The sequence below is a fragment of the Cryptomeria japonica genome, chromosome 11 (assembly GCF_030272615.1).
Source record: "Cryptomeria japonica chromosome 11, Sugi_1.0, whole genome shotgun sequence".
NCBI classification, from domain to species: Eukaryota; Viridiplantae; Streptophyta; class Pinopsida; order Cupressales; family Cupressaceae; genus Cryptomeria; species Cryptomeria japonica.
Window position 1 is genome coordinate 201,045,810 of NC_081415.1, and position 144,179 is coordinate 201,189,988.

The 144,179-nt window shown below is 37.2% G+C and overlaps 2 protein-coding genes across 2 annotated transcripts; one reads left to right on the forward strand and one right to left on the reverse strand.

Moving 5' to 3' along the window:
• Positions 1–14,123: 14,123 nt before the first annotated feature.
• LOC131041315 (uncharacterized) lies at positions 14,124–99,535 on the reverse strand. The gene is made up of 10 exons (XM_057974358.2): positions 99,175–99,535; positions 98,981–99,091; positions 94,598–94,659; positions 94,310–94,393; positions 94,125–94,156; positions 93,929–94,010; positions 63,692–63,920; positions 42,674–42,901; positions 30,816–31,108; positions 14,124–15,011 (listed from the first exon to the last, which is right to left on the reverse strand). The coding sequence occupies exons 1-10, from the start codon at positions 99,208–99,210 to the stop codon at positions 14,420–14,422; spliced, it is 1,749 nt and encodes a 582-aa protein (XP_057830341.2). The 5' UTR covers positions 99,211–99,535; the 3' UTR covers positions 14,124–14,419.
• A 20,002-nt stretch (positions 99,536–119,537) lies between these two features.
• On the forward strand, positions 119,538–120,659 carry LOC131860131 (uncharacterized). The gene has a single exon (XM_059214503.1). It carries the CDS (start codon positions 119,538–119,540, stop codon positions 120,657–120,659), a length of 1,122 nt encoding a protein of 373 aa, XP_059070486.1.
• The last annotated feature ends 23,520 nt before the right edge of the window (positions 120,660–144,179 follow it).

The window sequence follows — 144,179 nt, forward strand, 5'->3', positions numbered from 1 at the left end:
AACAAATAAACAGTGTGTGACCTTGATTTGAGTTTTGGGAATAACAATACCTTTCCACAAAGAGGTACTATGGAGATACCATATCCATCAGCTTAATCCCTTAGCCATTATAATGAAGAGTGAAGGAGATAATGGGTCTCCTTGTCTAACCCCTTGATATAGAGAGAAGAATCCCATTGGAGCACCATTGACTAAGACTGGTATCTTAGCACCCGATATGCAAGACAATACCCATTTACACCATAATTTTGAAAAGCCAAATTTAAGGAAGACTTGATATAAAGCATGCCAATTGACTCTGTCATTTGCTTTCATCATATCTAGCTTAATCAGTATTGCCTCCTCTTTGTGCGACATAATTGAGTGCACTACTTCATGAACCACCAATGCTCCCTCAGTTATTTCTCTCCCTGGAACAAATCCACCCTACTCAATAGAAACAATTTTTGGAATGAAGGTTGCTATTCTTATAGAGATGAGTTTGGTAATGATCTTGTAAATTGTGTTACATAATGATATGGGCCTAAAGTCTGCAAAAGTGGATGGATTAGCCATCTTTGGGATTAGGACAATTAAAGTAGTATTGAATTATTTCAACACATTTCCACTTTTCCTTGACTCTTTGACCACTCTCCACACATTTGACCCTAGAAAAGACCAACTTTTTGAAAAAATACTGTTGGAAATCCATCTGGGCCCACAACCTTATCTGGATGCATGGAGAAAACTACATTTTTCACTTCTTCCAGATAAAAACGCTTCATCAAGTAGAGATTATCATGATTTGTAATGAGGAGAGGAATGTGACTAAGAATTTCATGAGATTTCAACTCTAGATCATTATCTTCCACCAGTGTATTCGAAAAAAGATAGGAGAAGAATCTGATAGCCTCATTTTAAATTTTGTCATTATTTGAGAGAACCTCACCATCTCCATTTTTTATTTGGGAAATCATACTACTAGCTCTCTTCATTTTTACTGAAGCATGAAAATATTTTGTATTCCTATCTACTTCTCTCGGACATTGCTCCCTAGATTTTTATTTCCAGTACACCTCCTCTCTCAATAACATTTCTTGTAGTTGCATATTCAAGGCTACTTGTTGCTTATATGAATCTTCATTAATGCCATTTTGGATAATGTTTTTATTTAGATTCTTAATAATTTCTTGTAACTGAACCTTCTCCACAAATATATTTTTAAACACCCTCAAATTCCAATCATTTATTTTTCCTTTAATCCACTGAAGCCTTTTAACAAATTGGAACATCCTTGAACCTGATACAAATGGAGCTGAGAGCCACCACTCCTGAATATTTGGGACAAATGAAATGTCCCTAAATGATATTTGTTGGAATCTAAATGAGGGATTGTGATTTTTGACAACAGGATTAAGAGGAGTCTCCACTTGGAGAGCAAAGTGATCAATGCCAGTTAAGGGTAAAATTTGGTTATTAATAATCCCATAAGAGGAACACCACACTGGGTTGACAAAGAATCTGTCTAATCTAACTGCAATGTGATGAAATCATTGCCTCCTATTTGACCATGTGACTTAACCATTGTGTGGCAAACAATCTTGAAGACCATTATTGGCAACAAAATCATTAAAGTCCTACATAGTCTTGAGGGGAGGAATGATAACTCATTTTTTTATCTTTTAAGGACAAGACTGCATTGAAATCCCCCACTAAGATGAAGGGCTCATCCATATATTGAGAAAGAGAGTGGGATAAAGAATCCCATACCACTTTCTTACCTATTGTGGAGTTAGGTCCATAGACTGCAACCAAGTTAAAAACACCCATTGGCTCAAAGACCTTGACATGAATGAAATTAGCCTTTACCTCCAATTGTTTTACCTGCACTTTGTGTTCTCCCCACAAAACCACCAGACCCCCTGAGGCACCAATAGCCTGAGATGCAACATATTGCCACCATTTTCATCTCTTAAAAGGTGTCAATTCCTAAGCTTTTGAGAACTTAGTTTCCTAGAGTAAATAAACCTCAATCCCACAAGACTCAATCTGAGACTTGATGAGGCATCTATTAGGGGCATTTGCCCCTAACATTCCATGTTATAATGCTCATAGCAGTGCAGGAGAGCCAACTGCTCTCCCAAGAGAGAATTTATCATCTAATATGGATTGCACTCCCAATTGTATTTCCTCTTTTGTCTTCTTGAACAATCTCTTCTTCTTTGGCGACCTACCTCTACCTCTTGGTGTAGGGATAGAAAATGATTTCTTAGATCCTGTTTGATATATTGAAGAGACAAAAGCAATTTCATCTCCTGAATTCACGTTTTCCTGTTGAAAAGGAACGACAGATTGTTCTGCAATATCCCTGCCAACTTCGAAACCATTGTTTTGCATTAATACATTTATTCTATAATCCTTATTGACTTTTGCACATATAGCCTCCCCAGGGGTTTCACTTTGTAACAAAAAGGGATCTTTATACAGTAGTTTTTTCCCTTCACACCCCTTCGAGACAATAGAAATTTCATCTCCTAAATTCACCTTTTCCTATTCAAAAGGAATAACAGACTATTTTGCAATATCCCTGCCAACTTCGAAACCATTGTTTTGCATTAATGCATCTATTCTATAATCCTTGTTAACTTCTGCACATACAACCTCCCCGAGGGTTTCAATTTGTAACAAAAAAGGATCTTGATACATGAGTCTTTTCCCTTCACACCCCTTGAAGACAATAACAATTTCATCTCCTAAATTCACCTTTTCCTGTTCAAAAGGAATAACAGATTGTTCTACAATGTCCCTGCCAATTTCGAAACCACTGTTTTGTTTTGCATCAATGCATCTCTTCTAAAATGTTAGTGATAAAGTCTATTCTTCTTTTTTTATGATTATGTAATATTGAATTTGTATGTCATGATGTTGATAAAAATTTCTTAGATCTATAAATTACATGATCTTTCCATTAAGGTTTAATGTACGGAAATCAACTATGTTTGTTTATGTTTTTATGTCATAGTAGTATGTGCTTGTATTAGCATGTTGTAATATGTATTAAAGAAACATGTGATATTGTAGGTGCATACTGATCTCATAGGTCTTTTTGGGATGCTCTAATTTCCCTTCAATCATCCCACTTGGTGGACCATACCATGCAACTATGTTAGTGCCATGGGTCAGTCTATGACATATTTTATGATAAAATCTTATGACACTAATGTATGACAGCTTATGGAACTATAAAAAAAATTATGATGAAATCTATGACAACTAGCCATCATTAGATGTTGGGCCCTATGCATGTAAGGGTATTTGCATGCAAGCACGTGCCCTACATGTTGAGAGTGTCTTTTGCATGAAAAGGAGGGCATTGAAATTGACATATCCTCTTACATGTGTATGACATTGTTTTACATGCAACATGGTTGCATACATGCAAGTACCATACATGTCAAATAATTTCTTATAGTGAGATTTACGCCACATGGATTTGGGAGCCCATTTTGGGCTCACTTTCTTATGCAATGTAATATCTATAAATTTGTGTTGTTCATAATTTATATGAGAATTTTTTGTAAGTATAGTGATATTGTTAGAATTGATCCAAAATTTAGAGATTGATTGTTGAAGATTCATGTTAAAAATGTTGGTGTTGTTATTGCATTTTAATCATAGATAATACAAAGTATTATGCTTTTAGACTCTATGGTTTTTCTCCCAAAAGGGTTTTCCACATGTATATCTGTGTTATATTGTTTTTCTCTCATGAATATTATTTGAATGTATTTGTCTTTATGTAGTTATTAAAAGATTGTTAAAAAAATGCATGGTCTCTCCCACTTAGATTAGTGTTGGAAGTGTTTTCTACCCTTTTGCTTCCTTTCAATAGATCTAATCTCAAATGTATGATTTGGATGAAACAAAAAGAAAGTTTAACTTTCTCAAATCCCCTAAACTCAATGATGAACTCAGATTTACATTAGCAAGCTATAATTTTGACTTAAAATATAAAACCTCAAAGAGGAAATCATCATTCAATGCAAGAGAAGAGCATACTAAACTTTTCAATGTCTATCAAGATTTGTAACCTAGATCTCTCAATTAAGGATAACAAGAAGCAATCCCCACAAACTCTAATACCATATAAGATTTGGAATAGAACGCTTTATACCATGCAAGATTTGGTTGAAGATTGTAGCCACCCAAGATCTAAGAATTTTTATGAAAGCACAAGAGAAATCAACTATGAGAGAATAATGTTATTCTATCAAAAGATGCCTAAGATAGATTGATAAAAAAAAATTAAAAAACTTAATTGAATTGAGATTACAAAAGAAACCCCTTGGTTATATAGGCCAAGGTGATCATAGAATTACATAAGATTGTGACATGTGTCCTTATATTATGACTTTTTACATAAATTAATAACTATCCTATGTATACTCTAAGTAAGCTTAAGTAACAAGTGTAAATAAGACCTAGATGAGAAATTAAATATGTAAAACACTCTTTTGACACTAACAAAAATTACAATAGTTAATATGTTTGATCTACCAAATCTATTGTAAAATTTTAATCATATCTTTAAAATGCTTTTTTTTTTTTTTTTTTAAATTATTATAATTAAATTTAAAAATATAAACACTTTAATTACAATATAACTATTAATAATTTATTTATTTATTTATTGATAACCATTAACCTTGATATAAGACCCAAATTTTCTAATTTTATATCTTTAATTCCTTCAAAATTAACATCCCTATTAAAAACACCCTTCTGACCATACACTTTGTATTCTAATTTTCTTAATATTTATAAAATAGATGATAGAGAAATATTAGAATTGAATTAACCAAACAAATTTAAAACATATAATTCATTTGTCTAAATAATAGCATTTTGGAGCTTCAGCACCATTTTTGTACGTTTAGGATCCCAAACACTCTTCATTTTGTCCTTTAATTTCTCAAATTATAACAAAAGTTTAAAAAGAAAGCGAATTTTAATAGTATGTATTTGATAGATTAAATTTGTGTTTTAGTTTTAATTTTATATTCACAAAGATTAGTTTTATATTCATATATTTAATTTTTTTTAAAAATTTAATTTATTGATTTTGAGATATTTTTTGAGTCGTTTAATCAATTTTTGAAATCTGTCAAAAGATTTTTTATCATTAGATTTGAATTAAATACCATATTTAATTTTTACATTTATTTCATTTATCAGCTCCAACTTAAAATTGATATCATTGTGATTTTAATTTTTTTTTAAAGAATAATTATTATAAATAATACTTACTTTTCTCTATAAAAAAAATTATGATTGATCAAAAGCAACTATATTACAAAATAATGTTATATTAAAAAAATATATATAAGATCGATCAAAAACAGCTATCATAAAACTAATACTATAAAATTGTAGAACTTCTTGTAATTCTTTTCAAAATACATATACATTGATGTTCTCATCATTTAAAAATACACACATTCAAATGATTATTATAAAACATATTAAATAATTTATTTATATTTGAATATGATCTAAAATATCCATAAAAAATTATTGTACAATTATCTTATATATAATAAAAAATAATATAAAACTTATTATACAAGCTCCTACTCAATCTAATGAGCTATGGTAATATTATATATTTCAAACAAATTTTTAATAGGCCAAAGCCAAGGGAATATGGTAATCATCATTTGGACCATGTAAAATAATGTAATTTCTAATATCTTTATTGTTAAATTTTAAATTGTCTATATGTTCTTTCTAGATTTGATTATGTAAGTGTTTTTGCATTAGTATTTTGGGTCGCGCTCCCTGATCCATCATCAGGATGATATAGAGCATAAACAGATAAAATCACGTTGTCATCACACTCCATGATCCATCATCAAGATGATAGAGAGCATAAGGAGATAAAATCACGTTTCGGATCACACTCTATGATTCATCATCAAGATGATAGAGAGCATAAATCGCGTTGCCGATCACACGCCATGATCCATATCAAGATGAAAGAGAGCATAAGGAGATAAAATCACGTTTCGGATCACACTCCATGATCCATCATCAGGATGATAGATCCGAAACATGATTTTATCTCCTTATGCTCTCTATCATCCTGATAATGATTCGCGGGGTGTGATTGGAAATGTCAATGCAAAAACACTCACGCAATCAAATCCAGAAGCAACATATAGACAATAGAATAAATTATTAAATTGTGAAAATCTACTGATAAAAAATTTAAATTTTTAAAAGATATACACTCATCTCAATAATCTTATAGAGGACAAACGATGGATATATCCCCACAATCTGCCATAATTTGTGGGTCTATAGTACTGAAAATGAGAGAAAATATTTAATAGTAAATCTTAAGAATAGTTAAGCATACTCTGGTATACCTGTATCCAGTCAAATTTCCTTTGCAATTTATTGCAATGTTAGTACAGGCTACATCCTGTAACTGCTGATCTTGACATGTACTATGCAGAGCTGGTGAGAATAAGAGCTGAGAGGGACAGGGGTCTGTTACAATTCACAATGTACAGTTTGCAATAAATGTTATTTGACTTATGATAAATATTTTAATGATATTTCTGAGATCAAATAGTTTTTTGTTTTTTTGTTTTTTTTTTTTGCAGACTGCACTTTTTTTTCTTAGCAATAACAAGAAAGGTGTGCAGTCATTTGACTTTTGAATGAATGAAAGATTTTAGTGAGGTTTTGGTAGTCAAGTAGTTGATGAGAATAACAATTGTAGGAAAAGGGAAAAAATATTTTGTCCACATAATTATAAGATGTATCAACTACTTAAATAGTATTGTAAAAGTTTCAAACTTTTTTTTGACATGGAATCATTTTCTGCTTTAAATCTTGATCACAAAGCAAACTGACACCAAATTTGTTATAGATATTTCAACTTTCGAAAAAAGAGAAGCAAACAAAAATTAATTGATTACATTGTTGGTGTTTACCAAAAACTATTTAGAATTCAATGGACAATAATATGTCAATTTATTGTATACAAACAATTACCTATTTGTCAATTTAAAATTATATGGATAATATTTCTTAGACTATTGTTAAGAGTAGGAAGAAAGGTCTTCCCAAATCTCTATGCAGAACTCATACTAGAGTGTTGGGTGAGAGGCCAATTAGAGGAAGGTTTGGAATTGTCTAAATGGGACTACCTTTATCTATTGTTTGTAATTGTTTCTAGAAGCTTGGCTGCAATTGCACCTCATTCCTGCTTATCTTGAGAAGTGGTTCAGCAAGTTTGAGTTTCAACTGGGAGGTCCTAACAAACAGGTTAGGTACAATGGCATTCCTTTTGTTGGTAACTCCTATTTGAAGATATGTGGGATTGGACTATGGGTAAGATAGGAAAAAAAATATCTATGGAATAAATACTACCTTTCTTTGGTTGACAGATTTCAAGTGTCAAAAAGTACTATCATTGTATAGCTTTTATTGTTCTTTAGTTTGGTTATTCAATAGCAACCAAATAAATGAAATCCAAAAAAAATTAGACAATTCCTTTGGTCTGATGGTGAAAGATCCCAAATGGATCCTTTTGCTGCTGTAAATTCTTAATTAAGCATACTATATTTTTGTAATTTTCCGGTGATCTTATAGAATAGACAGAAGTTGCAGAAAGGGATTGTTTCTATACCAGGCAAATAACCTAGTTTTGTATTCAGCAAGAATCTATACATTTATTTGGAGGGATTGAAGGTAGATGGAGGAATATTACTGGTCCCAAATTCGCAAGTTTCAAAATGATCAAAGATGCTATCAATTAGGTTTTCATCTCCTTATAACTCCTTTCCCTTTGCAAGTCAAATCCTAAAGAATAATAAAGCTTGCGCTTTATAATTAAAGTGACACTTTCCCAATTATGGCGTCAAACTATAGAAAAATATCACTTTATTGCGAATAAATAGCTTCAAGCATCCGAAAAGACTCAGGGAGGTGAGAATCATGTAGCAAAGTTCAAGACCTTTCCAACGAGCTATAACACATAGACATATCAAACCAGATGAAGCCAAAAACCCCTTATTACTCTGAAATGGTTATATACATAGCCTTATTTTAATTTATTTAATCGCTAACTTAGGAAATATTTAAATATATTAAAATATTTCCATAGATCCAATAATAGCCCAAAATAACCAACCAAACATGAATCTGACTTCGTCACCTGTCTGTGACTGATGCCGAACAAGATGGGCCAACTGGCAGTCCCATCCCTAAAATCTAGGGATACTCCTAGAAACTAGGAAACACACCCAATCTTCCTGAAACTAAAACCATGGTATGGTCCCGTGGAACCTCAAATATGCAAACTACCACAACCTCCTAAAAAGTAGGGAATCGCCCTAAAAAGTAGGAACCTCTCTCCAAACACCTGTAACTACTCAAAAGGATCCTGCTCTACTCCTTGGTCCCCCAAGTGGTCATTCAGTCAACTGCCAGTTCTCCCTAAAAAATAGGAACTATCGTCTAAAGGTCCAAAATGGCTCACAGAGCCCCTGCAAAGCTCCATGACCCTCAGAATGAGTCCCCTAACCATGTCATTGACCTACAGGAACTCAAATGGTAGGTCAACCCCTGCTCATCTTATGTCACCTAGAAAAGGGGACATTGCAGATGGGAAACGTAATAAAAAAAAATGTTGTAAAGTCGGATTAGTGCTTCTTAGAGAAGAATGAAGGATGTCTAAGATTGAAACATATAAAAAACATGGCATCTCTTTGGCTAGCAAATCAATCTTTAAAGCTTTAAATGGTAATGAACCTTGGAAGGCTCTTGTAATGAACAACATTCAATCAACTATTCCAAAACAAGCAAAGAGTTGGAAGTAACTTCGTATAAATGATATTTTTTTTGGTAATTTTTCAATACTCTTTGTTGGATCCAACGTATTCAAGAGTATATGGAAAGCATGGGAGAATATTAGAGTTCATATTAGAAACCGAGTCTGGATCTAAAAAAGGGTACTTTGAACCCTAATAGATCAATTTGGTGGAACATTTCTAAGAAAGGCAAACCCCTTACTTTACTAAAAGGATGCTCCGCTAAAGCATGACACCTAAAAGGTATTATATGTTGTATGATATCTTGTGCAATAACCAACTAAAAACTTAGATTGATCTGAGTATTGAGTATAAGATTCCTCCATCTCATTGGAGGACATATTCAGTTCTTAGGGAGGCTTGCAAGATCATGTAATTACCTCTTTGTAGAGAAAGTGGCAATGTTTTTATTGAGAAGCTCATATCAAATGATGGTTCTAAGATACTGAATATAAAACCTAAAGTAGTTTACAAAACTTTGATTCATTCTCAAGACCTTCCCAAACATCTAAACAAATCTTGAACTATTTGGAAGATAGTAGTCTAAAGATTTTCAAACTTCTATGGTCTATTATTCTAGAACCAAAAGTTGTTTTCTTAAATAGTTTCTCATACTATAGAAGCTCCCCTGTGCTATTCAATCTTCCATTTTGAACGTGTGTACCATTTGTAAGGAGCATGAAAGTATTAAGCACATTTCCGTTGATTGTATGTATGAAAAAGATATTTGGAACATGTTTTGTACTGATCTTGTGGGCTGGGGGATAATGGTAGGGTCAAATGGCAAGAAGTTTTCTTTGATTTTATGAAAAAATTAAGTTATTCTTGTAATTTGTTTTGGCCTATATTGTCCCCTAATATTTTATGGGCTATTTGGAAGGCTAGAAACGAGAATATTTTCCATGGTACAAGGAGAATACTACTGAGTCTATGAGAAGACTCATTTTTTACAATATATTTGGGCAAGTCACAATTACAATAGAGATTTCAAAACATAAATTTTTGAAGTTGCTGAAGGAAGGAGTTGTGGAGATCAACAAGGCATAGGTAAAATATGGAAGGCATTGGCCTTTCAATAGGGTTGAGAAAATACCATACATGAAAAGTTACTTAGAATTTCAAAAGAAGTATGTACCCACCTAATACGTTGCAAAAAGACCTTAACTTTCAAAAAGGACCAAGGTTTCATGCGAATCATGGGAAGGACTTCGCAATTGAAGGGGTTAGATCCTATAAAAACATTTTAGATATTGACCCTTCATAGAATGATAATGATCAATATAGTGAGAGCAAGAACTACTGACTAGTTATTAGCAAGATTGTTTTTTGTAAATTGTTTATATCAAGCTTATAAAATATATGTTGACATGTAAGTTTGTATCTATCTTTGCATAGTACATAGTGCACAGGATTGTATATATCATAACAATGTTGTCTTTTGTTGTATATTGTATGTTGAAAGTGATATGATACCAGGTTAATGGTCTTTTCGTTTCTTTTTTTATAAGACCTTGTGTGGTCTATAAGAATTAGTATCGTTTAAGACCCTATGTGGTTTGCAAATATATAATACAACCTGCTTAGATGAAAACATAATCTTTTTTTGTACGATTTCTAACACAAAAAATGTAGTAGGGAAGACGAAGAGATATGATGTTACTACTGATATCAATTACATAGAAAAGAGGAAATATTGACACATTTAAATCATGAGTTAAGAGACAAAGGCTAAAGAGATCTAAATCAATGATGTGTGTCAACTATTGAAGGTTGTGTCAACTCATGAAGAGTTGTATGTGTAATAATTGTCAAGGATGAGTTTGATATGCATGACATGGAATAATTAGGTAAGGTGGGTAATTGAAAAAAACACATGAAATAAATATGTATTAGAGAATAATCTACATGCATTCTAATCTATATGAAAAATAAATATTTAAATTCTCTCTTTTACCCATCCTATCCTAATCTTTAATTAAATAAATATTTATTATTTATTTAATTATTTTATCGTTCACTTGATCTCATTAATTAAATAAATATTTATTTTATTTAATTAATTCATCATTTACTTTATCCATTTAATCCTAGCCTTTAAACTTGTTCACATGGATCATAATCTAAAATTGTCATCATGTGACAAGTGTCCTATTCACATGTCTAACTAAGTCTTGTCCACATTTATTGAACCTAAACACTTCCCAAAAATCAAACTAACTTTATATCATATCCATCTATTTCAAACTAAACCTCTTAATCCTAGCCATTCACATAAAGATTTTGTCCTAAAGTTCATCCTTAACCTAGATCATTTCCCTCATGTGGCACTTGTCACATGACTATAACTTTGATCCTAACCCTAATTCTCGTTCAATCTTAAGATAGCTACCTCCTAAATGCCCCCTCACGATATATATTATTCATCTAGTTTCCCTTTCTTCCTATCATACCTTTATATATTTCTTTCTGTAAAGCTGTTAAATTAATAATTTCATATACAATTTAACATAAATTATAATCAAAGTGAAAACTATTCTTATCATCTCTCTGATTACCTTATCCTAAAGTTTGATCCTAAGCATTGATGACAAAAAACACAGTTGAATCCAAAAATTTATTTTTATGTTTCACATGAACTATGGAAATTACAAAATCCAATGGCAGAGCTCCCTTAATCTTGTTTACTTGTATTTTGATACTTCTATTGCTTTTTTGTTTATATCATTTTATTAATTTTAATTCTCTTTTTGTTAGTTTTATGTAGGTTTTCTTTTGCATCTCATAATTTGTGTGAATCTCTCTTAATTGATGTAGATGTATTTGGTTTACCATTGATTATTATCATCCTTGTTACATTTCTAGTTACTAATATCGAGTCACTTTCCATTGCCAAATTTCTAGATACATGTTGACAACTACCAAAAACTATTAGACAAATAGAAATATGCAGCCATGCATCATTGCCACCAATATTTTCAACCACTGCTCACCAAATAACTAATGTCTTATTAGCATCATCAGAGCTAACATATGGAGACCCTAATTTTTCATCATAATACTAAACCCTCAACAACAATAAAAAAAAAGCAAAATACTTAAATTACTTTGATGGTGCAGCTAGGGGAACCCAAGGGTTTCAGGTGTTGGTTGTGTCATTCGTAATCATGAAGGAAAGGTGTTTAGGGCAGGTTATGCAAAGATTTCAGATGGATCGAATAACCTAGCAGAAGCTAGGGCTCTTCATTTTGGTATTAATCTAGCTATATCCCTGAAGATAGAAAGATTGGTTATTGAGGGAGACTCAATTAATATCATTTCAGGAATGCAAAGATCTCAAGCTAGTTCATGGAATATTAACTATATTATTCAAGAGAGCAGGGCATTGCTTCAGAATTTCCAGGAATATTATGCCTATCATAGCTACAGGGAAGCAAATAAGTTAGCAGATATTTTGGCTAACAAAGGCTGCGATTTAGAAATGGGTGAGCAGTTTCTAATGGAGGAACAAATAAGGGAAGATTTGTATCTTTATGCTCAAATGACAGAAGATGCAGCTAGATCATAAAAAAGAGGTCTGGGTAACTTAAAGGGACCATGTAAAATGGAGGATTGCTTATCAGAACCACAGAGATTTCAATCCCGTGGCAGATAGTTTAATTTATTTTATATCTAATATTGTGTGTTTTATTGCAGGGATTATTATAGTTAACAGGTTTATGCAGGGCATACAGTCATGCTATGGCATATGACATGGCAAGCCACCTCTGATGTTGGGAATTGTTTTAAGACAGATTGCTTTTTCAAAGAGATTATCCGCACAGGAGTTCGAGGTGGGATTAGCCAGCTTCTCAAAATAGTTTGCTCGCACTCTCAGGGGACATTTGGTGCGGGTTTTTTTTTTAACAAAGACCATCTGACGTTTGATTCAGTGCCTCGCTCAGCTCTCCTATCGTTCATTCATGGCTTGGGTGCAGCTTCTTCACAAGGTTCAGGGATTTCTGCCTGACCAAAATTTATTCTTTGTTTCAAGCCGGGTGTAAAAACAATTCGAGTTGCTTATATCTACCAAAATCTATTCTCATTTTCAAGCCAGGTGCAAGAACAATTCGGGTGGCTTATATCTATTTGTATAGAGGCTGTAATTTTGTCTTATCCCACATTTAGTATTAGGGGGTCAAGGGTAATCTGCCATGCTAAAATCTCTATCTTTAGCATGTCTTTTTTACCCAATCAGGCTGATTGGGCATTAGCTGATAGGAGGCTTCTCTCAGACTTGAGGATGATTTTGACTTATTTCTCTCTATGTATTTGTTTCTCTATATTATCTTATATATTATAGGCTCTGGACTTTCACCTAAAAAAAATAAAAAATTATATCAAAAAAGAAAATTATAGGGTATATGAAAGCTCTTTAGAATTTGATTGAGAACTTTGCTTACTCTATAATGGATTCGTCCAACTCAAAGTGAGTCTCTCTAATTACACAACTATATTTTTTATTGAGGTAAGCAGGGTATTGAAAGGACACAACTATGTTATGTAACATATTGCCATAATTATAGATTATTGAGTTCAAAAATCAGTGATTATGCATAATCACAATGAAGGGTTATATGAGTACTATATGAAGAATCCATTATCACTGCAACATTTATTGTATATCAAAATATATTTGTATATTGAATATTGAGGTCTTACCATCTGCAGCAGCTTCTATATACAATTATTTCTAATAAACCCAACCTAATTCATTATCTGTGCAGTACAAATTTAAATATATTTTGTATTGCACGCTTTTGTTGACTACAAAAAATCATGAGCATAAATAACATACTCGTCATTTTTATGAAATTCATGCTAGCTTGTACTGGTCATACGATTTCAAAATTAAATTTCACAATTTCTTGCAGTTGTCCGAAGTTCATTTCTTTTTAAGTTAATACCCACTGGAAGAATGCAAATTTTGTGTCAGTGTCTCTCAAACCTAACATACAAATTTTACCATGACAAAATGGCCAGTTCAAAATTTACAAGTCTGCACTTTCAAAACTGTTATTGGTTAATTGCAATCAATGAGAGCAAGCCTAAACAGTACCAAAAAACTACATCAAGGAAATCTCAGGATTTGTGAGGCAATTTACAGCTTGCATTTCATCCAACACAAAGAATTGCTTAAAAAATTAAAACCCTTTTAAACTCACTTTGTTCATAGTTAATACCAGTAAGGCCTCTTGTAAAACAATTCTTTCACATACAATGCAATAGGAATAAATTAGTTGGCTGTATTATATTGTTATATTTTATGAAGGCATCCTAAATCAAAATATAGGAATGTCATAATTTCCAATGTTAACTGTGATTTAAAGAATGTGATTGATTTCATTAAATTTTTTAACAATAATTTGAGCATGTTTGGCAGTGTTCCTCTGAAATTCTAGCGTTTATTAGTGGTCAAACTGAATCCAAACCAAAATTTTACTTTCGAAACAAGGAAAAACAGTAAATGCCCTGCCTGTCAAAAGAGTATGAACTAGATTTTAATGATACAGGAAGTTTGATCAAGCGTCATCTGGCGCTCCATTGTTATTAGTTAAACTTAAATTTTGCATCTTGTCTGCAGAAGTTTCATCTGTTGAGATCAGCTGACCACTAAGTCCATCAGGACTTCCAAGAGTCTTAATTGGATCAATTTCTGAAGGTGGGCATGTAGCCTCATGGTGGTCATCTTCTAGCTTGGTCATGAAATGTATTTCACTGGAATTTGCAGCATATTCTGGGGGAGTAAAAACCTGTGTGTTTGGATCAAACGGTTGAACTTTCATTTCATTCATCACCACATAACTAGCTTCACCAGCATTAGGAATTAATGCAGAATTTGCAGCATTTTCTGGAGTAAAAATCTTTGTGTTTGGATCAGATGGTTGAACTTTCAATTCATTCATCAACACATAACTAGCTTTGCCAGCAGTAGGAATTAATGCAGTTTCACTAGGATGTGAACCATCTATGATATCCTGTGGGCCATTTGTTGACTTTTTCATCGGACTGTTACAATCTGCAAGCACGAGTGATTCTACCGGTATATCCGTGATCTTCTGTATGTCCACATTTGGATGTGTTACTTCAACAGATCCCATTTGATTTGAGTGTCTGCAACGATAAAATAAGAATCATTATCAAAAATTAAAAACCATACAAACAAGAAGCAATGATCAGCTTACACATAATCCATTAACTGTCCAATTTAGATTATTTTCTTGTGTGCCATTAACATTGTGGCTAATTTATCAATTCAGATGTCTGCCAGTGAGGCCAACGTGAAACTGGATTCAGTAGCAGTGCATCTTTCTATTTTGTTGGTATACTTTATTTTGTTAATATTACAGAAATGCACTTTATCAAGACCATCCTGTGAAAATCCAAAATAAAATATTCTCTTAATGCATTATCTAAAAGCAAGCGCAAATATATATACTAATGCAAGTCTTTAAACATGTTAAATCAAGGTTACAATAAGTGTATGTACAGATCCAAGCGTGGGAATGGTAGCATCCCCAAAATTAAGAAAGTAGGAATTTGGCAAAGATCGATAGTTTCAAAAACGTATAAACATTGTACCGTTTTTATGTATCAGATCAGTTCAATTTGGCAACGATAGATATTTTCAAAAATGTATAAAATTTGCACTTTTTTATGTATCGGATCAGTTCTTCAGCATTATATAGATGTTTCCCAGTCTATCAGTAGTAGCCAGATATGTTGCTTTTTCTAGAAAATACATGTACTTGTCATAAACTTCACTGAGATGACAAATTTGTCACAATTGTTGAGTGCATATTTTTATATTCAGTAATTACAGAACATTTCCAGTGTGGAAATTGGGGTCGAGATGAATCCTATGACATAAACTTAAACCATGAATATTGCTGTCATGTGGCTCCCATCAGAATCCAGACCATACATTGATTAAAGCAGGATATATTATAACACGCTAAGAAGTCAACCGTACAAGGCTACAACTAATGTGATCAAACAAACTAGTGTAAGTTTTCTCAAGTCAAATACGTTCATAAAATCAAAGGGATATGCACCAAGAAAAAAAGAGTAGAACATGCATTTCATTGCTACAATGACCATACTGTGCGAGTTGTGACTCATCAAAATTAACATTTTTATTATTTTACAAAACCCTTCAGAAACCTAAAACTGAAAAAAGGCCTTAATTTTTTATTAAAAAATAGTTTAATTAAATAAAAAGAAGTATAGGTCATATAAACTTGATCAGAGAGTTTGACAGTAAAACTCCCAGTTCACAAAGAAGCCAGCAAAATTGCATAGAAATAAATGTATGAATAGAGAAACTAGAGGACAACCGAAATCCTACAAACTATGAAGCTTTGTACATGGAGAAGAGCTTTTCAACAGCGATCATTACTGATAATGACATGTGTAACAATTTATGGTTTGTAATTCTTTTGCTAGAGTTCATTCCTCAGGTTGATGTTGTGTAAGAGTCCTGGATCATTATCCATACAAGAGCTCCGATTCAATTCCAGTGTTTTCTGCCTTTTCGGTGTGTACTGCAACAATTCTAGAGCTGTGGCAGAAGTATCAAGTGTAAAAATGGAGAGCTACCTTGAATGGAAATTGCCTGCATAATATCTCTTAATGGTACATAGCTAAAACAAACAGTCGTGATTTCTATGATTTGCAGATGGGATACTTGCAAGCTTTATTTCCAGTTCACAATTAAAAACTGTATAATTACATGTAAATTGATAGGTGACAGAACATTGTTTCACACACACCACAAGCTTATATCCTTGCATGTTAACAGTTTAAAAAAATTAGTATCAGAATACAATGGCTGCTGCAGAAAGCAAGAGAGAAAACATGGTACACCTGGCACTTCTGTTGTGCCATTTGACACCATAGAAGTTAAAATTTAAATCAAGCAAATAACCTGAAGTTATCTTGTTTGTATGACCATTTCTTTTGCACCTGAACTATTGGAGACTGAAAATTAGGGGCTTCTGAAGAAAACAATAGAGAAAATAATGGTACAATTGACACGTCTGTTGTGCCATATAAAGCCGTATAATTTAAAAGTTAAAAGTTAAAATTTAAACAATACAAATAACTGGAAGAATTTCTTTTGTTTGTATGACATTTCTTGTGCACCTGAACTATTTGAGACTGAAAAATTAGAGATACATGAGAACAAGAAAATTGCACCATATTCAAAAAGAACCTGGAGGTTTTTTGCAGTCAATTTATCAGCACATTAGCAAATGTCTCACAGCCATCTAAAACAATATGGCTTGAAGAGCAAATATATAATCTGCTATAATTTGTAATCTTGTTCACACAAATATTGTTGAGACAAGACGTTGTACACATTGCAAGTTCTAGTGCTAACGTAATTGTTTACTATTGGTAAAATATTGTAAACCATGCACTCGCATGGAAAAGGGTGCCCCACTTTTAAGGAATATTGGCATTTCATAGTCAGCACTCTCTACCATGTGTCATTGGTCATAGCAGTTGTAAGATGTCACTGAATAGGGGGTTACAATGTGGACTCTGATTAGTACCATTGACTGGCTAATGACAGTCATCTGAGAGAGGTGTGTAAGTGTAGTTATTGTCTCTACATGGAGTGCTCGTAAGTTATACTTGAGCCCCTTGGTCATAGGGGTCAAATGTGCCAATCAGAAGTTGCATTTTATGTTCAGAGTTATTCATAGATAATAGAATATTAAAATATGTTAATTTTAGTATTAATGCTCATTCAGTGTACATTCTATTTTAGAAAGATCGTCTTCGATCTTCTCAGCAGTTTCTTTTTAGAAACTTGCTATTCTTGTAAATAGCTTGTATTATTTATGAGCGTTTTGCTCATTCTGATTATTCAATCAATTCTTTGAAATCCATTGCGTGTTTTCGCATTGTTTTATGGTATCAGAGCTACAGGAGGAATTTTTTCGGGCCGTAGTTTTTTGGCGTTCCGTCTGCAACCTTCGTCCCTGGTGGTGTCCGCGGCTCTGTGCAAACCCAGGGCTCGTTTCTGCTCTCGGTGTCGCGACCTCCGCCTGCAACGCCACCCGCGCCTGTTTCCGTGACCTGTTCGGCGACCAGCAAACCCGCGTGCTCCGTGATCTGTTCGCGTCGCGATCTGAACACGTCTGCAGGCTTCGGCTTCGTCATCTCCAGCGGCGCCACCTGCAACTCGCCATTTTTCTGCATCATTTTCTGTCTGCAAACAATGGCGCCGACCTCTGCAAACTTCGATTGAAGTTCTTACCTCCAGTTTTTATCGAAGTCCAGTTTTTCTTGCAGATTCGTGGTGGGTTTTTCAAACTCTCATCTGGGTTGTTGTCCATTTTTTCTGGGTGCCTCGATTTCTGTGCCTCGATTTTCGAGCCCACGAATCCAGATTCTGACAGGAGAATCCTTCTGGGTTTTTTTGCACACTTTTCTGGGTTGTTTTTTTCTGGGTCAGCCAGGAATTTTTCTTGGGAAACGTGCAAATGGCTTCTCTCACCAATCTGATGTTAGAAGGCAGTCAACGCTTTAATGGTCACAACTACAACATCTGGAAACAGCGTATGTTGACCATTTTTGAATATAGGCGTCTTGACCAGCTTGTTTTGGGCAAAGAACTCAGTCCTGGTACACCTGGTGCAGATCAAGATAAGTTTGATGAACGCAATCGGGAGGCAGTCATGCTTCTCAAACTCTCAGTAACTGATGATCAGTTACCGCAGATTCCTTCTGGCAAGACAGCTTCTGACATTTGGAAGCATCTGAAGGAATTGCATGAGACATCCGACAAGAGCCGAGCATTCTTTCTGAAGAATCAGTTGTTCTCCATTATGATGGACGAACGTATGTCCTTACAGGAGCACCTCACGAGGATTAAGGACATTCGCGATCAACTCGAAGCTATTGGTCGGACTATGGAGGAAGAAGACATGGTTGTAATCACTTTAAAAAGTCTTCCGAAATCGTATGAACACTTCATTGAAACCCTCAATATTACTTCCACTAATGTTGATCTGAAGTTTTCAGAACTATGCACCAAACTTCTCCAGCAGGATCGCTAGAAACAGCAATTTGGTAGTAGTACTACATCAGCCTCCTCGGAAAATGCCTTCACAGCTCAATCCTTTCAGAAGGATAAAGGCAAATTTCAGTCCTCTCAGTCTTCTCAGCAGAAAGGCTCTTCTCAGACACAGGATGGAGCTAAGAAGAAAAATGTGCAGTGCAATTACTGTCACAAGTACGGCCATATGAAGAAAGATTGCCATCAGAGGCTCGCTTCTGAACAAAAGAAGCAGGGAGGGTCACACCAGAAGGCGCATGTTGCGGAACATTCCGAGCAGAAGGAGTCCGCCTTTTATGCTTTTATGGCAAAGAGGTCTTCAGATCATGCCAGGTCTTCTGCTTGGTACATCGACTCTGGTGCATCACGTCACTTTTCTCATCGGCGTGACTGGTTTACAGACTTCTCACCTTTCAGTGATTCCGTTGTATTTGGCGGAGGTGAGGAGTATACAGTTGTTGGCAGAGGCACTGTTCAGATACAGTCTGGTGGCAGGACTCTTCTTTTTCTGAATGTGTATTATGTTCCTGGAATGGAACTTAATCTGCTCTCTGTCAGCCAGATTATGAGGAATTCTCCTCAACTAGATGTGGTGTTCAGTGCTCACAAGTGCTCCATCATTGATCGGGAGACTCGTCTTACTGTTGCTGTTGGTCTAGAGGATCATGGCCTATATAGGCTCCTTGACACTGGTGATTCTCCTGAAGTGGCTCTGGCAGCTCGTGTTTCTCCTCTTAGCACTTTGTGGCATCAGAGATATGGACATCTCAACATTCAGTATCTCTCTCAGCTGTCTCGGGAGGGACTTGTTTCAGGGTTACCTGATATTCAGACTCAGCATCTTGGAGTATGTGGCGCCTGTCAAGCTGGCAAACAGCATCGGACTTCATTCCCACATGGAAAGTCTTGGCGCGCATCTAAGGTACTTCAATTACTTCATGCTGATATTTGTGGTCCTATGAATACATCTTCTGTTACTGGTTGCAAATATTTTTTGCTCATTGTAGATGATTTTAGTAGAAAGATGTGGGTGTACTTTCTTAAACATAAATCAGATGTATTTAGTATCTTTCAGAAGTTTAAGTCCTTTGTTGAAAAAGAGTCTGGACACAGTATCATTACTCTTAGGACAGATAACGGGGGGGAATTTTGTTCTTCTGCATTCTTCAACTTCTGTGATACCCATGGCATCAAACGCCAGTTGACTACACCCTACACTCCTCAGCAAAACAGTGTTGTCGAGCGTCGCAATCGTACGGTTGTTGAGATGGCTCGTTCTATGTTACAACACAGGAGTGTTCCGAATAAGTATTGGGCTGAAGCAGTATTTACTGTTGTCTACCTTCTTAACCGCTCTCCTACTCAGGCTGTTAAGGGGAAGACTCCAGAAGAGGTTTGGTCTGGTCGGAAGCCTCAGATCAGCCACCTGAAGGTTTTTGGCTCTGTTGCCTATGTTTGGATTCCAGATGCTAAGCGCTCCAAGTTGGATTCCAAAAGTCAGAAACTCATGATGACAGGATACAGTGATCACCATAAGGCCTACAGACTGATAGATATAGACACTGAACGTCTTATCTTCAGTCGTGATGTTGTATTTGATGAAGACAGAGGATTCTTTCAGTCCCCTTCTTTTGAGCAGAATTATGAGGGTCAGCCTCACAGTGTTCTTATTCCATTAGGTTCGCCTGATGGGAGGGATGATGCAGAATCTATTTTCGATGATGCACTACCTGAGTTCCCTCCGGAGAATAATCCTCCTCTTGCTGCTCCTGTTCCTGATCCTGAGCCTCTTCCAGCCCCTCCAGATGTTAGCACTTCTACTCTCCGGCCTAAATGGTGGGCCAAGACCATTGGTGATCTCAGGGATACTGAGCTCATTGAGGGTAGAACCTCCCGTAATAAGAGCAAACAGCAGCATACAGTCAATTTTGCCCTCATGGCTAACATACATAGTGTTTTTGAACCTCAGACATATTCAGAGGCTAAAGGTATACCTGAGTGGGAACAGGCTATGGAAGCTGAGTTCCAGAATCTTCAGAAGAATCACACTTGGGCCCTTTCTGATCTTCCTTCAGGGAAGAAGCCCATTAGCTGCAAATGGGTGTACAAAGTAAAATACAAAGTTGATGGAACCCTAGACAAGTATAAGGCTCGTCTTGTTGCTCGTGGGTTCTCACAGAAAGAAGGCATTGACTACGAGGAGACTTTTGCTCCTACAGCCAAAATGAGTACCATACGGCTCGTTCTTGCCTTGGCAGCCCAGTTCAGTTGGAAAGTCCATCAGATGGACGTAAAGAGTGCCTTTTTGAATGGTGACTTACAGGAAGAAGTCTACATGACGCAACCCCCAGGATTCAAGGTTGCTGGTCAAGAACAGAAGGTCTGTAGACTAGTCAAAGCACTCTATGGTCTGAAACAAGCTCCTCGGGCTTGGTACATGAAAATTGATAAGTATCTGATAGATCATGGCTTTCAGCGGAGTCCATCTGATGCAAATCTGTATATCAAGCATACTAGTAATGATATTCTGTTTGTGGTTGTCTATGTGGATGACTTAATCATTACTGGCAGTTCAGCACATTTGATCACTGGGATCAAACAGGATTTGTGCCACACTTTTGATATGACAGATTTGGGACTTCTATATTACTGCTTAGGAGTTGAAGTCTGGCAGACTAAGACCAGTATCTTTCTCTCTCAGTCCAAGTATGCCAGAAGTCTTGTGGACAGGTTCAGAATGCAGGATTGCAAACCTGCCTCTACTCCTATGGAACCCGGGCTCAAACTTTCAGCTCAGTCATCCTCACCAGTTGTGGATGAATCTCTGTTCAGGCAACTAGTGGGCAGCCTCATCTATCTTACTGCTACTAGACCTGACATCAGTTTTGCAGTGAGCTACATTTCACGCTTCATGACAGCTCCTAAGGCTGATCATTGGTTAGCAGCGAAGCGTGTGCTGCGTTATGTGAGTGGCACTTCTGATTATGGACTTCTGTACACTCGGAGTTCTGATCCTATACTCAGTGGTTACACAGATTCTGACTGGGCAGGTTCGGTTGATGACCGTAAGTCTACAGCAGGGTATGTGTTTAGTTTGGGATCTGGTGCTGTCACATGGACTAGTAAGAAGCAGCAGGCAGTGGCTCTCTCCTCGACAGAAGCAGAGTATCGGGGAGCAGTTAAGGCATCTTGTGAGGCGGTTTGGCTTCGGCGAATGCTTGCGGATATGCATGTCTCCCAGGCAGGTCCTACTCCCTTGTTCTGTGATAATCAGGGAGTGCTCAAACTCGCCAAGAATCCAGTCTTCCATGAAAGAACCAAGCATGTGGAAACGCATTGTCACTATATTCGATAGCTGGTCGAAGACAGATCCATCCAGTTGCTGTATGTTCCTACCTCGGAGCAGCCAGCAGACATATTCACCAAGCCCCTTGGTCCTGATAAATTTGTAAAATTCAGGGGGTCTATAGGTGTAGTTAATAGATTGAGCATTAAGGGAGGGTAATAGAATATTAAAATATGTTAATTTTAGTATTAATGCTCATTCAGTGTACATTCTATTTTAGAAAGATCGTCTTCGATCTTCTCAGCAGTTTCTTTTTAGAAACTTGCTATTCTTGTAAATAGCTTGTATTATTTATGAGCCTTTTGCTCATTCTGATTATTCAATCAATTCTTTGAAATCCATTGCGTGTTTTCGCATTGTTTTAATAGAGAGGGGCACATGGGTCCATATTTTGGCTCATTGTTTAGAGCCTATGGCTTAAGAAATCCACTGGCGGTATCCTAGGTCTTCATGGCCTACATATTGGGCTTGGAATGGAGATCAGATGGTCAATTTTATGCAGGGTTATGCAGCCAGAATTCCCCAAATTCAAAGAGTTGATGCACATTGACGCATTTCAAGTGTTTTGTAATTTTCTTGAAGAATGATATATTGGGTGTGCTTTGGAGGCTGAGTTTTTCCTTTACAACGCTTTCCTAGGCCATCTCATCTTCTGTGCTATTACTCTACTGAAATTGTTCTAGATCCAGTTTAGTTGCAGTGCTTCTCTCTTTAGATCAAATAGGAATAAGTCATATTTCCTTTCAAATATTTCTTCATATTTTCATTCATTCCTATTTTCAACATCTCGTCTACATCATAATTTTTGTGATTGCATTGTACCATTTTGTGAAAGTCAAGTAGTATTAAAGAAATTGAGGTGAAGAAAGCTCAAAGGCAATTGAGACTCAATTTTTCTCTTCTTAAATTCATTACACAATATTATATTTATCAGCCAGGGTTACTAGATATGCCCTCCCCTCCCCAGTATGCATACAGATATGGTTACAATAAGGCTTGGATATGGCTTGGGTGTTGTGCCCACTTATATCCAAAATGTTAACAAGTTTGAATTCGCACTAGACATGTTTGGATTTGGTGACCTAGTCGAGTATACAAAAAAAAACCTAAAATGTCGAAAAAACTTAATATTTTCTAGTCACTTGTAGACGTATTCTCTTGGATTGATTTTATTTTCTGTTGTCTTTTATTTTTGTGGCTTGTAGGCCCTTAAGATTTGAAATGCATGCCATTTGTATTGCAATAAAATACTTAAATCATGAATACACTTGGATAGTTAATATAATATGGGTGTTAATACAAGATTGGATCTGCCATAGTTACCAGGAGATGGGCTACTTGGAGACATCATAAATAAAAATAATAAAATAGTATTTTAAATATATAAAATATAATAAAAATAATACTTACAAATTTAATATTAATTATTATTTTTATTTTTTTTGCTTGGTAAAGGGCATATAGCCGTATTGTATTAATATAAGCAGAAATTTACATCTTTACAAAATGACCCTTCTCGGATCTCTTCAGATTATATACAGAGCCATATTGATGTTTTAGGTGTGCTCAATTAACCACGGGCAATGATTTGCCCTCCCAGCCATAGACAATACCCGATTGTCTCCCTCGAGCACTTCTCTTCTAAATTCAATCTGCTGTAGAATTGTGTATGTTCAATCGTTATGAGTGGAGATTCAATCTTCCTTAAATATATTGCAAGTGACCCTTCACCAAGGGTCAGCTATTCTCTGAACAACACGTTTCAATACATAGAGGTGGCGGACTCCCAAGTTGGCCATTCACATGATAAATATAAACCATGATTACAAAAGCAAATCGGCACATATGTGATTAATACATTAGTGCAAATAAGTGTCCATAACTCGGACCTATAATTGTCTAAGGCCAATAGGCCAATTAGACAATTATATAAGCTATGTCGGACATAGAAGGATCCGACCATAGCTACAAATATCAACACTCCCTCTTAGCTAGGGAGGAATCCTTCTCGATATCTGAGTAACAGAGAGACATCCACCATGGCTACTTCCAAAGGGTGGATTCATCATGGCTACTCCCATGAATGGAAATGCAAATGAACACAACCACCATGGCTAGTCCCGGAGGATGGGTCCATCATGGCTACTCCCATGAATGGAAATGAAAATGAACACAAGTGCCCATCACGAAATCCTCAACGTGATGTCGTCATCTCATCATGATGTTCTCGATGGCTACTCCCAGAGGGTGGAACAAGGGCTTTCACCTCAAACTTCTCTCGCAGAGAAGAATGCATTAACAAGGGCTTGCACCTCAAACTTCTATCGCAGAGAAGAATGCATTAACAAGGGCTTGCACCTCAAACTTCTCTCGCAGAGAAGAATGCATTAACAAATCTTTATGATGACGTGGCTCCCTCTTGATCTGATATCAACCTTCTGACCTCCTCATCCAAGGTTGCCTGAAATGGTTTGTCAAACTCCCTCTGAATGTTAATTCCTCCTCTTCAAAGAACCTGATCACAATCTGTATAGACTCTTCCTCTTCGAGAGATGTCTCAACTCAGTCCTTAAGGACAACGGGGGCAGGCCCCACTCTCCAATTTGAAGACAATCATCCCTTCAATATTCAAAATTATTAAGGAACTCAATCGTGATGAACCAGTAGGTTTAGGGGGCCCTCAAACAGATCACAATGTTCTTGACTCAAAAGGCACACTTGTACAACGGTATAATGTGGTGCAGAGAGAGCGTCTCAGTTTAAGTCAATGTCTTGTTCTTTCTAGCCTTGTAGTTCGAATTAATCAGCGATACCATTTCATGCTAGGATCGACACCCATCTTCAACATCAACAAAATCAATATCATCCTTATCACTGTTCACGGCATCCTTGGAGATCATATCGCTTACATACCAGCACGATAACCAGTATAATCCAATCATGGCATCATTGGAGGTGGTGGCAGAGATTATCACATTTTGGCTGCATATCATATCGAGCGGACATCTCTGCGATAACAAGGCAATGATATTTATGACATTTGCGTCACATATATATGCCTCGGCATTCCATTTATACTAGAGGTTTATACCTCTTGGGTGGCATCGTGGCACTACAATCAAACATACATTTCACAACAGCAATCTGAGATTGTGATACTATTCACCTGAGATCACAGCATACTAGCAATCACCGATCAGCATCATCAACACTTTGCAATACCCGCGACCCATACTTGCCTGAGCATTCAGCGATACCAATGGCAATCGAGTCAATTTGGAATTCCTGCGACTTGAAATATGGTGACTTCATTGATCTTCATACCCAGCGATCAAACGATACATCTCCACATCATTGTGAACAGGCGATAATACTAGCGAATATACGAAGGATCTCAAGCAATATTCATCTCTACGACACATCATACCAGTGCCGCGAAATCACATATCGATAAACAGTTCGGGTGACAATATAGACATTGGTCACGCCATTGTAGAACATTCATCAATAAGGAATCGGTCCGGTATTTTCCAAAATACCATACAACACCATTGAGTCGCTAATCATTCCAGATATTCATCAACATATACATCACCAACATTTAGACTCTTACTAGCCTTAATCAGAGACACAACTCAATACTCAGGAGAACGATATACAGTAAATAGTTTGTTCGACAGCATCCTCCTTGTTTAGATTCACGAACTCTGCAATCGTCGACATTCAGACATTGAGCGGACATATATGTTTAGACACAGATTCTATTTGAAACAACCATATCTTCGGATCAGACACACAGAGTTCATATCCTTTTGTGATTGTGTAATGGCAAGTTCACATAATTATCGACTTGCATTTGTATATCGTGGTATCTGCGCTTCCCAACGCAAATACTTATCGTGAGAAGACTCATCGCCGTTTATATCATTGTCTCTAATCTACACATTGCTATGATAATTGATTTATGAAAGAATAGGCACAAGATCGAATATGCTCTAATACCATGTTTTAGGTGTGCTCGATTAACCACGGGCAATGATTTGCCCTCCCCCAACCATAGACAATTCCCAATTGTCTCCCCCGAGCACTTCTCTTCTAAATTCAGTCTGCTGTAGAATTGTGTATGTTCAATCGTTATGAGTGGAGATTCAATCTCCCTTAAATATATTGCAAGTGAACCTTCACAAAGGGTCGGCTATTCTCTGAACAACACGTTTCAATACATAGAGGTGGCGGACTCCCAAGTTGGCCATTTTACATGATAAATATAAACCATAATTACAAAAGCAAATCGGCACATATGTGATTAATACATTAGTGCAAATAAGTGTCCATAACTCGAACCTATAATTGTCTAAGGCCGATAGGCCAATTAGACAATTATATAAGCTATGTCGCCCATAGAAGGATCCGACTATAGCTACAAACATCAACACATATCACTACTATTTATCTCAGAGTAGACTTCTGAGCTACAACAATCCCTGAATAGCAAAATAGGGATGGAATACATAGTAGATCTACTGTCTCTAACAATTAACAAAACCAGAGATATTTTACTATCATATCCCAACCATACATAACTTTCTAATACATTATCATGTATATATTATCAAAACCATGATAGGGCTATAAGTCAATACAAGGCTCACTCCTTGCCTGGAACTGGGCCTTCCTCGTCTCCTTCGCTGCTGCTATAATAAATACATTAAATTTTAAATGTTAAAATTATAAATATATTATAATTATAAATCAAATTTAAATATTTAAAAATATTAACTTGTAATATATTGAATAAAAAATTAAAAATTAAATAACAAATGGAAATGTTTAAAATATAAAATATAAAGATATAAAGTTTATTAGGATAAACTAAAATTTAAAATAAAAACAAAACCTAATAATTATAATCGAAATATTTAATATAAAAAATAGTGGCAGCCAACCTGAAGTGTAGAGTCCGTATTTTCTTTTTTGTTTCGACCTGAAGCAATAGAGTCCGTATCTTCAGCTCAACATGCTCCAAGTCATGAAAAAATAGTCTGTTATTTCTTCTCCTCCGACTTGAAAGAAACCCCCAAAAAAGCATTGTTTGCAAATATATTTTATTAAAAAAAAAGCCCTAAGCCTATGCGAATGTGAAGTGAATTTAATCGATTTCACAAGTATGCACATCTACGTTTTTCCCTTTAGCGCCACGTTTTTTTTTGTGTTGTCTCTTTCCCTTTAGCGCTGCATTTATTTCTGTGCTACGTTTTCTGTTTTAATATTTGCATTTTACTCTGAAATCTTGGCGGGAGACGGAAAAACTTGCGGTAGGAGACATTGGAGACTTTAGAAGAACTCCTAATCAGGCAACCTGCAAACCTTGCAATCTCCCGAGACGTTTCGAAGACGGGAGACGCATCGCAATACCAGAGATGCATTCCGGGTGTCTAGAGACGCGTTTCCCAGTAACCTTGGGATCCGTTCATAGACAAGAACATTGACCGTCACTTACAATGCGAATTAAGATTGTTATTAATATTGGTATCTAGTAGCATGGTATTGTTTTCTAACACAAAGGAATATATATATATATAAACTGATTAAAAAGTAAGTATACCAATCTAAAAATGACTCCTGGTACATCAATTCCAAAAAATCCTATAAGTCCATATGGTCTGAAGATAGACAATATGTGCAAGAGGAGGAACCCTCCAAAATACATAGTCAAGGTATAAGTCCTTACAACCTTGAAAATTGTTCATGTTGGAAGTATCATAAATAATTTTTTCCTTTATGTCAAAAAAAGAAAAAGAAACAAAAGGAACAGTAAAGATTGCAGAAAAGGCATCCCAAGAAACAGAACTCCAACAAAAAGTACCCTTGCAGGAATCAAGAATCCGCATTGTAGTCAGCATTCACAAAATCCCTGGAAGCGTTGTTCAAATCCCATATAGGGCAATCCTAATCACTTCCAGTATCAAACTTGGTATTATTCCAATTGGAAGCAGATTTAGCTAAAAATTCTGCAACCTAATTTCCTTCCTAATATGGCTCCACTGAACAGCAGTGGAACCATGAATAAGGATGTCAATGTCTTTCTTACATTCATTCAGCTGCCACTGTTGGAAGCAAGAGGAAGACTTAGTTTTGAAAAGATCAATCAAAATTTTAGAGTCTAATTCTAGAACAATATGAGAAAAATGATTTAGCTTGGCTGCTAAAAGAGTTTGACGAATGGCCATACCCTCAACAAAGTTATTAAAAGCAACACAAAGACTACTAGCGAACCTAAATTTGATCCTTCCATTATGGTCACAACAAACACCTCCCATGAAAACATTTCCAGGATTACCTTTAGAAGTTCCACCAACATTAAATTTAACAATGCATAAAGGAGGACAAACTCATTTGGTAATTTGAGAATCATGATGACTGTTGAAATTAAGCATCAAATCACTAAAATACCAAGTCCGTCCACACCCTAAATTCCCACCAAGAACTTGCTTGATAATAATGAATCCAAACTTGACAGCTCTCTTTCAAGTTAGGCATTATTCTACCCCAAACCTGACAAACATGCCTAGAAGTATCCTTGAAAATATGTTGATTACGTTCCCACCAGATATTCCTGCAAATTAGACCAGGACCAATATCATGCAGCAAATTAAGTGCTTTTAGCTTCAAAGGATGCCACTGATCAACAAGAAAGTCTTGTATAGACTCATAATTATTCCATGAAATGCCCATCAAATCACACCATAATCGACAAAGGAAAATGGTAAATGAACTCTTCAACTTTAAGGCCTAAGATACATTTGTTCAGACCAACAATCCCACATTTTTAAAGATTACAATAATGAAGAGATTTATCAAGAGCTGCAAGCCACATGAAAGCATTCACCTTAGGCCAACATTTAGGATGCCAAACTCAACTCCAAAACTTAGAGTTCTGAACTTCAAGGTTCTCTTCCAAAATAGTTTTATATCCAGTGTGGACCATGTAGATCCCAAAACCTTTCACACCCCATCCAAGGAAATCTGCATGCCTATCTAAAGAGACTCTCCGGGAAGCTAAAATATGAGCTAGTCAATCAATGAGATGAGGGACTTGCTAGCCTAGCCAGATTTCTTTAGGTTTCCATTTCCAAATTCTTATACCATCTTGTATGACAGCATACTAAAAATCAGAAAGATAACTCCAGCCAGCTTCAACACATTTATATTTTAATTCAAGGAAATAAGGAAATTCTACACAAAGAGGGTTATGCTGATGCCAAGCATCATTCAACAAAAGAGCACAATCACCCTTCCCCACAATCCAAAAGAGGCCAATAATTATAAAGCTTGAATCCACACACAATATTGGAGCTGCATATAACTAGGTGTAGTAACCATGAACATAATAAAATAGGGGATAAAGTTTATTATTAATATTAAGATCAACTTTATTTTCAACTTTATTAATGTTAATATTATTACACTTATAAATTTATAATTTTATTAATGTTAATTATATTTAGTAAGTTTGTAATTATAAAGTTCAATATCACTTTGCAAGGTCTCCACAAAGGTAATATAATTCTTCAAAGTCCAGGCTCTGGGGCCCCGCTTTGGGATTCCAACAACACCGCTCCTTCAGAAATCACAGAGGTTTGTCCAGGGAGAGTAGGCTTCAAGCACTCAGATTTTTCAGTTGCTTCCTTTGACTTTCGAGTACAGGAAGATTTTGGTGCCATGGCTGAGATTCATGCAATTTTGGCAAAGGCAGAAGATATGACGCCAATGTCCCCCCTTGAAGAAGTGAACCAGAATTCTATGGACTCCTCCCAATCTGCACATGGTTGGACAGAGGTTAAGAGGAAAAAATCTCCAACAGGCAAGCATCAAATGTTGCTCAGGTCTTCTGTGAAAATGGGGAAATAGTGGATAGAGAAAACATCTTGGTATAGAGGCCATCTAGATCACAGCAAATTAAGATTTTGTTTCTCAGAATAGGGAATTTTGACAGAGCATCTTTGTGCTGATCTTTGTTGCACACCATGTGGCAAGGGCATGCATTTTATCTATTTTGGATCCTTTTATAATATGGGAGCTACCCCCTTGGTAGTACTCGTATATATAGCAGTATCCATCAACTTTGATTTATCCAAGAATTTTATTGAACTGCATAAGTCTAAATTGGCTGCTATAAACAAGTATGTATCAGATGCTAACCAATCCAATTATTCTTGATTGCATTAATAATTTAATTCAAATTAAAAGTTGGAAGATACCAAAAAGGCAAGCACTTTGAAGTAAATTGTGTCCTCATCAAAACCCAATTAATGTGCTTCTGTCAGAATATAATTCGTCCAGGTTTTATTTTTTCTCTAACGAAAAGAAAAAATGTATCATAAATAGAAGTACCTTTGTTGCTACTAAAATGCTAAAAAATTGGGGCAAAGACAGAAACCTCAACATACCAAATGAGCCAAAACAAATAAAATATAAAGGTTATCAATGCATAGATCACAACCTTCTCAGATCTGCCTGAAGTCTTGACATCTCTTTCAGAACTTCCTCCTTAGCATGATCCGCTGCCAATTGTTTTTCTACTGCTTCCTTGACTCTAGCTTCAGCATCAGCAAAACAATACCTTGCTCTCTCTTCTGCTCTCACCAGAGCTGCTTCCATTATCACAGCGCGCTCTCTGGCTTTTGCAAGTTCACTACGCCATAGATGTGCTTCTTGTAAAGCAGAGTCTCTTTGCTTCATCATGCTGTCTCGGTCTTTTGTTAATACTGTCAATTTTTCATCATATGCTTTAATCTACAAATGACAAAAATGATATCAATGTCAAAAAAAGTAGAGCACCGTCTGCAGATAAAAAACAGATATTTAACATATTGACTAAATGGATAAATGTCAACCAACTGTTTTTATTTTTCCTATTTGCCAACCAGATATTGCCTTCAGTTGTAATTGCTTTCAGGTTTCAATTGTAGAACTTGTTATTTAATATCAACCTCATACAAGTCATTAGCTTCAATTAATTAGGTGGTGGTCATAGTTTATTATGTACTCGGTCCTTCGCATACTATATGATAATAAATTTATCAAATCGTAAACGAAAAGAAAATAAAAATGAGTAACATGGCTTTATTGCAAAGTCTATAAGACTTGTATATTTATTCACTGTACTGAGTACTCAGTTCCTCATGGTAAATGAATCTAGGTTGAGTATCCTGTTGGTATGAATGTAAGTTCAGTATCTTTTTGCATTTTATAGGTATTTACTATTTTATTAAATTAAATTAAAATTGTGCTAAGATTATTGTGTGGCATCCACAGAGCTCCCTAAAAACACAAGAAACAAGCTGCAGAGGGATCAACAAAACAGCCCGATACTCAGTGTTTTCACATCAGAAAGCTCTGCAGGAAAGGTTTCCACATGTTTCTAGGACGTTTCCAGTAAATCTCTCAAGGCAATAGTACATATTCTTAACTCTTAACACAAATTTTGGCAGTCAAAAGCATGGCCAACATTTAGAAGGTATAAACTCAACGTTGCAGCTACAAATTTGATTTTTATTTTTATCCTCACAATTAAAAAAATACACGTACATGTAATATTTTAATAGCAAAAAGGCTGCAGACACTTGGCATCGTGGTCCTGGTGGGACCACCATGTAAGCGAAGGCTTCTTATACCTTTAATGAGTCACAATTTCTCCTATGCTGGCTTGTGAAGCTACTGACATCTCAACTTAGTTTGGACTTCATTTGCTGTACCCATATGAAATATTTCTATCCCTATAGGATGAATGCCTACATGATAATATGATAGTTGGACCATGCTTGAGCTATGGTCCAACCCAAATTGATTAGTTCATGACCTAAGCTTTCCAATGTATATACGAACTTCACTTTTGGAGTAACGAGCTAGGAGTTATGACCATGACAAGTAGAGGTACCAAAATTAAATAACTAAGAATTTGTCCTTTTTGGCTATTCATTTCAGCTTCCAATGAGTAAACGGATCAGTACCAAGTGTGGTACAACAGACTCTTCAATTCTCACCAAGAACCCTAATTGTCTATATAAGAGTTCAATAAGAAGAATGTAATCAAAGTAGAAGGCATACACCTCTCCTATAGAGGTTGTCCATTCTGTATAAGCTCTAACAATTGAAATAAGAATCTATTTTGTTAAAGTAATTTCCAATCTTGTTTCTTTGAGTTTTGTTGAACTATTGCTTATATTGCATCAAGTTCCTTAACCAGTGTATTGTCTATTCAATAATTGTCAATCTTGTTTTGTTTGAATTTTGTTCAGTTGTTACTTATAATATATTAAGTTCCTGAACAAACCTATTGTCTGCTAGTACTAATCTATTTTTTTTGTTTGAGTTTTCTTCAATTGTTGCTTATAATACATTGAATTCAACTAATATATTGTCTCCTGAATTACTAGCTTAATTCAAATCAGTGCTATCAAATGTGATTAGGATATCAAAAACTTTGGTTGAAGACAAAATAGATGCAAACGATCACAAAGAGATATTGAACGAATTGTTGACTCCTCGGATCTTTTCAACGTGTTGATTAAAGGGGTTCTAGACAGACAAAGATTGAAGATATTAAACCAATTTGCATAGTTACTTCAAAATTTCTCAAGTACATCACAATTATTGCAAAATACATTGTTTGGTCATTAGACTCCTTTAAAGTCTAGGTAAACTTTGACATCCCTGCCTTTGAGGAAAAGATTGATGTAGAGGTTGCTAATAGGATCTCCAAATTCAAAAAATATTCTCTATAAATAAACACATTTGAACTCCTAAAAACTAAACCTTTTGTTCAAAAATGGTGGGAGGCTAGCCTACTAGCCGAGGAATCAAGGGTGCTTCATTTAGGTAATTTGATAAAAATTAATTCCACCTAGGGAGATTTGGTTGAGGCCATCAAACATGAATTTTCTCAAGGACAAATGAAGAAAAGTATATCAAGTGGCAACTACTATGACAAGATCAATCTATACAAGATTACACCAATACTTTCCATGCATTGTCTAAAAAGCTTGGCATCTATTGGAACTCAATTTGATATTGTCCAGACTCCACCTAAGTCCTAGTACTCTTATTCACTTGGCCTTGATTGTGTCATATAAAATCAATCTAAGACATTTCCAAATGAGCTCCATTAGTCAAGAATGCCCAATTGTTATCATTTTCCATTCCCCCTATTCCTTTCAGGCATCAAAAGTTGCAAAGCTCCAAAAAGTTTCTAAATGAGGAGTTGTGTCATCCTTTTCATAAGTTCACTAACTGCCCAGAATGTCAAGAACTACCCTTTCCTTCATACGTTGCACTTTTCAAAGGTTCTAAAACTTGCCAAATTGCCAACAAGAAAAGTGTTAGAGGTTTTCAAGGTTCATGAAGCTTTGATAAAGTTTCCTACAACCTAAATTTCCAATTAAGAGATCATAAAGTTAGGGTGTTGGCAAGTTCACGAACTCGTTAAAATGTCAACAAGATAAAAATATCGACAAGTTTGAAAATTTGTGAACTCACTAGCATGCCAACATAAGTTTCAAGTTGGTCAAAATTGTCAACAAGTTCCAAAATATGCCAAGATAAGGTATCAATGACTTTTGCAAAATCGTCGAAATGACGACAAAGGTTCAAGGTTGGTGTTAATTGTCGAAAAGGTCACCCAAGGTTCCAAACAAGCTAAAATAATGACGCATCTATGAGTTTGTGAGTTTACAAAATTACTCAAATGTTGCCAAGTTTCAAGATGATCAAAATTGGTATTTCAAAAGGTCTCCAAACTTCCCAAAATGCTGATAAGGATTGACACAATTCAAAAATGCTAAAATTCCCACCCATTCACTCCTACCTACCTCCCTGCAAGATCCAAGATGCCTTGACAGCAAAATTTAATTCCTACAATTCCCTATGGTGATTGCTCATGCTATAGGACATCCATCTCGCAGATTTTGCAAGCCCTACCTTTCTCTTTACACCTAAACCGAAGAATGCCATTGATGATTTGAATGGTTGCGATCAAAGAAAATAAGACCTCATAGACACTAATTTTTTGAATCATTTCTATTAACTTGTATTTTTTCTTGTGGAGTTTCATGATGACACTTCAAGGTCTAATGTTATAGACACCATGATGCTTGTACATGAGGGATTGTCCTAAAAACACATCACAACATCCAAGGGTGCCACATCCCCAACTATTTCATATAGATTCAAGGCAAGTTGTAGAATGACCAACATCAAAGGTGGTCTACATATCTCTAGCAATTCAAACTCAACATATGACACAAGGGGAGTACCGACAGATTTGGCAAAATTAGACCAATCTGGGAGGCAGTGAAATCCCTAAAAAAATAGGAACTTTCTAAAAATAGAAAGTTGCTCAGAATTCGCTCAAATTTCATGCGTAGGTTCCTTAAAGGACCCCGATTCCAATGCAACACTCAATTTTTGCAAAACCCTAAAGGAAAGGCCTCAAATTTAAGTTTGAAGATCAAAACCCTAAAACAGACAAAACAAGCTCCAGACTTAACTAAATTTGCTCAAACGAGTTGCAGACTTGATCAAACTGACTCCCAAACACTTGCAAACTAAAAGGACTAACGAGACTGCCATGAAAAGACCAAAAAAACAAAACCAAAAGACCGAGAGGGCCCAAAAGGTAGGGGGTCCCCATTTGGAATCGGGTGATGTGTGATTAGGTCACAACACGTGGGAGAGTAAGTAGATTTTACAACATCCAAAGCTGAAATTACTTGAGGACAAGCAATTTTGGGAAGGGAGGACTCTAATGTGCCCTTCCTAACAGGACGACGAGGTGAACCATTAGCCTAGTCAATAGAGTTCCTACAGGCTAATGGGTAAGTGAATAAGGAACTTTGGAGGGGTTCTACTTAATTTTGGGCATAATTTTATATTTTATGTGGTCCAGGACTTTATTTTTAAATAACATAGCATGATATTTCTCTCCCCACCCAGATTTCACACAAAGAAACAATTGAAATACCCAGGAGATGCACAAACTTATGTTGCATGAATGACCCCAAATGCATGTATGGAGGTTAGAATTTGCTAAATGTCAAAGGGGAGAAGATTTCCCACAAGTCACACTTAGAAAACAAGTTAACACAGCATATATGAGAGAAAGCCACAAAACATACACTTATAATGAAGGCAAGGAAACATACACAACGTGCATTAGTTGAAGGGAGGCAAGAAAGACAATTTCAATTCATTCTAAGGCCAATGGCCAAACTTACAGCTGCAGAAATGCAAGAAATATACAAGTCTTCAAAAGAAGTGAAAGAACATAGAGTAGCTCAAGCTAGCAGAGAGAGAACCCTTTACAATGAGGCTTAACAACCCTTATATAGAAAACTGGTCGCAGAGGAGAGACAATTGGTTAAGGAAGAGAAGCCTTGACCCTTGTGTGTGCAAAGGAATGTCAGTCAAGGAATGCAGGGAAGTGCATAGACTTGACATGGTGTACATGCAAGCAACCCGGCCTGACATTCCAAAGTCAGAGCATGCAAGCCATCAAATAACCATAAAGAAGCATGGTCCTGAACTTCACTTGATGGCAATCCTGCAAAAACATTAAATGCACCCTTGTAGCTCAAAGAATGAAAGTGTACAAGTTGCAAGAGTTGGTGGAGCATTAAGACCTTTGAGTGTTGATCATGCCATTTGGAAGTGTCGCAAATCGGAAACCTGGGATTCTGGGGTTTCGAAGACTTGGGAAACCTAGGTTTCCGAAGTTTGAGGACTTGGGAAACTTGGGTTTCTGGAGTTCTTTCCGAGGTTGGAAGACTTGGAAAACTTGGGTTTCCGGAGTTCCGAGGTCAAAGAAGGGAAAGGCTTAGGAACTTGGGAATTTTGGAATTTCCGAGTCAAAGAAGTCAAAGGCTTAGTAACTTGGGAATTTTCGGATTTCAGAATTCCGGGGTCAAAGAAGGAAGAGGCTTGGAACTTGGGAATTTTGGGATTCCGAGATTCCAGGGTCAAAGAAGGAAGATGATTGGAACTTGGGAATTTCGGGATTCCAAGATTCCGAGGTCAAAGAAGCCAAAGGCTTAGGAATTTGGGAATTTCGGGTTTCTAGGATTCTGGGGTCAAAGAAGGAAGAGGCTTGGAACTTGGGAATTTTGAGATTCCAGGATTCCAGGGTTTCGAAGACTTGGGAAACTTGGGTTTTCGGAATTTGGAAGAATTAGGAAACTTGGGTTTCCGGGGTTCGGAAGACTTGGGAAACTTGGGTTTCTGGGATTGGAAGACTTGGGAAATTTGGGTTTCCGGAGTTTCCAGATTCACCTCTCGACAAGACAACACTTCACATTTTATGATTCCATTGTTTTTTCCTTGATCAACTGGGGTAGCGCTAGTCCATGGAACATATCTCTAATCAGTTCTCACTGATGGACCAAGGGTGTCATAAAAATGACAACATTTTGGCAACCTCTGCAGGATGCTTGCCTGCTAAGCATGGAATCCAGAAGAGTTAAGCATCCATTAGGCACTGGGTCACTAGAGGGACCAACCAACATGTGTGTGCCATCACTTGGAGGGAATCTGGAAACTAGAGCACACACCATCTTAAGGAGAATGTGGCAGGTGCAAAAGCACTTATGAAAGCAAAACAAGCTCTAATCTAATATTTACATGATTTACAGCAAGAGGCAACTTATGCATTTGCCTTTGTCAAAGACAAGTCTTTTGAAGGAGTTGATCTCCTTTATACCATAGTTACAATCACCAGCTAACTACAACAATTGAAGTCTCTTGTATGCATGCATCAAACCATACATACTACTTATATGGTGAAAGGACACTTCACCATTCACCTTGCCACAATAAGGAAGCCATAGAATGTAGGCATCTGAAACATTCGGGGATGCATCAAGCATGCATACAATAGCAAGGGGGTAGAATTTTAGGAGTAGGCTAGCCTCAGAAGAACTACGCCTTGCAAAAGAGAAGGCATCTCCTTCATACAAAGGGGCATCATTGTTTCCACAATAGCCAACCTCCTCCAGGTATGAATTGAAACCAAAAGAAAAGGCCTCAAACTCACATGGTGATGAAAAGTATACCATATCTCTGCCTTGACCTGAACAAGGGGGCTCCTCGTGTACATCAAATAGAAAAATTTGAAGCTCTCGTATACAATCAATTTGAGTAACAAGGGAATTACTCTTTTGGCATGTATGTTGTTGCCCAATATCACCATCCTTGATGTGTTGGTCCCAAGTGAAATATTCAAGCTAGGGCACATAATTGTCAATGCAACATCACCTTGAATGAAGACCTCATATTCAACATCATCACATTCTGGGACAGGGGAGAACCAACACACATTAAAATTACGTGTTGATACTTAGCTCGTCAGCACCAACCTCAAATTTATGAGACACTTCATAAGAAGATCTAAAATCTTCAAATTGTCTCTCTGGTTTTGCTTCTTCCTCTTTGCAACATACTGCAATAACCTCAAGCTCATAGCATGATCCATCTGCCATGCTATCTACTGCAAAACCATTACCCCCTGTGGCCTCCTCAACATTAGCTTGTTGCTCCAAAGCTACCACTGGGGAAGGTGTACACATATCCTTCTCCTCATGATCAATAAAGAAAGGAAGATGGTCAAATGAGAGGACAGAGTCCTCTTTACCTTCACACTCCTGTTCAATGACCTATTGCTGCAACTGATCATTCTCAATATCCTCCTACAACATCTTTGATTCTCCCTCCTTTAGAGCATATGAAGACTCACCAATGGCCGGTTGAACCCCTTCCTCATGATGGGGATGGGAACCATCTATCCTCCATACAACAGGTCCACCCTTAAAAAAGGGAGATAGCATCAAAAAAGGGCCTAGGTGGTGGGGCATTTTGCAAAAGGCACTGAGGAGAAGACTCTTGTATAACAACAACTGGAGCTCCCCTAAAACTTGGGATTTTAAAACTTGGGGGGGTAATTGAAGGCTTGGAAGATCTCCCCTACCTAAAGCTTGGGATTTTGAATTTGGGAACTTTAGGGGCAGAACCCTCCTCTTGTTTGAGTTGCACCTCTATAGCTGTCAATTGCTTAATTTCCTCTAACCTAGCAAAGGCAAGATGCCTTGCAAGGAAATATTCATGTTGTTGCTGAAGCCAAGCCTGATAGGCCAGCTCCTCCTACTACAAATCCCACTCTTGTTGATTCTTGATCTCATTTAGTTGCTCTCTCAAGATTAGCAACATGTTTTTTAAATCTGTAATTTCCACCTTCTTATCATTCTGGAGCCGATTGGGCTGCTGAGAAGGTTGAGTAGCGGTGGGTGGGTGGCAAGCATTAGGAAAGTTCCCACCTACAGTTGTGGTGAAGTTATTTGGGTTAAAACAAGGAGCATTCCTCGTTTGGTCTTGTTGGTAAGGAGGGGGAAAATGGCTTGCATTCTCATAGAATGAGGGTGAATATAAGTTACACCCATGATATGAAATCATTTTAAAGCATTTGAAAAAGATGGAGCTTGTTTAACAAAATGCTTAAAAGGGCAAACGGATTTATTCAACCAAAGACTGATAACATACCACAGATTCGCCAAATGATTGCAAAGTCGCCAAGTGCTTGAAAGATGTTGCCTCTAAAGGCTTGATGAACTGAAGAACACACCAAATCTTTTGTTGGTTTGAGCTTAAGACTGCTTGACCAATAGATTTCTTCTTAAAGTAGCCAAGTGTGTGAAAATGTTGCCTCCAAGGCTGAATACATGGAAGAACACATCGAATCTTCAACTTGATGAAGGATGAGCCCCACCGGGCGTGCCAAAAATTGTTGTCACAAAAGTTTGCACTCTGCTGAGCTATCAACTTAGCAACCTTGTGAAACATGGAAACAACCCCAAAGTGTGGGACCTTGCACAATGGGGTTGAATCTCCGGAGAAGGTCGGCATCCTTCTCAATCCAAGTGCAAGTGTTGAACCAACTCAACACTCCAAATTCTACTTCTAAACCTGACCCAACAACTTGCAAAGAAAAGGGAAGAAGGGAAACTTAAAAAGAAAGGAGGTGATGCACCAAGATGAGAGATATTTCTCTCCCCACCTAGATTTGACACAAAGAAGCAATCGAAATACCCGGAAGATGCACACAAACTTTTGTTGCATGACCCCAAACGCATGTATGGAGGTTAGAATTTGTTGAATGTCAAAGGGGAGAAGATTTCCCACAAGTCACACTCAAAAAATAAGGAAACATACACAACATGCATAAGTTGAAGGGAGGCAAGAAAGACAATTTCAATTCATTCTAAGGCCAATGGCCAAACTTACAGTTGCAGAAATGCAAGAAATATACAAGTCTCCAAAAGAAGTAAAAGAGCAGAGTGTAGCTCAAGCCAACAAGGAGAGAACCCTTTACAATGAGGCTTAACAACCCTTATATAGAAAACTGGTTGTAGAGGAGAGACCATTGGTCAAGAAAGAGAAGCCTTGACCCTTGTGTGTGCAAAGGAATGTCAGTCAGGGAATGTAGGAAGTGCATGGACCTGACATGGTGTACATGCAAGCAACCCGGCCATACCTTGACATTCCAATCCCAAGAAGAAAAGTACTTCTAGAAGGTGGATTGCCTAACATTCCAAAGTCGGAGCATGCAAGCCTGACATGAAGGCCATCAAGTAACCATAACGAAGCATGGCCCTGAACTCCACTTGATGGCAATCCTGCAAAAACATTAAATGTTCCCCCTATAGCTCCATGAATGAAAGGGTCGGGGCTAAATTGGCTCCAAAATGGCACGAAAAGTAAATAACAAGAAATTTGTCAAAAATTGAAGATCGTTGATCGTGATTAGCTAGCAGAATTAGTTGCGACTTTGATTTTTCGAAAATTTTCACAAAAAAGTCTATAACAAGAGTTTTATAAACCCCATTTTGGACCTAGTTTAGCCACATCCTGAATGAAAGTGTACAAATCGCAAGAGTTGGTGGAGCTTTGACTGTTGATCGCGCCATCTGGAAGTGTCACAAGTCGAAAACCTAGGATTCTAGGGTTTGGAAGACTTGGAAAACCTGGGCTTCCGGGGTTGGAAGACTTGGTAAACTTGGGTTTCCGAAGTTTGAAGAATTGGAAAACTTGGGTTTCCGGAGTTTGGAAGACTTGGGAAACTTGGGTTTCTAGGGTTGGAAGACTTGGAAAACTTGGGTTTCCGAACTTCTGGGATCAAAGAAGGCAAACGCTTAGGAACTTGGGAATTTTGGGATTCCGGGGTCAAAGATGGCAAAGGCTTAGGAACTTGGTAATTTCGAGATTCCGAGATTTCGAGGTCAAAGAAGGAAGAGGCTTGGAACTTGGGAATTTCGAGATTCTGGGGTCAAAGAAGGCAAAGGCTTGGAACTTGGGAATTTCGAGATTCTGAGATTCCGCGGTCAAAGAAGCAAGAGGCTTGGAAATTTGGAATTTCGGGATTCCGAGGTCAAAGAAGGAAGAAGCTTGGAACTAGGGAATTTTGGGATTCCGGGTTTCCAAGGTCAAAGAAGGCAAAGGTTTAGGAACTTGGGAATTTTGGGATTCCGGGGTCAAAGAAGGAAGAGGCTTGGAACTTGGTAATTTCGGGATTCCGAGATTTCGAGGTCAAAGAAGGAAGAGGCTTGGAACTTGGGAATTTCGATTCTAGGGTCAAAGAAGGCAAAGGCTTGGAACTTGGGAATTTCGAGATTCTGAGATTCCACGATCAAAGAAGGAAGAGGCTTGGAAATTTGGAATTTCGGAATTCCGGGGTCAAAGAAGGAAGAAGCTTGGAACTTAGGAATTTTGGGATTCCGGGATTCCAAGGTCAAAGAAGGCAAAGGTTTAGGAACTTGGGAATTTTGGGATTCCGGGGTCAAAGAAGGAAGAGGCTTGGAACTTGGGAATTCCAGGATTCCAGGGTTTGGAAGACTTGGAAAACTTGGGAATTTCGGGATTCCAAGATTCCGGGAAAACTTGGGTTTCCGGAGTTTCCGAGTTTGCCTCCCGACAAGACAACACTTCACATTTCATGATTCCATTGTTTTTTCCTTGATCAACTGGGGTAGCGCTGGTCCATGGAGTATATCTCTAATTGGTTCTCACTAATGGACCAAGGGTGTCATAAAAATGACAGCACTAACCTAGGAGACATAAGGGTTTTAATAAATTAAAAATAAAGTGATATTACTTCCATTTATGGATGTGAGGATATAGGGCTGAAGATGACGCCCTATTTGAGGGTTATTTTGAAGCTTTGATTATTCATTCAAGCTATTGGTTTTTGGAGTTTTGCTTGGAGCTTCTCTGGAGGCTTTCTTCTGGGTTAGTGAGGACGAAACCCCTCACTGATGACATCTTCTATGCTGTTGAGAGATACGATCTGGGAGATCTGAGGTTATTTTCCTACTAGCAACACATGGGTTCAACAGAATAATTAAATCATTCAATAGCAATAGTGGACTTTTCTTGGAAGGAGTGTATGCTAGAAGACCTTAGCAGAATTATAAAGGGGATTCAAGAGCTGCACTGCCTCAAACAAGAAACTCGTGTTTCCTATGCAAACAAAGCAACAATAATTGCAAAAAGTGGAAGACTAGAGACAAGATCATGGGATGTGACAAAATCTGTTCCCCCAATCAATCTTATACATTTCCTTCCATAGTGAGGATTTGTTTGGGCAAGAGCCACTAGAGTGAGTTAACTTTTAAAAGGACTGTGTGCAGAAGGGAGCCCAAGGGAAGAATCCCACAGGACATGGAACAAAAAGCCATATCTGGATGTTGTTGGTAGAGATGGACAAAATATTCTACCATCAGCTGAGAAGTTTATCTCCCAATAAATTATAGAATTATGCATTGTTCTTACAAATTAAATAGGTTAAATTCAGAGTCTAGCCCAATGAAAGAAAGGTATCACAGTGTGTCCCAAGTTAGGTTTGGTTGCAAAATACATCAGTAGCCTTTATAATAGTTTCTCAAGCCACACCAATAGACACACCTGTATTTTACTATATCACATCAATATCTTGATGGATGCTCTTCAGACATCTGGTAGCAGCTTGAAAAGCTAACCATCAAACTATAAGTCTGCCTTTACACATCTTTCAAATCAACTAGGAATAGAAATAAGTTGATCTACAAGCTGAGAACACAAGAAAAAGAGATCTACAGACTTCTTTGAGACTAACATGATAATTCACAATGACATTAAAAACACAACAAAATAAGCTCAATGTAATGATGCAGCTAATTATGAAAAAAACACTTATAACACACCAGTACACAGCTTTCAAGTATACAGATTTTAAAATACTGAGTTGTACCAAGAGATTGACATAGACAAAAATAATTTCAGAACCTTCAAAGAGGTTTCTTGCAGTTTCTCATCCATCTCCCTGGATAAGCGTTGAAGTTCTGCTACTGCAACCTTTCTCTCCTTGTCCATGATATGGGCCGCTGACGCTGCAGATTCTGCAGCATCAGCAGTCTCAGATAGCTTGTCAGCAATTTCCTTTATTGTTGAATCCCTTGATCTAAGCTCTCGTGCCAATTGGTGCAGCTCTTCATCCTTCACTTTGAGAGTTTCCTATTTAAATAAGACAATACATAAATCAAAATGGATAACCAAACACCTTAGAAAATGCTCATACATGCTATCATGAACTCAAATAGCATACTGATTATTCCATGTTGAAAAACCAATATTATTAAAAAAACCTAAAATTATATAATCAATAAGGAGCTGATGCACACCAAATTCTCAAAAGAGATAATATTCCAATTACATGCCGATAAATTGTAATCCTTATCATCTGCAGATATAAACATAAGTGATGGCAAGACACAATACTATGCAAGATTCAAACAGTAAAAAATCATCTACTAGATACCATTGCTTTCGTTGAAAAAGAGGTTCAACCTAACTTAGATGATTCAACAAGCATCTAATTTCTACTTCCAAGGCTGGAAAAGGCACTTCTCTTTGATGGATGATCAATGAAAATATAGTAGCAATCTATTGCAAATATTAATCCTAAGACATAATATGATATTTCTAAAAATCTCGTACACCAGAAAAGTCAGATTTATTATTGGTTGGCTGATAATGTCCTACAGATACAGCAAACAAATTACTATATAAAAAGAAAATGACCATCATTTCAATCACAAAGCTTTGAAGAAGAGCCAGTTTAGTGCCATGAAATAAGATGCTTCAAACAGCATATCAAATAGCTTCTACATATTGTTAGGATTAAGGTGTCATCTACCTTGTATATCCTATGGCATGGTTCCAACATCCTTGGAAAGTGTCCTAAGGCACTTAAGATGTATTGGGAAAAGAATTTGTAATATTTAATTCTCACCATTACTATTAGAATAATTAATTCTTTTAGTGAGTTACCTTTTTAGTGGTTTTATTAATGGTCATTTAGTTAGTCATTTAGCTTTTTAGTTTGTCATCTTAGTTGTCGACTTATTTAGCTTTTTAGTTTGTTTAGTCGTTTAAGTGCAACCATTGCTTCTTTTATACGAATGCATAGTTTGCTTTTTAGTGTTTAGCTTTTTAGCTTTATTTAGTGTTTAGTTTTTTACCTTTATTTAGTGTTTTAAGCATTTTAGCTTCATGTTGAAGCTTTAGATTAATGGTTCATTCTTTTTAGAACACTGTCTTGTAATTCCTTTATATACGGTTGTATATTCGTAAATAATTCATTCAATTATTTTTCATGGTATCAGGGAAGCTCGATGGGATTTTTTAGAGTTTGGCGAACTTTTTAATAAAAACTTGAGCCACCTACTTGGATATTTTTTCCATAATTTTTTTTTAATTATTTTTTAATGAAAAAATTGTAGGAATTTTTGAAAGGTTTTTTGAAAGTTTTTTTTTCAGGAAAATCGAATAAGGTTTTCTTCTGAAAATTTTCTAGGCGGATTTTCAGTCTGAGGCAGATTTTTCATAGTCTAGTTTGAAGGTTTTTTCTGAGCTGCATGGTTGTTTGTTTCTGAGCTGCGTTTTCTTTTTACGCGACCTTCCCGGCTTCCCCTCTGCATTTTCTAAGCCCAACCCAAGTCGGGATTTTCTGAGGCACTTCTATTTTTGCAAGAGCCGCAATTTTGCTGAGCAACGATTTCGCATTTTTGTGGGTGCTCTTATGTTTATTCGTCGCGATTTTTTTGGTTTTCTGTGGGTTTGCAGCGTCGGTTCGTGATTTTTGCAGTTTGAGATTCGCGATTTTCGGCAGTTTTCTTCCCGTGATCTTCAGTGACGGCGTCGCGATTTTCCAGGGCTCCAACAAGAAAAAGAAAAAAACACGGAGGGTTTTATCTGGGCTCTGCGATTTTTCCGACCAGCAGCTGCAATTTTTTTTTTGAGATTCAGTAAATCGTGAAAAAAAAAAATCGCTGCCGAGGGTGTTTCAGCCATTAAAAATCGTCTGATTTTTTTAAGAAAAATCATTTTTTTCAGAAAAATACAGATTTCAGATTTGCGGAAAAAAAATTCTAGGTTTATTACAGAATTTTGTGCCTTGGGTTCCGTGCCATATTTTCATACCTTGGACTCTATAACTCCTTTTTGCTGATTAATTTTTCGCCATCTAGGGTTTGCAGAAAAATTTCTAGGTTTTCAACAAATTTTGACATTTGCATAGGGATTTGTGCCACAAATTCCTTGCCTAGGTTTTCTGATTTTTCTCCATAAAAAATCATGGGAGGGTTTTCCTTGATTTTTTTCTCTCAAAAATCAGGGTTTTGTTGCGTGATGTCTGGTGTTTTGCTACACAACATTTTGTGGGTTTTCACAATTTTTTCCTCAAAAATTGTTTGCAGAGTTTATAATTTTTCCTTAAAAAATTATCATCTATAATTTGCACAGTTTGCATGGGATTTTGTTATTCTGGGGTTTTACCATTTTTTTCCACAAAACAATGAATTGTAACATCAAATTTATTAGTTTTTCGATTTTTTCCTCAAAAATATCTGTAATTCGTGAAGTTCACATGAGATTTTGGTTATCTGGGTTTTATCGTTTCCACAAAAAACGATGATTTGTAAATCCAATTTTCAGGGTTTGACGGTTTTTTTTCTCAAAAATCATGCTTTGTTGCAATCAATTTTGGGTTGCACCTGGAGTTGTTAGGGTGAACATCTACAACCGTGGTATCTTGCAATTTGTTTTGGAGTTGCTGGAGCAATTAGTGCTCAATACTCTTCTCCAAAAGTTTTTGTGATTTTTCGTGTTTGTTTCTCTTTGGAGGGTTTGCCATTTTTTCCTCAAAATCATGGTTTCAAGCTTCTATAATTCGCATAGGGTTACATCAGTCGGACGAAATCAACTATTCTTGGTCATTAACACTTTGCAAATCCTAGGAGGGTCTTCAGAGCAGCAGAGTGTTCTTGCATTTGTGATCAAAAGACCTACAGTGTCTTCTATTGGGTACTTAGTTGATACAATGACAATTAAGGGAGGGTATTAGAATAATTAATTCTTTTAGTCAGTTACCTTTTTAGCTGTTCTATTAATGGTCATTTAGTTAGTCATTTAGCTTTTTAGTTCGTCATCTTAGTTGTTGACTTATTTAGCTTTTTAGTTCATTTTGTCATTTAAGTGCAACTATTGCTTCTTTTATAAGAACGCGTAGTTTTCTTTTTTGTGTTTAGCTTTTTCTATTTATTTAGTGTTTATCTTTTTGGCTTTATTTAGTGTTTAAAGCGTTTTAGCTTCATGATGAAGCTTTAGACTAACGGTTCGTTCCTTTTAAAACGTCGTCTTCTAATTCCTTTATATATAGTTGTATATTCGTAATTAATTCATTCAATTATTTTTCAATTACTTGTAATACATTCACAAGGGGTGATGGGTTCCACTAGCAGTGGTAAAAGTGGGTTGTGAACACAATTAATAAATATTGTTTTCCCCACTTATGGAACCAATCCAATGGGCTCCATTGTGAATGACCTAATATGTGTTCAAGCCCTAGTTTAATCTTATCCTCATGGTATTCCATGTATTTATGTGGCCCTTATTTATGTTTAATTTGCCTAACTTGTGCCTCCAATTTGAGCTTCAATGCCCATGGCATTTTTGCATATGTGCCTAAAACTTATGCCCCTAATTGATTACCTTTCCCCATGGTAGAAAAATTCATATTGATATGGATCACCCTTGTCCTATTTGAATATTAAACCCTACTACTCCATTGCATTTTTAAATTAAGTATAATGTCCCCTTGCTGGACCACTCTATATTTTGCCCTAAATTCACAAAACCAAATGAAACAAAGCATATAATATAGTTAGGGCTACATTTTTTACTTAAGAATAAAATGAGCTAAGCCTGTTCTGGAAACCTGCAATCAAGTTAGGTAACCTTGCAGACACGGTTCATGTAATAAGTCTATTATTAGAGCAGGGAAATCAATATGCAGCAAGTCTGATTTGTATGTGAATCTCAGTCATATAGATATGGAATAAGGTGGCATGGTAGGGTGCCTATAGACAGCCGTTCTCTCCCTCCATGCAATCCCCCTCCATTCTTACATGGTTGGAGATCTTTGGATTCGTGAATAGCCGTTCTCTCCCTTTCACGGTGCAATAGAGTGCCCTGATAGCTGTTCTCCCTACTTTACACCGTAGCAGGGTGCCCTGAAGCTGTTCTCCCTTAATGTAGATTCCTTACCCTTTTGACAGACTATTGCAGTGCTGTTATGTATATTTTAATATTTATTAGTATATAACAGAGGTGTGCATATATATACATATATAAAAGCTAAACAATGATCTCTACATTACCACTGGAAATTGGAATATTAAGAGATGACAGTCTGATCTGATTGCTAAGCCTCCAATATTCTATATTTTTCTTCTGCTGTTCGATAACTGCACTTTTCTATATTAAACTCAGAATCTGAATTTATATTGCTTCCTCTTCATGTTAATTGATAACTCTTTTTATACCTTCATATCTCATTGAGGAGACACATCTCCTTGGAAAGAGGTATCCCTTAAAGGGGTCATGTCTCTTCATTTCTGTCTTACTATTTAAATCAGATCTGCACTTCTGATTGTAGATTGAAGTAGTTGTTTCAAATGAAGTTCTCTTCTCCCTTTTATACCTCATGTTTGAGGGAGTTGCAACTTTTCATATAACGCCTTTTAGCCATTCATTAAACTTAACTAAATTTTAATTATTTTAATTTTATTTTTATATTTTAATTTTATTATTAAATTCTATTTCAAAATGGGGGGATTACATTAAGTGCTCATTTTACCTTAGTTTACTTGCTTGCCCCAATTTGCAAGCATTTTCCTTTGTAGCAATTCACTACCTCAACCATCATTCTACATTGCTCATCATCCTTAGTTTGCTCATTTGGCCTTTGATCATAGCCCTTTTGTGCCTCATGTTCTAATCTTTCATTGACCTTTTCACGCCCATGACAAATAACTGAAAGCATGTGTACATTTTGTTAGAGTTTATAGCGAACCCCACATCTCCAAAAAATCAGCTATACGCGAAATACCTATCACAGAGAGATCAAAGAAACTGATTTGCTCAACAATGTGAGAATCGTATTTATGTATTAACCATATTACACAAGTAATTGGTAAATAATTGAATGAATTAAATGAATGATCAAGTTATCATTCATAGAGTTACAAGATCGATGTTTCCATTATGAAACAATCGACAACAAAAGCAGAATTAGAAACATCTAATACTCGCAATTCTTTACAATATTGACCATTAAATAAATAACTAAAGATATTAGTCTAATACCCTCCCTTAATGGTTCAATCCGTCTACTACACCAAGGAGCCCCCCAAACTTAACAAACTTATTCGGATGTAGGGACTTGGTGAGAATATCTACAATCTAGTCCTCAGTAGGAACATACTGCAAATCCATGGATCCATCTTAAACCAGCTTGCGGATAAAGTGACAATGAAGCTCAACATGCTTGGTTCTCTCATGGAAGACTCGATTTTTGGTGAGTTTGAACACCCCTTGATTGTCATAGAAGAGGAGTGTCGGACCTGCTTGAGACATTTGGATGTCTGAAAGCATCCTTCAAAGCCAAACTACCTCACAAGCTGCTTTTACTGTTCCTCGATATTCAACGTCTGACGAGTAAAGGGCTACGACCTGCTGCTTCTGTGCCCAAACTAAAGACATACCCGGATGTGGACTTCATGTCATCAACAGAGCCTGCCCAATTCAAATTTGTGAAACCGATGAGTTTGGGATCTTTGGTTTGTCCATAGAGGATACCAAAGTCTGAAGTGCCCTTGACATAGTGCAAGACCCACCTCGCTAGAACCCAATGATCTGATGTAGGAGTTGTCATGAAGCGAGATATGTAACTCACTGCATAGCTCAGATCAGGTCTAGTGGCAGTGAGATATATTAAACTACCCACTAGTTGCCTAAAATCGAATTAATTCTCAACTGGATAACCGGATTTGGTCGACAACTTCAGGCCTTTCTCCATAGGTGTAGATACAGGTTTGCAGTCCTACATTCGAAACTTGTCTAGCAGAGCCCTGGCATATTTGGACTGAAAGATGATGATGCCATGAGACTGCTGCCAAACCTTAACACCTATGTAGTTGGCATAAATTGCTTATTGTTATATTTGATAATATTTGTTATCTATTGAAGTATTAATTGTTTGTATTAAGTGGGTTGTCACTCTCGAGTAGTTAGGTGTCGGTTGGTTGACGGTTGTGTACCTCTTGGCATCCATCAGGTTCTTTAAATATATTGTGTACCACCAAGGAAGGTAGTACGCTATAGTCGGATCTATTGTAATCCTTGGCCAACCATCTTTGGCCTTCTTCTCTGTAATAATTGCATGTGCGAATAAAGATATATTTTACTGCCTTGTCTGGTATGCATTGTCATGTACATTATTATTTTTGGTATTTAATTTACCAGTTGTAGAGGTAAACAACCTAGGTAGTAGTGCAAAAGCCCAAAGACGGTCATGTCAAAAGACTAGCATAAATTTTGCTTGATTACCTGAATCAAAGATGTCGAACTGTCAGTAATGATTAGATCATCAACATATATAACCAGAAGGATGATATCACTACCAGTAGCCTTGACATATAGATTTGAGATAGGACTCCTCAAGAAACCCTGATCTGTAAGGTAATTGTCAATTTCAAGTACCAAGCCCGAGGAGCTTGTTTCAGGCCATAGAGTGCTTTCACCAATTTGAGCACTTAGTGTTCTTTTCCAGCAACCTTGAATCCAAGAGGTTGCATCATGTAGACCTCTTTCTGTAACTCACTATTCAGGAAGGCACTCTTGACGTCTATCTGATGGACCTTCCAACCATACTGAGTTGCCATGGCTAGAACTAATCTGATGGTGCTCATCTTTGTTGTTGGAGCAAAGGTCTCCTCATAATCAATCCCTTCGCGCTGAGAGAAGCTCTTGGCAACGAGACGAGCTTTGTACTTATCCAAAGTACCATCAACCTTGTATTTGACCTTATAGCCCCATTTGCATCCAATGGGGTTCTTCCCTGAAGGAAAATTTGATAGAACCCATGTTATTTTCAGCAAGCTATGTTGCTCAGTTGCCATAGCTTATTCCCACTCAGGTATCCCTTTTGCCTCTATGTATGTTTGAGGCTCATACACACTGTGAATGTTAGCCATGAGAGCAAAATTGACATTATCAAGCTGTTTGCTCTTCTTTCGAGCAGTTCTACCCTCGATGAGCTCATCATCATGAAGATCAGCAATTGTCTTAGACCACCATTTAGGCCGAAGAGTAGAAGTGCCAACATTAGATGCGGGAGTTGCAACAAGATCAAGATCATCAAACAGAAGACCAGATGAATCCTGAGGAAAGTCAAGGTGGTGCAGCTGTGTGTCTAGGTGATCCTGTAGAAGAAGGAACTAGTGTAGGTGCAAGAACATGAACAGTTGGAGCCCTCTCATCAAGAAGACCTAATGGAAGACGGGCGCCCAAGTCTTGAGCCTTAAGAGGCTGATCCTTTGAATCCACAACTGGAGGAGAGAGATGAAATGGCCCTCGTTCCTCATCAAAAACCACATCACGACTGAAGATGAGACAATCTGTCTCGATGTCAACCAGTCGGTAGGCTTTATGATTATCATTGTAGCCGATGAGCATGAGTTTTTGGCTCTTGGCATCCAACTTGGCGTGATTCGCATCAAGGATCCAAACAAAAGCAATGGAGCCAAAAACCTTCAGGTAACTGATTCTGGGCTTGCGGCCTAACCAAGCCTCTTCCGGAGACTTCTTCACAGTCAATGTAGGAGATTGATTCAGAAGATAGAATGCAGTTTAACTGCTTCAGCCCAAAACTTCTTTGGAACACTCTTGTGTTCAAGCATAGATTGGGCCATTTTGGTAATCGTGCGGTTTCTCTGCTCAACAACACTGTTTTGTTGAGGGGTGTAAGGTGTAGTGAGTTGGTGCTTGATGCCATGTTGTTCACAAAAATTGGATAAGTCAAAAGAACAAAATTCTCCCCCATTATCAAACCGAAGAGTAACAATATGTTGACCAAACTCTTTTTCTACTAATGCTTTGAACTTTTGAAAGAAAACAAACAACTCTAATTTCTAATGAAGAAAAAACACCCACATTTTTCTACTAAAATCATCAACAAAAAGTAAAAAATACTTGGACCCAATAACATGAGTAGCCATAGGTCCACAAATATTAGCATGAACCAATTGTAGTACCTTAGAAGCTCTACAAGAGTCGCCATCTGAAAAACGGAGTCCGATGCTACTTCTGAGCCCGACATGCTAAGCAAACTCCAAGGTTTTGGGTCTGGATCTCTGGCAATCCGATGATAAGATCTTCCCGAACAAGCTAAGAAAGATAGTGCACATTTAAGTTCCCATAACGTTGATACCAAAGTGTAATAACAGAGGAGCACTTGGCTTCCATGGCAAGCTCCTAAGAATCACCAGAATCAACTAGTCTGAATAGACCATGATCCTCAAGACCCACAGCAACAATAGACTGAGTCTCCCAATCAATGATACTGCACTGATGGGAATTGAAGGTCACGTCAAGTCAAGGAGAATGTCTCAGAATTTGACTAACTGGGAGAAGGTTGAGTTCCATTCCTAGAACATAGTACACGTTGAGAAAAATCAATTTCCTCCCTCTAGACTAAATTTGCACATTGCCCTTTCCGACAATGATGTACTCTTCCTCGCCTCCAAAAATAACTGTATCTAGGTAAGGCTGAAAGTCAATGAACCAATCCCGGCAATGAGTAAAGTGGTGTGAGGCACGTGAATCCATATACCAGGTAGAAGACTTGACATGGTCTACAAGTCTTTTAGCCATGAAGGTGTAGAAGGCAGACTCGCTCTGCTCAATGTGCTCCGCTACATTTGCTTTAGGCTGTGAACCACTTTGCTTGGCCTGTGTAGCCAAGCGTTTACAGCACTCAAGTTTCATATGACCAAACTTATGGCAGTAATTGCACTGAACACTTTTCTTCTTCGAGCCTTCTAATGACAGAGCAGAGGGTTTTTGTTGAGAAGACTGAGATTTGCCTTTATCCTTATGAAAGGATTTGCCTGCAAAAGCTTTTTCTATAGAGGATGAGCCGAACCTGCTGCCGAACTGCTACTTCCACCAATCCTGCTGCAGAAGTTTAGTGCAAAGATCAGCAAACTTCAAATCAACACCAGTTGATGTGATGTTGAGTGTATCGACAAAATGCTCATAGGACTTCGGTAAACTCTTCAAAGTGATAACAACAATGTCCCCCTCCATATTATGACCGATGGCTTCTAATTGATCACAGATGTCTTTGATCCGATTGAGATGTTCGTGAAGGGATTTTGGCTCATCCATGACAATAGAGAAGAGCATAATTTTCAGAAAAAAGGCTCTACTCTTATCAGATGTCTCATGTAGCGTCTTGAGATGCTCTCATATCTCAACAGTTGCTTTGCCAGTAGGTATCTGAGGAAGCTGATCGTTGGCCACTAATAGCTTGATGAGCATGATAGTTTCACGATTTTATTCATCAAAATTTGTCTAATTAGGACCAGCTATAGAGGGACGGGTGGCTTTTCCAAGAACCAACTGATCAATAACACGATACTCGAGAATAGTGAACATCCATTGCTTCCAAGTATTGCAGTTTCTGCCATTGAATTTCTGACACCCCTCGAGCAAAATATTCGTCAGAGACGCCATCACAAAAATTGAGGTCAAAGCTAGTTAACCAAATGATGGCATGAATATCAAGACAGGAGATTGTCAACGTGTGAATTCGTGTAAACACGACGCGTAAAGAACAAAACTGAGGCAAAAAGCTTGCACTAATTTCGAGATAGAATAAAGAATTTTCAGGCACATATCCCAATGTACGGATTTCTAATGACCCAAAAAATTCAAATAGAGACCCAGAAGAGGATTTGAAAAACCCAAAAAAATATTGATCTAAAAATGGATTTTCGAAAAACCTTATCCACAGAAAAAAATGTTGAGGGTTCGATAGAAACCCTAGACGGCAACAAATGTTGAAGAATCTGCAAAAGACACTGCCCTGGGTTATTGAATTCACGATTTGAACAGATGAGGGCACCAAAAACACGCGAAAGAAGACGCAATTTATGTAGATCGCAAGCTGAAATCTGCAGAATCGCGTTGCAAAACTCACACAGATGTGATTTCGGACGCACGAAAATGAGGTACAGATGTCGCAATTGTAGGGTAAAATACAAAGCCTGCAAAAATACTTGCAGACACAGACTTCACGTGGGAAGGGATGGCGCAAAACACAGAAAAATGGTGCCATGAATAGACCCTTGAGCCATGAACACAAATTCAACCCTCGAACACACACACACACACACACTCCAGGAAAAAAAAAAAGGGAAAACCCTAGATGGGTTTTAAAAATCGAAAAACAAATTCACCAAAAATAATTTAGAATTATAAAGAAAAAATCGAAATTTTTTTTGACTAAGCTCTGATACCATATTACACAGGTAATTGGTAAATAATTGAATGAATTAAATGAATGATCAAGCGATCATTTATAGAGTTACAAGATTGATGTTTTCATTATGAAACAATCAACAACATAAGCAAAATTAGAAACATCTAATATTTACAATACTCTACAATATTGAACATTAAATAAATAACTAAAGGTATTATTCTAATAAACCAGAATGAATGATTACAATGAATGCTATATCTTTATGAAAAGAAAGATGAAACCCTAAATCAAACCATGGGTGAGGATTAGATAAAGATTAGATTATGACAAGTGTCCTCATCCTATGCTACAAGACAACATGACCTAAAAATAGCTCAATCTAATAATATAAAAAGAACTCCTAACTTTAGCTTAAATGAATAAAGTATAAGGGTGCCACCTTCTTACTCACCTCTTCTTTTTATGTGGTTCTTGTCTACAACTTACCATTTTATGTTTCTCAACTCTCTAACCTGAGGATGGATCACGGAGTGTGATCCGAAACATTGATTCAAAAATATTTTACAAAATCGAATCCAAAAATCAAGAATCATATCAAAGTAAAAGGGGCCTAATAATTAATTAATTATTAGCTGATTACCTATTTACTCCAACACCCCCCCTTTAAAATCAACTTAGGGAGAAGCTAAAAACTCAATGATGAATGCAATAATGGATGCACAAATGGATCCCAACTTCAAGGCCTAATGAGGTACCCATGTACAAACAAACAAATTTCTCATAAACGAAGAAATGAAGAAAACCTCATGGTAAAAGACTCATCTCCAAAAGAGAGAAAAAAGAAATAAATGCATGGACGTGACAAAAGAATGTAGGACTCAACATGTCCCCCATGTTAGTCATTGTTAGCCATAGTTGTCATTGATGTCAAACGAAGTTGCATAACGAATGTCATCATTTGCATCCTTTGTCAGCATTTGCATATACTTACGGTTTGCCAGCATTTGCATCCTTTGTCTTCTCTGTAAAACGTAAGGAGTCTGTCGGTATTTGCATCCTCCGTAAGGAGTGGAACTTGTGTCTTTCATATATATCTGGAGCATTCACAAAAGGTCTTCCTACTCCTATTTCCTCACCGGACATGTGTTGAACATTTGTCTTGAATCTAAAGTTTATATATGTCCATACCCCTACCGGGCTGGCAGACAAGCAGCATACTCAGAAAATAAAAAGTCTATGGGACCATATTCCTATCGGGCTGACAGACAAGCAACATCCTCAGCCATAAGTTATAAAGACTTTGTTGACTCTTATTGGGCTAGCAAGGAGGCAGCACACTCAGCTTGCTTACAAACAAATTTATTATTGTCTGTATTATATAGACATCATGTTCTTTATCATGACGTTATTATTGGTCGAAGGCGGTTGAGGTTGGTTCTAACCTTCAAACGGTCTTTGTTTATGAATTTTGTTTATACTGTAAACTAAAATGTGAAAAGGAAATTCGAAAACCTTCTTATTGGGCTAGTTAAGTTTGTTAAGTTATAACTATTCTATAACTGTCATCAAACCACATACAACAAACTTGACTCTTCTATTTATTTTGAGGAACCCGATGTCTTGAGATGTACGTTGGTTTTGTGGAAAGGAGATGTATTGACGTCTTAATAAGAGTATGGTATGCATTGCGAGAAAAGAGAAATGCTTAAAGTTGTGCATTTATAATCTTCACTGTGAGTTTACAGAGTTGATGTGAGTGGAGTTTGTAAAAACGTATAGGAAAGGATCTTATTTGCTGGAAATGGTGAACAGCAGTGATTCTGTCTTGAGCATTCGAAGATATCAACAGCAGTAAGTCTGTCTTTGACAAACAATTTTGTATCTTTTCAGGTATATTGGTATTGCAAGTTTTTCTCTGAATTCAGACATTTTTGGAGGAATAAGTACTGGTTAAAAATCTCTCATTACAGTGCATCTTTTCTATGCTTCTGATTTGAAGTTTCAAATCTGTGGATTATTGTTTTCATTATAAAGTCAGTAGATTGTTCTCAGGCAGAGAAGGCTGGTAGTGAAGATCAGAATTTATCATTCTTCAGTAAACAGATTTGTTAAGTATATATATAATATCAAACTTTCCTCAGACTTCAGAAGTATTTTCAGATTATTGCTTGTGACAATTGACAGTATTTTGAGGAGTATCATTTACAGGTCTTTCTCTGGTTTCAGTACATCATTCTTCCAGATATACAGGGACATTGATTTCCAGTTTGGACTATTTTGTTTTCAGTATGTCATTCTTGCAAATATACAGAGGCATTTAATATACAGGCTGGTTTCTTACTTTTTCAGTGCATTACTCTTCTGTCTAATCAAAGATGTATTGATGTTTCAGATTGTCAAAGTATAATTGTATTTTTGATCCTTGAAGTGATGATTAAACATATTCTATAACTGTATTGTTCCTGGAGTTGGTGCTCTAAGGTTATTGAGTTGGTGCTCAAAGGTTTTGGATTGAAAGGGTTGGTGCTCTTATAGATAGGGGTTTGGTGACTCCTTAGGGTTGGTGCCCTTAAACATTGTAATAGAAGTTTCAATCATGAGGCTGGATTAGGACAGTAGATCCTAGCAGCATTCTCACCATGGTTTTTCCCATTCTGGGTTTCCAAGTAAATCTTGTGTATTGTCATTATTGTGCATCTCTTTTCACTCCTTTCAGTTTTCAGATTGAAGCTTATTAAAAATTTAAGTTGTTTAAGGATTAATTGGATAAGAATTTAAAGTTTTCCCCCCCTCTCAGTAATAGACCTGTGTTCTACACCCCCAAGTACTACTTTGATCATGTAAGTACAATCAAGATCCCCCCATAGGAGAGAAAAGAAGAGACGATGAATCCCCCCCCATAAGAAAGTAGATCCTATACCAAAAGAGAATGCTCAATGAACAATGAAGATGATCCAAAATTGGCAAAAATTGTTCCTCCCCTTAGGAAGAAACAAATCCAATAGTGAAAGTAGAGGAAACTCCCTCAAGTGAAGAGATCTCTTGATTAGTGCTTTGGAAAACTGCTCAATGTCCAATGTCTAAATCAAAAGAAGCCAAATCAAATGAAGCAAATCCAAACAATTGTAAAGATCCCTATAGAAGAACCTCCAAAAGCAATGAATAAGGGATGAAGTGGGTTGTAGCTGTCATCAACAAGGAAGTGAACATCCTCAATCATATCCCCAATATTTGCAATGTGTAGCTCAACAAATAATGCTGCAATGTCTGACTATAAGTCATCCCACAAAGCTAAAACTGAAAAACAACTAACATCCTACTAAACTGAACTAATCTTTGAAGATGCAAGAGGAGATGGACGCTCAACACAAGTCTCATGAACCAAGGTATATGGAAGTATACATAGGTTCAAGTGACCAAACATCTCCTTAGATATGTGATCCACTCTAGATGCATGGGTGTAAACCAGTCAATGGTACTACTATGATCTCTCTACTTTGCAAATCTACAATAAGCACTGAATCAAGAGTGAAATCAATGGTCTTCCTTGCCCAACTATGTGCAATTTGATAGACGGAAGGAGATAGAAGAATAGTAAAGGAACACAAAGTACATCACGAAATGTGCCATCATCAATATCTATAGATCCTTTCCCACTAACACTCATATAAGTGCTGTCCCCAATTAGGATGTGTGGTAATGTTTAAAGTTCATATGAAGAGAACATACCCACAGAGGAAGCCATGTGATGAGAGACTTTTGAATCAAGAAGCCATCAGTTGGACTGAGAATTAGAGGATGCAAAGAGTGCATAGCCTTTCATCTTCTCTACTCCATGTGCCATATTGGCTGACCCAGATTGTGCAAGTGCTAATGTGGAGGAAGATGATGTACCAGATGATATAGATGAAGGCAATTTAATATGATTCTTTTGTAGAAGGTGTTTCAACTCATCAATCTACTTTGCATAACACTAGTGCTCATCATGTCCTGATTTTTTGCAATATGCACATTTTGGTCTCTCCTTAAATGATTCCCCCTTAGAAGAGGAAGAGGAGTTAGAGGTATCCTATGAGTATGATTCCTTTGCTTGCTCATTGTTCTTGAAATCCTTTTGATTTTATTTCTTGCCTTGGATATTTGAAGTCTTCTGGTCTTTTCCCTGTGTTGTAATAAGAGCCTATGGTTTGGAAGACTCCAATGTGCCCATCTATACCAGCTTTGCCTACCCCTTGGTGAGTGATGTAGCAAAATTATCAAGTGAAGGCATAGTAAATCTAGCACTCAATGCATCTTTAATAGCAAAGGAAAGTGGAAAAAAAAAACCTTAATAGTCAAGTCCAAGCTTGGTAAGGATCGAATGCATCAACTGAGAGTCTTGTTTCTCAATACCACTTTGTATCATTTACAATCTAAGAGACTTGAGTTTGGTGAAGAAGTACTAGATGTTGACAAAATTTGAAGGATTAAAACTAATAAATTCATTCTCCACCTGAAATCTTCTCAAGGTATCTTCCTTCCCCATCAAGGACTCCAATTGAATCTAGATCTGATAGGGTGTAGTGCAAGACTCAACATGAAACAAGGATTAGGAGACAGAGACATGCATAACGTCCCAAAGGTCTCATCGCATCTATTCAATCATTTTCTCTTCTCTACAGCTCCAATTGGTTCAAGTTCTATGCCCACGGTCACTCTGTACAAAACTTGTTTCTTTAGATGTATCTCCATTTGTTTTTTTGCACCCATGCTAGTTGTATGGTGTGAGGGGAGTCATGTGTGTTGAATCCATGTGTTTTTATTGCAAAAGTACATAAACTAAACAGAAACAAAAATATAGACCCTCACAATGCAATAAAATAACCTCTTGGACCAAAAAAATGATCTTTGTTTGCACGTTTTCCAAGAAAGTGACCAAAAAGAAAAACCTGAGATTTGATGGAAGTAGGTACCTGCTAAATTTCTTGAAAAAACAAGTCTAAGATTTGTCTAGTTGATTCAATCAGCTTTCCAATGCCATGAGAATCGTGAAAGAACGAGATATGAGGCAAAAGTAATGGAGCTTTGAGTGGAAACAAGAAGATCTGACTTTAGAGGCCTCTAAAACTCGCCAGCAACAAAATCAAGAAAAATTATCAGCACCATTAGATCAGGCTCAAAACCAACTTTCCAACAATATATGGTTTGCAAGAAATGGAGATCGTACACTCACATTATACCCAATTTCATAAAACTTACCCAATTTGGCTTGCAAGAGGAAATGGAAGCTAAAAACTAGCACTTGATCCTATAGCGGACTAGGTGCTAGTTGCAGGGGAGTTGGGCAAGCACTGATAGAACCTGGTCCTCAATAGGACTGCAAAGGGATCTCACACCTGGGTACCAATAGAACGAACTACTAGTGCTTGGAGCTAGTTGAAGTGTCCCATGGCCAGGGTGGACATGGTTGTGGATTGCAAATGAATAGTCGATCCTTAGGTTGTCAGATGTTCTAGATGCAATGGCAAGGTCCATTTTGCTCAACATTAGACCTCTCAAAATTTGAATAGGAAGCTACAAATCTGATGATCTAAATACCATGTTGGAGTTGATAGTGAACCCTACAAACTCCTAGAAATCGCTTTAAGAAAAATACATGTCACAAAGAGATATCAATAAACTGATGTACTCAACAACATGAGAATCGTATTGATGCATTAACCTTAATGAATGATTAAATGAATAATAAATCCTTCTGAAAAGGAAGAAACCCTAGATGAGAATTAGCTTAGATCAAATCATGAGAAGTGTCCTCATCCTATGCTATGAGACAACATGACTCAAATCTAATAATATAAAAAGCACTCCTAAGTTTAGATTAAGTGAATAAAGTAAAAAGGGCCTACTAATTAGTTTATGATTAATTAATTAATAGGTGATTACCTATTTACTCCAACTCGTTCATCTACCTTCACCTTTTACCATAGTAACCTATCCTTGCCATTGCTTACCACCCAACACCTTTCACTTATGTGCCCACATCACCCCACAACATGTTGCCTTCTCATTGCCAGTGCAAAGAGCATGCCTAGCAGCTATACATTTTGTGCACATCTCTAATTTATGAAGCACCCTCCATCCGTTTTTCTTATCTGCTTGTGCCTTCCAGTAGAACCCAAACAAGGTGACCAAATTTTAGACCAAACTTTACTTTCAATTTTGCAATGGCCGCTACTTCTTACTTTGCATGAGGTGGCATGGACTTCTATGTGTCAATATCCTAGTGGTCCACATGTGCTTGAATGACAACTTGACATTAGGTGATTGACATGAACCACTTGTGTTCTTGTGTTGGTCCATGTGTCTTCTTGTGATGTCAATAGCAAGCCTGGGGACTTGTAAACATGATTAGTGCTTTGCAGCATATGTGGGTGGCATGGCTTTTTTCCATTTGAGGGTAGCCAAATTACCCCAACAGTTCATTTACTAACGTGCACCTTACTTTTAGTCGTCATGCACCAATTGCACAATCTTCAAGCAAGTGTGTAAGGACCATTCATCTTCCCCGAATTTAAAAAAAAAATTCAAACTCTTTACACCATGTTTTAAAGGCTTTCTGCTCATGAGCATAGGATGATGGTTGGTGTGAGGGTATAAGTTTTTTGTTGAAACCAGTGGTTGTGTGCTTGTGCCTAGTGAGTAATCCCCTGCCTTGGTAAGACTTGTTATTGATCATTGGGCTTTGCACATGCACGTAGAGTCATGCCCTAAACACCCAAATTCTATGGTTTTCTTGCACAGTCAAGGGCAGCAATAGAGAAGTAACAACCCTTGGTGCATTTCATTGATTCTTGGGAGCATAAATGACTTTGTTGGAGTCTTATGGTGCCAAAAAAGACATTGCAGGTGTGCTAGTGTGTGCAGATCCTCCTGGACCTTATTTTGCCATGTGTGAACTTCTCTCTTCTGTTAGTCAAGACTGCATAGGGAGGAGGTCTCTTGCTACAACTCAAACTACATAGCATTATCTCTGCATGCCCTGCATTTATGGCCCTTGAACTTTTCCTTAGTTCCAATTTATGGAAGGAGGAGATATTTTTGCTGCTGCAGATGTGAAGTGACATATTACTTAGTGCAGGGCAGTTAAGAGCTAAGTCTTGTGACCATACCTCATTCCTTAAAGGCACGTATTTCATTAACTGAGGATATGTTGGTTGTCCTCTTGCAATCCTTAGGGCTCCATTTTATTTATGAGCATGGAACTATTGCTGCAACCTGCTATAGGGCTGCATGAGATAAAATACAGTTGTTATATATGAAGACAAATGCACTAGATGGTATCACAGCAATCCTGTGAATTGAATTTGTTGATCACTTGCATTAAGGTGGGAAATTTTCTCCCTTGCTCCTATGTACTCTGAAGCTGATCCAAGAAGGATTTCCATTCTTGCAAGTGCAATTCTTAATATCCACGATTGTGTGCTGAGTGTAATGGGGCTTTTACTGACTTGTTCTTCCATGTACATCTAATTCCTTGGAACTCATTGGTGAGATGAATGCTATATATATTGAATTCTAAGATATGATAGTGTTGGTGGATTTGGGATCGCTGTGAGAATTTATTTGGTGTGTTTAAAGTGAATACTAGGGTTGCAAATATTTGTGTTAGTCTTCGGTTATGTATTTGTATATTGTAAAGATTTGAGGACTCCAATTGCATAAACATTTCATTAATCTGGTGTCTCCATGGTTCTTACCATAGGTTTCAAGAGATCAATGTCATCTCTGATGCCAAATTTACTGGTATTATTATTGCATGTAATTATTTACTTAGAAAGAAGTTTTGAAGTCTTTGACTTCTCTCAAGGAGTCCTTTTAGCGCAATATATGGAAAATGCAATATTGCCCCAGGATTCACTTGATTTATGAAGTATTATAGTATATTTGGATTGCAATTTAAAACAATTACACAGCAGACCTTATAGGAGTTTCATGTAACCCAAGCTTCTGTATAATTCTTTAGTCAAATTATGCTAATAGGCACAAGGTTTACTCATATATACTTAAGATTAGATGCTTGGCTTTGTCACCCAATTAGGAGCCACGCATGGATCTCTTGTACTCATTTCCTCCACACCAAATTCTAAACTTAAAAGACTTTCTTTTTCAAATTTATTTGCTTTTTAATTTCCCTGCCAGTTTTAAATAGTCCATTGCTTCCACAATATTCTATCTTAGGAGGGATAATTTATGTATCATTTCTTGTACTAATCTGCTTGCAATCATGTATGGAGCACACTCAGGAAGAAAGAAGGAAAAAATGCCTTGTTAATTGATAACTTAGCAGGCTCCAATCATGATCAGTCTAAAGGAAAAATAAAACAACCTTCCAGTCATAAAATGCAAATATTGTCACAAGTCACTTTACAAGAACAAAGAATGTAAGAAATCAAATCTTAAGAATTGCATGAAGTGGTCTATGGAAAACAAATGAAAATTTTATATGTGAAAAAACTTTTAAAAAATTATCTGATCTACTTGGCAGCCTATGGGAGAAGCTAAAAAAAAATGATCTGACCCACTGGACAGTCTATGGGAGAAGCTATCACAGTCAAACTTCAGGTATGTAAGCATGGTGAAGCAAGTTCAGAGATTTCTAAGGGATCACTCTGCCCTACAAAAACAAGGATACAAATGGTTGCTAGCATGCATTATTTGAAACCCACCTTGTTTGAAGATATTCTTCACAAACTAGCTAGGGCTCCAAAATCTATTAATCATTTAGATAGGTGACAGAATCATGTATTATATCATTGATCTTTGCCCCAATTATCTGTTGTGTCCGATTGGTATGCTGGTGTTTTCTGCATTCCAATTCCCTATATATAGCACTAGCTGATGCAAACTTAGGGAGAATCTCTCCTGCTTGATCTTGGATTGCCCTCTGTGTATTTACACCTCCTGTCTTTTCGACTTATCCAAGCTTGAATCCAATCTGCACCATTCATGGAGCTCTTCTGCTGATTTTTCCCTTCTGAAAGATTGCATCTGCTAATGCAAGGATGTGTCCCTCTTGGTACAGCTGAATCATCTCTTTTGCATTGCTTCCGAGTCCCAACCATGCAGAAAGCAGAATCGTGGCTGTTATTGGTGCCCATTTTCTGGAGGCTAGGCATGAACATGACAATGAAATTCTGAAAACTTTTCTGGAGCACTTCATAGACTTTCTGGGAAGGCAAATGTGGGCTAAGCTAGTGAATGCAAAATATGTTCACAAGATCTTTCGTGCAGCAGTCCTTGAGGCAGTGAGAGGCCATAACATCTACAATGAGTCAAGAGATCTGGATGGAATCTTCCTTATATAGGCACTAAAAGAAAACAGTTTGATGCAGGAGGCCCTTCAACTGCATAAAACACGCCCCATCTAATGCACATGGAGGAGCTACAGAACTTTCTGCATAGCAACCCAACACTGCTCTGTCATAAACAAATAAACAGGGTCAACGAACTTATCAGAGGTATTTTGTATATGATGCACGATAACTCCCAAGGTGATTATAAGTCTGATGATCTGCCTGATAAGGATTAATGTAATGTGGAGATTTGACTTTGCAGCCCCACCAGCCCTCCACCATGAGGCTCTGTATCTTTTTCTTATGGTTTAATATAAAGGGAGCTGTCCCTTAGACAGCATCTTGCAAATCAAAAAAAACAATGTGTTATTAATTTATTTTCCTATAAAGCCCATATTTAATAATAAAAACACTCAAATTTTGTTAAGTTACATTATAGTCCCAAGTCCTTTGGAGTGTTATATTTTATCATGTAAAAAGGCGACTTACTTGACATGGGCCCAATATCGATTGAATGATTAGGGCTTCGTACTTTCCTCCTTTCATATATAGGGGTTTTTCTTCCTATTTTGTGTATCCGTTTACTTTTCCTATTCAATACAATTTACTTCAGATGAGTAGTTCATCCATTGTTGTATACATGGGCAGATGCAATCTGTCTTTTGGTAGTGCATTTTGATTGATCTTATAATTTCATTTTTGGGTATTGTTTTTCCTTTTATGGATGCAAGTTAACTTCATGGAGTATCAGATCTCTCTTTATGATTGTGCCTTTTATGGATGCCCGTACATTGCATGTCCTAGAAAAGCTCTCTTGCGGATTGGTTGTGAGGGGCCAAAAAGCAAAAAAAGTAAATAGCTGAAGCACTAAGGATGTTGCAGCAGATAATCGTTCAACAAGTGACAAAAATTAAAATAAGAATACAGCTCCCATGGCCCATGATCAGGCAGAATTTTATGAGTCAGCAAAAGTTCTCAGGGAAAAATGACTTTTAAAAGAGTACCAGGAGGATAATTAAATAGCAAAATAAATGTTCAGAGTCAACTTTGGACATGTCAAAATAAGTATTACCTAGTACCTACCTTCATTACTGTCATATCATCCATATAACCATTGTTTGGTTGCTTTGTGACAGCACCCAGTGCTGCCTTCATAGAAATCTGCATTGCTGCTGATATCTCTTTTGCAGACTCTCTTGCAGTTGAATTAGCAGCAGCAACAACAGCTGCTACTGTTCCCAATTTGGACGTCCCATTTCCACTCAAAGAATTCACAGCCTCCTTATGAGCCTTCAATACCAACTGTGATGCCCTGAATATAATAATAAAATACATTCAAGTTAGGCAATCAGCATACAAGGCAATATGGCACTACAAGACTATAAAGAAAAAAGTGAAAAAAAACTTACAGGAACTGGTAATAAATATAAATGTCTATAATATATACAATGAATCAAGAATTATGGATTCATAGTGAAAATAAGTCACTTCAAGGAAGTAAGGCTGCAAGATAACAAAATCTTGATATAAATAGAAGAAAAACATGATTACAAGGCACCACATAAAACAAACTACAATAGAAAGAACTGCCAAGTTCTGTGACCAATTTCCATATTAGAAGTGGGTTACCGTAGATGCTAATTCTGATAAATATCATATAAACAGATAAGTGCTTTGTTTGTGATTCAAAATATACAAGCAAATGTTGCTCATATTTTCTGCAAATCAAACTGGTTAATTTCAATTACCATAAGCAGAAGAAAGAATTAAAAGATTCAAATGGCACTAGGTAGTCCACCTAAGAAAATAGACATTTTGTATTTTTAAGTACAAATTGAGCTTGCATTGAACCAAAAATAGAAATAGCATTCAGCCTTGCTACTTGTTGACGTGTATTTTGTACACTATCAAACACAAAATAAAATACCTAGGTACCTTATCCTCTCTTGAGTAAAGCCTCCGAATGCTGAAGATGTCGCGAAAAGGATCAATCAGGATGACTTCAAGGTTCTTGTATGTAGGGTCTCTACGTGTGGATAAGCTCTCTGTGGTATGATGTGATTTGCTGGAATCACAAGGGGACTTACACTTGATGCTTGAACGTCTGATCTGCTTTGAATATTGCTGGAACACAGGCTCTTACTAGCTTAGACTTGAAAAAAAAGGAAAAAAAGATGAGGGCGAGGAAAGGATCTAATCCTAACACTAAGAATGTAAGAACAATGGATGATCTTTGATGAAATTCTAACTAAGTCTTGTTTTGACATCGCAGGAACATCTCCACAAGGTTAGTGCGATCTTCGAAGGAAAGCTTTATGATGTTCAAATCATCACTGCAGGCATAGACACCATCAGGTTGATGCATATCAATGAAGAAGCGACAATTGAAGTTAAGCTTAAGCTGAATGATTCCAGTTGACTACACAAGGCAAGTTTGCAATCAACAAACTGCTAGTAGTATGGATATACGAATTCCACCATCAATCAAGCACATTTCTTCCACTCATCTACTAACATGAAATCAAATATGAGAAGTATAAAGACCATGCAAATTGTCGAATCGACCCATAAATTTCACCATTTCTTCAATGAAGTTACAAGTCTTTTACAACAACATCTTGGCAACAATCTTTGCCTTCTCTCTCTACTCTACTCTAATTGCTATTCTATCAACTAGCTAATCACCTTCTAACTACTCTCTATCTGTCTTCTAACTGCTTCCAACTATATTCTAACTATTCTAACTATTGCTAAAATTGCCTTTACAAAATGAAATCTCAGGGCTTATATAGTGCCTTCAATACAATTCGATGGCTTAGATCAATTCGAGATCAATGGCCAAGATTCAACAATGAAAACCCTAATTAGGGTTTGTTACAACCATTACATAACATTTAATGCTTGACCAATGATAAAATTGTATTGCTTGGACACATGTCCTCTCTAGAAAATTCCACCAATGGATAGCTGGGGTAGGTACATCGGAGTTTGTGCCACCTTCCATGAGTTAGGTACATTGAATCTGGAAATGCTGAGGTGGACCAATCCGACTGGAGAAGTGATGACTAAGATGCCACCTCGTCTGACACTTGTAACTTGGTAGATATTCAACTTGATGTTGTCGAGAAGCTAGCTTTAATTAATTCATCTGGAACTATCTGCTTCTTCAACGAACCCTTGCTCTAACTCCTTGTGTCCTTGATTGGCAGGATGATGATGTACCTCGCCTTGGAATGCTGGATTGGAAGAGGTCGCCCTTGATGACATTAGTCCAAAGAAGGCCGTCCTTGTCGATGCTAGGCTGGATCGAAGAAGGTCGTCCTTGTCCTTGCTTGATCGTCCTTGATCTGGCTTGATTTTCCTTGAGGAGAGTCTTCCGACTTGTAGATCTTTCGAGCTTGGAGTCGCCATCTTGATACCTACACAACATTTCAAAATTAGTAATATATCTTGAAATCTAAAAATTAAACTTTAAAAGGAAGATTCAAGATTTTAATTAGGAAACTTCATGATAAATCTTGAGTTATCATTTCCTAATTAACCATGTAATACTTAGATTTTTCCAAAAAATGTCCAAAAAATCAAACCTTGAATAAGGGTATCAAGATGATTTTGCCATACCTCCTCTTGAGTTTTAAACTCTAAGAAATGATGTAAAAATAGATAAATTTTGCTAGGCAAAGTGTAGATCAAAGCTCTCCCTTGGATAAAATGCACCTCCTTTAGCTTGGAAAAGAACTCCACCTTCCTCTTCAAAAATCTGGAAATTCGCCTTCAAATGCTTCAAAAATCTGGAAATTATCCTCCAAACTAGCAAGAAATACGCCTCTCCAATAGCCTTCAAGATGAATTTCGCCCTCCACTAGCTTCTCCACACTTAGTAGAAATTCGCTCCACTCCTCTGGATTTCGCTCCTCAAATTGCTCTCCAATTTCGCACTTGAAAGGATGATTGAATGATTTGAATTGTGAAACAACACCTCCAATATATAGAGTGCTCACCTTCTACATCTCTCCATAGGCCGACTTGGTGGAAAAAATAAACAAAGATTAATAAAAGGAGAAGGCCGACTTAATTAAGCAATAAAAAAAAATGATACCTCAAGCGCTCTTCTTTTTAAATTTTAATTTAATAATAATTAATTTCAAAATGCCTCGATTAATTTAAAAAAAACGATTTTCCAAGGCTCAAAATTAATTATTAAATGCTATGCGATTTTCATTAAATGCCAATTTAATTAGAATTTTTAAAAAATATTTCGAAGTTTTTTTGGCGAACTTGGCATCTAGTGCGATTTGCTAAAATAAGGCAAAAAATAATGAATTTTGATAACTTCGCTCTGGTCCCTTGGAGAGGGACAGGAGCGCCTAGTGCATTTTTGTCCTCCATCCTTCATTTTTTACGTTCAAAACCTCATCCTTGACGTTCAAAATCTAGTTTTTTGAGGTTTCAGACCTCCAAAAGTTATATTGCAAAATCTAGTTTTTTGAGGTTTTTCAGTTTCCAGACTTAGTCAAATTTCAGGATCAGGACATTCCAGACTCAGCCAAATTTTAGGATCAGGACATCACTCAAGCCGGACTTGCTATCCTATTGATCTCCCCGACAGCACTCAAAATGCAAAGGCTAACTAACAAAACCCTAAAAGACCCAAAAACAAACCCTAAAAAGCAAAAAACATGGGTCCCCATTTGCAATGGGGCGATGTGTGAAAACGACACAACCAAAGAAACGAGACTCGGACTCGGCTCGGACTCGGCAAGGCCAACTCGGACTCGGACTCGGGACTCGGCGTCAGACTCGGCTCCAGACTCGTCTGGACTCGGGATAGTGAAAAACTCAAGAAATTTAGAGATTTTTAAATATTTAAAACTTGTTTCAGACACCCTTTATTGAATACACCTTAAAGACACAATAACATCATCAAACTCGGTTCATTTGATTACATACACAAGTATACATCAATCACATAAGCATAAACGCAAATTGTAGCTGAAGAAAATAACAAACATAGATATATAAATATTGTCAAATGTATACAATATTACAAAACTCATGGAATAAAAAATCCATGTCATCATATGATCATCATCAGATGTTTCATACAAATACCAAAGGTAAATACAACTACAAGTCTATGGCTCAGAGGAGCCTGCACCCTCCGGCTCCAGCCCCCTGCGAAGGTGTCTAAGGTAGGTCCTAGATGATTCGACTGCCATAGCCGCTCCCCGCGACACCATGCCATGCTCACCAACATCAGGAACATCCGTGTCACTATCTGCCTCTGAATCTCCTGTCTGTGCTCGTGCTCTCCGCTCCTCCTCTGCCATGGCTACAGTCTCAACCTCTATATCTACCTGGTCGATCCAATCAATGTCAGACTCATAGGTTAAATTTTCTCTACTTCTATCGACGCAGTTTCCCCCATATTTTTCGACGGGGGTTTGGGGGCAGCGCCCCCAAGGTGGGGTCAAGGGGCAGCGCCCCTTGCGCGCTCCCTATCGCGATACAGGGCGAGGTCGAGGGGCAGCGCCCCGCGAGGCCAAAAAAACTTATTACAAGTCTGAATTAGGGTTTCTTTGAGAGTCTTCCTTAGGGCCTGGTTTTGCTCTTGTTGCTAATTGGGTCTTGCTTGGTGAGTGAGTATCATTCTTGAAGGTCCAAGCTAGGTCAAGTTGGTGAGTGACAAAGTCTGGAATGTCATCCTGATCTTCAAATGCCCTGAAATTTGGCTAAGTCTGGAATGTCCTGATCCTGAAATTTGACTAAGTCTGGAAAATTGAAGAATCCTCCAAAAACTAGATTTTGCAATATAACTCCTTGAGGCCCGAAACCACTCTCAAACATCCTGACAGTATATATGGAATATAACTTAAAGTATACTTAAATGTTATATTCCATAAAATAATCCTGACGGAGAGACCAAAATGTCAAATTTCGCCCTTTCAAAAAAACTTATTACTTTTTAAAAAAACTTTTTAAAATGTTTTTTTTTTGTCATTTTATTAACCTAGCCAGTAGCCGAGTCTAGGGCTCAGGACTCGCCGAGTCTGGCGATTTTGAGCCAAAATCACCAACTCGGCGAGTCTGGCGAGTTTACTCTCCAGACTCGGCCGAGTCCGAGTCCGAGCCCCTGGGACTCGTTTGGCCTGACTCGGACTCGGACTCGCCGAGTTTGGGCGATTTCAGGCGAGTCTCGTTTCTCTGGTCACAACACTACTTTAATTAAGCCAGTCTCTACTTCCATTGATAACTCCAATGCTCTCAAGCTAAGTCACAGGATATGGCGATTTTCATGGATGAGGTTCAAATTTAATCGAATTTCAAACTTCTCTAAAAAAAATCGAATTTAATCGAATTTCCTCTATAAAGCACTGCTATCCGCCTCTAAACACAACTCAGCTGGTCGTGGGTATTCTTTGTATATGCTTTGTATCTATCGGGTCATGGGTGTCTGCAACTGCTGGGTCGCTCTCGGATTTTCTCCAACAAGGGTTGCTATTCTGATAATTTGTTAGAAGTATACATATATTTAAAAATAAACAAAATTATAGAAGGCGAATTTTATCCGAAATTTTTTTCGAATTTTTCCCTTTATCCAAATTTCATGGTAGTCGAATTCGAATTCGAATTCGAACCTTGTGACTTAGCTCTCAAGCACCAGACCCTTCACTTGAGCAAGTTCAACCTTAAAAGCAACTCCCAAAGAAACCATATAATTCTGATAGCCTTCTTGACTTAAAAAGGCAATTTTCATGCTTGGTATCATGACTGTTCAATCTTAAAAACACAATAATTCCTTTTTCAATGAGAACATTGAGAAGTCAAAGTATATTATATCAGAAAAAAATATAATTGAGTATGTTCAGTCCTTGCATGAGACAAGGGTATGTGAGAAAGCCTATCCTCTGAAAATAGCATACATCTTTACAGCTTACAACAATCAATAAGAAAATTTGCTTTTGAGAAGCAAAGATATTAGAGACAAGCTTTGAACATTTTTTAAGACGTCATTCTACTGAGTAAAAAGAACTAAGACACACCAATTTCTATTTATCAACATTTTCCTTGATGAGCCAAATCACATGCCACAGCAAATATCTTAATTCTCTTCATGCTTCATTTTAATTGACTTCTTCAATAGAAAAATTGGCCAAGTGCATTGTTGAAAAACTCAGATTTTATTAAAGTAATTATGTAATGTTTCTATATGGTCATTCAGTTAGTTTAGGATCTTTCCTTTTCGTGGTTAGTTTTTATTTAGAATGTTTTCTTTCGTGTTTCTATTCTCGATCATTTCCATTATGGAAAGATCCTCTTGTAATCTCTATGTAAGAAGCCTTCCTCTCCTTTGTAAAATACCAAATAACAAATTATCATTTCATGGTATCAGAGCATGGATCCTTTTTTGGCGAATTTTTTGAGTAAAAATTCGGGGACCAAGAAATTTCGAGGAAATCTCTAAAAGTTTATTGATTGGTGTTTTTAAAACAAAATTCATATTTTTTGGCGAATTTTTTATAGAATAAAATTCATGGTTTTTTTGGGTTGGAGATTGAGGGTTTTTACCAGCAAAGTTTTTGAACAATTTTTTGATAAAAATCATGGGTTTTCTATTTTTTGTGGCTAGGGTTCTAGCACGCGAAGACTTCATGCTTTTGGAGTGTTTTGCAAGAATCAAGAAGGGTGTTGCTGTTTTTTTGGGGGGTTTTCTGAGTTGAAAAAAAATCATAGTGGTTTTTTCATAAAAAAATTGTGGATGTTCCTATTGCCACGTTATGTCTGGTGATTTGTTGTGCAAATATTTCCATGGGTTTTCTGATTTTTTCCACAAAAAATTATGGAAGGGTTTTGTATGATTATTTCCAAAAAAAATCAGGTAAGGGTTTTGCATGATTTTTTCATGTTTTACCGTGTTTTCACAAAATGAAGGTTTTTGCCGATTTTTTCAAAAAATCGTGTGTGATTTCAGCATCGCATCGAGGGTTTGATGATTTTTCCACAAAATCGTGTTTTCAAATTTTGCCGAATTTTTTATCAACAAAAATTTTTGAGAAGTTGATAGCTTTGTTACCCAACATCATGTTGGAATGATTGTGGTAAACTTGGTCATATCCAAAAGTTTGGGAGAACCAGGGAAGGTCCCAATAGTAGGCTCATGTCGCAGAGCATTTTGAAGAGAAGGGAACAGCCTTTTTTGCATTCATGACCAAACGACTTGCAAATTATGTCATGTTTTTTGTAGGGTAGTTAGTAGAATGACCATTAAAGGAGGGTATTAAAGTAATTTTGTAATGTTTCTATAATGGTCATTCCGTTAGTTTAGGATCTTTCCTTTTCGTAGTTAGTTCTTATTTAGAATGTTTTCTTTCGTGATTCTATTCTCAATTGTTTCCGTTATAGAAAGATCCTCTTGTAATCTCTATTTAAGGAGCCCTCGTCTCCTTTGTAAAATACTGGATAACAAATTATCATTTCAGATTTTGTACTTTGGTATACAGAATTTTGCATCGTCCTTGCAATTAGATTATATCATTTATCCCTTAATTTTGATTATTCACTTGGTTTTACTAAGGCACCAGAGCAGTCATATATTCATCCATTGTCCGTGTCCAAATTCTCTACCAATTTTTAAATCTTATACACTATAAATTCTATGATATCGAACTACAAGTTACAGAACTGAAGAATAATTGGAATCACATACAATAAGAACGAACAATATACAAATAATACAATATGAATAAATAATGTTTATATTGCATAAGTAATGTTTATTACAATACTTGCTAGTACAAGGAGGACCTGTAACAAATTCAACAGCCCTACCCATGATATTGGATATGCTATTTTAAGGACCATCAATTAAGACACAATGGCTAGTCTAACTGCTGAAAATTACTATTTGAACAACACCTACACTAATAATTAATCAACAATTTAACGAAGTCAACTACAATAATATTTATTTTCTTATATGCTAATAACAACACTTAACACAATCACTCTTCTAAACAAGTTAGTGTCCTTCCAACCATATTTGGACTACTCGCAACTCGGCTCGACTCACCAAGCCCCTAAGAAAAAAACTCGGCAAAAACTCGAGAAAAACTCGGAAAAACTCGGCAACGTAAAAACACGCTTAATTTTAATAAAAAATGCATTTTTCTTGCAAAATTTAATGAGAAGATGCATCCAATGAGTCAATAAATGATAACAGAAAAGAAACAAACTGATTCTAGATATATTTAAATGCAAAGTGTCTACAAAATCACATCCTCATGAGGAATGCTGATGGCTGGAAGCAAAATAGTAAATAGTTTTTGTAAAACCAAAAGTAAATACATCATTACAAATTACAATTACAACTTCCTCTTCCCAGCTCTAGCTAAAACTAGAGGAGAGGTAAAACTAGAGGGTCTAATCCTAGAAGTCTGCAGTGGGCGTGATTGTGCCTCCTCGCTCGATATGGCTGGCTCATCCTCCATCCTAGATGAAACTATGTCTCCACCTGCTTGTGGCACTGGCAATGACTCCTCATCCTCATCCTCTTCCTCCTCAATGTCATTCAGCGTGAAACCAAATCCACCCCCCTCCTCCTCCACAGCTTGCCTCTCCAAATCAGTGTTGTCATCCTCAGAAAACAACGGAGGCTGCTCCTATGATGTCCAATCACTGTAAGGATCTATATCATCCAAGTCAAGTGGACCACCTGCTACTTCCTCTACCTTCCTTACGCACAATCGAAGATTATATTGCACAAAGATAAGGTCATTGAGGTGTTTTTGAGCTAGCTCCCTCCTCTTCTTTGTGTCAATGGCTTCAAACAAGCTCTAATTGTGCTCACAGCTGGATGAACTACAAGGTTGACATAAGATTCTGAGGGCAAAGTTTTTGAGATTTGGGGTATTTCCACCCCAACTTTGCCACCAAGCATCTGCAAATTAAAATTAGGTTGAAAGTAGCACCCCTCGCCAGGGTCTGAGGGTGAGAAAAAGAGGGGTAGAGAGATAGGTCTAGATCTTGGTGGAGATCTACAAACGCGCAATATTTGAAATTTCATCATTCATACTCATTGTTTCAAACTTTCAACTCTAAAATGTATAATACCAAGATCTCTTCAATGCTAATTATGTTGTTATATGGAGCCTAATCAGACTCGGAAGTTTAATTTTTCCTACTTCCATCAACACGGTTTCCCCCTATATTTTTTGACGGGGGTTTGGGGGCAGCGCCCCCAAGTTGGGGTCAAGGGGCATCGCCCCTTGCAGGGTCAAGGGGCAGCGCCCCGCAAGGCCAAAAATACTTTTATTATTTTAGATAGATGTCGGGTGTTATAAAGTATAAGAAAGGAAAAAGACATATTGAAATGCCACTTATGCTTAAATGTTATATTTCATGTGTATATTCTGATGAAGAGAATGAAACTAACCTGAAAAAACAAAAATTGATAATTTTTTGACATGTTTGGGCCTCTTTTTTTAGTCTAGCCGAGTTTTTGCTGCGAGTTAAAGTCATAAAAGCTCGCAGAGCTCAAAAACTCAGCGAGTTTCAAAAACTCTCCGAGTGTTCCATCTATGCTTCCAACACAACCCAGATAAAAAATGCAAAATAATGAGATGCGGGAGATAAGAAAGAAAGCATTCCTAGATGAAGTGCTGCTGAAAACTTCAAGATACACCTTACAAAGAAAAAGATGAAATTCACAACAAATATCCTTCCTAGACTGATTTTCTTTTTAAATTTCTCCAACTAATTTCTTAAACCAAATATTTAAATATTGTAATTTCTGAAATTTAGGGTATTTGACCTACCTCTGACAAAAGTGAGATTGAAAGATAAATCCTGTAATTCAATTTGTATAATGATTTGGCTGTATTTCTTTGTACACAATAATCAGTTTCCTCCATCTATGCAACTGGCATTTCCTTTTCCAAACCTAACTGACAATAATATGGTACAGGCACCTGTGAATTTCTGTAGGAGCAAAGCAAGCACTTACATGGTCATACTGTAGGGTTAGCAACATAAAAGAGAAGAATATGCATTTCAGTTGACGAACAGACACTTCTTGACTTTATATGTTACCAATTGTGATTGACCCTACAGCAGCAGTGTACACTGCAAAGCATACAGCATCATATTGTATTGTTGAAAATTGTATAGTGGCATATCATATTGCTGCCGACTGTATGAAAGCATAAAATCACAATATCTTGCAGACCATACAACAGCATACTGTACCAGTGCAAATTACAAGGAAGCATTCCATACTGTTGCAGACAGTATGGTGGCAAACTGTACTGATGCAGATCATATGGCAGCATAATGTACTGCAGCAAGCCATACTGTAGAAACAGATGGGCATATGATAAGTTTTCTATGGTTAACAACAATATGCATATTATACGGTTCAAAGAAATTGTGTTCAACTATGGAAGTAAAGTCAACAACTGGAAGCACAATCAATGATGGAAGTATGGCCAAAAATGGAAGCATGACTAACATATGACGACGAGGTGGGGGAATATATGATGAAGATATTCATTCTTCAAACTTGTTTATCATGCCAGTGATTCCACCCCTTTTGCAGGAGTGCCCTCTATTTATAATCAATGAATTACATATACAGGGTATGGCAATACTTCCTCCGCCTCGGCATGATCTTGGTCACCCATTGTGCTAGGACTCTATGTTTATAGAGGTTGATCGTATCTACAACCAACCACACTTCAAGAGGTCAATACTTCATCTTCTAAGCTTATGTTAATTCTGACACACAAGATTCATACTTACCATAGTCAGAGCTTTGAACTTCATCTCAGCTACACTTTCAAACTCATGGGCCAGCTTATCATTGAGCTCTGAATCCCTGACTTTTTTTTGTATAAACTTAAGATGGTAAATTGACTATATAATCAACTGTCCAAACAAACTCAACATTATTAGCTTTTGCTTTCGATCACTCTTTGCAAGCCTTCTATTCATATCTACACAAGTTCAATGCAAATACAATCTTGCTGCAACATCTCATAACCTTCTATCTACCAATGGAACATCAACAAACCATTGAGGGGGTTATCTCATATTCAGAGCAAGTCTGTTACTCCAAGATTCCTTTGTCATTTGGTTCCATAGGCCTACAGTTTCTATCTTTCAGGCACTCTGTCCAACAAGGCTGGTCCATCACTTACTACCTGACTCCTGAGACAATGGGATCTGTTATATACCTCTGACCATGGTAACATTCCATTTACATGGCATTGAATCTGCAAACCGAAAGTGTAAATGGAATTCAATTACTTGGGTTTAAACAAGAAAAACCCAGCAAATTAAAAAACGTTGAAATATTAATAAAAATACAGAAAAGGAAACAATTATAATTATTCCATGCCAAATATAGTGCACAGAAAAAGAAACAAACATAAGAAAGAATTTGTTTAATGTTGTCAATTACCCTCAAATTCTCAATCAATTTTCAAAACCCAGGGTATAAATGAAAAAATGAGATGTAATTGAAAATATCAGGATTTGAACACAAAGGGAACAGGTCTTTTTGAAACCAACAAAAGTTTTCCTGGGTTATTGAATAACCCACAGTTTTTTCCTGGGTTTTTCTTATAAAAACCCAAATTGGTGAAACATACAGCCTGTTGATTCAAACTGGCACAACCCCAGACCCAGGCCACAATTACTAAGGGTTAACCATGGGTTTTTCACAGGCAAAGCTACTATGCAAGCTCCAACCCTTAATTGCTATAATAAACCACTTACCAAAAGCATCTATTGCACTCTGATATCAGAAATTTCAGGCCCACGCTGATCCATCGGAAGATTGTAGCCATCCCATTCTACCAAAGGGATTCCCTTCTTTCATCATTGTTTACAACAAAAAAGCCTTCTAATAGTCCTTTCTAGCATTCTATATGTTGATTGAGAGAAAACTAGGCAAGAAGAAAGGTATATGTTGTAGAACACGTACCTACTACTGAGAGGGGGGTGTGAATCAGTAGTAGACGAAAAACTTCAACAATCTTTTATCCAAAAACTTTTATCAACTGAAATCTGAATGTGATAACAACTGAAACTGAGAACAATTGAAACTGAAAGTAAAGCAATCACAAGAACACAAAACACAAGATTTTTACCTTGAAACCCAAGATAGGAAAAACCACGGTGAGAACACTGCTAGGATCGACTGTCCTAATCCAGCCTCACAATTGAAATCAATTACAAAAATTAAGGGCATCAACCCTAAGGAGTCACCAAACCCCTATCTTTATGAGCAACAACTCAAATATTTTAGAGCACCAACTGTAGAACCAAAAGATCTCATGGCCACTTGTCACTTCTAGAAACAGATATACAAATACATTTTTAAAAGTCTGAAACATCAATGTATTCCTTGAACAATCTGAAAGAACGTTGAAAATCAGAAACTAACTTGTATATCCAATATCTACAAGACAATGTTCAGTAAAAGATATTGAATGTCTCTGTATTTCTGCAAAGTTATATTCTGAAAATAGTTATAAAATAACTCTGTATTTCTGCAAGATAAACCTCAGAAACCAATTAAAAATCTGGAAAATATTGTAAACCTTCAGTAGCCCTGTTGCAGAATACTCAGAAAATATATTATCTGCAGTTTATCACTCACCGAATCTGCAGTATAGAAGATCTATACCATTCTTACTTGTATCACCATTACTTTGTTTTAGACTTTGCAAATTATAGTTCTGCCTTATACCACATCACTGTCATTTGCAAATATCTACAGAAAAACACATAATATCTTTTCTCCAACACTGCACACCATGACAACCAAAGAATCCCACTCAAATTGCTTTTTGTATTTAGACACCAGCACTTATTAAATATTCACTCCAACTTCCAATAAATAGAACACCCCTTCTCTCTTAACCATTAGGAACAACTAACTCTTAACAGTTAGAGAGTTGTAACCACCCAACCACCAAAACTTCCGTACAACAAAAACCACCTTTTAACATATACGATGGCAAAGAAAGACTTTGTAATGACAGCAAAACATAAACCGATGATAGATAACTATATGTTTGGAAGTTATTACCAACAGTAACTAACTCCAAACAAATACTTGTCTTCATAAAGCAATTGAACATATCACAACCTGAAATAATCATGATGCCATCAAAATAAAAACTGAAAGTGAATCATTCTGAGGAAGAAGACAACAATCAAGAACATTGCAAGGGCAAGGTATATCAGTTCATGTAATCTGATTGCATAATCTGAAATGTATTTGTTAATATTTAACATCAATGCTAAACTGAATGCCAACATATGTGACCTTCTGCTAGGAATTGTTAACGAATGTAATCTTCCCAGCTAGAAGAAGATCAAAAACCTCTCCAACCTTATATATTCTTTTCAAACTTTTCAATCATCTATTAGCATCAATCCACACAGAAACTTGGAGTTTAAAAAGAATATCTAAATAACAAATCATCTCAATAGATTTAATGAGCCTCCATTTTTACTAAGTGATAATGGTGATTCATCTTGCCCTTCAAGCAAAAAATCTGTTATTCTCCCTCACCACTGTTACTGCAGCTTCAACAAAAGTGTCCAAAGAAAATGGGGATCCTTCCGGATATCGTTGGGTGAGCCCAGGAGTTAGTACCAAATCATTAGTAATATTCACATTCTGAAGTTCAATCCCCCAAGAAACTAGATTCCTCTAATCTGCCGCAGCAGTCTAGCTGCCTCCAATAGATAACAATTTGTATTTACACCAAGGACACAAAGATAAGCCCGAAGGATAGATCTTTGCCTTCGGATAGAAACTGATACTATACCAATCATACTAACAGTTGCAAAAGCCTGTGAAAAAGAGCTGCCACTGTATTATAAAAAAGGGTCAAAAAATCAACCAATCCAGCATATACAAGATGATGTCCCATTCAATTCAGTCATAATCTTTATCAAGGTCAATCTTAAAAAATAGGGGATATTGACTAGACTCTCTTGCCTATTCAATTCTGTCCAAAACTGTAATAAGGTTGTCAAGAACAAAGCTTCTATTTATAAGCCCAAACTGCTCTCTTAGATATATGTGCAACAAGCAGTTCAATCCTACTAGCAAGGGTTTTAGGAAGACTTATTACTTAAATGTTAAAAGAGAATGATAGGGCAATAACCCCTTATCGAATCTCTTTTTGGGACCTTTGGAGTGAATATAGTGAGGCTATCATTTATCAGCCCATTTATCTCTCCTCTCTGAGTAGATTCTTAACACAATTTCAATTAGGATGGACCAACAATGTGCCACATTTTCTTATAAAACTCCTCTAGTAGACCATAAATACCTGAGTCTGGACCCACATTCTTCATGTCTCCCATAGTTGCCTCCAACTTTTCAAGCTTTAACTCCACAGACAAGAAAACACTCCCTAGCTTTCCAGATTCTGGGAAACAACATCCTGTACGAGGTTTATAGAAGCCATCCTTAGTGTATAGTGCTGACCAATGAGAAGATGCTATGGAAGTCAGCCTGAAAATATTCTGGATCTCAAATTCATCCTCTGAGAGATTTCCATTAGAATCATCCAAAGCACCATGTTACCAACTCTCTCTCAGGTATGCTTACTCTTAAAATGTTGGACATGAAATTGGAAGGCATGCCATTTGAAATTCAATGGAGACAATACTTACTTCAAGCATCTCTTCCCTTGATATCATCAAATTCTCTAAGTTGAGATTCCAAACCACTGGTAGCACCTTGTCACACAATGCTGAATAGCTGCAATTCCAATTCATATCTTGAGTATTGAAGTTTGAGGCAAACCAATTATTGCATCCCATTCCTCACCATGGCAAGCATTCAGCCCCCACCCTTAAGGTTCAACCACAAAATTTATCCATCACCATTCAGAGGGAACCAAAGGTCATATTCTAACAATAGTTTTCAAGCATTGGACACATTTAACTTGCAAGAAGACTGATTTTGTACTTGATCATCTACCCCGATATTGGGTATAGATGAGCTGACAACAAGAACCATCAATGGGTAGTGTTGATGTATTTTTTATGCACTTTGAACACAGAATAAAATACTAAGTATTATATCCTCTCTTGAACAAGAAAACCTCGAATGCTAAACTTTGTGATCAAACAAGGTAACCTCAAGGTTACTTAAGTCAGGTCTTGACATGCAAATTGGATAGTCTCAGTGAAATGATATGATATGGTGGTACCACAAAGGGACTTACGCTTTGCTGAAATGTGGAAACTAAACTAACTTTGGAAAATAAAAGACAAAAAGATGAAGGGTTAAGGAAATCTACGCTAAAATCCTAACAAAGCAAGAAATGATTGCTGACTTAGTGAAACCAAACCAAGCTTTTCTTTGCCATGAGGAAACAACTACACAAAGATGGTGCAATCTCCTAAGGGTATGCAAATGATTTCCATATCACTTATGCACATCAACATCATGAACAGTGAGCATAGAGCAATTGAAGTTAAGCTTTCAATTGAGTTCAGTCTAACCATACACTGCAACTTGCAATCAACAAATTCCAAATGGTATGAACATATAAGATTCACCATTAATCAACAATAAGATCTTCCATTCAACTAATTCAACTCCATGTAAACAAATCTTAAAACTTAAGAAGTAGAAACCATGCAACAAGTTGAAACTCATACAAAAATCCACCATACATTCAATGAAAATCATATGTTTATTCCAGCACAGCCTTGGCAACAATCTCATCTTCTCCTCCTACTCTACTTCTACTTGCTAACTACCAAATTTTGACTTATTCTCTAACTATTAACCCTTACAATGGAGAAGGCAAAGCCTTTTATAGACATCTCAATTACAATTCAAGGGCCAGGATTAATTTGAAATCAATAGCCAAGATTTAACAATTAAACCCTAATTAGAGTTATTTACAACTAAGTCCTCTTTGACCAATGAGAAAATTACAATATTTTGGACACATGCCCTTCCCTTGAATTCGTACCGATGAGAAATGAGGTTAGGTACATTGAATTCAATTCCTTCCACATTTATAGTTGTACTTCTTGGGATGAGTTAGATTCAATGCACTACGGTGTGGGTTATCAGACTACCAGAAGTACACAAAGAGTAAACAAGTACATGAACACTAACAACATATAAATCAACAGAGCACATAGAACATACAGCAACATATGGCAAAAATGATATATCTTTATTTCCAGTATGTAATGGCTACAACAACAGTGCTCCCATTCTCGATACAATATGACATATATATACCACCCGACAGTTAGCTGAGATACCAATCGTCAGCAACTACCAACTAACCCTACGAGAACATTGCATTGCCAATTATTAAAACTAACATTAAAAAGTATTATTTAACCCGGCATATTTGTCCTCTACATCAGCCCCCCCACAAAAGAAGTTGTTTTCTAAACGACTAAGGCAAAATGGGGCTATCAACTACAACATAACTAAGAACTGGAAGGGTGAGAAGACGTCCCTGGAGTAGTGGACACTAATAGCTATTGTTGGAGGTGTTGTAGTTGCTCCGTGTGAAGCCGCAAGTCTCGCTCGGCAACGAACTAGCACTCTCAAGCTATTTTCACCATATAAACAGCGTCCATCATGTCCTTCTCCTTCTGCTCTAGTTGTGTCGTTAATATGGCCAAACGCTCTTCCAACTCTCCCACCCTGGTACTCTACTCGACTAAAAGTGTCTTCTGTTGTTGTACCTCCTCCTCCAAGGCAGCTTGCAATTTCTGCTCGGTTGTTGTCAATTCGGCCTAAAGGACCAACTCCTTCCTAACGCTCGTGACCTCTTCCATGGCAACCCAAAATGTTTACTCCCTACAATGTGGATTCTCAGACTACCAAAAGTAAACAGAGAGTAACAGGTACATGAACAGTAACAACATATAAATCAACGGAGCACATAGAACTTACAATAACATATGGCAAAAATGATATATATTTATTTCCAGTATGTAATGGATACAACAACAATGATCTCGTTCCCGATACAATATGACATATATATACCACCTTGCGGTTGGTTGAGATACCAATTGTCAGCAACTACCAACCAACCAACCCCTACAGGAACAATACATTGCCAATTATTAAACTAACATAACAAAGTATTATTTAAAGCGACATATTTGCCATCTACACTTGGACGCCTTGACTTGGAATTACTTAATTGGTTGATGATAAGTGGGCACCACCTTAGCTACTTGCACGTTTTGTGAACTTTCATCCTTCATCACAAACAATATCTCTTGATATTCAACATCATTTGGCTTGTTATGGTTGTGATGGTTCATATTCCCAAATTGCATCATCTTGAAATCCCTTGACAACTTCTTGAAGTGTTCTTGATTTCATCCTTTGCTCTTTTATTTCGTTTTCATCCTTGTAATTCTTCTTGAAGTTGATCCTCTTGTCGTATTTGTAGAATCCTTCTTTGTTGTTGTGGTGTCCCTTCTTGTTGAGCCTTTCTCCATCCTTATTGGAGATGCATGTCCTTGAGTCCTTTGCAATGTTGATCTCCCTCTCGAACAGTGAAATCCTTCTCCATCTCCATCATGTAAAGCAATCCTTGAATGTTATCTTGAGCTTGTCCTTTTTCATGTTGCACCTCATCGTTGAGTGTTCTTCATCCTTGTTTTGAATGTGTTGATCTTGGCATTTTCTTGAATATGCTTGAAATTGCCCATTGTCAACTTTGTTGAGATATCTTTTCTTTCACTCTCCATCTCCTTTGCAATCACCTGAAAAGGAAGAAACTCTTTGTATCATAATTATATGAATAAGTTAATCCCCACATATGAGATGCAAGAAGATGATGATTAAACAATAACAGCTTTGAAAGTTTTAACATTGCATTCATGGTAATCATTGTTCATCACTTGTAAAACATATAACTTCAAAAATAATTTCTCAATAATCATTTCACAAACCCTCCTTAAATCTGGAGATATACTTTCAGAACTTGAAATTTTCGGGAAATGAGGGCTTTAGGTCTGGTAATGCTCAAAATTTGTGAAGAAAATCATTCAGGTCTGCATGTGAATTGCTGACCTTCTTTAGAAATCACTTCTCCCTCGATCCAGATCTGATTTTCCTGTTCTGGATTTGCATTAATTTGCCCTGGAATTCACTTGTTCACTTGTATCCTAAGTCACAAGGTTCGAATTTCGACAGACATGAAATTCGGATGAAATTCGACAAGGGAAAAATTCAAAAAACAAAAAATCGGATAAAATTCGCCTTATATAATTTTGTTTATTTTTAAATATATGTATACTTCTAATAAATTATCAAAATAGCTTAACATTGCTAAATCCGATGGCGACCTGGCAATTGCCGACACCCGCGACCCAGTAGATACAAAGCATATACAAAGAATACCAGCAACCAGCTGAGTTGTGTGTTTAGAGGCGATAGTAGTGCTTTATAGAGAAAATCTGCCGAAAGTCTTCAAAAAAACCCTAAACGCTTTTCAGAAACCCTAGAAAAACGTTTTTTAAATTTTAATTTTAATAATAAAAAAATGGCATCCTGGCCGTACGAATTTATGGCCGACTTTGAACGATTTTTTTATAAAAGTTTGAAATTCGATTAAATTCGAACCTCATCCATAAAAATCATAAAAATTATCCTGATAGAGAATTCAAAAAGTCAAATTTCGCTCCTGACCCTCTCAAGAGGTCCAAAGCGAATCTCGCCCCTGACCCTTCCAGAGGGTCCAAGGCGAAAATCAACCTAGGACTCATTCCTGGCCTTATTCGACCAAATTTTGATTTGCAAAGCATTTTGTTTGGACTTTGGAATTGATTGAACACCTTGAGAAAATTATGAATTTTGGCCAAGGAAGGCAATTTCGCTCCTGACCCTCTCTGAGGGTCCAGAGCGAAATTCATTGTAGACATCATATGCCAACACGTTTGAATTTGAAACCTTGTTCTTGGCCTTGAAAATGATCTTACCTTGCCCTGTGAAATGGTTTGAAACTAAAAGATTGAGCAATTTAGCCTAGATTGTAAATTTCGCTCCTGACCCTCACTGAGGGTCCAGGGAGAAAATCTTATTTAAGTTTATTTTAGCACTAATTTTGGCTAACTTGTTTTGTGCAGTGTCTCCCGGAGAGAAGATTAGACATCACTTGATGCAAATTGAAGGTTGGAAAGCATTAAAGATGATGAATTTTGGGCAACAAATCAAAATCGCTCCTGACCCTCTCTGAGGGCCCAGGGCGAATTTCTTGTGGACACACTATTTTATCCTTTGTTGGACATGAAAACCTATTCATAACATAAAACAAGGTGAAGTCTTCCCTAGCAAAGAGTCTTCAAAAGAAAAGGTGAAGCATTTTTTATCTAAATAACAAAAATCGCTCCTGGCCTTCACTGAAGGCCCAGAGCGAAAATTTCAAAGGCACAATTTTCTTGCAAGGACAAAGCGATTTTATGATTGAAATGAATGAGGAAGGGTGTGTTTTGCACGTTGAAGATAATTTGGAGAGCTAACAAAGGATGGATAAGCTTGAAATTGCAAAATCGCTCCTGACCCTCACTGAGGGCCCAGGGCAAAAAACCTAATGTTGAGCCTTTTTCTCTGGATTTGAATGAAGCTAAGTCTAGACATGAGTTAGAAATGATGTTTGAAATGTCTTGAAGTAGGATTGAGATGCTAAGGGTGCAAATTTTGATCACAATAGGGAAGTCGCCCCTGACCCTCACTGAATGCCCAGGGCGATTTTTACAAAACCAACAACTTCCCTTCAAGATTACGCTAAGGCAAGGTTGTGCAAAGTTGGAAAAGGTCTTCTAAAGCGTGGTGAACAAAGATTTGACTTCAAAACTTGATAATCCTAGGCTAAAATACAAAAGTCGCTCCTGACCCTCACTAGAGGCCCAGGGCGAAAATCTTTGAAGTCCCTATTTTGCATTGCAAAAGCTAATCAAGCATGCATTGAACGAATGAAGGAGATCATTGCTTACCCCCACAAGGAGAATTGACATTTAAAAAATGAAGGATTGAGAGCAAAATTGAAAAATCGCTCCTGACCCTCACTGAGGGTCCAGGGCAAAATTGGTGATGTCCTTCATTTTCACATCATTTGAGCGTTGATATTCTTAAAAGTTCACCAAATTTGCTAACTTTGAGACCTGTGGAGATATTGAATCAAATTCGCATTAAATTAAAGGCGTTTTAATTTAATAAATTAATTTTGTACCTTGAAATAATCAAAATAAACATCTTAGAGGTATTAAAATTAGTTTAAATAAATTAAAAATTTACAAGTTGAGCGCACAAGGCATTATTTTGTCTTTATTTATCAAGTCGGCCTTCTTCTTAGTGTTTTTTTATTTTATTTTAAGGCTTATTTGCTAGGTCGGCCTCATGGTTAAGTGGAAGGTGAGCGCTCTATATAATGGGAGGTGTATTTTAGCAAATTCAAATCATTCTTTCATTATCTCTCATGCGAATTTGAGGAACAAATTGGAGAGGCGAATTTCTTGCTAATTTAAAGGATGATTTCCAGCTTCTTTGAAAGTGATTGGAGGCGAGTATTGCTAAGTGTGGAGACTAAGGAGGGCGAAATTCATTTTGAAGACCAAAGGAGGCGTAATTCATCCAAGGGAGGACTATAATCTAAGCTTGTCCATTAAAATCCGGTTTTCTTTCATCTTTTGCCAAGGTTTTGTAGTTAAGCAATCAAAGAGGAGGTATGAAGAATCATTTTTGAAGTTCTTATTCAAGACTTATTGTGATCCCATTGCAATTTTGTAAAATCTAAGTCTTGAAGATCCAAATTCCATTCATAATTAATTTGAAAATGTATAATTCTTGATTTATCATGGCTTTTTTCAAATTAATATCTTAAGTTTTACCTTTGAAAGGTCTTAAATTTCATGCTTTGAGGTTTGATGCTCAAAAGACTGACTTTAATATTTTGTGTAGGTATCAAATGGAGATCCCGGAAGTTGGAAAATCAAGCCAGATCAAGGACGGTCTCCTCCAAGAAGGTCAAGCAAGGATAAGGGCGACTTCCTCCAGTCTAGCATCAACAAGGACGACCTTCTTCGATCCAGCATCATCAGGATAAGGGCGACCTCTTCCAGTCCAGTATTCCAAGGCGAGGTACATCATCATCCTGCAAATCAAGGACACAAGAAGTCAGAGCAAAGGGTTCGTTGAAGAAGCAGATAGTTCCAGAAGAGTTAATTAAAGCTAACTTCTCAACATTACCAAATTGAGTATCAACCAAGTGTCAAATGGGGTGGCATCCCAGTCATCACTTCTCTAGTTAGATTGATCCACCTCAGCATGTCCAGATTCAATGTACCTAACTCATGGGAGATGGCACAAACTTCGATGTACCTACCCCAGCTATCCATTGGTCGATTTTTCCAAAGAAGACATGTGTCCAATTAATGCAATTTTATCATTGGTCAAGCATTAAATGTTATGTAATGGTTGTAACAAACCCTAATTAGGGTTTTCATTATTGAATCTTGGCCATTGATCTCAAATTGATCTCAGCCATCGAATTGTATTATGGGCACTATATAAGCCCCGACTCTTCATTTTGTAAAGGAGGTTAGAAAGGAGTTAGAAAGAAGTTAGTGAATAGAGAGTAGATAGAAGGTGATTAGCTAGTTGATAGAATAGCAATTAGAGTAGAGTAGAGAGAGAAGGCAAAGATTGTTGCCAAGATGTTGTTGTAAAAGACTTGTAAAACTTCATTGAAGAAATGGTAAAATTTATGGGTCGATTCGACAATTTGCATGGTCTCTATGCTTCTCATATTTGATTTCATGTTATTAGATGAGTGGAAGAAATGTGCTTGATTGATGGTGAAATTCGTATATCCATACTACTAGCAGTTTGCTGATTGCAGACTTGCCTTGTGTAGTCAACTAGAATCATTCAACTTAAGCTTAACTTCAATTGTCGCTTCTTCATTGATATGCATCAGCCTGATGGTGTCTATGCCTGTAGTGATGATTTGAACATCATAAAGCTTTCCTTCGAAGATCGCACTAACCTTGTGGAGATGGTCCTGGGATGTCAAAACAAGATTTAGTTAGAATTTCATCAAAGATCATTCATTGCTCTTCAATTCTTAGTGTTAGGATTAGATCCTTTCCTCGCCCTCGTCTTTTTTCCTTTTTTTTCAAATCTAAGGCAGTAAAATCTTGTGTTCCAGCAATATTCAAAGCAAATCAGACGTTTAAGTCGTCAAGTGTAAGTCCCCTTGTGATTCCAGCAAATCACATCATACCACAAAGAGCTTATCCACACGTAGAGATCCTACAGCAAAGAACCTTGAAGTCACCCTGATTGATCCTTTTTGCGATATTTTCAGCATTCAGAGGCTTTATTCAAGAGAGGATAAGGTACCTTTTGGGTATTTTATTTTGTGTTCGCATGTGCATAAAAAACACATCAACAGAACCCTCACTTTCCACCAAGCAATTTCAATTTGCATTAGAATATTAATTCTGCTCTGCTCCTATGCAAATTAGACATGCATTTTTAGGTCTGATACAAATTTTAGGTCTGCCTTTTAGGTATAATTCACACTTTAGGTCTGTTAATGCTATCAGATTTCCACAATCAATGCTATAATTCTTATAATGCTTCTGGATTCGATTGTGTGCAAGATTTTTTATCATCAACGTTTCGATGATGATAAAAATTCTTGCACACAATCGAATCCAAAAGCATTATAAGAACTTTAGGTCTGGTTTAGGTCTGGTCCTAAAATGGTGTTTAGGGCGGAATTTCACCATGTTTGAGCATTAGATTGAGCGGATTTGACCAAAGGTCAGATTTTCACCATGCACATGTATAGACCAAAGGTCGGGTTTTGCACATGCTCATGCATTGAATTAAGTCGGAATTTGGCTACAGTCATGCATAGACAAGGTCAGATTTTAGCTATGTTAATGCGTAAACCTCTAAGCTTGGGATTTCACCTTAAGCATTAAGAAAGGCCAATTTTTGTATGCATCATGCAAGAATAAGAGGGTAAGGTCGGATTATAGTGGTGTACATGCATAAAACAAGGGCAGGATCTAGCATTGCTCATGTATAGGTTGAAAGTCGAGGTTTAGAGATCCTTATGCACTGATTGAAGGTCAGGTTTTCACCATGTCCATGCATAAATTGCTAAAGTCAGAAATTCACCTACCTCACGCATTGACAAGGACAGATCTTGCAAGACTTCATGCATTTGAGCCAATGGCGAAATTTGGAAGGGGGCATGCATAAGGAGAGGGCGCAATTTCTCAATGTGTGGGCATTAAAAGAGGATTCAAGGGTGGATTTTCACTCATTGTAAGCATTGTCAAGAAAATAAGATAAACAAGCCCATACCTCTTGACTTAGGGCATTCACCTCATCCTTTCATTGACCATTTTCGCAACTTTCCTCACACTTGAAAACTTTTACATTTTGACAACATTTTTACAATTTTAACATTCTGAGCAAAATCACTCACAATTTCACCTTCAATTCAATCCTAAAGTTCACTCATGAATTTAGACTCTCAAATTGATCACCCTTTTGTTGACAAATCTCCAGACTATCATCATTTAGGCACTGACCATCACATTCTTTGGTTTGTCAAGACAACTTACCTTTCCATATTTGCCAAGATTGGGAGACAAAACCATCGCCAAGCTACGCAATCTAAGCAAAAACCTAAGCTAACAAGCAAAAAGTGGGGGTCCCCATTTGCAATGGGGCAATGTGTGAAAACATCACAACAAGTAGTATAGGGGGACTAATTGTCTACCACTAAAAAAGTAGCAGCAAAAAGAATTGCATTGGTTCTTCCAATCTGGCCTTACTATCCAGTTTCACAGTCTTTTAACCCCCACACAATAACAGAAATATTGAGGATCCACTTCCAATCATTTCAAGCTTGTCTCTTGTCAAGTTAATAATGGGTTGTTTTATGCTCTCCCCTATGTTCACCATCCCACTCAACTATGTTAAATTCTCCTCCCACAACCTGCTTAGCAGTGCTAGTGTGTAGACCATTTGCTACCACATTTAGATTTAACCAATTGACTCGTTAGGCATGTAAAATGAGCATAAACAGAAAACTTATGCACAGAGCAGTTATCTTCATTTAACTGCACAATGACAGGGAGTTTTCCCCTTCATCTAGCACAAGGTATCCCCAAGAGGCCATAATACACCCTGCCACATTTTGACTTTTGTATGTGAGGCAGCATGTAGTTCCCATTTCATCTGTTCATTAACACTCAAAGTCTAAAGCTAATATTCATTAATTAAGGAAACGCAAAACTAAACACAAATTTGCTATGACAAATCATCTAACAACTTCTCAGCAGCTATCAAAAGGTCCATTAAAATTTCAAGCAAACACTATGTGATGTCCTCTTCTAGTTGACATCTGTCAGCTAGGTAGATTAGCCTATTACTGACCCTCGTAGGCTGATGAGGTTGGGTAGAGGGTCCTCCAGAGTTTGATTGATCATCTTCAGAGCAAGCACTCTAGATCTGGCTTTCGTTTGAAGTCTCCGGGACGCCGTTGAAATACTTTCTATTTTTAGCAGTCCTGCTATTTTTAGCCAGTGGGTTGGGCAAAGACAGATTATGGTTTGGCAGACTCCAGTGCAGATGGCAGGCGTTTCTGATGGGTATTAAGAAAGATATTAATATTTGATTATTTATAATTAAATATTAAATGACGAACTTTAATGTTTAATATTAAAAATGTCACTTTAAGTCATAACTTAAGTGAGGGTCTATCTATCATCAGATGGGGCCAGTTTTGTATTAAGTGGAGATCAAGTATTTTTATTTTTGACTTTAGAAAGTGTCAAAATAAAATAATTAAAGTTAAAAACCTTTTTGCAAGCCAAATCGCTCTTCTTGGGAATCGCGCCAACCCTAAAGGACAGGTTTTAAGAAGATTTTAGGTCTTCTTTCTTCTATCCTGAGTTTTGGATAATATTTTTGGGAGCTATGAGAGGAGTTTTTGGCCAAGGGTTTCAGCTGAAGAATCTTCAGCAGTAATCAGGGGTATCGGTACAGGAAAACGTAGGATTCTTGTGCAGCAGCATCAGAGGCTGTGAAATACCAGTTGATCTTGCTCTCCAGTTGGTTTCATTCAGAAACCAAGGTTGTGTGTATTAGACAGAGAGGTATAGCATTCACCAGAGTGTTATTTCAGCAGCAGACAGAGAAACCCAAGGCGCTCACAGGAGGGACTCTTTTTGGCTGTACGGCTGCCTGGGAAATGGCGCTAATGGCCTAAGGCTGCGATTTTTGCATATGGAACCATCTAAAATCGATAGGAAGGAATAAGGAGGTATTTATTTTATTTGTTAGTTATGTATTCAGGAAAAATGGTTGTTGAACAAATGTAACCAGGATTTTGATCAGTAATTTCTGAATAAGAAGTCATTTCCAGCACTTTCCTATGTTGCTTTTTGATATTTAAATGGTTAGAATATATTTGCTGCTTTGAGAAAAATGCATAGAACAAACCAAAAACGCAACAGGTTCAACTAAACTACAGTGCTTAAGCAGAGGCCCTTTCGAGGTTCTTACACACTAAAAACATAATGGGAAACTCTCATCAAGCCCCTCCTCAATGTCTGCCAAGAAATTCTTAAGCATTTCTTTATCAGGGTAACCAATTGGAGAAATTGGCAATTAATTGCCGAATAAACCTGCTCACTAGCATAATGCCCATGGGCAATTTATTCACGAACAAATCAATTTTTTTTGAAGAATCACAGTTTATTCATGAATAAACCAGTTTTTCCCAGTTTTGTTTTTTTGGTAAAAAAAATAGCTTTTAGAGAAGATTTGCATATTTTCAGAACACATTGGGATTTTACCAGAGTAACCAGACATTGGATTGATTGGAGCACACTAAAGGCCACTTGTTCTTTAATTCATATCCATTTCATTTGTAGTCATTTAAGAAGAGCACACAGAAAATACTAAGAGGTGGGGGGGGGGGAGGTGAATCAGTATTTTAAACTTTTAAACTCATGAAACCATATAAGATTTTGAGAGAGCAAATAACAAGATGCAAAAACCAAATTTCTCGTGGAAAACTCTTTCGGGTAAAAAACACGGCACACAATAACTTTCATTAACAAAATGGGCACCAACCCAAATTGCACAAGTGAGCCACCAACTCCAAAAGAGCACCAGCTCTGATCAGCAAAGGCGCCAACCTCAGGTTGAGCACCAACTTAGAAATACACTCCATCTCAGAATAACAAACTCAGCAACATATATGAGAGTGACCCACAACTCCTTCAATTCCTTAGCATAAACACTTGTTATTAAAAATCTGAAGCAAGGTGTCTTATTCCTCAATCTTATTGATGACTCAAGGCTCTACCAGCTAAATTGCATTTTTTTACTTCTTTCAACACACAGTATATCATACCCTTATGCACACCCTCTATTTGTACTACAATGCCAATCTACATGCTCCAAACCTGAAACATATATATTACTGCCTGTGTATAAATGCTTCGTATGTTTTATCAGCAGATAACTTGACCAACAATTTGCAGATCAAAACTTTCAATCTCCGTTCCTTCTCACTACATGTATTTCATTGAAGCTCCCTTATATGTTTTATATGTATTTTTGAGACTTCTTCTCTTTTCCCTTATACTTTTTCTTGTTGAACTTAAGCTTCTTTTAATAGTTGTTGTCCGCACAATTTTCATATGGACATTTAGCTGCAAATGTCCTACCTTAGCACAGTTAAAGCATTTGAAAGGCAACTTGCCTTTATTTACCTAGACCTTTCTTCAACTTCCACATAAATGTGTTTCAACAAGACTTCCACAAGATAAATACTGTCTTTTCTTTCTTCGAAGCATTGAAGGTTGCCTCCCTTTTGGATGAAGAATCGGACTTTGTCCTCATCTCATACACTGTTAGAATGCCATGAAACTTATCAACAGTCAGTTTATCAAGTTCTGTCATCTCTTCATTTGCTGAAACCTTTGCATCAAAATGCAAAGGAAGAGACCTTAAAATTTTCTAAACAATTGTAGACTCCTCAACCTTTTTTCCTAAACCCTTAATAGAGTTAACAACTTCATCTACTCATGGAAAATACGCAACAACGTTTTCCTCTTCCTGCATCCTAAGGCTTTCGAAAATCCTTCTGAGTCTGAAGTTTTTCTTTCTTAACCTTGTCATCTCCTTCATATGTTTTCAAAAGTTTCTCCCAAATGTCATGAGTTGTATCACAATGCATGACTTTCACAAATTTTGTCTCTAACAGTCCACATAAGATTGCATTGATGGCTTTTGCATCGTTTTCAAAAGCCTTCTTCCCATCAGCATCCGTTGGAGGAATTGAAGGAACTATGTAGCCAAACACTGCATTATTCCAAACATCAAAACCAAGAGACATTAGATAAGCTCGCATTTGAACACTCCAGAATAAATAATTGGAGCCATCAAATAAAGGTGCTTTATTGGTAGCAAGACCTTCAGAGAACCCATGCGTGCAATCAGGATCAACCTCCAAGCATTTAAGCTCTATTTCCGAAGGAAGCCGACTCTGATACCAATTGAAGAGCACACAGAAAATACTGAGTGGGGGGGTGAATCAATATTTTTAACTTTTAAAATCATGAAAACATGTAAGACTTTGAGAGAGCAAATAACAAGATGCAAACACCAAATTTCTAGTTGAAAACCCTTTCGGGTAAAAAACCACGGTGCACGATAACTTTCATTAACAAAATGGGCACCAACCCAAAATAAAAAAAGTGAGCACCAACTCCCAAAGAGAACCAACTTTGATCAGCTGAGGCACCAACCTCAGGTTGAGCACCAACTCAGAAATATACTCCATTTCGGAATAACAAACTCAGCAACATATATGAGAGTGACCCACAACTCCTTCAATTCCTTAGCATAAAAACCTATTATTAAAAATCTGAAGCAAGGTGTCTTATTCCTCAATCTTATTGATGACTCAAGGCTCTACCAGCTAAATTGCATTTTTAACTTCTTTCAACACACAATATATCATACCCTTACGCACACCCTCTATTTGTACTACAATGCCAATCGAGATGCTCCAAACCTGAAACATATATATTACTGCCTATGTATAAATGCTTTGTATGGTTTATCAGCACATAACTTGACCAACAATTCGCAAAGTTTCAACCTCCATTCGTTCTCACTACATGTATTTCATTCAAACTCCCTTATGTGTATATACTCCTCTTTGTAATATCCAACAACACTCCACTTTTGGAAAAATTTCAGGTGGCATATAAAAGACATTAATTACCACCACCAGTATCGCATAGCTTCCTAATATTCATTCAACGCATTCTTACTTATTACTTGCTCCACGCACATTATCCATATGCTTTGTGCATTAAAACTTAACCAGCGGCAGACATTTCATAAATAGATCAACGGCAGACATTTCATAAATAGACCAAAAACAGACGTTCCATGAATAGATGGAAGGCATATATTAAGTGCTATGCATCCACTGTACATGTTATTGAGCTTGCCTTACTAATGATCTTGTTGTGTTCTTATTCCAAGTAAAGCCACCACCAAAAATAGACCTTCCACTCACAAAAAAAAAACATTACTAAACAACTGTTGTCAGAAACAAACCAACGCACAAAAAGGATTAATTTGATTCCATAAAAAATTCTTTTGACATTCAACCGATGACATGTCAACTTGTCAAGGCACAAGGAAAGGTGAAGTAGACGAGTAGCCAGCTCAAGCAGACAACCAACCAGGTGAAGTAGAATAACAAGCAGCTCAAGCATACAACCAAGCAGCTCAACCAGACAACCAGGCAGCTCAACCAGACAACCAGGTAGCCCAACCAGTCAACTAAGTAGCTCAACCTCGCAACCAAGCAGATCAAGTAGACAACCAGGCAGCTCATTCCAATTTTCTATTACTTTGAGTAATCCTCCGAAATTTATACAACCTTGATCATCAACTTTTGACATTAATGACAACATATTCAACAATTTAGTGCCTAATTACTGCTCTATGGCGGTGACATACGCAATTTTTGAGGGGTTTGGAATTTGGTTAAAACTTAGAAGCAATAAAATTATGAAAATTGCTACGCACCATGAAGATCCCTATGGCCTCAAAGACATTAATTTGGGCTTGGTGGAAGGGGCTCCACCCCTCAATCCCACAAGGAACGGGCCAAAAGCACTTTCCCTCAATCACATTGGTGGCTGCTGCCTCCAGACCCCCACTCTGGTTTTAAAAAGTAGAAAATAAAAAAATAGGCTGCACCAGATGAAGCTGCGTATTTTTCCCTTTATTTGGCTTGAAATAATAAAAATAGCATTTTTTCCACTATATTATGAACTTTACAGCACTTACTAGTTTCCTGGGTTTTTCATTTCGAGTTATTGAGTTCCATTTCTACTTCTGATTTGCTGATTCAATCTCAATCACAAGTGATGCTGTTATGGGGTAAACCATGCAGGTGCTAATAAAGTGCATTTTTATTTGAGAGATCATATCATACATTGTGTTATACAGAATAATACAATTCCTCTTTATAAATTATTCAACTACGTACACACATTTCTTGATATATACCACTGGCAATGGATGCTTGTAGCCTTGTTGCATTACTTCGCTTTAATTTCAATGGAATTACCTTGCAATATGATATATCAATTTAGAAAAACCCAAACGTAGAAGAACTAGTATAACAAGAACAAAAAAGTAAGCAGCAATGTATAAATTTGTAACAGAAAACAACTTGCATAAAACATCAAAACTAAATGATTATTTCTTCCATTCAGAACTCATATGGTAACCAAACATAATCCCTGGATCACATGCTGATTACATGCCATGGATTTGAGGCAATTCTTGATCATAGAAGAGATCTTAATGCTGTGAGCAAATATGTTCAGGGGTTTATGATGTACATACATAAAGAAAAATTTATGTGGTAAAATGTCCTCTTATCTAGCCAAAAAATATGCTTACCAACATCAGTCAAATTTATTGGTGATCATTTTTAGTAGAACTAATTGATTTCTGTTCTTAGTCAGCATACGGACGTGATATAGAGCTTTTAGTACTAACTTAACCAAAAAGCCTATCATGTGAAATTGTAAACTCCGTTGTGCAAATAGCCATCTATACTATTTTCCAAAAATTGTAAATACCATGTATTATTGCTAAACAAATTCAATTTTCAATTAACATTTTGTAGAAGAACCAACTCTAAGTCAAAATCATCCAACACTCACCGTAATGTTGCTGCCCACGCCTTGGTAGCCCCAGGAGTTTCAGCACAAAGGAAGTATTCCTTTTTCTGCGGAGTGCCAATATCTGACAGATAGTTAAGTAAAAATCCTTGATATCTTAAACAGATAGAATGATTATAATTCCAGTGAGTAAAGAAATGTTTCACTGTTGATAAATTGATAAACAAAAAGTGGATACAAAAGCAGCAACCATCATATTTCTGGAGACCACTGCACCATGCACAATTGAAAAAGATCAAATCCCAAAAGTCATGTAGAACAGCTCATCACAAGAAAGGTGAACCAATAAAGACAAGCAAAAATGATAGAAAAACTGCTATTACTGATCACTACTGAAGAATGAGATTAAAGAACATGACGCACTGGAAATTAATTGGAGATACAGTAATTGTGCTGTTCACATCAAATATGATTATCCCCTTGGGTGTCAAGTCATTTCTTCGAGCTCTGTTAAGAGAAAATAAAACGTCCTGTGAGTTGAATTTATACAACATTTGGAAAAAGGGTTTCCAAAGACTAATGTTGATGATAGCCAATTTTTGGTAAAAATCAATTTATAAGCCTAACGAATAATAAAACTTCTACCAGAAATGGAAAACCCAGGATGACATCCTCAGAATGACATCCACTAATTGAAAAACAACCACATACCTGTACTCCATTTTCCCAGTGGTCGGATCCAATGTCACCCAACGCTCATTCCATTTCCGAAGCTGATTAACATTTACATTCAAAGATTAGTGAAAATTCACCATTTAATCTCTAAGTTAAAATGTTTTTATTATCTGTACTATACTATTTATTTTAAATAAGACAACATGTTTAAACTGGTAGAAATTCAAGGCAATAGCTAGGGTTTAATACACTAAACGGTGGTATCATTTATAGAAGCATAAAAACAAGGTAACATGGCAACTGCATAACACTTTCCATACCAGACTTATTTATTTATGGTTACTTAGAAAGGCATGTCTCTACTGTTCAATCTCAAGAGTAGGAGGGACCAGTAAAAATATTAGAAAGAGATCAGAGTCAAGTAATTTTGTTTCAATAAGTAAAGTCTAAAAGAATATAGCAATATCATCTTTACAGTGATTATGCAGTCATAACAGCGAGGGTAAAGTTAAAAACAAGACAAGAACACAAATTTTAACTTTGCCACAGTAGGGCAATGCCCGACGTTTATGCTTAATATTGTTCAATTGCACAAGCTTCATTGCCAAGAATAAGAAATACGCATAGCTCAAGGATCCTCTTTATCAAAGACTTGTCATTAACAAAATAAATGAGCACGGAATTATGATCTTGCTATCAGGATTCAACTATGTAGGTTTCAAGTCAAACTCATTGACCCATGTTTCATAAGTAATGATTCACAAGAACCCATCTCTCATGAGAATGAATGGTCCACTTAGCACTCATTGTATCTAGGTGATGCTCACAGAGGTGAAGCATTGGGCCTTCCCGGGAGGTCACCCATCCCAGTACTACTCCAACTCAGGTGCGCTTAACCATTGAGTACTTATGTCTCTAGAATCAAAACATGTACTAATACAATCATTAATACCACAGTAACCATATTAAAAAAAATCATGATGCAGGGAGTTGAGTTTTAACTTCATTTGGAAAAAGGTATTATTTGTCCTCCACCAGAACAAGGCAATGTGATGCATGACAGGTTCTTGGAGAAGTTAAAGACTTCACCATTCCAGATACCTGTAAATGACACTGATTATAGGTGTAAAAGTGAAATACATTGCTCTCATTAGATTGGCAAATAAAACACAATTGAAGGATAGATGAACAACAATTGTACAATTCTATCAAGAACACAAAGAAGAGCATAAGACCTATAGTCTACATCTTAGTTGATCTGAGCCAAGCTGCACCATGCCACACACTCCCCTTGCCCTTGCTAGAAGTGCCAACTCCTCATAACTCCAGGCCATCTTCCATGGCATCAAATAGTGCATGACACTAAGCTGCCAAGGCCAACATCTCAACAGACCAGCACCACCTTTCACAACATCTCAAATGGCACTCAGCTTGAGTGGTTCTCTAAATAAGCACATGGTACCAAAGGACTCTACACAAACCAAGCTCTATTTTGAAGATGTGTGCCACATCACACCATCCAAGATTGCACAGAAAATTACAAAGTCTCCATCATTGGCCTTATCAAGTTCCCATACACACAAACCAAACCACTAAGGTGCATTTATAACGCATACTGCATCGAACCACCAAGCATTAACAAGTTTGTTTGTTGCTTTCCTCCTCAAAGGATCAGATTCCTCCATATGACTCAAGGGGCTCCCCTTGCAAAATTGACGAGCAGGAACCCCATGGAGTACAAAGCAAAACCCTGTGGGCAATGTTCAGCTATTTACATTTTGACACCAATCAGCATCAACTAACAAATGTTGAAGAGTCATGTGAAGCTCAGCCATTTCTACTCACATAATAGTTCTTAGCCGTCCCAAACATGTAAACATTATGCATACAGATTTGTATCATCCAATAGCCATGGCATAGATGTAGCTAATGAAAGATAACCGTACATGTACCTTAAGAGTGTCATGTACCATACATATAGATTTTAACATTTTTTCCCAATTCTAACATCTTTTCTATGTGTTTTTCTCTTATCAATGTTGATCATCTCTATTTATTGTTAAATATTAAAATTGTTTCTGTATGCACAACACATCTAGATTTCATTGTTTAGAGTGGTGTCCCCCATATATTTCCTAGGACATGGATCATCAATGATCAATCACAGAGCATGTAAATGGCTAGAATAATTTTGTGATTCAATGTCACTTGGCAACAAGTTACAAACCCTGCAACCAATATTACTATAATGTTTGCCCCAAAAGGAAAGACCACCATAACAAACTCAGAATAGCATAGTTGTTTTACATTGTCTGAATAACAAGTACCTTGAACTCAAGGGTATAACAGTTCTGCTAAGCTTAAATCTAAGCTTTTAAATTCTAAGAAAAAAATCCACGTAATGACACAAGGTAAATATCCTACAAACACAAAAAATTGAATTGTCCTTAACAACGTGAACTGCAAGAAAGAAGTAGTTCAAGGATTTATTACATGCACTCTAATCTACACCAAACCACACCCATGCCTTAGCAATGTAGATGTGTTATGCAGCTCCATGACATACCACACTGCACTGACATCTGTTGCTTATATGTCACTCTCAATGATGACTTATCTCAATGCCTTTATCCTACAAGATCAATGCAATGTCAACCAGCACTGCATCCTGCGCCCAATTTAAGTGAGTTGCCTAAATTTGGTGAATAACATCAGCACTTTCGGCATAATTCACACCGCACCATGACATGTCAGACCTTGCAACAGGCTACCTTCACCTAAGTCTCAAGCAATTATTCAACCAAAAGCTCTTGCCCAAAAGCAAGAAAAAGAGAAAGGAAAGAAATGGTGTAGTCATCAAAAGGTTGACACCCATGACGACCAAGAATGTCATACATAAGAGACATTTTTGCTTTGACTTCACAGCCTACAACTAAACAAGAGCAAAGCGGCAATCTTGATGTTCCATATTGCTTGAATATCAATATTGAAGAATAAAAACTACTTTTTTTGAACCACGTGTTGGGTCAAGAAGCAACACTTGGTGCCTTCATCCAGCTAGAGTTAAAAGAAAATCATTGCACAAGACATTGCAAAGCGTCTAGAACTAGCAACATAAACTCCCCCACTCCCCACAGATAATCAATGATCATAGACAATTAGAAGTCCTAGCATCCACTATCTTAAAGGCCAGCCCGAAACGAATGCAGTGATCTACACCATCACACACATTCAAATTGCAATTTAAAAAATATAAAACAAAAAAGAACCAGTTTCATTATCAACGGATAAATTATGCAACAAAAAATCCAACCGATGGCCATAGGCTCAACCCCCATTAATACTGATTTATACATGGAGAACAAACAGTCAGTTGCTATGTTACATAATATGATGCACTTGAGTTACTATTCGGTTTCATAGAAAAGAGTTAGATTCAACAGACCCATTAAACCATCTTATACACACAAAGCAGAATTATATAATGTCTGTAAGCTGACATGTTATATAATTAATATATATCAACTGGGATGAATTTAAGACTTGGATTCAACTCGTCGAAAAACATGGTCAATATAAAATTGAGTAAAAAATTACATCCAATACTAAATGGAACATACCTCATAGCCAAGGCAAGCATTGCATCTAAGCCAAAGGTATGCCCTCGCGTAGTTAAAATGGAACAATTTACACAGTTTGATTTGAATTGTTTGTCATGTAATAAAATCAGGCATGACGTCTAACTTTCTAAGCTGAAAGTACAACCTCACAGTGGTTAAATGGATCGCCCATTATCTAGTGTACAATCCAAATAGATGACTGTTTTTAGGCCCAACGAACCAATACCTAAAGGACATTAAGATTCAGCATTGTCATCCTCCATCATCATAGACACAGTCACAGAAATATCTGCAATCATAACCTAGTCGACGAAAGCTTCTCATCTTCTCGTCATCATCATAGACACAATTGCAAAAATACATGCAATCATAACCAAGTGCACAAAACTTAAGTCAAACAATGTAACAAAATTTCCGAGAAATTTCAGTCTAAAACTGGATAAACAAATTAATATACCTTGATAGGTCCTACAGACTAATTTCACTTAACCAACATTGAAGCAGTCATCATAGTCATCTTCACCGTCCCAAAATTACAATTAGGTAGATACTTGAAAGTATAATCTAGTACATGAAATCTTAAATAAAATAAAACATAGATAGTTCAGTTCAAACTGGATATTAAAAGTAACAATCTTGAAAACAAGATTGTTTTTAATAATTGAATTGTCAAATTCTTTGACGCAGTAAATATCCCTCGATAGATCTTACAGGCCAATATGAAGTACATAACGTTTAAAATCATCTCATCTCATTTTAGAAATTTACAAGATAGTTTTTTAAACTAAAAATTTCTTACAGTTTCCGATCGCTTCAGCAGAGGCCCCTGCAGCAAAGTCCTTCCAGAAGCCGAAGTAAGCTGCTTCTTTATCTTCTCCAAGCTGTTCTCCGTCTCATTTCCTCGATCCTCCTGCAATGCATCAAATCTCACCGATTTGAATCCCGCTCTGCACAGAATTCAGCTCAAAAATCCTCCAAATACTGCAAACTTACCACGGGAATCAGATTAGAGCTCCCACTGCTTGCCATAGCCGAATTCGGCTCAATTCGTAAGCGATTTTGACAAAAAGAGGATCCAGAATGTGGGGTTTCCAAGATTCAATTGGGTTTTAAAATTGTACAAGATATGAACAAATTTAGACTTTTTGTTTAGTTATAAATTTGCCATTAACAGTGAAAATCTAGCATTATATATGGGTATGAGAAGGGCTGACTATAAAAGACAAGATAAGAGATGTCCGCCGGTATTAGAGGTATATTTACTGTAATTGCCCGCACTAACTGTACTCCAATTTTCAATTGGCACGTTTGTTAGCGATACATTTTTTCATTGTAAAAACAATTCTTGTGTGGTTGAATGGTAGGTTTCATGAATTTTTATTTTTTTAAACCATTGATGGGTATTAGAATAGGGGATAGTGGAACACATTTAAATAATCAATCATTTTTTTTGTCAAATTTTTCAATTATTAATTTTAAAGGAGTCAGAAAAATGATAATGATAAATTCATTAATAAATTTTACATGTATCAATAGTCGATCACTTTTTACCTTTTTTGATCTATAATTGGTCCATTTGTGTACCACTTGTAGTGTGATAAAATTGTGACCCTAGCAATTTTAACCACATTTTAGGTCCTCACCTTGGCGACAACATCTTCCTTCCCAACTAGGACTTTTCTCTACATTTTCACCTTGAACCCTTCTTGTTTGAGCCCTGAGATGGCCTTAGGACCTTGTTTGGACCCCAAGATAGGGCAGGACAGGAGTGTGGCACCCCTGTCCCCCTAGGACAGGGGCATGGCGCCCTTGTCCCTCCCCCCTCTTAGGGTGGCCCCAAGATAGGTCCCTCCGGTCTTATCTGCATTTCGGGATTCCAAATCTCCCCAATGTCGGCCTTTGGTGAGATGAATTAATTCTCTGAGGCATGTATAAAAGGGAGTTAGTCTTCTCATTTGAATAGAGTTAGAATAGACAGAGGAGGAAATATACACGAAATACATGATAGGCAAAGCTCAAGCATTCAAGTCTTCTTCTTCATGTGTCTTCTTCATTCATCCATTGGAGCAACATTTACAACATTCATTTGCAAGCATATGTGTGTGTTAGGGTTTTGTCATGTTACATGCCATTTCATGCAACATTTATGATTACATTCAAGAATCAAAGCAACCATCATCAACAAATTGCAGATCTACGAGGTATACATTTCCATTGTTTACATTCAAGCATTTGCAATTACTTTCTTTCAAGGTTGATTCCTCAATTGGGGTTTGACTGAGGCAAACCCCTATCCACAACCCCTCCTCCCCTCTTTTTTATGTGTAGGTTACAGGTGCACAACTATATTTCCAGATTTGAACTTCATTTACAGAGGCGAAAGAACCCTTTTCATTTTGTGGATTTTTCGGAGGACCGTAGACACTTTTAGCACGGTCCTGACAACTTTTCCTCAAATTCGCAAGGCAGATCCGTATCAGTCTAAATATCTCAGATCCGAAGTTATAGCGCGATCTCGAACTCGTAGCTCCTCATTTCACTCATTTTATCTCTTTTTTATATATAGTCAACAAATCAACTTTCTCATTTACAAAAGAGGGTAAATCACACTTCAACCCTTGCAATCTACTTGGAATTCACATCCTTGTTTCCCTTGGATTTGGATCTAGTGGATTCAAGCCTCTCTTTTGAATGTAAAGTTCCTCCAAGCAAAAATCATCCTAGTGGCTTCCTTTCTCTCTCCTAGGTGGGGAGTCACTAGAATCCAATTTTCCACTTTACACTACCAATGAGACATTTGTGCACAACTATTGGGACATTTGTCCACAAGTATTAGCAATTTTGAGTGGACAGTTATTGGAACATCTTTTAGTAGGTATCAAGTAACACTTTGAAATGTGTATTTTTTTACCCTTGTGCACATAATTGATCCCACAACATGCGTCATTGTTGCCCAGAAGCCAAAAACTTAGCTATAAGTGGTTAAGTCACATACAAAGACAACAAAATTATAAAAAAAAACCATTGAAATCCAATGTACTGATTAGGATAAGTGGGTACATGAAGTTAGCTATAACCACTATTGGTACACTTCCCCTATATTTTCACTCGTTTTACAATGAAAAGTGAAAAAAAATGGTTTTGTATTGTTGATATCATTGTAAATGGGTTTTACTTTTTTTTAGTGTTATATATAAAAAAAATTTGTATATGTGTATTTTTGGTATGTGAAGGTGAGGTATATGTAAAGTTTTACAAGGTAGTATATCCTTAATTCATGAGCTCATGTGAGTTTTTGTGGTATATTATGTTGTTGATGTCAAATGTTATTTTTTCTATTATCAACCTTTGTGATTTATTAATTATTAATGTCTATGTCATTTTAGCAAGAAAATGGCATCATCCACTTTTACTTATTGGAATGATTGACATGTAAGATGGTCAAGTGTTGTCTCAAGGTGGTTTTATATAATGCTGAAATTTTATCATGAAAAAGAGTGTTATATTTCATGGATTGTTAGTCTAGTCATGACTAGGAATAAGCCCAATCATGCAACATCAATACAGTCCACCAATCAAACATAATTTATATAATGTTTCTAAATAGGAAAATGATGTCTCGTGTATAAATAGCAACCATTACAAGAGTACAAGCATTTGATTTCATATGCGGGCCTATGGTCTTCCTTTTCTACTCTACCTTGCAGTTTCAATTTACCAATGTGTCACTCTTTTATTCATCAGCAATCATGCTTTCAATAGCTCCTAAATTTTGTTGTTGCCAACCTTCACGTCTACAACACCAAAATATTGTGATCTTAAAAATGGGAAACACTTTGTGTTACTCAATTTGTGAACCCTTTCATCATCCTAGTCTCTTGTTTTTATGCACTTTGTTCACTAGAAAGTTGAACCCACGGGTCAAACAATCCATTTGCCTTGTGCCACATGGTGTCGTTTGACTTGCTCACCCTTTGTTTCACCTTTTGGCATCAACCTTTACCTTTGATTATGGTTATAAGTCTAAGCTCAATATAAGAGTCTGCAACATTGCATTTTCTTAGTGTAGTCAAGAGTCGGCAATCAGTCTCACACTTTTCCTTCTTTTCTTCCCAATCAACAAGCAAGAGTCTTAGTGATATTTGTTAGATTCATAATATTATAGTCAATGATTGGCCCTAATATCATATATTCTTAATTATATATTATATAATCCTAAGAATAATATGTTGAGCACTTGTGGCATGCTTAACCTTAACATTAGTTATAGTTAGTACCTTAAATACTCTTAATTAGGATGAAGGGGTATGTCCTTGTGTAGTTAAGCATATAAATAAAGGTGGAGATGCTTCTCCCAAAGCATCATATCGTCTACTATTGAATTCATATGTTATCACGGGTATCTAGAGGTCACCCCCTCAAAGTGGTTTGTTATATTTCATATTTTTTCATGTATTTCCAAGAAATATCATAACAATATTGTCCTTGCCTATAAGGTGTTGAGTTTGTAAAAGAAAAAAGTTTGAACACCTAAATTTTGTTTCATTAGTCATACAACTTGTCGATAACCTAGCATGTATGTTGGTCATCGGGGAATTAGGGTTATTTGTAATCTATTACCCATTTCTTTTATGGCATTAAGGTTAGGAGAATTCCCAAAATTCTAAAATCTTATAGAATTGTCAAGGTTTGGCAAAATCATTTGCTTAGAGACATACCAAAAAAATTACCCCAACTTTGAACTCCTTACTTAGCCAAATATTGATGTCATTTCCCCCTACATAACATAGCAAAAACTCACAACAACAAAAAAGCAACAACAACTGAAACTAAAAATATTTTTCATAACATGGTATTGCACATGAACTCAAATGTGTTTGTAACTCATGAACATCTCGGTAAGTCCAGAATTAGAATCTCTCACTCAGCCAATTTTGTATCTTTCAACTAAGTTGTCATATCTGCAACCTTATCCTTCCAATGGACCAAATACTCCATATATTCTTTTCCTATTGTCCTCCTTGTCACACAATAATCGACCAAACTATCAATTTTCTTGTATTTACTTTTAGGCATTTGATCTATCCATTTTGACGTGTCCTACAAATCTTCATGTATGGTCCCTTGAGCACTTGTCTCACCTTCATGATACTTAAATATTAGTAATATTAAATATAGGAGAGATGTCTATACCTGCAGAAAGGTCAATCTTGTAAGCATTGGTTGAAAACTTCCTTAAGACCCTATTGGTTGTTCCAACTAATTATCTAAAAATTCATATGAAGTAGACAAATTCAATCAACTAATCTCTAAGTCAAGGGCCAATGAACAAGATTCAATCAAAGGATTGAAATCTTCTACACTTTTGGCTCTGCTAGACCAAGGGGGATCACCCTTTACAATATTTTGATATCTTAGGCAAATGTTAACAAATATTGTAGTTAAGCATATAGTTCTCAATAAATTTCAACCATGACAACATAATTCAACCTTGAACTAGCTCTATTCATGGTTATTTATCATTATCTACATAATGAGAACAAGTTCCTATTCTAAACTTACACCTAACAACTAAAAATTAAAAGGAGTTTATCATATTGAATTGTTTATGAATCCCAACTTAACAGTGCGATAGATTGGTGCCTAAATCCAAGGGTAAGGAGTTAAACTATAGATCACGAACATGTCTAAATAGCAATATTAAATCAAATTATTTGAACTTAAATTATTTATGATTTACACAAATGAATCCACTTATGTAGTCACAAAGTTATACTTACTGATTGCATTTATACCCTCAACCTCACAACAATGTGCACACAAAATTTAATCCTTTCATTAATAGAAACCCACACACACATTACCCAGTTACAAGGAAATTGTAACAACAAATCAAAACATGCTTGATATATTTGATTCATATGAAAATTGAGAATACAATTCTCTAACATTTTCATTTTTTATCAAAAAAGACTGAGACTACTACATAAACATATACATTCTCTACAACTTTTCTATTACTCTAGTTAGACACTTCTATCTACCCGCCCAAAACAAAGACTTGGAACATATACAAATGAGAAAGAAAGAGAATTAATAGGAGTAAAGGATGACCTAAAATCCAAATCTTAAATGACACTCTGCTCCTTGACTTTTGTCTGATGTGGAGCAAGAATCTCGAATCTTTTGTTTCCCTATCCTTTATCTCTTATTTGCCCTTGATTTGCATTCTTCATTTGCAACTGAAACTTCTTCTACTATTCACTTTATGTGACACTTGACAATTTGAAGAAGCTCATGTTGAAAATATGTGTTCTTGTTATCATTGATGTCAAACTTGTTGATCTAGATGAGCTACTTGATTACCGTCTTTGGTCCAAATGGTTTGGTATAGTGTAATTGCAATGGAATAGCAATATGGGCATGCAGATGTTTTGACTCTATTTATAGTTGTTCTGAAAAGGTTTTAATAATGTATCTTGAAGTTTCTAGAGCTTCAATATTGGTTTCTTGGATCCGCAATTTCTATTTAGTCAAGTGTGACCATTCTGGTGTCAGTGTATAGGAACGCATTGCATTCTAAACCTACTAGCATTTTGATGATATGGTTCAATTATTTAGTGCTATTGGTATTTTTGATGATATACTAGGCATCCAGAGTTACTCTTAATTGTTTGATTTGAAGTTTGTGCAAAGTTGTGGTGATGTGGTTTGATAGTTGTATCTTTTACACCTGACCTATAACATTTTGGTTTGTGCGGTTGCATGTGGATCTATGGGTGATGTTTTAGGATGGACAAGTAGGTGTGTTGACTTGGTGTGAAGCCTCACACGTCTCATTATCCTTTATGCATTGCATTGGAGTTTGTTTTTGGGCCAACGATTTTGTATTTACATGTTACATCCTGTAATGGTGGGGAATAGGGGTTAGAGATAGAATTCACAAGTCTATGCAAACAATGTGTAGATGCCTAAAATTGTCTCACTGATCATTGCTAATTATTCATCTTATTAATTGAATAATTATTTAATTATTTAATTAAGCTAATTATTCTTTTGAACTAACTCAATCATCATCTTCAACATTATTAATTAATCAATTTTTATCCTTTAATCAATTCATCATCAAACCTTTTTTTTCAAATATTAATTATTTAATTAATTACGATTATTCTCCTTAATTAAATAATCTTTATTATTTAATTAATTTCATTTCAATTATTAAATAATTTCATTTAAAATATTTAATTAATTAATTCTTTCTTCCAATTCCCCAAATTTGAATTTCAACTCATTTCATCTAATTTAATTTTCATCAAATTCACATTTCACCAAAATTTGCATTTCAATGAATTTCAGTAAACCTCATGTGCATTTCAGCATTCAAAAATCCAAATTTAGTTTCAAATCAAAATAAAAATGAACTTCAATTCAATCTCCCATAACACATGTTGAAAATCATAACTGATTGATCAAATCAGTTAACTAATTAGTTAACTCGGTTAACTCTTCAATCTCCCCTTTTCACTCCAAATCACCTTTTCTAACTAAGCAATCGATTCAGTCGTCTCTTCAATCAATTCAGTCAACTGGATAATTGATTGAGTCATCTATTCAATCAATTGAGTTATCTATCCAATCAATCTTGTTAGCAAATCAATCAAAATGAGTTGACTAATCAATCAATATCGGTTATCTATCAATTAGCACTTCAGTTCAATTTCTCACCCAATCTGTCTCAAAAATCTATAAATTCAACGTCATTTCACATCAATTTTTCTGGAATCCAAAATCAGAGAATTGAAGAATCACAGTCTTCAAAATTACTGTGTCCAACCTATGCAAGAATCCCAATGCAACACCTGAGAGCCAATCAACCACACAATTTTGGAGAAGAGCAATGGAAGCTACAATGCAACTAAGGGAGTTTTCAATTAGTTTAATTGTTTAATTCTCTTATTTATGCATTTCATTTCATTGATTTATGTTTAAGGTTGCTAAATTAGTTAAGGATTTTGTGATCCGTCCTTTTAATCTAATTAGCTATGTTTAACCTAATAGATTTTAAGCATGAAACACAAGGAATCTATTTAAGTCCCTACTCCTTATTACATTCGAAAGGACAATGATCCAGTAGTCTCAAGATGATTCAAGCACAAAGTGGATACAATGGTCCTTCTCTATTGATTTGAAATGTGTTTATTTAAATGATAGATGGAGAAAAACGAAGAATTGACCCTTTTTTATGTGCACAGGACTATGACGGACTAATATCTCGATTTTAGAAAAGTATACATTAATACAAGTTGAGAATAACCTATAGACTAAATTTGAGACAAAAGTGTAGGGACTCAGTTACCCAGCTCGGCTTGCTCCCGAGACTAAGTTGCCCAAATTGGTTATCTCCTGTCAATTTTGGCTTCATCAAATTGTAGATTGTAGATCTTTGCCTGATTAATCTATACCTATTTTCATAGATTTGCCACTTGTTACTACACATAGAAAAGAGAGGAAATTATTGGAGATAAAGGGGTTTGCCTAAGTCAAACCCCATTTTTGGAATTAACCTTGAAATAGTTGAAATGAACTTGAAAGGAAAGTGTGACGTTAGGTAGTAGAGCCTAGATCTGAAAATGGAAGTGGCTTATACCTTGATGATGCATATGATTCTTTGAAGATGATCATGAATGTTGATGTAATATCATGAAGCCACACAAAAGACCTAAAAAGAAATCATAAAAGACATGCTTGCATTAATATTGTTGAAGGTTTCCACAATGGATGCTTGAATACTTGAATCCTCGAATGCTCACTCAAAATCATGATATCTCTTTGACTTGATGATTGATTCTTCTGATTCTCTAAAATGAGGGAGGATACCTTCCTTATATACCTCTCCCAAGCATATCAAGGTGCAAAACACTAATCAAAGTTGACATGAGAAAAGATTTCCTACTAAATCCACTTGACCATTGTGTGGAGCAAATTAGGGGAGAAAAGTGCCCTAGGCACCTTGCTCCCTCCAAGATAGTCGTAAATTGGGATCTGAGGTCCCAAATGAGGAGGAGATGCCATAATGATATGTTAAATCAGGTTGTGATGAGTGAAACCGGATGCGAAAGGCCATACATGCTAAAATATGTCCTATTTGAGAAATAAATTGCATAGAGATACAATTTGTGATGCTAATTTAGCCCCCACTTTAGTTGGAGTATGATCCTACACACATACTTGTAGTAAAGCAGGTGAAAGAGAGAAAGGAGAGCCATTGGGCAAGCCTACAAAGAGATAATACATCACTAAGTTCGAGGGAACAAGACCCCAAACTAAGGATCTCAACTCATATAACCATGTTCCAAGGCACACATAGAAAAAAGGACAAATAAAACAAACGACACACACAAGAAGGGTAGTACTGAAAACAAAGGCTCCAAGTTAATTAGTTGAAGAGACTTCAATAATAAAAAATGTCTTGACCACTAATATCACCCTCAGAATGCTATTGCAAGAGCACAAATGATCATTTGGAAAGGGTAAGAACATGCATCAAAGATGAGACAAGACTCCATGTTGCAACAACTGGCAAGGGTATGTTGTGGGGATCATAGAGGAGAGAGATAAAGAGAGCATGGATTCCACAGGCTATCAAGTTGTGTTATGTTGGCTGATTAATGAAAGAGGAGGAAGAGGAAGAGTAGGAAATAGTCTAGCAAGTCGTGTTATTCTAGTTCCACTCATCCCAAGAAAGCTTGAAGCAAAGGGAACATTGAATAGTCTAGAAAATTGTGTTATTCTAGTCAACCCATCCCAAGGAGAGAGTTGAATAGTCTAGAAAATTGTATTATGCTAGTCAATTTATCTCAAGAAAAAAAAGTATCGGTGCAAAGGAAATGTCAAATAGTCTAGAATTTTGTGTTATGATAGTCAACCTATTCTAAAAATATCATTTATTTTTAGGAGTTAAGCATATCATCTAAGAATTTGTGTCTAGTTTCAAGCGTGTAACAACCTATATAAGACATACAATTTGAAAAATGTGTCTAGTTTCAGGAATGCAACATCTTGTCTAAGAATTTTGGTCTGGTTTTGAGCATGTACACCTTGTCTAAGACATGCAACAAGGATAACCAATCAAGTCATTATGCAAGGGAATCCACAATATAATATGCAAGGAGGCCACATATATTCCCCCGTCCTTAAGATGGCAGTGTTATTGTGAGGATCCAGTTATTACTGAGAGGAGGGGGGGTGAATCAGTAATAACAATAAACTGAAATATTTTACCAATCTGAAAATATTTCTCAAAAATATTTCATAACCAGTACTGGTACCCACTCAATCAATCACTTAAAGCAGATTTACCAAGCTACTCATTCATGTGTTCATCAACATGTAAACAATGTAATGATATCAAATCCACACATAAACAAATCAACCACCATATGAACACAAATATTTTTCACGTGGAAAACCAAATGGGGAAAACCGTGGTGGGAATTGGTACCCACAAAATTTGCACTCTTTCGAAATGCACCCTATTAAAGGCCTAGCCTGGTTAGGATCTTTACAATAATGCTCGGTTAAGAGCAGACCCTGTTAGGAGTCACCCGATGAAGGGATTTTAACCTCGGCCCTGTTAGGAGCTCTACCCTATTTTGAGTAACCTTGCTAAAGGATTTAAACCCAAATTAATGAGCCACCAAGTGAAGGGATTTACAATATCATGCATGTTAGGACCTACCCGGTTAAGGGATTTTAATACTATTGTAACTTTTAGAGAAGAACAAGTAAATGACCTGATCACAACACTCTATGCTTGCTAGTACATATCCATTTCAACTCCAATTTGCTTCACGCATGCAGACATCTCAATCTGGTTCGACACACTCTCCTTCTATGATCACCGACACAAAGTCTCTTCTCAAACTCGACCTAAATACACTTTACAACTAGGTCCGTTACATAACCCTAACCAAATTCAAAATACATTGAATTTACATCATAGATCATATCAGATCATTACAAATCATTTATAAATCATCATAAAGATCATTACAACAAAGTTCAAGACAATTACAGCCTTTGAATGATCATAACACATCACCACACATCAATCTGATAAGTTGTCAAACCCTTATCACATTCTTCTAAGCACTTCGTTGTTTCCCAAGAAATTCACTCCTTGATCATGCTCAAACAACATCTTATCACTTCACATGGATTCTGACACGTCACCACTAAGATAAGATCATGAAAAGATCCACCGCCAAACCATAAAACATCATTGGTTAAAGATCTTGTTACCAGTTCTCAAACCCCACATCGAATATACAACAATCAATTACAAACATGACTTCCGGTTCTCCAAACATGATGTGGTTCTAGTCATAGACTCATTATAATGTCATAAGCATATATTTCAAACCCCAACACCTAACACAACACGGATCTCTACCGCAACCATCTCCTTCACTATTCCTGCTTACCGATTCACTGTCAACTTAGCAAACATTCCATTACTGGTTAGGCTTAGATAACTTAGATAACTTAGATGATATACCAAACATAAACAAACATGGTTTCCATCAATGACAACACAAATAATTGATCATAGAGCATCATATCACAATTATATCATTACCAATAGTCCTTCAATATATCATCATCAACAGTCCATCAAACTCCTCATATCAACATCATCCTTTACCGGTACATCATCATCTCTATCAGTTATGCTAACATGCCAATATTCTCCCCCTTTGGCATTGATGGCAATACTAAAAGAATGCAACACCAAAATAATCAACTGATGACAAATACGAGGAGCTCATCATGCCATGTTGTACTAATATGTGCTTCACTTGATCTTCTCCTCCTTTGCATTACTTCTTCTTGTCATTGTTCTTCTCCCCCTTTGACAACAATGCCAAAGGTGCAAAGGCATCTTTTGTCTTCATTTTTGTTGCTTCATCTCTGCTGCTCCCCCTGAGGAGTATCCCACCTCTCATTAATCCATAGTGAAAGATATTCAAGAAGTCCACTAGATTGATGCATCACTGACATCCTAGTTGATCTTGTGTAGAGGTATAACCCCTAGTTTTTCTCTAAGATACTCAAAGGTTGCCTTAGGTAATGGCTCAGTGAATATATTTGACAACTACTCCTTACTTGACACATGCTCCAATCTCACTTTCTTTTCCTGCACCCTTTCTCTCATAAAATGATACTTCAATTCAATATGTTTAGTCCTAACATGCAATATCGCCTTCTTTGAAATGTTTACAACACCAGTGTTATCACAATGTATGACTATCGGTTCTATCATATCCTCCTTGAGTCCTTCCAAGACATGTCTCATCGATATAGCTTGTGCACAATTCATGAATGCAACCACATACTCTGATCTTGTTGTAGACTGAGAAATACAAGTTTGTTTCTTACTGGTCTAAGATACCAGTCTATCACCTAGAAATAATGCTCCACCTGTTGTGCTTTTCCGGTCATCCATGTTTCCTGCTCAATCTACATCAGTGAATACCTGCAAAGAAAAATTTCCTCTGTATGGATACCATAATCCATAGTCAGTTGTCCCTTTAAGATATCTGAATATTCTCTTCACTGTTGCCATACGTGTCTCCTTGGGGCTCTTCTGAAATCTTTCTACTAAACCAATTGCATGGGCAATATCCGGTCTACTATGAATAACATAATGAAGTTTCTCAATCATAGATCTATATTCCTTCTCATCCACTAAGGGTGAATCATCTTCTTTTGACAATCTACAACCTTTAACCATAAGTGTTTCGATTGGTTTACAATCTTCCATTCCAAAGGTCTTTAACACTTCCTTCACATACTTAGACTGATTGATAAAGATGCCACATTTAATCTGCTATACCTACAAACCAATGAAAATTTACCTATTAGAGACATCTCAAACTCTTCCTTCATCTCATCTGCAAAAGTCATACACCTATCATCATTTCCTCTAAATATGATGTCATCAAAAAATACTTTTGCAATCAACATCTTGTCTCCTTTAGTCTTCAAATAAATATTGTTGTCATCATTGGTTCTCTGAAATCCTATCTTTATCATATGTGCATGAATTCTTTCACACCATGTCCTTGGTGCTTGCTTTAATCCATATAATGCTTTATATAATTTTCATACCATATCCTTATCTTCTGACAATGCAAACCCATCTGGTTGTTCAATATACACCTCTTCTTCAAGAATACCATTAAAAAATGTTGACTTTACATCCATCTGGTAAACTTTGAAGCCTTTAAATGTTGCAAATGCAAGTAGCATCCTAACCCCTTCAAGCCTAGCAACCGGTGCAAAGGTCTCTCCATAATCTTCATCTTCTTCTAGTGCATACCCTTTGCAAACTAGTCTTGCCTTGTTTCTAACAACTTCACCATCTCCATTCAACTTGTTTATAAATACCCATTTTGTACCAATCAATTTTTTGTCATCAGGTCTAGGAACAAGTGACCAAGTGTTGTTTTTCTCAATTTGATCAAGCTCTTCAGTCATTGCCTTTAACCAATCATCATCCTTAAGATCTTTTCTCACTATCTTCAGTTCAATTGTGGAAATTAGACAAGAGCTTTCTCTGATTTTTCTTCTAGTCCTTACTCCAATATTCTTGTCACCTTTTATCTGGTCTTCATAATTATTTAACCTTATATACCTAGTGTAGCGTCCTAAAATTGCGACACTTGCAATTTCGACTGCATTTCGGTCTTCACGATGGCGACGCAACACGCAACCTGAATGGAGACCCCGAAACCTGATTATGACACCAAAAACTGCATTTTCTTGCACCCTGGCCTGAACCTCCTTTGCACCCTGCTGTCCCGGGAGGTGGGACCAGAGCGCCCAGCGCCCTGGTCCCCCAGGACCATGGCGCCCAGCGCCCTAGTCCCTGGGTCCTATTTTGGGCCCGGTCTCTTTTGGACTTCGGGTCTTTATGTTTGCAAATTGGAAAATTATCTTTCCTGGTCGGCCTAAGGTCGGGAAAATCAGTCTATCAGCCCTAATTGACAAGTATATAAACTACATTTTCCTCTTTCATTCGATATGATGGAAAAAGCGTGGAAATTATACTCAAGCATTCAAGCATTCAAGCATTCCTTCAAGCAATTGATCATTTCAAGTCTCCATTCAAGGCTAAGTGTTGCATTCAAGACAAGGATTCAACCATTGAAGAGGAGATCACTTACAACATAGTACTACAACATACAACATACAACATCTATACCTTCGTACATAAGGATACAAACATCCTTACAACAAGGTATTAGTACTTGTTTTACATTACAGACATTTACATTTATAGCATTGCTCATTTCTTAGTTAATTCCAAAACCGGGGTTTGACCTAAAGGCAAACCCCTAATCCCTAACCCCCAATCGTCTTCACTTTTATGTGTGTAGGTTGCAGGTACGCGACTGAAATTGAAGATCTGGAATCCTTGTGCAGAGACGAACAGATCCCCCTTCGTTTCGCGGATTTTTCGGAGGACCGTGGCGCCGGGCGCCATCGTCCCGACAACTTTTGCTCAAATTTGCAGGACAACGCCGTATCGACATTTTACTGCTAATTCCAGGTCCGCAGCTTCATACTGTATTCCTATCTCAGTTTATAAGCAAATCTTTCTCACTTTCTATGCATTCCTAGCTTAATTCTTCTATGCACATTCTTTACAAAAGAGGGTAGCATTGCTTTCTTAACCCTTGAAACACATTTAGCACCCAATCTTGCATTGCGTGGGATTGGATCTTGTGGGTTTCAACCCCTCTTTTGAATGTAAAGTCTCTCCCCTAAGTGAAAACCATCAACCCTAGTGAATCTCCCTTCTCTCTCCTTGGAGTTGGAAGAGGGGAGAGCAACTAGGGTTCGATCGCGATTTTCCGCTTTACACCTAGGTATAACCTGTTCTGGTGTAATAACCTCTTCTCGTTCTTCATCTTATTCATCTTCTACTAGTTGAGCATCTTCCTCTGCACCGTTCTACTCAACATCTTTATGCACTTCCAATTTAATAATCACAAGTTTTTGTTCACCATCTACTAGATTAAATTTGCTAGTATCATCAGGTTTATCATAGAACTCATCAACTTTTACATTCACACTCTCCACAATGTTCTTTGTCCTTTTGTTAAACCACTTGCAAGCTTTGCTCTTAGTAGAGTAGCCAAGGAATGTTCCTTCATCAGTTTTAGGGTCAAATTTACCAGTATATTCATCTCTTTTTATAAAACACCTATTGTCAAAGACTTTGAAATAACTAACATTAGGAGTTTTACCATACCATAACTCATAGGGTGTCTTGTCATTACCTTTCTTCACTAGTACCTGGTTCAATGTGTATACTGCAGTGTTGACTGCTTCTCTCCAAAACATCTTAGGTACATCTCCCTGTATCAGTGTAGTCCTTGTTGCTTCAACAATGGTCTGGTTTCTCCTTTCTGCAATTCCATTTTGCTGAGGTGTCCTTAGAAAAATAACTGCCTCTTTATTCCATTTTCATCACAATATCTCACAAACTCATATGATGTGAACTCTCCACCTGATCGTATCTCAAACACTTAAGATTCTTATCGGTTTCCTTTTCTACTAAGGCCTTGAATGCCTTGAGCTTGTTGAAAGCTTCTAAATTTTCCTTCAGAAAAGTAACCCACATCATCCTTGAAAAATCATCAATAAATATCATGAAATACTTGTCACCATAAAAACTTCTAGTCCTCATAGGACCACATACGTCAGTGTGCACCAAATCTAGAATATGCTCAGAAGAAAAAGATTTACTCTTAAAAGAAGATGTAGTCATCTTATCCAACTGACATTCTTTACACATCACATTGTCTAGTTTAACAAGTTGTGGCATACATCTCACCATACTTGACTTTCTGACCTTAACCACATTATCAAAGTTCACATGACAAAACCTTCTATGAAATTACCAACTTTCTTCAACCTTAGCAACCAAACAACTATTTACACTAGCATTCTGATGGAATAAGTTACCTTTAGTTTGTTTACCAGTAGCAATTAATTCCCCTTTTCATCCTAAGATCCTGCACACTCCATTCTTAAACTCAAGATGATAACCTTTATCATTCAACTGACTAACACTCAACAAGTTATGTTTCAAACTGTAGTGTCATAAAATTACAACCCTTGCAATTTGCAACCACATTAGGGTCCTCACGCATGCGAATCGAATCCCTAAGCCTAATCAGAGACCAGAGACTTTCTCAGCACCTGAAAACTGCATCTTTCTTGTCCTTTGCACTGCCTGAACTGCATCCTATCCTGGAAAAAAGAGCAAGACATGGGCATGGGGCATGGCGCCCCTATCCCCACTAGGACAGGGGCATGGCCTCCCAGGATAGGGGCGTGACGCCCCTGTCCATGCCCTATTTTGGGATAGGACCCTTTCCAATTGTGCTTTGGTGGTTGTGCATTGAGCAAGAAAACTCCCCTAGTGTCGGCCTATGATAGAAAATCAATTAGTTAACCCTAATTGATAAGTATATAAGTCGCATTCGCCCTCCCATTTTGCATAAGTTCAAGAAGCGATAAGGTGGGCATGAGATCAAGCATTCCTTTCCAACATTGAGCATTCTCAAGTCTCCCTTCAAGGCTAGGTGTTGCATTCAAGTCAAGGATTCAGCCATTGAAGAGGAGATCCCTTTCAACATTCAATTCAATACAAGAAAATCTACCTACATTCTATCTACAACCTCCCTTGAGGTGATTTACATTTCAGTCTTTCATTTACATTTACTTGCAAGTACTTTCTTTCATCATTTAGTTAATTCCAAGACTAGGGTTTGACCTGAAGGTAAACCCCCAATCGCAACCCCTTTTCCTCTCTTTTTTGTGTGTAGGTTGCAGGTGCCCAGCTGTACTTTCGGATTTGGACTCCATTTGCAGAGGAGGAAAAACCCTTTTCATTTCACGAATTTTTCGGAGGACCGTGTACACTTCCGCCACAGTCCGGACAACTTTTCCTCAAATTCGCAGGACAGCTTCGTCTCAACATATTATTGCCAGATCCAGGTGCACAACTTCATCCTACGCTTCTATCTCGAGTTATAATCATATCTTTGCCACTTTTTCACTTGGTCATAAGCACACGATTCAATCAATTCAAATCATATTCCAGAAGAGGGGATTAACTTACTATTCTTATATCACTCAGAATTCAATCTGCTTCTCTAGAGGTTGAATCTAGTGCATTTTCCCCCCTCTTCTACTGTAATGCGGGAAAAGTTTTTGAATCAAAATCTGAAGTGAAACTTTCATCTCTCATCAGAGGGAAGAAAATATTTCCTCTGTATCTCCATCATTCACCTTTTTCCACATTACTTTTTTGTGAACCTGATGTCTTGCATGCTTTCCTTTGAACAAAAATGCAAGTTTAATTTTTCTACACACTTAGTGGTTAATTCCTTCAAAGCCCTAGTTTTAAAACTGAAATTGAACTTGTGTTTTGCTTTCTATTGTCTTAGATCTGAAAATTGCTTTGTTTGCCAGATTCAGTTTCCTCATTGTCTTGTTCAATTTGCAAATCAAATTACCAAATTAAGTGGTTAATTGTTTAAACCCCAATTTTTAAAACTTATCTTGAAGTTGTGCAAAAATTGAATTTCCATTCAATTTTCAGATTCGTGACTGTTTTCAGATTTGTCTTCATTCCTACAATTCAAATTTTTAATTTATCTCTTTTTTTCAAAATTTAAATTTCAAAAATTAAGTGGTTAGGTCATTGTAATGGTGGGAAAAATGGTGAATGATAGATCAAGAAGGAAACTACCCTTTCCCTCAAAGAGAGATGGGAGTTTCTCTATTGATTACCATTCAAGCACTTTCCACCATTACATTAGGAAGATAAGGGATGAGGTAACTCACTAGATCCAATATCCACACAAAGATGATAGATTGAATTTTGAATGAATTGAGAATGTTAGGATGATCCCTTCTTCCTTGTTTGAAATGGAAAGGAATTGATTGAATTATGTAGAGAAAATTTGACAAGAATTGATTATAACTTGAGATTGGGATATGGGATGAAGCTATGCACCTGGATTTGGCAATAAAATGTTGAGACGAAGTCATCCTGTGAATTTGACAAAAAGTTGTCTGGACTGTGGCAGGAATGTACATGGTCCTCCAAAAAATTTGTGAAATGAAAAGGGTTGTTCCACTTCTGCAAATGAAGCCTAAATATGATAGTATAGCTGCGCACCTACAACCTACACATAGAAAAGAGAGGAAAAAGGGTTGGGATTGGGGGTTTACCTTTAGGTCAAACCCTAATTTTGGAATTAATCAAATAATGAAAGAAAGTACTTGCAAGTAGATGTAAATGAAAGACTGAATTGTAAATCACCTAAAGGGAGGTTGTAGTAGCAATGCTGATAGAAATGCTTGTATGTAATTGTATGTTGAAATCAATCTCCTTTTCAATGGTTGAATCCTTGACTTGAATGCAACACCTAGCCTTGAAGGGAGACTTGAGAATGCTCAATGCTAGAAAAGAATGTTTGAATGCTTGATTGCTTGTGCATACTCCAATCTTATCCAACTTCAAATTATTGAACTTATGCAAATGAGAGAGCAAATTCCCCCTTAAATACATGTTGGTCGATTTGAATTTTGTCACGGGCCTACAACGAGGAGGTTTCCCGCCCGAGGCACAACCCACAAGGCATGCTCTAGGAAGGGTCCTGCCCTAAAATAAGGCAGGGACAGGGGCACGACACCCTTGTCCTGGGAGGACAAGGGCACCACGCCCCTGTCCTACCCCTTTATCCAGGGCAAAATGCAGTCGGGGTGATGCAGAGGCCAAGGAAGAAGTTGTTTACACAAGTCGAGCAATCTTCGGTCTTCGATCAGGCTAGAGGATTCGAGTTCGCATGCGTGAGGATCCTAATGCAGTCGTTAATTGCTAGGGTCACAATTTTATGACATTACGTTTAGACCCCACTTTAGCGAGAGTATAAGCGTAAACCAATACTATCGATAAAGTACAAGGAAACAATATTGAAAGACTTTTACCACGTCAAGGAGGCAAGATGCACCAAGCCCCAAGTGGACTTAGGATCTTAGGACTTCGATTGATAAAGTAAAAAGGGAAGATCGAGAAGGGGAGAACCATGACTGCAAGTAGCAAAGTTCCCTTCACTATGAGTCATGAAAGCAAGGATAAAAAATATTACAAAGCAAAGCAAAGCTCACTAAGTAATTCTAAGTATCACAAGAAGGAAAGTATGAGCAGAGTGTATGCCCCCACGTTAAAGCAATCACGCATGCCTTTTCAAGAGTGATTTCTTTAAGGTAGGATACACCCAAGAGAAAGAGAAGAGAGGGAGCACGTTATCACAAGGATTTAGCCCCCAATCGAGGCATAAACCCAAGGTAGTGTCACTTTCCTCGGGGTCAGTATGTTGTATGATAACTCATGTATATCATGTATGTATATGCATATAATAATCTTCATTCCCCAAAGAAGGACACTACCTTAGAAAAAAAGGAAGAGAGGATGTCTTTTGAGTCAACAAGAAAGAGACCAAGAAAAGATCTCAATGCTTTGCATCATCCCCAAGTAGACATTAAGGGAACAATAGAAGAACATGGATACACATAGAAGAATGGCCACAAAAGAGAAAGAAAGAGAGAGAAAGATCTACAGTGCTAATATTGATAATCTAGCATGACATTTGCCTCCCGATCTTGTTGATCACTATTTCGAGAAGGCGAGCAACATGCCAGAGGAGTGATATCGAGCACAAAAGATGGAGCTATTACAAGATCCAAACAAGGAATATGCTCATTTTGTAAGTCACTTTGTTCGATTCTAGGAGCTAGGATTAGAGTTTGTGAAAATTTAGTTGATAAATGTTTGTCCCCATCAACATGCTCATACTCACTATCAGAACCATTAGGAGTTGTATTGCCATTATGAATAACATTTTCACCCATTTCTTCATCAAAGTTTAAAGAAAGAGGAGCAAAAACACGAATAGGAGTAAAACCATCACATGTTTTATGCAACTTATGATTTGGAGATGTTGGTTGAACATCTTTCTTAGGAGAAAAGGGAATCATGTCAACTGTTGGAGTCTAAGGAGATTGAGTATTTTGAGGGATAGCTTCACGAGCTTGAGCCCGACATCTTCATCGACATTCTCTTGCACAACAATTCCGTCAAGTCTTAGTGGAAGGCTGAGAAGGAGGAGGAACATTTGAAAAAGCAAGAACGTTTCTCTCCTTGGTAGTGGAAGGTTTAGGTTGAGGTCTTTTTGGTTGAACAATAGGAAAATCAGGCCACTTCTCTTGATAAGAGGAAGGAGGTGGAAATGCGCCATAGAAAGGAGGAATGTTAGGTGTAGGGAGGAGACCCAGTCCATCATGAGGAGGAGGTATAGGTCTATCTTTAGGAGGAATATTGTTGTTCTCCTTAAGAGAAGGTAAAGTCACATCCATAGAAGTAGGTGGACAATTTTCCTAAGGAGGGAGATTAGTTATATCCGAGAGGGGAAGAACCTCATCTTGAATAATAATAGGAATGTCAAGTGTTGGAGATCTAGGTTGACTTAAGGATAAGATCATATTGTTCTTCCATTTTTGATAAGATTGAAAAATAGCATTGCTCCTTGATGGAAGAGATTGAAATTGTTTAGGCCAAAAGAGATCAATAGGAACACCGGGGCTTCTTGCAGATGGATGAAATAAGCTATGGTTTGTGGTTATAATTTCTCCATTGTGAGGAAATTTGAGACACTTGTGGATTGGAGAATCAATAGACTTCATGGAAGATAGCCAAGGATAGCCCAACTTCACATGAAATTGCTCATAAGAAGGTATGATAACAAAGTCAACATCCGCTTAACATTGAGTTAAATTTTTGCCTTCTGTCTACAACTCTCTCGCCTGCTTCGCATTTGAACTTGTGTCCCTGGATGACCGCCCCCTCTCGGGAGCTCCCCCCTCCCCCACTGGACCCAACACCTGATTCTATGGTCGGTGCGCATGCTACTGAGCCGACTGTGGGGTCCCCATTGTCTGCGGACCATACGAAAGAAAATGTCAGCCTTCACACCCCTTCCACTTCACTAGGTCTGACTGATACTGGCCTGAAAGGGGATGAAAGGATTATACCCCATCCTAGTCCAGAAACTTCTATCGGATAGGTGGATGTGGATCTTGTGAAGGAGAATCCCAAGTCTAGCTAGAAGAATTCCCTCCTTGGGTCAACAAAGTTGACCCCTGAAGATGTTGTGGCCACCTTCTCCCAAACAGAAGACAAAACAAAGATCAAACTCCCGGACAATGTGATGGACAAAATTGCCTCTTCCCTTCACCTGGCAATAGTTGGTCGTTTCTTCTCCTTCCGTCCATCTATTGACATGGTCAGGCGATGGACAAAATCTCGTTGGAAGCTTAAAGGAAGCCTGGAGGTTTCAGCTATATCGAGGGGACTCTTTCTTTTCAAGTTCAACACTAATGAGGATCTGATCTATGTTCTGTCGGGATCTTGGGCTTATGGAAAGCATTTCCTAACCATGGCTAAATGGAAGCCTGGTTTTGACCCCTCCGCAGAACTAAACCGCATGGCTCCAGTCTGGGTTAGGCTTCCTGGACTCCCTCTAGAATTATGGGATGAACAAATCTTCTGCTGGATTGGAAACTCGTTTGGCAGCTTTGTTGCAGGGGACTCGATCACTCTCAACAAATCCAGGTTGGTGTATGCTCATTTTTGTGTCAATGTCACTATTAACAAGGCTCTCCCAAAATTTATCTCCCTAAAATCAAAATGGGGAAAATGGTCCCAGGCTATTGTGTACGAAAATGCCACCTTGTATTGCCAGAAATGCAATAACCAGGGGCATTCATATATTGATTGTAAAGCCCTCGTGGTTGCGGAACCCAAGCTAAAAAATAAAGCCATCTGGGCCGAACCCATTAATCCTAGTGACCCATCATCCTTGGCTCCCCTTGAGTTGACTATTGTGAATGAAATTTCTGATGATTACCCACACATAGACAAGATCCTTGAGATCTTAAAACCCCCAACAGACCCAGTCAAAAACTCAATCTTTCCCCTGGAAGAGGGGGAGATAGCCCTCAACTCAACTTTGGCCAAGCCTCTTTTGACTGAAAATAGCTTACCCACCTCTTCAACCCCTCTCTCCCCTGTAACAGGGGATAGAGATGAGCACCCTGGAAATTCCCTGGTAACTCCGCTGAAAGTGTCCCCCTCGGGCTCCCCCCAGATGGATAATGAAGAATGGATAACCCAGAAGAAGAAAGTCAATGCCAAGAAAGCATATGTGGGGGGTAACGAAAACAAAGTAGGCAGACCCTCAGAAAGAGTTCTGAGGCACAAGGTTATGGCAAGGGACATTGCAAAGTGTAGACAATTGACCCTGGATGGACTTAACAAAAGCAAGAAATGAAGTTCCTCTCTTGGAACATAAGGGGTCTGAACAACCCCCAGAAGTAGTTCGCCATAAAACAACTCATTCTTGAGATGAAAATTGACATTTGCCTCATTCAAGAAGTCAAGATGCCCTTTCAAACTTTTGTTGCAGTTGCTAGTAAAATTTGGCTTGGAGTGGATTATCTGTATGTTGATGCCTTGGGTGCTTATGGGGGTATTGCTACCATCTCGGATCCCACTAAAATGAAAGGCAAGCTTTTTGCTAGCTCCCAAAATTTCCTAGCGGTTTCCCTTCATTATGGGGAACAATGCTCGCAGATGTTCAATATCTATGCTCCCAACTCAAGATCGGGGAGATGGCTCCTGTGGGAGGAAATGTCTAATATCATTATGACTAACCAGAAGGACCAGTTTATGCTTGCAGGAGATTTCAACTCCTCCCTCTACCCATCCGAAAAGTGTGGTGGTTTGGAAGATTTATCTGACAGCATGGGCGACCTAGCTAGTTTCATCAATGCTACAAGCCTTATGGATATTGATCTACAGGGTGCCCCCTTCACCTGGTCAAATAATAGGAAAGGCAAACATCTTATTCAAGTCAGGCTGGATAGATTCTTGATTTCCACCAATTGGGACATTGGAAATAGCTCTTACCTGAAAACTCTCCCAAGGATTGCGTCTGACCACAACCCGCTTCTTCTCCACTAGAAAGACAGACCCTACCAGGGTCCCCCCCTCTTTCGCTATGAGATCATGTGGGCCTCCCACCTAGACTTCAGGGAAATGGTAAGATGCTAGTGGACCACCTCGATACAAGGGACTACCATGAATAGAATTATGGAGAAACTAAAGTTAATTGGCAGGGAAGTCAAAGGATGGAATAGGACCACATTTGGAGATATCTTCAAAAGAAAGAAGGACCTAGGAGCCATACTGGAACAACTTCATTATATTATGGTTATCGGTAACCCCCTGGACCCCATTTTGAAGGAGGAGGAAGATTGTCGCAAGAGCTGGAAAGATACCCTCTCTCCAAGGAAGAAGTGTACTGGAAGCAAAGATCCAGGATCCAGTGGTTGAAAGAAGGGGACATAAATTTTGCCTTCTTCCACAAATCAGCTTCAATCCACAAGAGGAGGAACTATATCAAAAGTATTAAGGATGAAATTGGCCAGGAGATCTCTGAGGACTCTCTGCTTGGACAGAATGTGGTGGACTTTTCACCAGACTGTATGCGGATGGTGGAAGGGATTCTCCGCTCCAAGACTGCCTTGTTAGTAAGTTGTCGATGGCCATCAATGAGGATGACAACTGACAACTTTTGGCTCCCATCTCGACCGATGAAGTCCACAGGGTTGTCTTTGCTATGGGAGCCTACAAGACACCAGACCCAGATGGTTTCCCCCCGATGTTCTTCCAGGACTTTTGGGACATTGTTAGTTACGATGTCACCAAATTTGTTCAAGATTTCTTCAAAACGGGGAGACTGCTGAAAGAGATCAACAACACCTTCATTGTCCTCATCCCCAAGACCACTACTCCCAGCTGCTTGAAGGAGTATCGGCCCATAAGCCTCTGTAATACCATTTATAAGATACTCTCCAAGATCCTTGTGAATAGGATTAAACCCTTCCTGGAAAAATTTATCAGTTCGTCTCAGAAAGGCTTCATCCCAGGATGCCAAATTTTGGATGCTGCCATTGCAACTCATGAGATAATCCACTCCACGGATAGGAGCAAATTGCCAGGTATGACCTTTAAACTTGATATATCAAAAGCTTATGATAAGGTTGTGTAGACATATAAAAATGACCATATTCCTAAATAAATATTTTATGTTCATTCCTCTATTTTAGTTAGATCTAATTTAACTAAATCACCCACATTCCTCTATTTAATTAAGTAAATTATTCAATTTATTTAGTTAAATTCACTAGAGCCCTTTATATCATTTAAATTCAATAAATCATTTTATTTAATTAAACCCTTTTCTCTCTACTTTTAATTAAATTTACATTTAATTAATAGTTCATGAATAAATCTAATTTATTAAATTTCCCAAATTGCAACCACAATTGAAATAAATTAATTTTATTTTAATTAAATTCTATTTTCCCTCACCCACTTGCATCCTAAACCCTATTCCTAATTTCTTCTAGAATCCATCTAATCCTAATCAATTAACCCTAATCCCATCTATTATCCCCTTTCCCTAAATTTGAGGAGGCCACTTCTCAAATTTGGAGTAAAGTCTTCAAAAGGCATTAAAGCCTTTATCCATTCAACAAGATGCCCCCAAATTTGGAAGGACTCTTACAAATTTGTCCCCAAAGTCTTCAAACCATTAATGGTTAACTACCCTTAGTGGCATGGTTAGAGACTTTTTGACTAACTTAACCTCCATCTAACCCAAGGGTCTCATCAAGCATTTATTGCTTTGACCATGGTTATTCCTTTACGTCTTGGGTAAAAGCTTTATCCATTGGATAACCCTAACCTAACCTTAACCCTTACCTCCTAGGGTAACCATGAGGTCTTCTCAAGCATTTAATGCTTCCTACCTCTCCTCTCAACTAGCCTTATGTTGACAATTGTCACCATTTCATTGGTGAAAACTGTAAATATGGATTGACAACTTTCAAACTTGACCCTTGATTAACTCTTTCAATCCTGACCATCCATTGCCCTATTTTCACTATAAATAGAGCTCTCATTCCTCCATTTTAAAGATCCATGCAAGTTTTAGTATCTCATTTATGCTCAATTTTATTAGCGCGTCTAGCTTCTCTTTGTTATAGGAATAAATCTAATAAGCATTTTAGATTATTTCCTTTATCATTAGTGTTGGTGTAAATAATTATTCATCTTGGATATTATTACACTTACTTAAGTTTACTTAGGAAATGCATTTCATAGTAGTTTGGGTATGAGACACTTGGGTGTTTGTGCCACATTGGGATAATGTGTAGGAGAATTTCCACCTTTTATGGTGTTGATCTTGTTGTTACACTCCACATTCAGTGGGTGATCCACCTCATGTGGACTATTATATTGTTTCTCCTACCTACCCACTATTTCCTACCTACCCTTGTTTCTTATTGAGCCAAATGTCATGTTTGTGTGCTCACATATCCATAAGCCTTGCCTATATAAGCAGGCTCATCTACATTGTATGAAAATGGAACAATTGATCATTTATCTATTGATGAGAATATAGTTTATTCTTATCCTATATTTTGTCTCTCTATTGTACTTTTCATTGAGCTCTTGATCTTGGCAAAATCTCACATGGTATCAGAGCCATTGGGGCTTCATTGATTGGTTTTGGGAGACATTGTGGAAGGCTTCTATTTTCGGATCTGAGGAACTGAATTTTTTGGAGGTATCTTAGAGCGTTTTCGGCCTCACCATTGTGTCTGGGAGGCCATTTCCATAAAAATCGAGTATAAATTCGACCTATTTTGGCGAAAATCGATTTTTGGGTGCGGAGGAAATATTCTACCCAATTTGGGCGGTACGGTACGAAATTTTTGGATTTTTTTTCAAAAAAAATTAAAAAAAAAATAAAAATTTGGAAATTATTTTTGGGATCTGTACCTTCTGCCTAGTCAGCAGCACACAGTCAGCGCCATGTCAATAGCCCATTTGGCTACCACATCACCTACCAAATCACTTGCACAGTCAGCACCACGTCAGCGCCCAGTTAGCCCTGAAGTTTGGGTGACGGTCATATGACCATCAAATTTAACCTCGCAATCCACTGAAATCATCATTTTAAAAAAAAATTTGCAAGCCCCTCTCATTGAGCTTTTTGATTTTGTAGTTCAACTTCAAATGGCCATATCTTGCTCATTTTTGCTCCTTTTTTGGTGCAATTGTTTTTGAAATAGGCTAGAATTTCATGTACTTTCACGTGGTGGAATTATTTTCTGATTTTGATGGATAGATTTTTTAGAATTCTCAATTTTTGGTGACTGTATCTGTCCAATCCCCGTTTCTGCAACTTCCAAGTCTCCGTTTGGGCTCATACGAACTCCTTTTGAGGTGTCATTTTTTTTGAAAGTGCATTATTTTTTGTCTACTCTCAGAATATGCTATCATTTCAAAAATTGTGGGTATAAATTGTACTTTCATCATATGGTCTTATTTGGCCAATTTGGCATTTGTATTGCATAGATCTATCTTTCTGATATTTTGCTTTGAAGTTCTTAGCCTATTGGGGTAGTTATAAAACAAAATCACAATTCCACCTTGCCATTGTTTGCAAGTGGTATATTGTACACGCACTACATATAAAGTGCCAAAATCATCATTTTTTGGGGGGGGGGAGGGGGTACTTTGATTGAGTGAATTTGGGGGGGTGTCTCTTGTGCTTTTGTACTCCTGTGTTCCTTCCTTTTTGCTGCTATGGGTTCTTCTAAGTTTCCTCTCTTAACTCCTCATAATTATGCTACTTGGAAAATTGATGCATGGAGTAAACTTATGGAAAAAGGACTAACTCATTACATTGATGGAACTATTGTTGCTCCCGCTGATCCTAAGGTTGATCCAGTTGGTCACTTGGATTGGCTCACTAAAAATATCATGGCAATTGGTACCTTAAGAAAGTATGTATCAAAGGATCTCATTTTTCATATTGAGAAGTGTACTCTAATCAAGGATGCTTGGCAAAAGTTTCAAGACTTGTATGGTCAAGTTGATGAGATTAGGGGATATCAAATTGATAGTGATCTCACCATGTTAGATCCCAAGAAATTTGATACTATACAAGATTATGCCAGTAAGGCAAATGAGTTGAGGGCACAACTCAAAGATTGTGGCATTGATAAGAAGGATACTCAATTGATATTCAACTTGATAGGCAAGCTTCCACAAGAATATGCAGCATTTGTTTCTAGTTTCCAAACCCATAGGATGACAATGGGTTCAAGCTACACAATGCCTACATTTGATGCTTTCAATGAAATGTTGATGATGGAACAAACTAAGTTGGTAAGCATGGGCATTCTTAAGGCTTCTATGTCTCAAGCATTAGTGGCAAATCAAGAGAACAAAGGAAATCAAGGAAATGACAACTCAAACAAGAAGAAATGGCAATCAAAGCCTAAGGACAAAGCATCATCCTCTCCACAACAAGGAGATACATCCTCTTCCAAGAGGGATAATTCACCAAAGAGGGAGAGACCTACTTGTGCCTATTGTAAAAAGTTTGGTCATGAGGAGCGTCATTGCCATTCTAAGAAGATTGATGAGCTCACACATATCATCAAAAAGCATAACATTGATTTGCCTAATGTCTACAAGAAGGATGATTCATCAACTTCCACTTCCTCACATTCAAAAGGAAAAGGGCAAGCATTCATGGCTTTTACAATTGGGAAGACTCACTCTTTTGGGACAAGAAAAGGAAAAGCTCTATGTGCTACTATCAGTCATGATTCAGAGAGATGGCTTCTAGATTTAGGGGCTTCTCATCATATGACATCTTCGCAATCTATGTTCTCTACATTTGAGCCTTGCACCATGCCGTAGATTTTGATGGGCAATCATACATACATGGATGTGATTGGGAAAAGATCTATTGACATTGGGGATAACTCCTTCAATAATGTGTTGTGTGTACCCCACTTGACAAACAATCTCCTTTCTATCTATCAAATCACACATGGTGCAACTAAGAGAGTTGTGGAGTTCACACCTGAGTCAGTTTTCATTAGAGACTTGGAGACTAGAGCTATCATTGCAATTGGGGTGGTTGATCATGCATCTCAGTTATACTCCTTTTCAGATTTTGTTGATGATGATGATTTCACATTTGATGATTCTATACATGATGATCACACTTATTGTGATGGTTCAGATTTTGAGGAGAACTTTGGGCACTTGAACATGGGGATTCTCACATGTGAACCTATTCTTGAGCCTTGTATTTCATCTCCTCATATTGATATCACATCACCTATTGCACCTGATGATGTAGATAGTGCAACAGTTTTGCCTTCATGTGATTCAGTGCAGCAGGATATTCATTGTCTTCCAGCTTCAGATTCATGGGATGATTACTTGTCAGACATTACAGGTTTATTTATGGAATCCTACATTGCAGATTTGGGAGACATCATTGATGAATTTCATCTTCTCTTTGATGAAGGTGATCCTTCTTCAATTGTTGTGAGGGAACACTCTAACCCTCTTGTTCATTCTCTACATGATCATTCTTTTGAGGTTGACATGATTGTGGATACTTATGTACAACAGTTGGAGGAGGTCTGTTTATTTTTTGAGGAGAAATGTGAGTCTTTGGGACATGTTCTACATCCATCTCCACTAGATCTTGGAGTGCCTTTTTCAGCAGTGTGGCACAATTTACCACCTTTGGAGGGGGTCTCTTTCAACATCGACATGGGGACACTTGAGCAGTTTTCAGAGATTCCTTTCATCATGATTTTTCTTCATACATCTTCCCTTCATGATTGAGGAGACTTCATGGATACACCTTTGGTTTTGTTTCTTCCTAAGGGGAGGAATATTGTTCGACATTTGTGGAGTAGTTTCTTCATACATCGAGCTTCTATCATTGGTGCAGAATCCACATTGAGGGTGGGCTTCCTAGCTTCTCTTCTTCTCTCATATGGGGGGGACTTTTTCCTCACATGGGGTTTTGTCCTTACATAGTTATGTGAGAGTTCTTTGTATCTAGTTTTTCATCTCTCTTTTGGGGGAGGGTTTTCTCCCATTGGGTTTTTCTCTCTTTCCCCACTTTGTGAGAGATTTCATTGCATTGGTTTTCATGCATTCGCATTTGTACATGGGTACCTAACATGGCCTAGTAGCTGGGACCCATCTTGCATTGCTTAGTTGCATTGTATACTTAAGTGCATTCCCCTAAGTTGCACTTAAGGGGGGGTGTTGGTGTAAATAATTATTCATCTTGGATATTATTACACTTAAGTTTACTTAGGAAATGCATTTCATAGTAGTTTGGGTATGAGACACTTGGGTGTTTGTGCCACATTGGGATAGTGTGTGTAGGAGAATTTCCACCTTTTATGGTGTTGATCTTGTTGTTACACTCCACATTTAGTGGGTGATCCACCTCATGTGGACTATTATATTGTTTCTCGTACCTACCCACACCTATTTCCTACCTACCCTTGTTTCTTATTGAGCCACATGTCATGTTTGTGTGCTCACATATCCATGAGCCTTGCCTATATAAGTAGGCTTATCTACATTGTATGAAAATGGAACAATTGATCATTTATCTATTGATGAGAATATAGTTTATTCTTATCTTATATTTTGTCTCTCTATTGTACTTTTCATTGAGCTCTTGATCTTGGCAAAATCTCACAATTAGCTTAACTCATAAACTAGTATATCATGTTAGGATAGTATTTATACTGACCTTGTCATCTTATAATCTAGTTTAACTCATTTGTAGAATCATGCATAGATAGGATGCATTTTCATAACTAATTCAATCATAAGCATCCCTCATTCTTGCATTAGTCATCCCTAAGTCACTTTGCTTAGTGATCTGAGAGCAAAGGCCAATGGGACCTTGTGAGATAGAGAACCATGGAATCATCCTTGGGAAGTTGAGTCATTCTTCATGACTCCATAACTTGCACCAAGAAGTCCTGTGCGTGTGTGGACAAGCCTCTTTGAGCTTTAATTTTCACATTTTAAGTTTCATTGCCCCGCTTTTCCCACATACATTTCTGGCACCCACCATGGGGCACTACCCCATTAATCAAATTGGTTTTAAAAAATAAGCACTTTTGTAGGTACGCGGGAAACAAGAATTAGCGTGTAGGGAACATCCCTTAGCTCATTTGGTGGATCTTGTAGTGCATCCAACGCACTGTTTAGCGCATGGGGTCTATTCTCTAGTATGTGCAGTCTTTACCTTAGCACATCGTCCTCACTAATACTTTCCTGTAGGTCTCGACGCGGGAGAAAAACAGAGTAGCACATCTAAAACACATGATAGTGTGTCAGGCCTTTCCGATAGCACATCTAGATTACCTTGTAGCATGTACAATTTGTTCTGTAGCGCATCACAGACTGAGGCAAAAACCAAAAACTGTAACCGAATGTGAAAATTAGACTTGTTGAAGTCCACAAAAACCCACAGATTTTCTAACAATTTCACTTGGAATTTTGCAGGATTTTAACAAATTTCTTACAGGTGGGAGCTTAGTTTTAGGATCATTAAATAGTTTAAAGTTTTTACTAACTTAGTTAAGTTAGTTAAAGATATAAACTTCTTTTCATTCTTCTTAAAACTGAACCCACTTTTATTTTGGGCTTTAAAAAGAACCACAAAACAAATTTTTCCTTGCTTTTCTAGGAGATAAATTTTTTACATTGGGTTGTAAAAGGAACAAATCAAATTTGTTTTTCAAAGTTTTGCAAACAAATGGATTAAAAAGAACTTCACCATCCTTTGGTGTATAAAAGGATTCATTTTAGGTTTTAGCAAAGTAAAGAACCACACAAAGTCCCAAAAGTCTTTTATTTTGCAATTAAAGAGGGAAGATCTGAACCCCTTTCGCTCGATTTCTTTTGTTGACAAAAAATCGTGTTCCTTTTGTTGACCAAGTTCTTCTTTTCAGATAAAAAAATCATTGCCTTGAAAAGTTAAAAAGAACATCATGTTTTTCATGGAGCAACATCTCCATATAGGATTAGCAAATCATTGCTTTGAAGGGTTAAAAAGAACTTGTGTGCTTTGTCTCGAAAGTGGAAGGTATATGCTCTCCCTTTAATTGGGTGATCAAAAAGCCAAACCACTCTTAAAGCTTTTTTTAAATTCAAGCAATAAATCCTTTAGTAGGCCTGCCTTCCCAAGGGGTTGAAAAACTCTTAAAGTCATTTTTGGCCGGTGTGAAGGGAACGACCTAAGTGGGAAACAACTTTGAAGCCAAGTGTTCCAACCCACTATAATCAAAAGTGGAAAGTGAGGAAAGTCCTTTTCAACGGTTGTGCACAGTAATTAGCCTTCCCCCAGTATCCTTGAGATATGTAAAGCCTTTGTTCTAAAGGTTGGGAAGCCTCCTAAGGGAGTTTATCATTGAGGACCGAACATGAAGCTTGATTACGAACCTTAGCATAGAAACTTTGAGCTGAGTCAGTAACCAGACATTTGCAATATCATAGTGCAAGAGTGGGGAAGAATCCGCCCCCAAGATCGCTCACCATATATCTCCCAAGATAACTACTCAATTGTGAAGCAATGCACTTTGGGTTAATTTTTGGCAAAATGCAAAAAAAGGGGCACCCCCTAGGGGGTGACACGACTGTTTGAGGTGATGGAGTATCGAGACTAGTGGGCTATGATATTGCTTATGAAACTTGAATAAAGAGTCTAATTGAAATGCATGTGGTATCTAAACCTGTTGAAACATTGGGGATTTGAACACATCCTCGTAGAACATACACATTGTTTAGATTAAGCAAAATGATTGTCTCTTTGGTGTCGTGCTTTCACTCGTTATTTCAGAAAATCATCTATCAGCATTAAAAACTCAAGGCAAAATTCCAAAATTGCAGAAAAACAACCAAGTCAATATATTTTAGGGCAGTTTAGCGCGTAAGAGAAACTTCTTAGCGCGTGGGAACTATCTTTTAGTGCATTAAACCTTCTCTTTAGCGCGTCAAGTCTTAACAGTAGCGCTTCACCCGGATCTAAAAACAAGCAGTGGCAGTTAACGCGTCTTGAAAACAATTTAGTGCATTGAAGAATCAGCTTAGCGCATAGAAATCAAACTTTAGCGCGTAGGGTTTAACTGTTAGCGCATAGGAGGCCCATATTAGCGCATGGCCTTTCAAACCAAAGTTGAACCAAAGCTAAACAAAATTAACAAGTTAGCGTGTATCATGGGGTAGCGTAGCACGTAGAGTCTTTTCTCTAGTGCATGGAGAAGTTTTCATAGCGCATTGCGTCTCTGTTTCAGCACGTAGTCAAAACCAGAAAAACAGGGGCAAAACAGAGGTCAATTTTGAAAATTTTGAGAACAATTTCGAAAGCTTCCCTTCATCAGCCTGAAGTTCATCAATCAGAAAACCAAAAATAGAGCATCAAAAGCTATTTCTAAAAACAAGTTTCCATCAAGCAAAGTTGCTTGAAATCTAAAACTAGTCGCAAGATCAACATATCTATCCTATCAAAATCAGGAAACATCATCACAAGTAGCAAACAGGTCCTTTTAAATAAAACGGATTTTTATCCCAAAACACACTTGTTTAAAAGTCCAAGTTGTCAAATCAAGATTTCATATTGGGAAAGCTTGTATTCCATATTATTTGACGCACTTTGTCGTGAGGGGGCATCTAAACCTTCACTTTGATAAAGTAGAACTTGAGTTTCCAAAACAAGCTAAGCTAAATCCAAAACAAATCAAAGGAAACCATTGATCGCTTGTGCATGACTAATCCTCATATTCTGAGAAGAAAGAATATTTATCATAACACTAAGTTGAAGAAACAACAACCAAATTCTTCAAAGCTTGCCAAAAGAAATAAATTTTTATACATCAATCGTCAACTCTTCAAATCTCATCGAAAATTCCTTCGTCATATACGATTATATCTTCAGAACAAGACAAACGAATTTGACACGGAACCATTGAGGAGTAGAGCATTATGTCAAAAGTCTGAATTCAGCCAACAAATAAATCGTGGAGGAAAGATCAATCCAACATTCTTTCTCAAAGAGTGCGTCACTTACAACATACCCCGATTTGAACCACCAACCCCTGAACAAAACATTGAAGAAGAGTTCATTCCTTTTGTCACAGAAAGCTTCTACTAGATGCCTATTGTTACTCGCTCTCAACAAAATAAACAAAGCAAAATGCAATCAGAATCTAACGTGAATCAGAGATTATCAAATCCTTTCGAGTGTCCGAATCTAGAGGACACCAAAATTTCCAAAGAACTTCTTCAGGAATGTCAAGAGAGTGCTTCATTTCAAAAACTTGTGGAACGACTCATGGAAAATGACAAGGAAAAATACTTACTCATGCTCACAAGCAAAGGAGTTAAACTTCCCAAAGATTTTGACATAGACATTTTTAGAACAAGATCTCAACATTACGAATATCAAGAACGACAATGAGAAGAAGAGGCATGTGACCCTGAGCAAGATATTCCTGAACAAAATATACCTGAGTAAAACATCCCAGAGCAAAACATACTATTCCATACCCCATTTCAGCCTAGAATTAATACAAGGGAAGAATTCTTCCCTCGGCAAAATAATGCACCTTTGATTGCTCTTACTCAAGAAATGCAAATTTTACAAAGACAAATGCAAAACATGCAACAAGGGACAACAGTATGGTATTCATTAACTGAAATTTGTCCTTATCCATTTGATAGAAGATAGAACATGGTACCTTTTCCTCCAAACTCAGATGTTCCCAAATTTGACAAGTATGATGGGAAAAGCGATCCCCGGGATCATGTTTGAGAATTTTTTACAATGAGTCTTGAATTTTCTCATGATGATACCTATTTGATGAGGTTGTTCCCAAGAAGCTTGGGAGGGCAAACAATGGAATGGTTATCCAAAATCACACCTCCCGTCAGATCATTCGATGAACTAGTCAACAAATTCATAACTTAATATTCCTATAACATTCAACGTGCTATCACCATGTTAGATGTTTGTAACACCAAACAGAAAAACAATGAAACATTCATGGTCTTTCTTCAACGTTGGCGACGTATGGTTTCGTGATATCCTCGTGATGTACCTGAAAAGGAAAAAATGAAAATTTTCATCGACAACTTGAATAGTGAGATGAGTTACAGACTCAAACTCCTATGCATACCATCTTTTGCTAAATTGATTGAGAATTAGATCCAAGTAGAGGAGGCATGTGTCAAGAAGGGAACGTTGAATTTTTCAAAGAAGGAACAAGTTCATCCAATTACAACAACCAAAACAACAACAACTTGGATAAATCCAGATTTTGGACTAGAAACAAAAACAATGGAAATGAAGGAGGAACTGAATCAAATGATCCAAAATCAAAGCAACCTGTGCTCGCATTATCAGGTAATCCTCAAGTTACAAAGAATCCCAAAGGTGCTAACCTAGGCACTAACGCTTATGCACCAAATACCAATCAAGATCAACTAAACACAAACAACACCAATGATACCCAAAACAATAACATCAATAGAGGACCTAATCCAAACTCATCAGGTAACACAAACAACTTTCTGAAACGCATTTATACACCACTAGCGCAATCACTGGAGTCAGCATTCAGAGAACTCCTGGCAAACAAAATTATCTCTTTACCCACAATCAGCAACTTTGAACCACAAATCAAACCACCCTGGTGGAATGACTCACACTTTTGTGATTTTCATCGCAACAAAGGTCATCAAACAAATGATTGCATGAGGCTGAAAAACATTGTTCAGGACATGATCGATAGAGGTGATTTAACGGTCGATGGTCTCAAGACAAATGGTGACCATGGAGCTTTCAAGAATCCTCTTCCAAACTATAACAAGGATGGAGCTTCAACCTTAAATGATACACGTGGAGCTCATATCAATCACATATACAATAACACCATCAATCGCATATCAACTGAGGACAATCAAGTCAATGTTATGACAATCAAAGACAGCTGTGAACATGAATCCGTCAACGTAACTACCAGAGCTCAAAAATATGTCTTGAAGGGACATATGTCAACAACAAACACCGTACCCAAAATTCAATATGATCTAGTTAGTCAACTACGCAAAACTCTTGCTCAAATATCTATACTTGAGTTGCTGAAACTTTCACCAAAACACAAAGACATATTGGAACAAGTATTATTGGAAACAAATGTACCTCAAAATATAGATACTGACAAATTCCAAGCCATGGTGGTTCATATGACAGGACCTCATAACCTCACTTTTTCTGAGCATGATAATATCTCATTGAGCCATCCACATAATACTCCACTCCATATTGAAGTCATGGTCTATAAACACCGAGTTAAACGAGTATTAATAGATGGAGGAGCTGGACTTAATATTTATACCTTAAAACTTAAATGTGCATTAGGCTTCTCTGAGGAGTCTATTGATCCACGTAAAAAGATCACTATAAAGGCATATGATGATGAGGAAAGATCATCTAAAGGAACAATGGTGTTGCCAATTTAGGTAGGACCGATACAAAAGGATACTATGTGCTAGGTCTTAGACATAGACCTCACATACAATATCTTATTAGGTCGACCCTGGATACATGAAATGCAAGCAGTACCTTCCACTTATCACCAATGTGTTAAATTCCCATATAAAGGGCAGGAGGTTTCTATATCAGCTGATCATAATCCATTTCAACATTGAAATGCTATGGGGGCAGCCCAAGACAGCTTGGTTCCACATAATAGAGAGAAACAAAATTCCTCAGCACAAGATCTTTAACAAGAAAAGTCTAAATCATTACCTAGAGATTTCAAGTAGAAAATGAAGATCAAAAAACAAGGCATGGGAGAATACTCTTTGGAACCCATGTATTTGGCCAACTTACCAACATCACCTAGATCTCATGGATTACCTACAACATCAATACATCAAGTAACTCAGCCCATCACCAAGTTTGATGGCACATTCATCCAACTCGACACTCTAGCACATGAATCCGAGGAAAAGGACATCCTTAGTTGGCTATACAAAGATGAGGAAGAAGACAAAGCAACTATGGTGGAAGTAGCTATACCAACACACCTGTATGGAAAATGCTACTTAATCATGTAGCAAATGGGATACAATGGCAAAGGACCTATTGGTAAGCGTTAGGAAGGCGTCACAGAACCATTGGATCCTCCTTCACAATTCAGTAAAGACAAAAAAGGATTGGACTTTGAACTCACTTTGTTACCAAAGAGGGCACCACACAAATATCAAAAACCCCAGTGGAAAGCAAAGAAGAAATAAAAAGAAGACTCCTGGCAGGAGGCACTGTTTGAGTCAGCTGAGACAATACGTAAAGAACATGAACATCAAGAACGAAAGCAATGTCAAAAGCAGCCTATCAATAAAAAGAGGGAAGCATCTACTACAAAAGCACATCATATTCAAGAAACAATATCCAACAAAGAAGAATCACCTTTGGATTACATCATTCCTCCCCGAGGAGAGACAATATATGAACAAATGCAAAGAGTGGAAGCAGGATCTGACACAGAATAAAAGAAAACTATCAAACTTGTGTCAATTATCAAAGACCTGTTCTCACCCTACGACATACCAGTTCACAGCACTGCTAGAATCTGGGATAATACCTCTGAGACTGATTCCAATAAGTATGAATGGGGTAGCTGTTCTAATGTTACTGAAGATATTTGTGCAAATGATAGTAATACACCCATCTCTCAAGAAGAATGCAACACAGAATCTAGACCACTTGAATTTGGTCCACAAAAAATCTATGACGCCAAGGAAAAAAAGCAGCAACATTATGCGCAAGTCTATACGGAAGATGATACCATCGAAGACCTCGATGAAATCCTTAACTTCTTTAACACCTCGGCCAATCATGATGATACCTCTATCCTGACACTTACAACAGTCAAACTTGATCTAGCTAATGACTCCTTACCGCTTGTCTTTCCTGACCTCATAGACTGGGACAAACCTGAAACTCATGAAATACCAATTTTCCCAAATGATGAATCCATTATCCATTACTTGTGTACCGTTAATCTAGAAATAGAATTTGCCAGTGAACAAAGTAATGATGTGTACAACCAAGGGAGTGCCAAGTCTCTTAGTCACAAAAATGAGCAAAATAAAGGATCTACTGCTAAAAACCAGTCAGTGGAAGCAATAGATCATACAAAAGTAAAAATAAAGGACACATCTGAGGGTGAAAACCTTTTTAAGGCACCTAAGGATGGGAGGCTTGACACTCTTCCTGAGCATTATCATGAGCGATCACCCATATTGATTTAGCCCACTCAGTCAATCAACATTGGTACTACAAAAGCAGCCAAAACTATACACCTTGCAGAATCTCTGACAGAGGAAGAAAGATCAGAATTTATTAAATTTTTTAAAGAAAAGCAAATCAACTTTGCTTGGTCATATGCAGATATGCTCGAGATTGATCCATAATTAATCTTGCATCACTTATCCATTGCTCAAGGAGCTAAACCAGTCAAGCAAAAACTGAGAAAGATGAATCCACATGTAGCACTCATGATCAAAGTTGAACTGAAGAAACTGTTAGACGTCAGATTTATCCGACTCATCGACTATGTTGAATGGATCTCCAACATTGTACCAGTCTCAAAACCAGATGGTAGTATCTGAATATGCACTGATTTTAGAGATGTCAACAAAGTCTATCTAAAATACGACTTTCCTTTGCCCAATATCAACATAATTGTAGATCTCACAGTAGGCCATGCAATGCTATCACTAATGGATGGTTTTTTAGGCTATAATCAAATCAAGATAGCTCCAGAGGATCAAGATAGAACAATGTTTACCTGTCCGTGGGGAATGTATTGTTGGAATGTCATGCCTTTTGGCTTAAAGAATGCAGGAGCAACTTATTAACGAGCAATGACAACAATCTTTCATGACATGATGCATACCCTCATGGAATGTAGATGATTTACTAGCTAAATCCTTCACCAGAGCAGAACATCTAAGCATCTTAGAAAAGATTTTTGATAGATTGGAAAAATTCCAAGTCAGGCTCAACCCTAAGAAGTGTGTCTTTGGGGTTACATCAGGCAAATTACTAGGCTACATAGTTTCAGCTAAAGGTATTGAAGTGGGTCCAGCAAAGGTACAAGCCATTATGGAGATGCCACCACCAAAGAACATCGACCAACTTATATCTCTACAAGGACGACTCCAATCAATCAAGCGATTAATCGCTCAACTAGCAGATAAAAGTCTCCCATTCAATCATTTGCTACATAAAAATGTACCGTTCATATGGGAAGCCAAATGTGCAAAATCCTTCTATCAAATCAAGCAGTATCTAATAAACCCACCAGTTCTAGTACCACCACTCATTCTCTACATTTCAACAATAGACATATCACTGGGGGCATTGTTAGCACAAGAAGATTAGCATGGCAAAGAGCGAGCTATCTATTATATCAGCTGTTGATATGTGGCGACTGACCAACAAAGTACTGTACACTCAACACGTATTCTCACCGGGGTCTGGGGCCGGGTCGGGCCCTGAGAAAGCGGGCGAAGCCCGCTACGAGGGTTCAAGGGCGGCAGCTCCCGAGAAATTTTTTTTTGCCTTTTTTAATTGATGAAAACCGACATTGTAATAAAACCCTAAAAAGACTGAATTTGTTTGTTGCCCTAAAAATGCACGTTATAAGCGGCTGGGATGCTTAAGGCATTGTAAGGTTGATGTACTATTTTTTCCTGGATAATAAGAAACATTGGACGGTTGTGTATGGTGGACGTAACCCATTCTGGGTGAACCACGTTAAATCTCTATGTTATCTATGTCCTATTTTATTCCTCTATCTTTTGTATTTAAATCTGCATATAATTGTTAGTTCATATTTGCTTCGGATCTGCTTGAAACCCTAACAATTGGTATCAGAGAGAGGTTTTCTGTAAATTGGCAGGACTTTCAGATTTGAGTGGGAGCAACAGAGGATTCCAAATTTAAGGTCGAAAAGTTTAATGACTAGAATTATCAGTTATGGAAAATGCAGATGAAGGATTACCCATATCAAAAAGATTTGTGGCAGCCATTGGAAGGAAAGGCAAAGAAAGCGACCACAATGTCAGATGAAGAGTGGGACATTTTAGATAGAAAGGCACTGGGATCCATTTGATTGTGCCTTGCACCGTCTGTAGCTTTCAATATAACAAAAGAAAAAACCACTGTAGATTTGATGGCGACATTGGCTAAGTTGTATGAGAAACCCTCGACTTCGAATAAGGTATTTCTTATGAAGCGTTTGTTTAATTTGAAAATGAGCAAGGGAGGATCTGTAGCGGAGCACTTAAATGAATTTAATACAATCACCAGTCAATTATCTTTGGTAAAAATTACCTTTGCAAAAGAGGTTAGGGCTCTTTTGATTCTATGTTCTTTGCCAGAAAGCTGGAATAGCTTGGTTATGGCTGTAAGTAACTCTGTCTCTGGTAAAAATACTTTGATATTTGATGATATTGTTGGTGTTATCCTAAGCGAGGAAATGCAAAGGAAAAGCACAAGTGAGACTTCAACATCATCAAGTAGTGTTTTGAATGTGGAGAACAGAGGAAGATCAAAGGAAAGAGGAAAAGGCCCTTGGAATGAGAAGTCACGAGAGAAGTCAAAGAAAGGACGCTCTCAATCTAGAGGAAAGAAAGATTGCTGGTACTGCGGAAAGCTTGATTATCTAAAGAAAGACTGTTGGTCTCAAAAAAACAAAGAAGGAGACAAAAATGAAAATAACAATAAGGAAGATAATATTGCAAGTAATACTTTACAAGATACCTTAATCTTATGTTTGGATAATATTAATGATTCCTGGGTAATAGATTTTGGGGCTTCATTTCATGCTACACCTCATAGAAAATATTTTCTAGATTATGTTCAAAGTGATTTTGGATAGGTATATTTGGGTGATGATGAGCCCTGTCAAATTGTTGGAAAAGGAAAGATAAAGATCAAGTTGCAGAATGGAAATGACTGGATTCTGCAGAAGGTAAGACATGTTCCTAGTTTAAGAAGAAATTTAATTTCTGTAGGGCAACTAGGTAGTGAAGGTTGCATAGTTACCTTCTTAGACAGTATTTGGAAGGTCACTAAAGGATCATTAGTAGTAGCTAAAGGTGCGAAGGTAGGCACATTATATTTGTGTATTGGTAACACTTACTCTACCCTAGCTGCTACAGATAAAGTTACTGCAGGGACAACAACAATAGATGTTGCAAGAACAGATTCGATAATATGACACCATAGGCTTGGGCACATGAGTGAGAAAAGGATTAAAATCATTCACTCCAAAAATCTATTGCAAGGATTAAAGAAGATTGATTTAGAGTTTTGTGAAAACTATGTTTATGGCAAACAGAAAAGAGTCAGATTTCTCAAGGTTGGGAAACAGAAGAAGAGTGAGAAGTTAGAGCTTGTGCATTTAGATGTATGGGGACCGGCTCAGATATCATCTCTTGGTGGCTCTTGTTATTATGTTATTTTTATTGATGACTCAACCAGAAAAACATGGGTATATTTCTTAAAACAAAAAATAGATGTTTTTGAAACTTTTAAGAAATGGAAAGCTTTGGTTGAGAATGAGACAGGAAAAAAGTTGAAGTGTCTTAGATCGGATAATGGAAGTGAGTATTACATCAAAGAATTTGAAGATTACTGCTCCTTAAATGGGATTCGAAAGTAGAAGACAGTTCCATGAACTCCACAGGAAAATGGTGTGTCAGAGAGAATGAATAGGACTATCATGGAATGCGCGAGGAGCATGAGATTGCATGCTGGATTGCCCTTACATTTTTGGGTAGATGTTGTACATACTATTGTCTATTTGATAAATAGAGGACCTTTAACCCCTTTGGATGGTGGTATTCCAGAGGAGGTATGGATTGGTAAAAAGGTAAATTATTCTTTTCTGAAAAACTTTGGTTGTGAAGCTTTTGCCCATGTTGATAAAGAAAACAGAACCAAGCTTGATGTTAAATCTTAGAAATGTACCTTCATTGGATATGAGATAGATGAATATGGCTATCGGTTATGGGATTTTGAAAATAAGAAAATAATTAGAAGTAGAGATGTTATATTCAATGAGAAGGTTATGTATAAAGAACAGATGCAGGAAAAGAAGCATGAACAGGACAAACAAGAATATGTGGTGTTGGATGAGATTCTTGAAAATGAAATGCCACATGTACTTGATGCTCAGAAACAATAGAATGTCCCACAAACTCCTGCAAGTGTTAGATGTTCTACAAGGTCAAGTAGACCCCCTGAAATATTTTCTCCTTCTTTATATTCTATTTTATTAACTGATTCTGGTGAACCGGAAGAATATGAAGAAGCAATGCAGGTGGATGCCAAACAACAGTGGGAGCTAGGAATGAAAGAGGAGATGGACTCCTTGATGAAAAATAAGACTCGGGACTTAGTCCCTTTACTTGTAGAAAAAAGAGCCTTTCCTAACAAACAGGTTTATAGGCTGAAGGAGGAGGAAGGAGGTCAGAAAAGATATAAGGCCAGATTTGTGGTAAAAGGTTTTACACATAAAAAGGGTATAGATTATGATGAAATATTTTTTCCAATTGTAAAAATGACTTCAATTAGAATTGTACTTAGTCTTGTGGTTGCAGATGATTTACATCTTGAACAATTAGATGTCAAAACAATTTTTCTCCATGAATATTTGGAGGAGGAAATTTACATGTTGCAACCACAGGGATATGAGGTCAAAGGTAAGGAGAACTTGGTGTGCAGGTTGAAGAAAAGTTTGTATGGTCTAAAGCAAGCACCCCGACAATGGTATTTAAAATTTGATAGTTTCATGACTGAACACGGTTATCATAGATGTCATTCTGATCATTGTGTATATTTTAAGAGATTGGATAATGGTAGTTATATTATCTTGTTGCTTTATGTTGATGACATGCTTGCTGCTGGGTCTAACATGCAACATATAAATGATCTTAAACAAAATTTAGCCAGGTCATTTGCTATGAAGGATTTGGGTGTAGCTAAGCAAATTGTTGGTATGAGGATTACACAGGACAGGAAAAATAGAACCTTGAATTTGTCCCAAAGTGAGTATATAAAGAAGGTGTTGAAAAGATTTAACATGCAAGATGCAAAAGTAGTTAGTACACCTTCGGCTAGTCATTTCAAATTGACTAAGGAGATGTGGCCAAAGGCATAGGAAGAGGTAAATAAAATGTCTAACATCCCATATTCATCAGCTGTTGGCAGTCTAATGTATGCAATGGTATGCACAAGGCCAGATATTGCCCATGCAGTGGGAGTTGTGAGCAGGTTTATGAGTAATCCGGGTATGGAACATTGGAATGCTGTGAAATGGATTCTTTGATATTTGAAAGGAACTACTACGAAGGCATTATGTTTCAAAGGATCTAATGCTACTTTGAGTGGATTTGTTGACTTTGATCTAGTAGGTGATATTGATTCACGAAGGAGTACTATAGGGTATGTTTTTACTATAGGGGGAAGTGCAGTCAATTGGATTTCTAGGCTGCAAAAGGTTGTTGCACTTTCAACCACTGAAGCTGAGTATGTTGCTGCTACAGAAGCTAGCAAGGAGATGATTTGGTTACAATGTTTTCTAGAGGAATTGGGTTAGACATAGGAGGATCGCCCATTGTATACGGATAGCCAGAGTGCCATTCATCTTGCGAAGAACTCTGCTTTTCATTCAAGGAAAAAACACATTCAGCTCAAGTACCACTTCATCCGGACTATTTTTGAGGAGGGTTAGTTATGGCTTGAGAAGATTCACACAAGTGAGAATCCTACCAATATGTTCATGAAGGCAGTTCCACAGGAGAAGCTGATTTCTTCATTAGTTTTTGTTGGTCTTCTTGATTGATAATTGTGGAATTTATACCAGTCAAGTCCCAGTGTTTTATCCAATGGATGTTGCAAGTACAGTGGTGTCATCTAGTATCAGTCTCCAAGTGGGAGATTGTTGATATGTGGTGACTGATTAGCAAAGTATTGTACACTCAACACATATTCTCGCCGAGGTCCGAGGTCGGGCTAGGCCCTAAGAAAGTGGGCGAAGCCCGCTACGGGGGTTTGGGGGCGGCAGCCCCTGAGAAATTTTTTTTTGCCATTTTTTGTTGATGAAAATCGACATTGTAATAAAACCCTAAAAAGACCGACTTTGTTTGTTGCCCGAAAAATGCATGTTATAAGCGGTTGGGATGCTTAAGGCATTGTAAGGTTGATGTATTGTTTTTTGTTGGATAATAAGAAAGATTAGACGACTGTGTATGGTGGACATAACCCATTCTGGGTGAACCACGTTAAATCTCTGTGTTATCTATGTCATGTTTAAACCTTTATCTTTTGAATTTAAATCTGCATATAATTGTTAGTTCATATTTGCTTCGGATCTTCTTGAAACCCTAACATCAGCAGGACATTGAACGGATATGAACTCAACTATACATTCATTGAGAAAGCTTGTCTAATAGTGGTATTTGCCTCTCAAAAATTCTGACACTACATGCTAGCTCACACAATTAAGCTAGTTGCAAAAATTGATCCTCTCAAATATTTCCTCAATAAAGCAACTTTTACAGGCAGATTGGCTAAGTGGGTCATGATCCTCGGTGAATTTGATATCCACTACACAGAACGACGAGCTATCAAAGGACAAGCAATTGCAGATCAACTGGTAGAAGCACCACTACCTGGAAAACAAACTATGGAGATTGAACTTTCAGACAAAGACATTCTTTCTATCTCCACCAAACAATGGACCTTATATTTTGATGGATCCTACACGCAACATGGCTCAGGTGCTGGCATTTTGTTCATCACTCCTGAAGGACAAACTATACCAAGATCATATAGGCTTATGTTTCCATGCACACATAACGTTGCTGAATATGAGGCATTGGTTATAGGAATCAAACTAGCAGTAGAATGGAGAATCATAGAATTAAAAGTCTATGGAGATTCACAACTAGTCATCAATCAAATCAACAATAACTATTAGACAAAAGATGACAAGCTACTACCCTACAAGCGAATGGTGGATGATTTCAAACAATATTTTATACACATTACCTTTGAGCAAATACCAAGGTTGGATAATAGAGCAATTGATGCCATGGCTACTATCGCTTCACTACTGCAAATTCCAGAGCAACAAAATCGTTATGAGTTTCTGGTAGAGCAACTCTTCTCCCCAGCTTATGACCATTCAGAATCCCATGTTTTCTATGCCTTGACTGGTTCCGACTCTCCATTATATGGACCCATCTATGACTATCTTAAGAACAATATCCTACCCATTGACCTGTCTCGAAACCAAAAACGCAACTTTATCCGGCAAGCCACCCGTTGTACTCTTGCTGTTGATACTTTGTACCGTCGAGGTCTAGATGGTACTCTTCTTCATTGTCTTGATCGTAATGAATCTGACTCCGCTTTACACGAGCTTCATGAAGGTATCTGTGACACATATTCAAGTTGTACTAATCTTGCTAAAAAGCTTCTAAGAATGAGATATTACTGGCCAACAGCGGAAAAAGACTCTTATCATTTTGCAAAGAAGTGTCCTAAATGCCAAATCCATGGTAATTTTATACATGCACCAATACAGGAACTGCAGCCATTCACGACATCTTGGCCCTTTTGTCAGTGGGGATTAGAATTGGTCGGCAAAATTCATCCTTCATATTCAAATGGACACAAGTTAATTATAACGGCAACATAGTACTTTAGCAAATGGATTGAAGCAGTTCCCATGACCACAATGACTGGGAAACAAATTGCTTCTTTTATCCTCAATTATCTGATCTGCAGATATGACATTCTAAGTTCCATCATCACAGATAATGGACGACCTTTCAAAAACCAAGATGTACGAGAACTATGTGAAAAATTCAAAATCCAACATCATTTTTCTACACCTTACTACCCACAGGGGAATGGTCAGGCAGAAGCATCCAACAAGACAATATTAAAAATCCTAAAGAAAACAATGAATGTTGTAGGCAAAGATTGGCACATACAACTCAATCCAGCACTTTGGGCATACAGAACTAGCATCCGCACACCTACAGGAGCTACACCATATTCATTGGTATATGGATCAGAAGCAATTTTACCCTTGGAGGTAGAAATTCCATCTCTCAGAGTCTCTTTGAAAGGCTTAATCCCAGATGAGTATCGAGTTACCTGGCTACAAGAGCTTGAACTTATAGATGAACAACGCCAATGTGCTTACACTAATCTCAAAGCATATTAGCAACGCATGTGGAGGAGCTACAACCACAAGGTCATTCCCCGAATTTTTAAAATTGGAGACCTAGTACTCAAAGAAAATCCTAGAAATCAACACGATCAGGAAAAGAAAGGGAAATTTGAACCTAACTGGTTAGGTCCCTATGTCATTATATCATCTTATGGATCAGGTACCTATCAGCTAACAACTTCAGAAGGTGATGTGCTTGACGAACCAACTAACAACATCCATCTGAAGAAATACTACACTTGAGTAGTCCAATGCACAAAAAAGTCAAAAAATAAAAAATAAATAAAAAATCAAGAAAAAACAAATAAAAAGGTACAATAAAAGCAAATGGTGAAAACCTGGCAACAGGCGCTATTGTGAGAGGACAACTCCTCCATCTATCTCCATACCACTATATCCACAGTCAAGCACTATCGGCCAGCACCCGATAGTTTTATCACAATATCCATCTAGGCCATACTTAGCGTAATCACTATCCTGGTTTATCCACATATCCTTTCACTGCATCTCACCATGTTTTGGTAATCACTGTACATATCCACATT

Bases quoted from the DNA above. Each gene is read 5' to 3' on its own strand.
- LOC131860131 (XM_059214503.1), top strand. From the start codon at position 119,538: ATGGACAAAATTGCCTCTTCCCTTCACCTGGCAATAGTTGGTCGTTTC.
- LOC131041315 (XM_057974358.2), bottom strand. From the start codon at position 99,210: ATGGCAAGCAGTGGGAGCTCTAATCTGATTCCCGTG. The intron at 94,157-94,309 runs GTGCGTCATGTT...TGCATGGTGCAG, and splicing joins GTATCTCCAATTAATTTCCA to TGGTCTCCAGAAATATGATG. The intron at 94,011-94,124 runs GTATCCACTTTT...ACTATCTGTCAG, and splicing joins ATATGATGGTTGCTGCTTTT to ATATTGGCACTCCGCAGAAA.